Source organism: Eulemur rufifrons, chromosome 9 (genome assembly GCF_041146395.1).
Source record: "Eulemur rufifrons isolate Redbay chromosome 9, OSU_ERuf_1, whole genome shotgun sequence".
Taxonomy (NCBI): Eukaryota; Metazoa; Chordata; class Mammalia; order Primates; family Lemuridae; genus Eulemur; species Eulemur rufifrons.
Genome location: NC_090991.1, coordinates 48,268,138 through 48,412,316, shown reverse-complemented (window position 1 = coordinate 48,412,316; position 144,179 = coordinate 48,268,138). Strand labels below are relative to the sequence as shown.

The 144,179-nt window shown below is 36.0% G+C and overlaps 1 long non-coding RNA gene across 1 annotated transcript; it reads left to right on the top strand.

Annotated features, from left to right (window-relative positions):
- Positions 1-34,651: 34,651 nt before the first annotated feature.
- Positions 34,652-119,024, top strand: LOC138391730 (uncharacterized). Its single transcript, XR_011234853.1, has 3 exons — positions 34,652-34,763; positions 34,866-34,920; positions 118,967-119,024. It is a non-coding gene; the product is annotated as an uncharacterized lncRNA (long non-coding RNA).
- The last annotated feature ends 25,155 nt before the right edge of the window (positions 119,025-144,179 follow it).

The window sequence follows — 144,179 nt, the reverse complement described above, 5'->3', positions numbered from 1 at the left end:
GAATCACAGGTGATAACAGTTAAAATAATGGTGATAGTAATGGAATTTGCGTAATCATTTTCTTCTAAGGATTTAAGATATATGCTTTTGAATCTCCTTTTTTTTTTTTCTTCCCAACTCCTTTCTTCTCTGCCTTCCTACATCCCAGCAGAGGCTAAGAAGTAATATTAATATATTCCTGATATTGAAATAGAGCCAGAGATATTGGGGTATATGCCCAACATCACACAGTTGGTAGTGGCAATGCTAGAATCCCTTCCATTCCAACTAACACAGACTTTTATTAGTGCTAAAGAAAGGAATGTACCCATGAATTTAATTTCCTATGTCTTTGCAGGACGCCAGTCAACTCAGTTGGTTAGAGCGTGGTGCTAATGAGGCCACGGTTACTGGCTTGACCCCTAAATGGTGTCTTTAGCTGTGCATTTACGAAATTTCATTCTTTTTCTAAACCCAGACAATGGTCTTGCATAGAAAAAAACTTTCACCCAATTTCTTTTGTGATCAGGGTATGGATGGTTCATAGCAAACCCACTCTTACCACTGAGAAAGCAATTTGGAGTATTTATTCTAAATTCCATGTATCCATAGAAACAATGTCACTAGAGCAATCAAACAAAATTAATGAGTCTGCTTCCTTTTTCTAATTAATAAATTTTCTTTTTTTCCACTGAGCAACTCTTTCTATATCTCTTATTTCTAGTACAGGGAGAGAATTGTTCTTCATTGTCCCGTCTCTAGGGTGTAGCAAGACAGAACCAGGAAGCCTCAATAAAGGGATAGCTTTAAGCATAGTGTGCAGATGTAGTTCTGGGCTACCCATGAGTTTTAATCTCAGCCTGTCAGGCCTCACTCTAGTTCCTGGAAAGACTGGGGATTGAGGGTTTAGAAAAAATGAACAACACAGGTACCTGGTTCTCAGGTAGACATTGCCCCATTCCCTCTTTCAAATGATGAGTCTCATCTTTGATGCGCACATCCCATTTTAGCATCCTTTCCCTCCAGTTACTTTGCCTTTTCCTGAAGCATGAAAAGTCTTCACATAGTTTGTGGCGTGGAGAGAATTTCAAACACTTCCACATGTCTGGTACTTCCACGTGGGTTGTCCTGTACTCTGGACCAGAAACAGGCTGAGTGTCAACATGGCGTACTTACAACAAGCCTGTGATGAACTGTTAACAGAAGAGGTAGTGTAAATACACTTTTGAAAGACCCTTGGTCAGAATATGAGTCCTCCAGACAAGGGAGTCCGAAGGTGATGCTTTGAGTCTTATAGACAAGCTAGAAGGTGACCTCCGCTTTTATTAATCTGCTCATTCCTCTACCAACTAATGATGGAGATGCTGTTGCACACTTCTCTGGTTAGAACTTTATGCTTCCACTTTGGACATGTCTTTCTCCTGTCTTGGCAAAACTGACTTGAATAACGTTTTCTCTTGGGGCTACACTCAGCCAGCTTTCATGTTAGAAGGTAATCTTGGCAACTAATTGAAATGCTCAGCTATTCAATGTGTTTCCCTCCTAGATGGTTCCATTTTATGTTGTGCTTTCTAGAAGAAAAAAAAAAGACAGCTTTTAAATCAACAAATCATCAGTGGATAGAAATTAGACTCTGGAAGAGCCCAGCTTACAGAATACATGTTAAAGGTGAAAGAATCTTTTTGGGGTGGGCCATTAAATTAAGATCACACCGTATAGAATCAATGTTTATCTACCATGATTATTCATAAAGCAAGTTCTGACCACAAACATGCTGGATGTTAATAAGTTGCTTTGAGGATGAGGGCTTTGAGGGAAAAGGAACCATTGGCTCTGGCATCCCTAGGAAGATTCCTCTTGACACCATTTAAAGACAGTTTCCTGAAGGGCTTCTAGACTCATATCCCCTTTTTCTGCTTAGAAAACTTCCCCGATATCTTATTCCCAGAGCAGACATGGATTCTGTCGTTTTTCTATTGCTGACTGGCTGGCAAGGCAGCCAAATGGAGTACATTATTTCATAGTAAAATAAACTTTCCCTTTTTTTTTGTTCCACGGGAAATTACTCAGCGTGTAGTACAGACGTGTTACCCTCACATTTCCACAAGATTTGCTTCCCTTTATAATTGTGGATCCTGCCGTGTTTAACAATGATCAAAAGTCACAGAAGCCTGGTTTTTATATCTCTTCTTTTGTTACTTCCTAATCTCCAATTTCACTTACTTCCCTTCTCCCTTTCCCGTCTGAACAAAGTACACTAACACTAGTGACTTGAAGTTTTACCCACACAGATGCATCATGAGTGGGTTTGGTGGATGAGACACTCTGTTTTACTGGAATTGCTTTTTGCATAATTAATATGAGTGATACTTTATTCAGTTGTAGAAATACACATAGGGTTTTTTTTGTCCTTCAGGGACATCAATGATCTTTTTTGGTGTTTTCCCATTTTGAAGGCATGACAAACTTGCAAGTGACCAGTGCCGTAGAGAATTGACTCTAGCAAATCTCTGACCTTGTACATCACCATTCCATAGACAGAAAGAAAAAGAGAAAATTAGTTCTTAAAAAACAACCCTGGATATTTCTTGTATGTGCTCCATCAGTATTTGTTGTTGGCTTTTATTATTGTGGTAGTTGGAAGAATATGTGTTGCTTTAGATGTTTGATTAATATTCCTCCTTTAGTAAACTGCTCTATGCGTAAAATTCTAGACAGATGTTGTAATTGTCCTAGTTTTTAAAGCATGTGATAGTTACAAGAGAGCAAGCTAAAAACAATATTCAAACAAGCAAAAGCAAAAGGTTACTGTTACCTGGGTGGCCAGTTAGCTTAGGAGGTTAGAGATATACAGTAATGGAAGCAAGTCCTTGGGTCAATGTCCTCATGAAGCAATTAAATTTAATCTATTCCACTGACATGATAAATGAACAACCCTGAAATCCCATCTCGCTAATGCTTGTTAATAATCAAAGGAAGCAGTGAGTGAGAAAGTTTAGGTAAATTCTGCCATCCTCATTATGCAAAATAAAAAAGTAGCTCCAAATACATAGCCTAATGATGATGAACGCAAAGCATCACTGCTGTATACAAAATACAGCATACTGTCAAACAGGTTTCAGAATTTAAATACCGAGGGTATGCAATTAATGTTTCATTGCAAACTTATGAAAGAGTGGTTCCAAAACAATATCTTCCATGTATGACTTGAAGATATAATTGCATTGATTCATAGATATGAAATCCCCTTTCTGAATGCCAAGCCTACGTGCTTAATTAATGCTAGAGAGTTAATACTACAACGTGGTGTTTATGGAGCAAGTTGCACTTTGTAATAAATTTACTAGGATATTCAGGAAAGTTTAAATAGATAAATTCTCCACTATGGTAGGTGAACTCATTTTTAAAAGATGTATAAATGTATTTAGGAAGAATGGCTCCCTTGGGCCTCCCTCTGTGATGACTTTTTTGAGTAATTGGAAAAGTGTTACCAGAACAAGAGGAAAACTTCTTTGGAAAAAGATATGTTCAGAAGCTCTGCTATAGCATCCTCAATACCAAGAGTTTCCAAACTTGCTTTCTTTCTTACAAGCTGTGAAAACATTCCCCTTTATTCCCCAAAATGATGTCTTATTTGGACCTGTGATACATAAAAGAGATAAAAATAAAATCTCTCAAGTTGAAGAAAGAACGGGAGAGTGAGGGTAGCCTGATACAACCTAACCCATCTGCTGGTGCTTCTTTGATGGGGATGAGAGGGAAGAAGTGTGTTGATGCCTATTACCATATGATGAATCACAGGCTTCCCATGGTGTGCCATGTGATGTCTCACCCTAATTTTGCTTACAGATCTCAGTGCTTATGCTTCAAAAAAGGAACATATCATGTTTCAGACACCACAGACAGAACATATTCACAGAAACACACTTTGAGTGATAGTGTAGCCAATTAAGGTAGGTCTTAAGATCCAGGATAGAGCTAGGAAGAGGAGCATACCCTGAGTTCCCATCCGAGCTCTTTTATTCCATATCTGTATCCTACTACGTGACTCAATCTTGCTTGTTATCTATAAAATGGCGAGGATAATAGCAATACTTGCAGAGTTCTGTGAGGTCCAAAATGATAACACATATTAAGTACTTAGCACAGTGTCAAACACACTATGTGCTCAATGAATCTAAATATCTCTAGCTAAAGAATTGTAATTAAAAACAGAACTACTGCATGATCCAGCAATCCCATTGCTGGGTATATGTCCAAAGGAAATGAAGTCAATGTGTCATGGCGATATCCGAACTCCCATATTTATTGCAGTGCTATTCAAAACAGTCAAGATATGGACTCAACCTAAGCGTCCATCAGTGGATGAATGGATGAAGAAACTGTGGTGTATACACACAATGAAATACCACTCAGCCGTAAAAACCACAAAATTTTGTCATTTGCTACAACGTGGGTTAACCTGGAGAACATTATGTGAAGTGAAATAAACCAGGCATGATTGCACTCATATGTAGAATTTAAAAAAGTTGGTCTCATAAAAGTAGAGATTCTCTACATCCTCTCTCTTATCTTCAGGCAACATTATTGCCTTAAACAAGAAAGCAAGAATATCAAATGCCAAAATAAAAGATTATTTATGAAGCTTATCACTGCCTGGCAAGTTTCCATATAGTAGCTAATGAAGACATGAGTTGAGTAATTCATTATCCTGGTTGTTAAGTATGAAATGTTTACCGTTTTCATTCTGTTAGTGTGCCCATTGGTCAGGTGGCTCTGCAAGTTAATGAGTACTGCCACTGGTTGTAACTTGTGTCCACCAATTGAATCAAGGTAAATCATTCATTAAGGTGCTAGAGAAAACAGATGATGAGTTGATATGGCATCCTTTATTGGCTTCAGGAGCTGAGTGTTGGCAGTTAATAGAAGAAAGAAAAAAAAAGTATATACGATCAACTTTCAGAATGTTCAATTAATTAAAATAATATGTTATAAAGCTCAACGTAGTTCTTGGCACAGACTAAACACCTCACAAATAGATATCATCATCATCACCATCAATATAATCTCTATTGCCATCATCATTGAAACGCACGCCACCTGACTCAAATGGTATTTTCTTCCCAACAATTCAGGAATTTTAAGTGATGCCTATTAAAAAAAAATGGAGCCTACTTATATAGAACCCACACAGACTAACCATTTCATGGTGAATGTGACTATAGTCATTTTTTTTTTCCCCTAACAACACAAACATTGATTTAGATTAGAATTTCAAGTCTTCATAAGTTTCAAAAAAAAAAAAAGTTTTCTAGGGCATCAATGAGCGTCATTATATGACATTATGTTTCTGAATTTCTGCACTACATGTTTTAGACATAAATAGAGAGGTTGGAGTGGCTTGCCTAGACAGTATTGGAGAGGTGTAGGAATATGAGGAATTGAATCCAGGGTGGTCAGGTCTGAGGTGTAGTTGCATTCCCGGCCCTGTCTGTCTCTGATACTTTGGAGGGATTTTGGAAGAACCAGTTGATGGTGTAGTGATGATCTAAAGAGGCAGATAAATAGACAGACAGACAGACAGACAGACAGACAAATAGAGATAGGTAGATAGACAAATATAGACTTAGAGGTATTTATAGATATACCCACATTATCCATTTTCTTTTTCCATTGTGGTTCCAGCTAATGCATGAAACTAGCAATTGACAAGCAGACAATTGAGATAAAACTATCTGAGCATGCCAGATCAGAAAGTTGCTACATTTTGCAATCAGGTGACAGACAAAATAACTCAAAAAACTGAGAATTCAGAGTGTAATGTTTTCTTTTTTTTTTTTTGTATGGCACTTTACTTCTTAGCTTGCTGTGATTTTAAACTAAAAGAGGAGTGATGTTAATGGTTATCTGTATCCGCTGTGCACTGAAAGCTGTTAAACAAACTGGGTGAGATTTCTTGGCTTGAGGTTGGTGTCGTTTCTCCAAGTCCAAGCTTTATTTCCAGAGGCTTGTGGTTTGGAATCTCAGTCTGAAGTTGGCATTCCAATTCGCCCTCGGCCTGCCACAGCTAGATTGAATTTGCTGTTTCTGGACTCAAGCGCTGAACAAGATCCTGGTGCCTCAGGTAGGGGATGTTTGACCATAGAGGAAGAGAACTCTGTCTGCAGTCTGCATTGCTCAGAGAATGGAATCACCCGGTAATACAGTGCAGGCATTGAACTCCTGTATGTAACATATTAATGCACTAGTGTTTGATTTCTTCTATGAAAAAATATAGTGTATTTTCTCCCATAAGTTTGTCCAAATAGAACAGATATAAAGTGTTAGCAGTAAGGTCATTGAATTCGCCCTCCTACAGCTCTGGCTCCTTGAAGTTTGCATTGCTCCTGGTTCCCAATATATTTCTGAAAGCATCCTCTTAGCCTGGGTCAATTTTATATAAATGATGACAGCATAATCATACATGTAAATTAAGCACAGCATCATCATTCTTCAAAGGGTAAACATTAAAAAGGTGACTAGTGCATAATAGTTATTTTTTAAAAATCTGATCCAGGTGTCTTATAACATACACCAAGGGAGAAATATTGTAGTAAGTGCAGACCCGCATATCATTTTAACTTTCATGAATGGTGAGCTCTTCCCAAAATCATTTGCAAAATTACATTTTGAAATCCCCACTTTCCTCCTGTCTTTGCTCTTTTCTATAACAATACTCTCATCCCCATTTCGCCCAGTGTAGATCAGTGAAACACTACAAAATTTCTCAGAACCTCTCCCCAACTCTGAAACATTCCTAATCTGGGTAGTTGTTGGAAATATCCCCAGTAGTGTTTTATGATATTCAATCATTTTAGTTTGACTTTATCCCAGATAAGATTCAACTCTACCTCTCCCCATCCTCTCTGCCACCCTAGTAAACTATGCATAAAATTTTTTCATATATTCTGTAGTGTGAATGTCAGACATGGGAGCAGGTTTTTGATGGTGTGGAATAGAGGAGGAGAAGGGACAGGCTGGAAGGAGGGAATTGAGGGTTGAGAACAAAGAGGCTCATGTCCCATTGTGCTCAGTCATTTTGGGCCTCCATCTGGGAATAAAAAAGACATGAGATTTTTCTTCCTGATTAATAGTCACTGCCTACTAATGTCTTTAGGTGATCCTAAAAATTGTTGCTTTAATAGACAGATATCACCTCTCCTCCAGTTTATCCAGGTTGTACATTTTCACTGGCTGATATTAGAAACAGGAAAATGCTACGCAGGAAGACTGTTCATTTGTTCAATATTCTAAGTCTTTGTTTTTGCCAGAACTGTCTAAGAACAATTAAATAATGGCTATTTAATTAGGCAGAGTTACATAAGTTGCTCTTTAATGTAACAAGTAAAACAATCTTTATTTCTTTAGAAGGATTTGGTTATTGATTGAGAAGGGAAGGAGGAAATCAGGCATTTGGGGAACAAAATGTTTAATAGTGAAGACAAATAAATATATTATAATTAAATAGTTTCTACTTTAGTTTTTAAGAAGTACTAGAGAAATAAGAGAGATCCTAAGTCACATGGACTAATGTAATATGAATGCAGTGGTGGAAAAATTTTCTCTCAATTCATTACTAAATGCAATTGAAGTTTAGTTGGCCTCACCCTATAGAAGTTGAAGTCATGGACCTTGAAGAATGAAGCATGGATAAAATGATGGTGTAACCCAAGTTTCGTTTGCTTCTGTGTTCCCCATGACTATTTCTCTCTAAACAGTCTCTATATCAGCAATTTTACCTATTACAGAGTTTGCAACCATTATCTCTACATGGAAGACTCCTGAATTACAAGCTTTGGCACCAACTTCCCTTGAATTCCAGACCCACATTTGCAACCCTTTTCTAGACATTTCTATTGTAATGTCCTTGTTTTGGCTCATGCTAACCCCACATCAGCATTTTTATCCATTATTTAAAACTGGTAAACTATCGTATACTTTTGATAATAGCATTCTGCCAACAGAGACTCCTCCACAGCTTTTAATTCAATCCCCACATTTTTTCAGTTGACAAATTCTGTTATTACCTCCTTCAAAAGAGGTAATTTACTTGAATTTTTCTCTCACTTGTAGCCTCAAAACCACAAATTTGCCTTATATTATTTCTTATCTGTAATTGTTTCCAATGCTAAGTGTTTTATTTCTATTTTGGGGGCCATTCTGTTAGCATTTTATTATGCACTAACTTTTACGATGTCATTTCAACTTAAAAATATTTAAAATTACATTATCTCAGCATGATCTTATTTCTCCAATTTGATTTTAGGAGAGTTTACAAACTCCCATCAAGCTGAATACCCAGCATAGTTCAAAACACATCCTTTCATGTTGATCTCGGTTGCTGATTTTCAATGTTGATTGAGGCTTTTATTTACCCACATGTTGATACTCATGCTCATTAACATCAGTAGTTGAAATTTAAGAACAAATAGATGGCTGAGAAAAAGTCATCTTGGACAAATTGATTAAGAAAGAGGTGAGGATTCCACAAAGTCTACTAAAATATGGTAAAAAAAAAAAAAAAAAAAAAAAGTCCTGCTTAGCTATTGCCACAAGAAGTTTCCCTTTCTTCCTCAGATGACTATTAAGCAAGATGAAGTTCCTGGTATACAAAGATCGTATGTTAATAGGTATCTTTCATTTACTCATTAAAATACTAAACACAAATATTATTGCAATGGCATTTTTAACAAAGGTAGAAAAACTGAATATCCCAGCGGAAGGCACAAGGTACTGCAAGTTTTTATCCAGAAAGATACACTTTTACAGCCCTGTGAGTCATGGCTGCGTGAGGCTTATCTTCAGACAAACAGAGCCGATGGATTTGGTTATTTTAATACACATGTTATCCCCACCTACGGGACTTGTTTAAGACTCATAATTCCCACCTTACTCTTCAATTATGTTGTGCAGACTGTTCTAAAACAGGAGGCACTGTCACCAAAACGTGCACTATGCTTTGGTTCTGCTGAAAATACCAAATGCTTGTGGGCAATCTTAGTTGACCACAACGCTGAGGCCAGTTACAGAAATTCTCATTCTAGGTGACTGTGCTGGCAAAAGGACTCTCCTGAAATGCGAGCATAATTCTGCATTCCGTGCATTATCCAGGCAGGGGACACCTCCTTCCCATAGGCTCCTCAATGACAAACTTAAAAGCGTGAGATGCCATCTGCTGGAAACTGATAATATGATATTCTGCAATAATGCTTGGGCTTCGTCTACCAGCTGGACTATAAAATCAATGTTCTTTGTGCTTCTTTTCTCGTTCTCCCACTTTATAATGGTGGTGTATACATAGGGATTTGGAAATAGGAAAACTCCTATACTTCTCTGTTCTGAACAATCTTCCATTCTAGGATATAAATTTCATGGGATGATAGTGTTTTTTTTAGCATGGGGGAGGCTGATAGAAGAGCAAATAAGCCAAACCCAATACATACTCAATTATAACATACATCTCAATTTGAGAAATGTTCTAATAAAAAAATTGCCCTTTGCATTTCAGAAAATGAGATGCTACAGTAGTAATGTTCAATTTAAATTGATCATGAATAAAATTGACACATTCAGAATTATAGAATGGGTCAACTGAATGTTCGCAATTTGGTCAATTAAATAAAGATGACAGGCAGGGCGCGGTGGCTCACGCCTGTAATCCTAGCACTCTGGGAGGCCGAGGTGGGCAGATCGTTTGAGCTCAGGAGTTCGAGACCAGCCTGAGCAAGAGTGAGACCCCCGTCTCTACTAAAAATAGAAAGAAATTATATGGACAGCTAAAAATATATATAGAAAAATTAGCCGGGCATGGTGGCACATGCCTGTAGTCCCAGCTACTCGGGAGGCTGAGGCAGTTGGATGGCTTGAGCCCAGGAGTTTTAGGTTGCTGTGAGCTAGGCTGACGCCATGGCACTCACTCTAGCCCGGGCAACAGAGTGAGACTCTGTCTCAAAAAAAAAAAAAAAAAAAAAAAAAAAAAGACATGTGACGGTGTTTGAGAATGTTTTGCTTACATGATGCTTGATACTGTAACATAGATATCTGCAGAATTTAAATGATTAGATATGATTGTCAGCATGGGTCTCGGAATGGGTTAGCCATTCAAAGAACATTCTGTAGCATTAGGATATAGACTGACAAATTCCACATGTGCTTGACACATAGTAGGTGGTTAATAAATAATGACTGACACATGGGCTCAAAATTAGTTTTGAACTTATGTGTCTATTGAGCTTACAGGTTATAGTTGACCCTTTGGAAGTCTGATACGTATGTTGTTTTAGTTCATGTCTTTTATGTGAACAAATAAAACAAATCTATACTCTGGAATGTGTTTTTGGAATGATGATGTTCCTCATTCAGCTCTTTGAATAATTAAAATTACCAGAAATTCCTTTATTTTTTACAATGCATCAAATGAAAGGTAATGTATTTGTGTAGTTCAGAGTATATCTATAGCATAGCAACCCAATTGATGGCTGTGTAAGTTGTCAAAGTTTACCTGTAAACTCTAGAGTTACTGTGATTTAGATATTATATGTAACAATTATATTCAAATTAATAGTATTTTAAGATCTTTTTTCTCCCAGGAAATATCTACACTGATACCTGACTCCCATCTAAAAGATTATAATTTTTTTCTGTTTGGGGATCTAGATATTAAAACATTAAAAGAAAACACCTTTCTATTGACTTTATTTTCAGGCAACTTTGAGAATCACTGAATAGTGAGGCTAAAAAGAACTTCAAAACCATATTTCTTTCCTATCTTTTACCACGAAAGATTCTTTTCAGTGTTCTAATGGGACATTGATTTCCTTTCTGGGGAGACAGAAGACTGAGGTGAACAGTAACTTGTGAGCATCTCCCAGATATTTCAGCTAAGGGACCGTGAGATCTACATTACCTTGAGCTAATGAATTTCTTTTAAAAAATGGGTAAAATGTTAAAAAGTCATTTCACTTTATCCTTTCTGTATTGTAAAACCTACAAGTCCCCAAAAAGCTGTTTGATGCGGGTATAATGTATTATTTTAAATTGTGGAAAAATATATACAGACACACACGTGTGTGTCTAAGATACACACATACTGCTTTCCCTCTATCGCTATATATATAATATATATAAAATATATAATGTATATATTTTAACTTAAATCACCTAGCGTACCTTTCAAGTTGTACTTGATTTTGGTTCCCTGTATACCACATAATAAATTTATCAACTTAAAAGGCTATTTTTAGAGCAGTTTTAGATTCACCTCAAAATTAAGAGGAAGGTACCAAGGTCTCCCCTCTGCCCCCTGCCCCAACGCATGCACCGTCTCCCCTGCTAGGGTTGGACATTTACAGAATACTTGAAAGTTTCATATTAACTCTGATGAATAATCACAATTTCTTTGTTATTCTTTATCCCTTTCTGCAAACTAGCGGCAGTGCTAGCTGTGTAATGTAAATCTGTCGGAGACAAAGAAGCTTTTTAACAGAAGGCACCGAAGAGGAAGTGGAAAATGTTTTTCCTATCCCTTACCACTACTAGATAACTCAAAAATCAAGCTTTATTTCACTTTTAAGAATCTCCTTCTGTAATCTAACTGGCTGGGTGAAGGCATGCCTGTGTTCACTGAGGAAGTCACGCTTATATGTAGTTAAACGATTCTCTTGCCTTTGTGATATAAAATAGCACTTAATATTTCTTTATAACATTCCCTCATTGCTTTTGGGGTTTGATAAATGGTAGCACTTAGAAATTTGTCTTTCTTGTTTTTCTGGTCTAGTAACCTTAACCGTTTTGGGTCTCTAAACTAATTCTTCTAGGATGTTTTTCTTCACCTTTATGATAGCTATGAGAAGACGCCAGATTTTTATGCTCCTTAGCCTCCCTGGGTTGTTTCTGTTCTTCAGAAAAGCCTTAAGTTGCTAGCTTTACCATGTGTGGATACCCATACAGAAAAAAATCCTGTATCTTCATTATGTCCAATGGATGCTGTCTGAGATTCCATCTCTTATTCTTCACCCAACTACTGTTTGTGCTGCAAGAGCTCAGAGATCTCTTTATTAAGACAACACAAGAGGTGACACTGACAGTTTTTCTCTTCCCCATAAGCACGGCTGAAATCACGACTAGAGACTGACAGCTCTTCTCGCTGCTTGTGGTTCAACTTGAAACCACAAGGTTCAGAGGCACATGGTTTCGATTCAGTGTCTTTCTCCAGCTAACACGAACCATTTGTTCAAGCAACTTTGATATCTGTTTGAGAATAAGAGATTTGCCTCCATACTCCCCAGACAGTCAAATAAATTCTCTTGGCTTCAAGACAAATGCAGAAAATTCTGCCCAACAATGGCATGTGGTTTAGTTTTTTTTTCTTTTTTCATTTATTTTTGCAACATCTGAAGGAACCACCAATAGACTCCTTGAAAAATCTGAAAATGCCAATCAAAAAAGTGGCAAATTAGAGAAGCATTTATTGTGGAAAGTTACTATATTACATTTAGGGAAAATGGAAATAAAATAATATGTCAAACAGGAAATAGAATTAGAGGCCTTCCAGAAGCAGCATACCTGCCACTGATATTTTTCCCCTATTTTTAATTCTCTCATTTAGCTGCATTGAGAGTAAATACTATTCATAGATTTTGGAGGACAAAGGGAAATATGTTTGAGAAAAGGTCATGTTGTACTCATTTCCAAGGTGTGCCCCATTAATCTTTTTACTGTCCTGCTTTTGTTTGAGTAAATCTATCTAGTTAATTCAAGCCTTTTTTTCTGATAAGCACAATGTCTATGGTCATTACATTTTGTACTTGAAGTTATTTGCAAAAGTAGAAAAAATGATTGCATTATAGTTGCAGTAAGATGTACAAATTTACTTCCAAGATACTTTATATCCTTTGTTCCTATTAAAGATTTGAGCTCAGTTTTGTAATTAGCCATCTTTTGGTTAAGCATCATTTTAGTCTTTTGACACTCTTTAACAAAAAAAAATTAACATAGCATGAGAAAATACATAGGAATCAATAATGGTAGCCAAATGTTTGCATCCAAATGGGGGAATTTGGATCCGTATTGAAAGAGAAACACTTGCTCCACTAAAATACCAACCCAACAATCTAGGTTTCAATCTCAACCACCATTCAATATAGTTATGGTATGCTATGCTTTCACATTTATTGTTTAATTCAACTCAACAAATGTGTACAGAACATTTTCTCAAGGGCTGTATGATAGGTTCCAGTGGGGGACACAGAGGAATTTGTTGTCTTAGTCCATTTTCTGCTGCTGTAACAGAATACCACAGATGGGATAATTTCTAAAGAACTGAAATTTATTAGTTTCATGGTTCTACAGGCTGGGAAGTTCAAACTCATGGCATCAGCACCTGGTGGGGGTCATCCCATGGTGGAAGGGCAAAAAGTAGAAGCAAGCACAAGAGAGAAAGAGAGAGAGAGAGAGAGAAAAGAAAAGAAGAAATGGGGTCCAAACTTACTCTTTTATCAGGAGCCCACTCCTGTGATAACTAACCCATTTCAAAAATAATGGTGCTAATCCATTCATGAGAGCAGAGGAGCCCTCATGACTTAAGAATATCCTAATATTGTTACATTGGCAACAAAATTTCACTATGATTTTTGGAGGGAATATTCAAACCATAGCAGTGGCTTACTCTCTAAAGGCTACAAATGGCACAAATACGTAGACAATGAATCCTGTAGGAAAAACTGTAAATGTTTCAATTACAAACACAATGGAAAACCTGAAACACTCTGTCTTTATGGAAGAAGGAGCGTTTGAACTGGGACTTGGATGTAAAAGATCCGTTGAGATAGTAAAGGCAGGTTTTAAAGAAAAAGAATTCATAAAAATGAAGAGTTTGTGACTTTCCTAGGACCACATGGGTCATTTGAAGACCTGGGCCAAGATTAATGATAATTAATGCTATCTACTTCTCTACTCTCCTGAAAACACTGATACTTAGAGTGGTAATGAGGGCTACATCACATTCCTATTCCAAAAGATAAATAGGCTTTGGATTTAAAAGGTGAGGCATGAGAGAAATCAATTCAAATCTGGATCAGTGAGAACATTAGAGATATTTAAGAGCAATTATTTCTTCATTTCTTCAATTCAGTAAATATTCAATTCAAAAGATTTCTTCCTTCCTTCTTTCTTTTTTATCTTATTATACTAAGAACACTTAATATGAAGCCTGCCCTCATTACAGATTTTTCAAATAAATGTACAATATAGTATTGTCATCTTTAGGCACAATGCTGTACAGCTGATCTTTTTTTAAACATTAACAAATAGAATTGCATGATGTTTTGAAATACATATATTTGTGGGATGGCTCAGTTGGGCTAATTAACATACGCATTGCCTCACATGCTTATCTTTTTTTGTGTGTGTAGTGAGAATTCTTAAAATCTGCTCTCAGTGATTTTCCAATATATACATTGTAAGGGAGTATAGTCCCCAGGCTGCACAGTAGACCTCTTGAGCTTATTCCTTCTATGTAACTGAAATTTTGTGTCCTTCGATACAGACTATCTCTAGAATTGATTCACCTTGCATTACTGAAATTGTATACCCCTTGGTTAGTAACTTCCCATTTTTCTCTTGTCCCCGGTACCTGAGAACCATAATTCTATTTTTTGCTTCTGTGAGTTTGACTATTTCTCATACCTCATACAAGTGGAATCATGTCCTATTCATCTTTCTGGGACTGGCTTGTTTTACTTAGTATAATGCCCACACGTTTCATCCATATGATTGCATATTATTGCATATTGCGGGATTTTCTTGTTTTTTTAAGGCAAAATAATATTCCATTGCATGTACATATCACCTTTTTTTATCCATTTATTTGTTGACAAACATTTAGGCTGTTTCCATAGCTTGGTATTATGAATAGTGCTGCAATGAGCAAGGTACAGCTTAACAATTTTATATATATACGTGTGTGTATATATATGTGTATATATGTATATATACACATATATGTATTTAGAGAGAGAGGGAGTATCATGCATCAGGTAACAACAGGAATACAGTTTAAGAAATGCATTTTAGGTGATTTTATCATTGTGTGGACATCGTAGAGTGCACTTACACAAACTTAATAGCATACTACACACCTAGGCTATACGGTGTAGCCTATTGCTCTTAGGCTACAAACCTATTGTGAATACTACAGGATATTGAAAAACAATGGTAAATATTTATATACCTAAACATAGAAAAGTTACAGTAAAAATATGCTATAAAAGATAAAAAAAAATGGTACATGGGTATAGGCACCCTTACCATGAATGGCGTTTGCAGGACTGGAAGTTGCTCTGTGAGAATCAGTGAGTGAGTGGTGAGTGAAGGTGAAGGGCTAGGACATTACTATTCACTACTGTAGACTTTGTAAACACTGAATACTTAGGCTACATTAAATTCACCAAAAAATAGAGTAATTAAAATAATTATACTACAATGTTGTGACAGCTACAACATCACTAGGGGATAGGGATTGTTTAACTCTATTATAATCTTATGGGACCACTGTTATATATCTGGTCTATCATTGACTGAATCATAATGTATCTGTGTGCATACATATACATATATGTATATATTTCTTATTTTCTAGGCACCAGAAACTGTTGTAATTATCATCTAAATCTCCATTACATCTCTATGTGGATTTTGTTCCCTATTTACAGAGGAGAATTATTTATGGCCTTGAGCTGATAAATAATGTATTGAAAATCATACATCAAATAATTGTAAAGCTAGCTGTTATACCTAGAAAGTCTAGCATCTTAACTTTTTTCACAACACGGACTGCATTTTTTCATTATGCATGCATTAATCAAAATATAACAGTATTAGGGATGGCTACTAAAAGGAGGAGAAGTGAAGAGAGAGATTTTAATCATGTAAGAAAATCTCCACAAACTTGGCTTCTTTGAGGTGAATTACGCTTTCTGAGGTATAACTGACGTTGGGTAGATTATCTATTACTTCTTGGGAACAACAGTGCATCCAGTTTCCATGTTCTTCATGGTATAAAATGTAAATTCATAACGTCAAATTGGAGCTCTCAAATTAGTCCGTGAAAACAAGTATGACTGAGCTTGTAAATCCAACATAGTGTAAGCAACGCAGATACAGTCTTGCCACTAAGAAAACATTCTTGTAGTAGCTGATCTTTGAACAGCGTTATTTCTTGACTCTATCCATATAACAAAGAGCACAATATACTAAACCAGTTTAAGTTAAAAAAAAAAAAAAAAAAAAAACTTTTCTGCTATGTGTCTCTATCTCCTAGTTAGGAATAAGTGACCATAAAATCCCTGAAAGTGTGAAACCACAATATATTTCCCTGTTCTATCATTAAAAGCTATTTGCAACATAAATGGGAATCAGAAGCCTAGGGCCGGCGGGAGGGAGAATAGCTTTAAGATTATATATAAGGAATTATTTCCCAGTGAGGATTGGTTCTGGGAATTTTGATTCCTTATTCTTTAACTGTTATGGGAATCTTGAAGAGACTTCTAATGTTACAACCTCTTAAATTTCTATATAGTACTGTATCATTTATATTAGCAAAATTGAGTTCATAACATCAGAGGCTGATGTCACAAAGTTAATGAAGTGAGTCTGAGACATTGGGAGATGGATATACTGTAGGTACAGTATCAGGAAAACTAACTTGGCAACCTCATAACTGAATGGAAGTACAGATTTAGCTTTTATGTCTGTTGTTTAAGCCTGTTGGCCAGGCATCAAGACTAGCGTTGGGCTGAGCTGTTCACCAGAGTTTCCAAAGTGTACTGAGTGAGTTTGCTGTAATGTACATTCTCCAAGAGTAGAGGCTTGGCAGCACAGACAACTTTTAGACTGTGCAGTGAATAAAGATGGTTAAGCTCTGGGGATGATTTTAATGAGAAGAAAAAAAAAAGCTAAGTAGAGAAACACCTAATTGGGAATAATTTTGCGTGTGTGAAGTACGGAGAGGACATGGGGACATGGGGTGTGTTTATGTACACAGCAAAGCTTGGAAAAAGGAAAGCTTGTTGAATTCAAAGCTCTGTTTATTTTTGACACAGCTGCTTTGCAATCAGTCATCAATCTACTGTTTTGCTTAATTATGGCAGAAATGTTTTTAAAGAGATTTAAAATGTAGACTATCATTAAAAAGTTAGAATGGTAATGGATTTGAATCAAAGGAAGCACTTTTACTTCTTTCAGTAACAACATACATAATCTATGATATAGAAGGATACTAGGAAAAGAGGCACCACATGAAAGCGGTCATTTGTGTTGGCCTATACCGCCCAGTGTTTTGTCATAAGTATAAAGGTGCTTTAAAATATAATTTTAAGCTCAGCTAAAATAAGGATTTGAAGACTCATTAAGAGATACTTCATGAATTAAGTATTGATTACAGTACTTGCTGATTTTCCACTAGATTCCTCTTATTTATATGATGAAATTACATATAGCCTCACCTATGTTAATTTAGTGGGTTGGGATTTTATGTTTGGAAGATGTTGATATACATAGTCCAAATTGAAACAATCCACTGGAGAAGAAAAAAGGGAAAAGTATTCCTGGGTAAGAAGTTATTCAAAATTTTCTGGAAACCCACAAGCTGAAGGTGCTTGCACAATGGAGAACATTTGAAGGAGGTTCAAAGCAGAGAAAGAACATTGTGATCAATGTCAGAAAGTGACAGGAGAGTTGATTTATAGGAATTAATATAATATTTCACATTTAATGTGCGCACCTTTCTGTAGGCTTTGTTCCAGGCACTCCACCTTGTTAACTCATTTAATTCTCTCTAATACCCTAAAGGTAGGTATTATTTTTATCTCTGTCTTGGAGAAGAGCTGACTGAAGAGCAGAAAGAGTAAGTACTCAGCTAAGTAACAGATGTGAGAACTGAAATTGAGACACACTGTGTTACAGATGGAAGATTTCAAGTGCCCAACATCTGGTAAATGTCTAGTTTTACTGAAACCAGAACGTCTGATACAGTCTTAATTTTCCTTGTAGATTATATTTTGGTTAAAATGAAGGAATCATGAGTGGAAGCTGTTCACTTAATTTTTATAAGCAAGAGAAGAAAAAAATCCTCATGAATGAGGAGGCATGATGAGAACCTCAAAGAGAGAAAAATAAAACAAAACAAAAAGTAAATGTTATCCACGGCCTAGATGATGAAGAAAGGTATCAGTGTGAATGACTGAGGAAGACCCTTAGACTTATTAAAGTGCATTAAATACAAACATTAAAACGCATGGAAGTTCCCATGAACATTTCTTGGAAGCACTTCAACTCAGAAGTTGCTATGTTAAGTTCTTAACAAAAGACTATACACACCCTTTGGAAGAAAAGCAAAGAGTAATAGTAAAAATAAGAAATTCCCTCTTAGTAGCTAGAGTCTCTAATAAACACAAAAATGGATGACCGTGTCTTATCATATAGGTTAATCATATAATTTATAGTACACTTGGGCAAAAATGAGTCAACATTTCTTAAGAGGAGTCAACATATTTTAAGAGCAAAACCAGCGTTTACTGGTTTTACATTTGTTAAGTAGCAAAGTCTCAGCTCTGTTAACAAGGTGCATTCGCATTAACATGAGCATGTAAAGATATGTACAGGGGGTTTATTAACTGGAGGCTTGACCAAAGAATATTTTAGAATGGTAACTATGTAAGTTTTACTATATGCTTATTTAGGTAGACATCAATCATAAACTTTATTTACTGGGATTGTCATATCAGTTCTATCTTTGATACTGGAAATGCTTTTAATCTGCATGCGAGAGAAAATAGATCATCTTTCTTCTGGTCTGGTCTGGTCTGGATTCTTCCTCCACTTCCTTTTCCTTATGTTCTTCCTTTTCCTTATGTTCCTTTCCCTTCTCCATTACTGTCACTACTGGACCAACCTCTTCTTTATTCAAGGCCTCTCTTATAATTGCATAATGTTCTTAATCTTTGCTTGTCCACTTTCTCAAATTCTGTCCTGTAAGTACTCTGCATTTATTAAGTTTCCCAAGGCAGATTTTCTTACTTGCTGGCTGTTTGGTTCATTATGTGAACAGCTACATAAAGTTTTAGGTCAGGTTTTCTCTATCTGGAGCATTTTATCTTATATTCTCCTTTTTTAAATGTTTGGTTTACTATGGCAATGCCTCAGAATTAAACTACCTTTTGTTTGGAAGGATTACTTCTCAATTGGAGAACAACCTGAAAATAAATCACCCATGAAGTAGATCCATGACCCTTGCTATCTGACACTGCTGAGCACTTTCCTAGGCCTATGGATGCATATATTTTTGGAATGGGACACGTTTAACTTTTTAATGTTAGCAAATTTGCTTTCTTTAAAAGAATGCTTGCTTTTACCTATGGCTGATGAGGAGGGAATGAAATGGATCCTCATACAGTATTGACAGGCTGTCGATTGGGAAAAAAAAATCCTTTTGGAAAGCCGTTTGACAACATTTGTCAAGACTCTAAAAATATCCATCTTCCTTGACCCTTTAATTTTACTTCTGGGAATTTATCCTAAGGAAATAATACAAAATACAGAAAAGCTTTATGTAGCCAATCAGAGTAATGCTATTTAACATAGCACACTCTCTGAGAAAGAAAACGTGATAAGCATTCATTAACATGAGAATAGTCGAATATAAGGTACATCCACAATAAATTATTATTCTTCCATTAGTATTATGCTTAAGAAAGAATTCATATTAATACAAATTAGAATTCTGATATGAAGTTTGGGAGAAGATGATTATATCTTATATGTTCAGTAGGATCCTAACTATATAACATACACACTGAAAGATGGGTTAGCATGAAATACATCATTAATTTAGCTGATTGTCTTTGGGTGATGGAATTAGGGGTGATTCTTTGGCTATTTTTTTAAGTTTAGCACCATGTCAACAACAAATACGTTGCATTTAAATAGGGAGAAAAAAAAATCAAGTTCAATTTTTAACTAAATTTTCCTGAGTAAGGCTTTTATGGTTAACTTTCAAAATGACTTTTTTTTTTTTTTTTTTTTTTTAATGGTGAGGGGAAAACTAATTGACTAAAGGATTTTTGAACAGGGGTGATTGGAAAGCAGTGGCTCAGTGAGGCAGCTTTATAAAGACGGGGTTGACCTACAGGACATTGGGGAGAGGTGACCTTGAACACCCCAGACAACATTAAACTCCAGGTTACAGCTGACTGGAATCCTGAGGTTTTATTGGCCAAGAGCCAGTCTGCAGTCCGCTCTAACCACCCTAGTATTTTATAACATTGTAAAGACTGTATTGTTTGAAACATTTCAAAACTTTACACACAACCTGGCAGTCATCCAAAGCCATTTCCAATGGGCCAAAACTATCAGCGGCCGCCCACCTCCTTGGCCATGGCTCCCTGATTAATGATGTTCCACCAACGGGGTTCTCCATTAGGACATCTATGCTAGGAAACCCCAGGACAAATGCGATCTTTGAGACTTGTAAATTGTCTATACATTTTGCAGCTGATTTTTTTTCTAACCTAGATGAAACGTTAGAAAGTAGAGGTCTGGTGTGGTATAGCTTGGATTGCCTGAATGTAGCAGGCTTTAATTCAATTAAAAAAAAAAAAAAAAGCAAAAGCAAAGGATGCTCTTTGTCACAGACACTGTTCTTGCTTCACGACATTTATTATGGCATTCGTATAACTTTTTTAAGCTACTCAAGTTCCACCTTCTCACCCCTTCCCTTCTTTTCCATTGTTCTCTTTCCCAGACTTAGTTTATCTACCCCATTGGCTTAGAACTGAAATTTAAAATTTTTTTTTTAATTTCAGAGTATTATGGGGGTATAATGTTTAGGTTACATATATTGCCTTTGCCCTGCCCAAGTCAGAGCTACAAGCGTGTCCATCCCCTAGATGGTGTGCACTGCACCCATCCCCTCCTCCCCCCGACCTGTCCAACACCCGATGAATGTTACCACCTTAGGTGCACATAAGTGTTGATCAATTAATACCAATCTGATGAACTGAAATGTTTTAAATGCAAAGGAAATATTAAATATTCTTTAGTAATACTTTTCAATTTGAATAAATAATTTACAAAATACCAAGTGTAAGTCCCTTACATCATAACCCTTACTATGTGCCAGTTCTATTCTAAGCATTTTACCTGTTAGCTCATGTAATTTTTGCAACAATCCTGTGAAGTATTTACTATTATTTATCCCCATTTTACAGATAAGAATGCGAAGACAAAGAAAGGTGAAGAAGGCTATCCAAAGTTATTCCCATGGTTTATAATTGGTAGAGCTAGAAAATGAGCCAGACAGTGTGGACAGAGCATCTATGTGATTAACTACTCTCTTAATGCTGCCACGTATGATGATATTCAATCTCAAATTTTCAAAAGTTTCAAATTTTTCTAACAACTTTATAAATAATACTCAGAATATTTATGTGGAATATGTATTCAATATTCTTTTACTGCTTCATCAACATAGAAGATAGGAGATGGAAATCACTCATCAAGAGAAAGATTTTCCCAAAGCCGTAGTCTGGAGAAAAGAATCTGTCTTCAGACTCTGATACTAGTTTTCTACTCTTTCTGGGGGAATCATAGTTTTGTTCCCTTGTTGGTTTTTCTGACTTTGAATATATCTTCTCTTAGTTTCTCAAATTATTTTTAGTCTAAATAATATAGTAACTGTCAGAAACATATGTATTGCTATCATTCTTTACATGCAACTTTATTTCACAGCTAGGAATGTTATTTATTAGGTTGACCTTGTAAAAATGAAGAGCCTATCAGCTCTGGAAAGAGAGCTGATTCATTCCCATCTCATAATCATGCAGTGTCTATCTGGAGGGTGGGAAATACAAAAGATTTTACTAGTGCCCACTGAGACATTTCAAACGTCTCAGTAATGGCTTTCTTTCAATTATATAAACCTTGACTATATACTTTTTAAACCAAATTACAGTGGATGATAAAGCAAAAGCCACAAGGTTCACAAGGGAGACTACCTAACACCACAAAAGTCCCTATATGAACCCTTTAATTTAACTGATGTGCAATTGATATGCACACACTCACTTTCTTCATTTATAAAATGGCCAAAATAATACCTATGTTGAGACAGTGTCTTTGAAATAATACTTGCAGAGAATATAATAGGGTGCTTGAAAAATAATAGGCTTTCAATAAATGGTAGTGAGTATTATATTATGTGTGTTAATTTACTTTATCATTAACCCTAAGAAGAGGAGGATATAATGGTATCTCAAGAGGCACCAGGTATCATAAATGAATACAGCATTAAGTATGGCATTTTAGTATTACAGATACTGTCATTAATAAGGAATTATCAACAGCAGAGTTAGGAATATTATACATCGTCTAGTGCCATTCCTCTGAAAAGTTCGGGTTTCACATGGAGGAAGGAAACTATGGTATAGTTTGTAAAACAAAAAACAAACAAACAAACAAACAAAAATAAAAAACTTGTATTCATTTCTTTTAGGAGGCATTTTCTCTTCTGTTTTCTCACAAACTCTTCTCCAAGTAAACCACGTCCCTGATGGAGATGAAACATAGTTTAAGACCTATAGTCAGAACTTTATTACTGAAGGTTTATACTCACAGAAATATAATACAGTCTTTTAAGATACTCTGAGTAGGGAAGGGATTATCCCAACACCCTTCAAATGTTGATGCAGTACATGCTCTATAGCAACAGGCCTGAACTGATGTTAAAAGTACAGGCATAACATAATAACTCTAAACCTCTATTAACAATCCCTCATATTGTTTCAGAGCTTCCATTACAAGCCCATTAGGAAACCAAGCTTCAATTTTGGTGGCTAGTGTGATTTGTAAGTTGTTTTTCCACAGTGATTATTTTGTCAGGTTAAACCTTACTGCTCAGAGATTTCTGTGCTGTGAGCCTGAATGCATCTTGATGTGTTTGCTTGTGCTAAATCAGGAATCACCACTCACCAAATGAAAATCTTTTTGTTATAGATGGAGCTTGAACAAGAAATTTACCCACTTGGTTGGATAAAGAACACTTTGAACATTTGCTTATTACAGCAGTCTCAAAACATTAGGGTGGGAGTTAAGCCCACAATTTTGTTTTAAATTAAGTGCTCCTAAAAAGCGTGAGACTAATAGCACCAACTAAAGCCAGTTATTTTACTGGCAAGCAATATGTGAGTTTCCCCTCATTGCTAAGCCAGTAAAATTCAGCATTACTGTGGCACTTTTCCTACTGTTCCAATTATTGGACTGCATCTACACAGTACAAAAATAGCTAGATGAAAAGTAAAAGCTTCAGTCCATAATTGGGATGTTGCCAAATATTAGAACATGCTGTATTATAAGTTATCAAAATGTTTCATTGTATTTTCCTCCTTTTTACCACATATTTGGCATTGTATAAATGCCAATTTAAACTTTACCCATAAGGTCATTTTATGAATCCATAATATTCAGGATGGAACAATAGAAGCAGCATCAGTTATCTGTTCAAAGGGGCTACCTCAATCTAGATCTATACTTACTCTATTTCTTTTTTTTTAAACCAAAATAATTTCCTGTTTTGAGTCTGTCAAAACTGTGTAGCCTGGGTTATTACACTCTAACTCACACTTTCTTTAAGTGGCCTTCCAGATAATTATTTATCCAATTAGGACAGCCAGTTTTCAAAAGACAGACTATGTCCATCAGTAGTAACAAATGTGTGGAATATTTACTACATTTCAAGCACTATGACAGATGGATAGACATATAAAAGTGAGGTATAAGTCATGCATTTCAGGATAATTCCATTGGAGATACAATATATTTATATTTATGAATAATAGATTTTTAAAAATATATAGTATTTGCTAAAATAGTAAACAAGAATTGCTACTAAATGTAGTGAAGACATCGGGGAGTGTGGCAGAAACTGCAAAGGCTTTGCTGAGGATGAGGGGTTGAGTCGGGTTTTACAGGAAACAGGGTACCTTGGTAAGTGAAAAAGAGAACAGAGGAAGAGTGAGGTGCCTCGGTAGTAGAGTAACCATTCATTCCACTTTGTCTGGAATGTTCCCAGTTTTAGCATTGAAAGTTTTCTGCTCCAGAGGGACCTTTGAGTCCTACAGAAACTAAAAATGTTGATCACCTACTAGATAGTGAAGAACATAAAAAGTTCAAGAAATAATGAACAGGTTAAATTGGAAAACTTATTTAAGGTGTAAATGGAAGAATATACTGGAGAGAAGTGCTTTGGGCCACATGTCAAGGATAATCTTGAGTCTAATTTAAGGCATTTGAAATGTAGTCTATATTTCATAAGGGAATTTGCAAATTATTTTTATAAGGATTTCTGAAATCCATAAAGAATTCTTATTGATAGGTCAGTCAAATTATACTATGTGGATGCATTTAATTAATGCATTTGTTTAACAAATATTTATTGAGTATCTATTACATGCTATAAATTGTACTAGACATTGGGTATTCAGGAGAAAGAAAAACAAAGATTTTGTTTTCATAGTGCTTACATTTTGGTGTTGATTCTACCAATCCATGAGCATGATATATTTCTCCATTTGTTTGTGGCATACACAATTTCTTTCCTAACTGTTTGATAGTTCTCCTTGTAGAGATCTTTCACCTCCTTGGTTAAGTATATTCCCAGGTATTTTATTTTCTTTGTAGCTATTGTGAATGGTATTGAAACTTTGATTTGACTCTCAGCTTGACTGTTATTGGTATACAGAAATGCTACTGATTTGTGTAAATTAATTTTATATCTTGAGACTTTGCTGAATTTATCTATCAATTCCAGTAGTCTCTTGGTAGAGTCTTTGGGGTTTTCTAGATACAAGATCATATCAGCAGCAAAAAGTGATAGTTTGACCTCCTCTTTCCCAATTTAGATACACTTTATTTCTTTCTCTTGCCTGATTGCTCTGACTAGGACTTCCAGAACTATGTTGAATAGAAGTGGTGACAGTGGGCACCCTTATCTTATTCCAGCTCTTCATGAGAATACTTTCCACTTTTCCCCATTGAGTATGATATTGGCTGTGGGTTTGACATATATAACTTTTATAATTCTGAGATATGTTCCTTCTATGCCTTGTTGATTGAGGGTTTTTATCATGAAAGGGTGCTGGATTTTGTTGAGTACCTTTTTTGTATCTATTGAGATGATCATATGGTCTTTGTTTTTGCTTCTGTTCACGTGGTGAATCATATTTATTGATTCCATCCTTGCATCCCTGGAATCAAGCCCACTTGATCATAGTAGAATATTATTATTATTATTTGATGTGCTATTGAATTTGGTTTGCTAGTATTTTACTGGGGATTTTTGCATCTATACTCAAAACGGATATTGGTCTGTGGTTTTCTTTTTTTGTTGTGTCCTTTCCTGGCTTTGGTATTAAGGAGATACTGGCTTCATAGAATGGGTTGGGGAGGATTCCCTTTTTATCAATATTATGGAATAATTTCTGCAGTCTGGGTACCAGTTATTCTTGTAGGTATGGTGGAATTCAGCTGTGAATCCATCTGGTCTGGGGCTTTTTTTATTGGAAGATGTTTTATTACTGCTTCAATTTCACTGCTTATTACTGGTATTTTCAGGAGTTCCACGAACCCACAAACCCACAGCCACACATACCAAATGGTGAAAAGTTGAAAGCATTCCTCCTAAAAACTGGAATAAAACAAGGATGCCCACTGTCACCACTTCTATTCAACAAAACAAACAAAACAAAAAAACCAGCAGCTATTCATTGCAATGCAAGACCTCAAAATGTAGTGAAAGTTGGCCAGCTCTTACAGACTACCTTCATGCCATTGCTCATAATCTATCCCTGTAATACACTTTTTCATATGTTAAATTTTCTTTTTAGCTTTTTGTTTTGAGTTTTTGGGTTTTGTTTTTCCTCTCCCCTTCCCCATTGTTTTACGCTTCTCCCCCACTATTTTAAATTGTCAGTATTAATTTTTACAATTCACTATGCTATGTGTTTCATCTTTGCACCATTTCCCATACTGGAAGTATACATTTTGTAAAGACTTTTAGAGAGTTCTAATTCATTTTATTTATTTTTTTGCAAATTTGACTCCAAAAAGTGCATCATGATAAAGCTGATTTGGTTGTGCAAGCATTACATGTGCAAAAACATTGAAACTTCCTCAATAAATGAAGAGATATTTTTTTACATCTACATTTGTAAAAGATTAAATTTCTTGATATCTCAGCTTTTTTGGTGAGTGCATATGCCATGGTCACCTATTACATTTTTGACTGATCTTGTCAAAAGACTTAAGATGTCCATCACAATATTTTGGATGACCACAGGTATAAGTTTGGGTGCACACAATTAACCGAAGTGATAAGCACTTATACATTTTGCTCTGAGTGAATAAAAAAAAATAAAAATAATTCCCAAAGTTTATCTTGAAATTTTCTTTGTTTTTTCATTTTCTGTCACTTCTGTCTCTTTAGTCTCTTCAAAGTGATAATATTCAAATGATTTGCAAATATATTAAACCTTATGACAGCATATTTGTCAAATGAATAAAGTATCATCCCATTAAAATATCTCCTAATAGGGAGAAGAAAGGCAATACATAAACATGCCTCTTTTTCACAGGTCAACAAGGCAACTATATTATTGTTTGTAAAAGTTATGAATGAAGCAGGATATCTGAGATGATGTAACTAGTGACAAAGGACACCATCATCCAACTCAGTAGTTTCCAAGTTGTCTCTAGGTAACCACAATATAGCCATGTTAATATATCAATCCAAATGTGCAATTTTAGAAGAGCAAAAAACCTCTAAAGAGAGTTTTAGACAAGTTTTTGCTCAGTAGTGACTCATCTTAGTAGATGACTTCTTTTTTGGATTCATCCAAGGAACTCTGAGTAAGTTTGCTTTGCCACGTCCCAAAGAAACCAAGGGTAATTCTCATTCAGCCTTTGCTGTGAACAGAGACTATCAGGTCACCTAAGAAACAGCAATTTGCGGGCTTCTGTTTTATGCAATGATGATCTTGGCTTGCACAACCCAAATAGAATGTGCCCCAACTCATGAAGTCAATGTGGTAAACAGAGCCTGTGCCAGTGGGACATCATTTCAACACCCCCTGGCATATAAAGCATGTTTGGGCAGGGGCAACACATCAAAAGTTCTATTTTGGTATGGACAATCTGGGAACTCAGTGATGACTATGTCATAGAACCATTAGCTTCATAGACACAGCCTCTGATGTGACTTTAAGTCAGCCACTTGTTAAACTCCTGCAATATCTCTGGGATGAGTCACTGTAAGACATGAGCAATGGTCAAAATGGTCTGAAAACAAAGCAGATGCAAGTTGTTGGAGGAAGGCGCTAAATAAATCATTTTTATAATATTGTTATTATGGTGTTGATGGTTGGTTTCCACAGTCCTGTCCACTTTCATAAAATTACTGAACTACCTAAGATTATCCAGAGTTGCCTTCCAGGTTATATGGATAAACTCTTGCAATATTTGGTGCTTTGCCACTGAATATTGTTTTGCACCGACTGGCAAGGGTTGACCTTAAGGTTTTGCCTCAACGCCCAGCTGAAGTATCTTGGAGTTTTAAGAGGAAAGGTGAGCTTCTTTCCTTGAGCATCTCCACAAAATATATTTCTATTGAACACACTCCAGTGTGGCCTCCAGTAATAAACTAAACGGCCATAATCTGAAATGTGACTCATATATGTGGCCTCAATACTTTAATAAATGAATATTTAATCTACCGCTTTATAAAATTGTTTGCCATAGTAACAATTTAATGTCTATATTTTGCATGAAACCTTTCAATTACTGTTGAATGCCCAAGGGCAGGGCCAATGAATGACCTTTAAAACTGTTGTGCTTAGTACCATGCCAGACACATAAAAATGCTCAGTAAATTCATGTTTAAATTGGTTTGACACTGTGCTAGCCTCCTAGGAAAACCAGGTGGTTGCAAGTTGCCAAATACCTTAGTTTACAAAATTGAGTTGTACCTGAGATTTTGTAATACTTAAATAGATTGGATTTAATTGCTAGCTGCCTTCAGCTCCCATAGAGTCTGACTTGTAATTTTCTTAAATGATTTCTTCAGCAATTTCACCACCTTAGATAGTTTTGCTGAAGAGTAGTATATTTAGGGGATATTAACATGTCAAAAATCAACCAAATGATATGGTCTTCCACATGTCATTGTTGTTTTGAAAAATGTTGAGAGATGTGAAATTAAGAGTGGGTAAAGATAGACTAGTAGCTTCTCAGAATTGTTTATCTTTTTTTACCCCTGCCTCTTGCTCAGTCATTGTGAAGACAAGTTTATCCAGTCATTACTATGCTTTGTACATTCCCCTTGAAGTTTAATCGCTATTTTTTGACCAAAAAAATAGTGGATTGTGGATCTAAAATGTTCACATAGTTACATGGAAGAAATATGCACTTGGAAAGTCAGGCTATGTACCTTGGTTCTTTTAATGCTTTGATTCTCAGCTTTCTGTCTTTGGGGCAGCTTTTTAAAGATGATATTACATCTCTGGGGCCTAATTCATACTAACATTAGCTTGTGATGGATAAAACAAATGTGAGATCCTGTGATAAATAAATAGCACCATTTCATATGAACCAGAACACTAAGAGACCTGAATATAAAATGCTGTATGCTCAGAAATATGGGGGCCACAACTGCGGAATAAAAAGATGTGCCACAGTGAATTCAGGAACATGATTTAGCAAATGATCCAGACTGAAAACCATTTTAAAAAGAGCACTCTACTCAGTGAAGCAATTTCTAACTGGTAACTTAGATTTCTCAAGAACCCACATGAATTTGGGGGGCCCCACACTGGATCCCACAAAGTAAGTCTGCTAATTAGAGTGAAAATACGTTTCCTCTATTTGAAAAATAGATATATTAGCATTTTTATACACAGTGGTAATAATGGGTACCTATATATTATTATAGTCTTCTATGGTTTTTTATTTCAGAATAAGTAGAAATGTTGTGATTATGAGACCATAAAATTTTGAACCACTATTATTAGCATTTACTAAGTGAAATTAAAACCTCCTTCATGTACGGTATCACAAGGGGATGAAATGAAAATAATAAGCTTTCTAAATAGCTTAAGGGTATCTCTTTCAATGAATTTTCTTTGGATTTCAGAACATTTTAAATTTAAACCCTAAAATGTATTAAATCCTTCTTTGTCTTCTTAAGACGCGTGATGTTGATCATGCATTTGTGCCTTCATCTTGCATCTCTGCGATATTTAGGCAGGTGAGAGGAGGAAGAAAATTGATTTACCTTATGCTGCAACACAGTATGCTGGTTTCACGTGGGCTTATGCTTATTCTTTTACCCATTGAAAGCATATTAACTATGTATAACTGATTTTAATACTAATAGTGCCTACCTTGCTGGTTTATGTGAGAGTAAAATAAAACTACATAGACACACTCATTGAACGTGGTAGATGCTCAGTACATATTAGCTAATGTAACTACATGTTTGTCACAGGTAGGGCTCCCTGGGAAGCATCCTCAGAGATGGAGTTTAGTGTGCAACATGTTTTTTGAGGCATGCCTTAGATATCAACACCTACAACAAGCAGAGGAATGAAGCGGATGTGGGCAAAGGGAAACGTCCCCCTGCACTTAGAATGGGCATGGCCTGGGTGAGGCAGCTCTTCACAGCTGAGGTAATTTCCGAGGGGCAAGGCTGTTAGAGGTAGGACTAAGGGGAGGCATGTGAGGCCATCTCCTCAGTGCAAAATTTAAGGGGGCACCAAGCAACTCAGTAATTAAGATAACTAATATTTTGATGCAATATTTTTAAAGAATAAAAATTAATGCAAAAAATCCAAGATGAAAAAACACCAATGTTTTCAATAAAGACAGGCTGTTGTGTGTTTGCTGGCTCTGTGATGGGAATAGTCATTCCCAAATAGCAAGTTGTTGAGGCCCCACTCAACAGGTGTATGACAATGGTGGACAAATAGATCGAGCAGCTCAAGGCTCTATTTATAGTCAAACAATTTGTGTTCATTCTGTTTATTTTTTCACTTACTTTAAAATATGGGAGTATATTTCAATAAATATATATAGGGGTGCACATTTTTTCCTTTTACTTCAGACTCTAATATGGCTACGTGGTGTTGCTCAGAGTCCAGGGTTTTCTGCCAGCATCATTCCAGCTTCCGGGGCAATGACTTCTTCTTTGAAACAAGATCTGGGAAGCCCATCAAAGTACCCTCTACAACTTCTTTATTGTTGAAAGATTGAAAATATCATCCAAAAATGACGTTTTCATTTATAGTAAATAATGAATATGATGGGCTCTAGATTTTAACTTTTATTCCATTGAAAAGAGTGACCAAATTTGTTTACCATTTATCAGCTTCACTTACTGATATTTAATATATTTGGTATGGCTTGACATTAGCTTTAGGTGACAAATTAGTTTCTCTTTAAAAGAAAAAAAGCAACTAACTGAATGTATGCTAGTCAGTGGTCTCTCAGAATTTCAGTTTCGTGTTCTGTAAAATGAGGAAGATAGACTAGGTGATTTTTTAGGTCTCATCCAACTTTCCGTTTTAGATATTTTATTACTTACATTTTTGTGAATGAGCGAAAGTCATTCTTTAAGCACAGAAATTATTTTCTGTTATGAACCCAGCTAATCATTTAGAACTGAATGTCATAGAATTGCTTATTATACAAAATGACCCCCGACCATTGTACATTATGAATTACTGCTGTTTATTTTAGTTCTCTCATTACAGGGTGGTCAAGATATCAGCTATTAGTAACTGGTGGTATAGTTATTCCTAACTCTAGCGATCTTTCCCACAGATCTACCTTATTTTCTTGTAAACTTCTTGAGATTGGATAATCAGCTTGCTATAATTGCCTAAAGCTGTGTTTAGTAAAGAGGTAGGAGGCTCCGAACAGGGAAAAATGTTCAAATGAGTTCTGAAATAGCAACTTACTGTATCCTCCTGGAAAGTTAGTGTGGAGCAACATATCGAAGCTTCTGAGAAGAGAAATTAGGTGGCAAACAGACCTGTTAACATTTTGTTGAGTCTTTCATTATGTGCATATTTTCCCCAAAAGGAGTCTTTGCTTGATGAACACCTATTATCACACACTTCGGGAAAAGCTGGTGTAAAGTGAAAATAAAGAACATTTGAAGAAGGGACTCGAAGGTTCTACTTTGAATGAAATGTATGAAATTCTTTGTGCACAGAACCACCTTTGCACCACAGTTCTTGGATTTGCTCAGGATCCTTGAGATGACCCGAGAATTAGCCTCCAGTTCTGCGAAGTACTTAGGACTCAATTGCGAATTTTATTATAAAAAGCTGGAAAACAAAAAGCAAAGTAGTAACAATTGTTGACTGACAGTTTTTGTATCACTTGTGTGAGCTCTTTGTGCCAGAATTGAATATTCATGAGCAAGAATCACTATTTTTAATTTCACTTGTCTCAAAATATCAACATATCACTATGAGTGTGTTGAGTCCCCTTTTTGCAATTCCCTAATCTGAAGAAGAGAAAAAATGGCTCATTTCACAAGTAGTTTTCAGGAGGAAGTAAATTTTCAAAGTGCAAAGAGTTGATTGATTAACATCGTGGAGTTTGTGGGAGAACTTGTCTGACTCTGCCGTGACGGTCTGAGCAGAATGCTCTGCAGAGAAAAAGGCAGGTAACATACACATGTATGCACGGAAAATGTCACATGGAAATGTCAGCCAAGCAAATCATATGTGGGAGCCCACCGTTGTGACTTCATAGCCGCCGTATCATATTCTATCGTATGACTGTTTAGAGCTTGATATACATAGCGTGTTTTTGAGTCTTGGACAATTCTTTTCTTTAAATACTCATGTTTGTGATGTTCCTGGTGTTTCTCAGACTCTTCAGAAGAGGTAAGAAAATAATTCTAATAGATAATCTTTCTGTTTTATGAAACTCATTTATTGTTAGGAATGTTACAAAATTAAATATATATTCATCTCTTTATTAGTCAAGTATTCATTTCATATGCCAAAGGACTTGGGTAGATAGATACAGATGGGGTTATACTTGAATATAGTAATTTTTTTCTGTAAGGGGACACTTTAAGCAGTGTGGTTTTAAAAAGCTAAATCTCAAGCTAAAAATACCCTGCTATATTAATAGGAGTCCATTGCCTATATTTAGGAATGCACTGATGCCAAAATAGTTCACCAAAATGCCACAGTGTGTTGTAAGAGAAAATAATAATTAGTACTCGATGAGCAACATAATCCTACATTTACTGCTCTAACTGGAAATATATATTACTTATTTAATGACTCTCTTTTAAAAAAACTATTAATTTATGTGTTTGCTTATTTGTTTATTGGAAGCATAAAATCAAAATTGGAATGATATGCTTTTTTGCATTTGTAAATTTTACAGTAGAAACCATTAAATAAGTATTAATAACAGTGGAATTTCTATATATGTCATATATATTATACATATTTAATATCATAACTTATTTTATCCAAGATGGCCTTAAAATAAAAATAGTAAAGTCCTGGCATGATAATTATTAGTTCAAGTTAATATCTCATTAAATGAAAACAGGGAAATTTACTGAATTAACATAGGCTGACCTCTAATCATAGTGATTATTTCTTATTACTCTCTGAAGTAACCTATTCATTGAAGTAAATTTTACTAATTTCAGATCACCATTTAAATCTTTTTCATATACATTTATCTTACACCTAATTCTGAATCAGTTCCTCCCTACCTGCTTCCAAAAAACAAACCGTATTGAACAAGGTCACTTTGTTTGCTTGTGTTTTCAATCCTTTGGGCAATAAAACCAACACAGCAGTTGTACCTTGAACAACTAGAGCCCATCTCAGAATACTGATCCTATCAACACCTCCGATATGTGTAGAGTTCTGGGCTCACACTTTGGGGATCTATCGATGGAAATCCAGTCTGATTGATTGTACCTGCTCTTTCTTGCCAGGACCCTCAATGAATCTCATCTGATTTGGATGATCCAAGATGTTTTACAGCAGAACTAATTACGCACATGTGGGCACAGTTTAGAAAACCAGCACGGGAAAATGCAGTTCCATGGAGCTAGTTGGGGCAATAAATGGGAGTCATTGTTCTACGGAGAGATCCTTTGGATAAGAGCAGTGACCGTCTGAGAGTCAGCAGCAATATTTATGGTGAGATAAATATTTCAACCCTACTTTCTATCCTCCTTTGAATCTCTTGCCAGGGTCTCCCTGAATTCAACTGGAAGCTAGAGGTGGATGGAACCGCTATTGTCATCCCTGTGTGTCAGCCTCCCAGGGCACAAAATAGAGGGAGGGTGGCACGGATGGAGAGCAAATCTGGAGGGACCAGTGAAGCTACCCAGCACACACTATTGTATTTCACTGAAATGCATTAGAGTCTCCCCCAGAGATGGGCTCAAACTCTTCTGGAAATACAGAGATTGATTCTTCTGCATCCAATTTTCACTGAATCACCATGTATGGCTAGAACAAAGGATGGTAACGACAGACAAGGGAGGGAAAAAATACTCTAGCGGAGGCTCAGTAGCGCCTTGAGAATTTTTTATTTTAAAGTTTCCAACAAAGGCCGGGTGCGGTGGCTCATGCCTGTAATCCTAGCACTCTGGGAGACCGAGGTGGGTGGATTGTTTGAGCTTGGGAGTTCAAGACCAGCCTGAGCAAGAGCGAGACCCCGTCTCTACTAAAAATAGAAAGAAATAATCTGTCCAACTAAAAATATATATATATAAAAATTAGCCAGTCATGGTGGCGCATGCCTGTAGTCCCAGCTACTCGGGAGGCTGAGGCAGGAGGATTGCTTGAGGCCAGGAGTTTGAGGTTGCTGTGAGCTAGGCTGACGCCATGGCACTCACTCTAGCCCGGGCAAGAGAGTGAGACTCTGTCTCAAAAAAAAAAAAAAAAAAAAAAAGTTTCCAACAAATATCATTAATATAAAATTTTATTCTATCAACTCAGAAACATCTTCTTTATGAAGTATTTTTGCAGAGAGAATGGGCTCTGGACTGCCGCTTGACGTAGCCTTCTCTTACCCAGATGTCCTGGAGTCACCTCATGTCTCAGAATAAAAGTCCCTTTACCTGAAAGTGGGTATTGCAGAAATTGCCTTCATTTCCTCAGAAACTTCATGGGGAGCAAGTGAGACAAAACAGATAAGGCAGCAAGTAGTAAGCTACAAAAGGCTATGAAATGTCATCGAAGTTGGTAGACCAGTAATTCTTACTTGAAAAGGACAAAGAAAAAAAAAAAAACATCTTTCTTCTTCAAACCATGGAAGGAGGGATTGTTCCCCTTCATCCTTTTACTTGGTTTAATTTCTTTAGTAAAAGACCAATATATTGCAAGAGAGGCAAAGACAGGGCGTCCTGCCATTACAAATTTTCCAAAGTCTCTATTGCAAAATATGATAATATGTTATTAATCAATCTTTGCTTATTTTAACAAGGTAGTTTTCCTCTGCAGGGGGTGTTCAGACTGTGTGGAGAAAATCCTTCAGAACCTCCCCCACGAAGGTTGCAAATGCAAATAATAGCCCACATTTGTGGAGTTTCCTTCTTGGCCGGCTGAAAATTCCCCCAGGCTTGGGAGAGCATGAAGTCTTTAGAGCAGGTGTCAACAGTGATTTATTATAAAGCTGAGTTAATTCTCCTTCAATTTAAAAGCCTTGCATACGACATAATCACTTTCTCCCCCCCCCCCCCCCCCCCACAGAGGGAACTGCTTACTCCATGATTCTCAAGACGCCTTCATCCAGACACTGGCCATGGTAAGATTTCCACTGTTTTCTTTGGAAATTTCTGTTGCGGGGGATGGGGCATGAAGTAGAATTAGTCAAGTATGGTTCTCACCCAAGAAAGCTTCGATATGGAAAGAAAAAACAAAAAAAAAAAACCAAGATGTGTGTCTGGGTGTGTGCATGCACACATGCATGTGTGTGTTCCGTGACTATATGAATATAACTCTGTGTGTGTCTCCAGGAAACTTAGGAAGGCGTCTCAGCAGCAGAGCAGGGAGAGGTCACCCATAAGCTCAGCCTTCTGTGGTGCTTACACTGGTTAGACCTCTGCCGTGTTGGGCTTGTGTTTTTGCTCCTGCCAGGCTCATACCCTGAACAGAGGGAATCTGGACAAGGTTCAGAGACAAGCCCATGTGGCTTCAAAGCTGGAAAGTAAGACCCCAAAGCAGCATTTAGGTAGGATCTCACGTGGAGAGAAGTGAGCTAACTGGAGCTCATGAAAACTTTAATCACTTGAACTTCTTAGACACCGGTGATCTCGTCTTCTCCAGTTTTTCTAGAGACATCAAATAAAAACCAAGGGTTTAAGCAGTCGTGGCTTAGTTGTTGGTATTGGGGGTGGTGGGTATTCCTAAACTGGTCTTTTTAGGATTGCAATCCTTGTATTACAAAAGCTTAATGATTATTCTCTGGACTATCATATTTAATCTGTGACAAGGCAAAAGTGATGATTTACCCCAATCCTTGCTCTGCACCACTTAAGATACTCAGCATTTAACCTGCTTCCATCCTGATCCATTTGAGATTTATTCAACTTTTTATTTAAAGATATCTATGTTTAGAAATAAGAGAGATTTTCTTCTCTACCTGTTTCAATAGCATTCATTCAAAGGCAAGGGTTTTTTTTCTTTTTCCTTCTTAAAACGCTTTGATTTTTCAGCATCGCCTGACTGCTTCATCTCAGAAGAAAATATCAATATGAAAAAATATTGGCATCTCTGATACTGATAAAATTTTATAAACATTTAAGGCATTTTTAACAAACAAAAAGAAAGCCATTGAAAGCTTAGGAAAGTGATAGGAAGTTGAAGAAAGCATATCACTGCCTCAAGCCAGCAGTGTTACCGTGTATATTGACATCCTTAAACGGAAATATCATAAATATAAATTTTAAGCTAAGAGTGCGTCTAAGGCAGGGATTTTCAGCCTCAGCACTAATGATTATTTGGGCTGAATCATTTTGTGTTGCGGAGGGGACTGTCCTCTGAACTGTGGCCTCCAATCGCAGATGACAATAGTTTATTTTCACCTCATCTATGCTCCACGCCTTCACCTCCCTCACCAGGTTGTGACAACCACAGATGTCTCCGGACGTGGCCTTTTGTGAAGAAAAATAGCCCCCAGTAGAGAACCAGGGATCTGAAGAGACAACAATTAACTACTCTGAGATTGTAACTAAAGTAAAATAGAACATTTGGGGCTTTAGGTCATGATAATATTTTTGGCCTCGAATCCCTTGCATCAGTAGTTATAGTTATTATTAGTATTTGTAAGTGCAACAAAGAACCCCCAAGAATCTGAACATGAAAGAACAGGACTTTCCTCAGAGAGTTAGACCCTAATATGAGTGCATAGACACAGCTGTTATGTTTCCATCTTTCCCAACAGAAAGCCCTTAGCAATTCTCTGTTAAATCAGAGCCTAACTTAGAACCTGGAAAGAAGTTCCTAAATTCTGAAAACTCACTTAACATTATTTCTTACACATGTTGCATCTGGATATTCATAGGAGTGTGTTGTGTACAAAAAATCCATTGGGAGCATCTTTTAAACTTCTACACGTGGGCCAATCTCAGGCTGACAATAGGCTCTGCCAAGAAAATCGACTTTAAACATCACATACAGTGTTCCTGGCATGAACCTGCCTCATCAAGAATTTTTCTCCATCTTCATTCTCCACCTGATTTCCCTTCATTCTCAGCTTAAATGTCTGCTCCATCAGAAATTGTTCTGTTAATAAATTGAAACTTGCTCCTATTCATGTATTCGTTATATCTGAGAGTGACTCTCTTGCTCCCGTTCCCCTTGTTATGTAATTACATATCCCGATGTTGTCACTCATCCTGTATTTTCGTAGCCTTATTGATCCATAGCAATCACTTTTAATGCTACTTCTACCAGCTTTAAGGTTGACCTTTTACCATGTCCCTTTCCTGATGACTTGGGTCTGGGAAGTCCAAATATTCTCCTAACACCGTAACAACTTTGCAGCAGTAAATTTTAATCCTAGATTACAAAGAGCAATCGTCACTCATCACGACAATGATGAGATTCAGGGATTACAGTGAAACATATTGTATAGGTGCTGTCTTTATCAAGAATAAATAAATTTATGATCCGGAATGTATGAAGCATTTCTCTCCAAATACGTTGTATATCTTAGAAGAGCTCAGGCCTAATCATTGTGTTCCATAAAAAACAAACATTTTGGTGTATGTGTGCTCCTAGCATTGCTGCATCAGAAAGCACCACGGCTGAATGAGACAAGGGAAATGTTCCTCTTTCTCTAACGTTATAGCCAGAGACTTCCTAGTCATGTTTTGTAGTTGTCAGACATTTTCTATTTAAATCAAAGTTGCTTTTGTTATAAATAACAGAAAGCACTCATTCTAGCTTAAGCTAAAAAGGAAATGTGTTGGAAAGATGCAAGGGTGTTGCATTTAACCCAAAGACAGGAAGAATGAGAACTGGAAGAAGCCTTGCACATGGTAGATGCTCCTTCCCTGTGCTCAGACGGGTCTGTGCAGAACATCCTCTTTTGGTCCCCCTGATCTACTCTCTACCCTCCCCTCAACTGTCTCCCCTGGAGGATGATCTGCATGGATGCCGTCACATGGCTTTCTTGCCCTGTGGATTGTGGCTGGATACAGTGAATGGGGAGGCTTGGTAGAAGACTAGAAGGGAGGAGAAGAGCAAGTGTGGGGTATTTGGTGCCCTTCTGTAGGTTTGCCTCAGTCAATTACTTCTCTCAACCAAAGATCAGGTCTTCCCGATCCATATGCGGTTTCATATGATGAGTTATTGTCATCTCTCATTTCCCATTCCAGGAGCTGCTCCTCCCCTAACCTTTAGGCCTGGGAGTGTTATCAAATCCTGCTAACTAAACCCTCCTCAAGTTACCTGTATTTGAGTGTGGCATCTATTTTCTTCTTGGACCCTAACTGGTATGACCTCTTCTCTTCTTCTCTATCTCTGTGTCCACCCATTCTCCTTCTCCCTCTTCCTCTCCGTCTCCGTCTCCTTCTCCCTCTTCCTCTCCATCTCTCTCCCTCTTTTCCTTTCTCCATCTCTCCTCTCTCTTCCCACACATGGGGGAGAAAAAAATACCACTCTATCGCCTTCATATCTTTCTAGGTCTTGTGCCAATAGACTCAATTCTAATGGCCATAATTAGTATTTTTTAAATATCTCATGCCTTTTCTAAACTCTTAAATGTGTTATTTCATTTAATTCCAGCAATAAACCACAGGTTTTATTATCATGCAGTTTTATAGATGACGGCATTGAAGCCCAAAGAAATTGAATAATTTAACTGAGGTCACATAACTAGAGGTAGGATCTGAATTCTGAACTAGGCAGAGATATTTCAGAATATCTATTCTTTACTACCATTGTTGGCAGTGTGGTAGTTGGTCTGGACCATCTTGGCTCTAATGTCCAATATTGATTCACTCAACTTGAAAATGAGGGGTGGTGAGGGGGCAAGAAAACATTATTTGCTTTCTAATGAGCTGGGCCTTTGGGAGAAAATTTTCTGAATGGGGTACTAGGCAAGGCTGTAAAATTGACTACAACATTTCTTATATCTCACTAGCCTGACTGTGTTAACCATACCTTTTCATATCCCTTGAAAGAGTTCTCAGAGATACTTACAAAATATTAAAATTATTTAAATCTTCTTGCTATGTGTAGGCTATTGTCCTGGTACACCTTAACTCCTCTGAACTTCACTCAGAGCAGACTTGGAAAAAAAGGATGAAATATTATCTTTTTTCACTCTGAAGTGGACATTTGACAATGTCTCCTAATTGTACACTGTATTTCCCCCAATGAACTTCAGTTTAGGCACCTTTATCGGATAGACCACATGAGAAGTATGCAGGCTACTGGTACAACCGCTCTACCATTGACCACTAATGCTCTTGGTTACACCCAGCAGGAGAATAGGAACAAACTTAAAATTGTCTACAACATTTCATTGTCCTATTCTCAACTTATAATTTTATATCCAGATATTCTGGATACAGGTCAAAGCTATAAGATGTTATTTTTGACCCAAGTCGTAAATTTCATTCAGCATGTGTATTATAATACCATCATGAGAAGTACAATGTGATAAATTTGCTTTGATTTTTTAAAAAGTACAAGATGTACTTTCTTGATGATATATAAGAGGGTCATGTCTTAAGTTTCTTCTTCTTAAAATTTATACTTTTGTAATTCTATATAGCTTTAAGATTAATTGAATACATAGATCTACTGCTATGGAAAATAGAAAGAAAACCATGCTAGTCCATAAAAAAATGACATTATCTTACAGTTGTATTTCAGAAGTTGCTTTAGGGAGCAATGGGAATTATATTAGTGTTAGAAATAAAAACTCAAAATAAAAAACTCTAACAAAACACATATGCATCAACAATAAATTATCCACTTTTTTTCCCCCTTTTTGCTGTTTTCATATGTAATCAACATAATACTATCCCTATATTTGTCTCCTGGGGCATTAGCCCTTTAAGTACTAGAGAATATGTTTTGCATATCATTGTTTTCAGCACCTAGTATGATACCTCATACATAGTAGGTGGTCAATAAATATTTTTGAAATGAATAAATGAAGTGTAAATTCAAATGCACATATGTTATTTCTTCTATATGCATATCTTTAATTATTTCCTGCCCCAGTGATGATGGATATACTATAAAAGTTATAATACATAACATGAGGATACTTTATTAATTTCTCCATGTTGGTCAAAATCCAAGGTTTAGCTAAGAATGAGATGATGTGCAGTTGGGGATTTTTGCATTGTAACTCTAAAATGTTTGTTTTGGATCGGAACTTCAAGTCATGGTAAATGCAAGATTTCATGCTTATCAATAAGGGTTTTTCCCAAAATGTTGAAACTGTGCAGACTTGCTCTCTCAGCTCCTAAGAGAAGATAATTATATCAACTTATAACAAGATTAAAATGACATATATTAAAGTGTATTATAATGAGGACAATACTAAAATTTTAGCCACCAATAATTAACTTAAGATACTGGGCACAGAGTGGAAGGGATTTAGAGATGGTTACCCATGGTAATAGGAGTGAAAATTGGTGTGTGTGGGGGGGATTATTGTACCATATAAAAGGCAGGTCCTCTGTACTACTGGGACCTTGGCTGGAATAGTGGCCCATGCCAAGATTTTTAAGTAAAGAGGGCCACATGGTAGTTGAGTGAAATTTGATGTTTTGCTTAGTTGTCTCAGACATGTTTACTTTAGTAGAGGGTTATGGAAAGGTTGAATCAATAAACACTTTCTTTTCAGTCAGCAGACTTGCCATAGACATCAGTAGTCATGATTAAAATGAAGATTGTATTTCTACATGAATGGAGGAATTCCTTGTTTCCTCACAGAAAGTAAAATCCACTAGATGCTAAAGACTAATAATTGGGTACCCAGCCAGAGTCCTTGATATTTTTCATTTTATTCTACACATGACATTGTGAAGCTAGAAAATGACAGCTCAAAGAGTAAAGTTGTTTTCTAAACTTTACCGTCATTTTCAATAAGAAATAATAACTATATTGTGTAATTATTGTATGATTTACATCTAATAATCTAACACTAGATCAAAACAAAGCATGATGATTTCTATAATCTTATAGCCCTAGCTCACAAATAGATTTTTAGGTCTTTCATTCTAGTTTTGCCCTAATCTTTCCATACGGGGATCCTCTATAAAAAGAGCAAATTTAGTTCTCCATTATAGCATTGTCTTACCATGTGTCTCCAGGAAAAATAATGCAAAAAACAGACAAACAAACTAGGAATTAGGAGCCTGAAAAAGAGACATAAGAAATAGAAAACAAGATGAAATGAATAATTCTTTTTTGTGCAAATGCAACTATTAGGCAATGCAGATAAACAGGTCAAATGAAGCATATTTTCAAACCCTTCACTTTGCTATTCTCCCAAATTTACCTAATAAAAAATTCCTTTACGTAATCTTAATTCTGGAAGTCGTATATAAACACACGACAAGCTTAGAATATTCTTGTCTTCCGTTGGCAGGGATGGCTGCTATAATGCACACGCATAACAAAGCCACTAAACAGGGAAGTTGAAAATAATACGATTTTATGGTGTTTACAGTTTGTTTTTAAAGAATTTCACTTCCTATTATACCTTTGACATCTAGTCACCATTATCAGCCTGAGAGTTCCGTTTTCTGTAGACAAAAGCTTTTAGACATCTTCTTGGACATGGGCCAACTTGACTATAATAAGGTGTTTATTTAATTTCTTCTCCTGTTTTGCTTATTGGGTACCCGCAACATACAGGTGCACATCCAGTGCTATAGTTTTCCCTTTGTTCTTGAAATGGAAGGAAATGATGAGGAAGTACTTAGTGAATTAGAGAAGGCCCCAAAGCAGGTGGGGGAGCTGAGCCCTGACACCACGATTATCTTTGCCAGTGAAACCAAACTAGTTGAAATGATCTCTCCTGTGCTCCCGAGTCTGGTGGCAGTGACAGCAGGGGAACCTGGGTGTCCAGACCGAGGAAGAATTGCAGGCAGCTAATTCAGGATGTGCAGAAAATCCAACAGCTCTGTTCCAATGATACGAAGAACAGACCAGTATGTTGCTGAAAGAAATGTCCTAGCTACCGGGGCTGATGCTATCAGGAGAAGTTAAAAAAGATCCTGTGTTGCAGATTTGAAGTAGTATATTAAATCCATTGGAGGTAGATAAGTCAAGAATATACTTACAAATGATCCCATGATAATTTCTATAGTTATTTTTGTGTTTATTTTTACTTTTTACATTTAATTTCTCTAGTGTTGGTGACAAGTTGTGATAAACAATCAAGGTTTCAATCTAGTCTTTATTTTCACCTTCCCATTCTCTTTCCTCCATGTTTCTTAATGAACAAAGGTTGCGTTTTCTGAGAGGCTTGGAAAGTTGAGGATAATAAACCGGTTGAGGGGCTATAGAAGAAAACAATCTGGAAAGAGGAATGCACAAAGATGTTTATGACAGCCTGAGAGTGAAAAATTAGAAATGTTCTAAAGTGGAACTGCAGGCGATATGTCAAATAATGGCACAGTTAAACAGGGAAACACTATGTATCTGCTTAAAACGATGAGGCAGAACAGCATGCATTAACATGGGAATACACTGAGTTAGTCACGTGAATTGCTTTGTCAATAGGTCATTGGTGTATGTGGTACAATCAGGGGCTTGAAAAGAGCTTGTACAGGGGGAATTGCTTTCTAGCTTTTCCTGGGAACTCTGCTATTGCCACCATGAGAAAAGCTAGACTAGCTTAATGGATACTGAGACGTGGGGACCTGCCATCCCTAAACACTCCCCAGAGTGAAGCCACCTAACTTCATGGCAGCAGAGGAATCTCCCAGGGGGAGTCCTGTCCGAATTTCTGACCCATGGAAAAGTAAGCTAAATAAATGGCGGTTATTTTAAGCTACAGAACTTTGGGATGGTTTGTTATGCAGCAAAAGCTAAGGGATACTGTGTGTGTGAGTGTGTGCACACATGTTTCTGAAAGGGTATAAACCAAAATGTCCGCAGTGTTTTTGTTTTATCTTTGGAGGTGGGATTATGGGTGAATTTAACTCTTATTTATCTCTACTTTCTTCTCCTCCCACCAAATAATCATGGTTTATCCACGTAATTAAAAACAAATGAGTTTTTTTAAAAAAAACAAGGAAAAACTTAAAATTAAAACAATTTCTTTAGGTAAAGGAAGAACTAACCAATGATATGGTTGGTTGTTTTAAGTCCTTCCAAAATGCTGTATCTTGACAGTTCTATTAACTGACCAGATTACATGCCACTAAATGTTACTTTTAAAAGCATAGGAGGAAATATATGCAGAATGTAGAATGGTGCCACTTCAGTTTCTGTCTATGTCTAGGTCTCTTTGCTTCCTTTACATCAATGAGAAAATTAGGATGCCTAACACAAATGACATTTTGTAAGTGTCAATGCTCCTATTTCTCATGCTTTTGTTTTATCAATCATTTATATAAACACAAAACAAAAGTGAGAAGGAGTGAAGATGAAAAACACTTTGATACCAGCATGATAACAGAGGTGCCTGGAGAAGGTAATGGAACCCAGGTGTTGGGTTGAGTGGTGAAGGAAATTTTCAGAAGCAGAAAGGACACTTGCCAGATAAGAACTGGGTGGACTTCTTTTACACCGGGGCTTGAAAATAGACTTAGAGCTTATTACACTCATCACATATTTCAAGGATGAGAAAGAATAAAGAAACCACAATCGAAACTTCAGGCGGCCTACCAGTGAACCACAAATATCTTCTGTGCAAATGTGTTCACTTTTATACTTTGCATAATCAGACTAAAAAATTTCCTGAAGATTTACCATATCATTCTTCGTGCCAACTTTCTTTTTACCTTGAATGTCCAATTGCTACTTTAGAGGCTCTATAATCAGCTCATTGGAGGAATATTCCATTCGCAAAAAAATTTTGAGCAGATTGCTTTGCTTTTGTCTGAGCCCTATCTTTGTAATACCCATGAGGCTAAATCTTCAATATATATCACATATTTAAACGATCTCTTTCAGAGCATAGGAATGCACTCTTACCAGATGCAGGGAGCTGAGTCATTTGAAAAAAAGACTGAGCCTAACAAAGAATATCCGATCACTATTGTGTGAATAAAAGAGCAGAAAGAAACCCCAGGCAGCAGGGCTGGTTTTCAATTCCTGTACGTAAGTCTCAAAATTATCTTTTCTTTTTTTCCTTTTGGTTATTAGGGCAGTACTTGGGGGTTGGAAGATGGGTTCATTGTGCCAACTACTGTACGCTGTTCTGTTGGGAGCATCTTGAAGACTTCATTGCATGTAGCTCTTATGTCACGGTGTTTTTCAAACAATTTGACATTTTAAGCCATCAGCTGCCTGGAAAGTTTTGCCTTCCAGATGCAATTTCTCTGAGCATTGGTTTCCATGTGATTGATTTCTGCTCCCTTCTCAAACTGGGGACCAAATTCAAATACCTCGCTGACCACACTGGCTGTATCTGAAACGCAATTGCCTATCAGGGTTTCACCCAGAGACCACCAAATCCAGCTTTCCACAAACTCACCTAGCCAGGCTAGTGGTGTCTGAAGGCTCTTCCCACACCAAAATACATTTTATTTTCTTTCTGGTACCAGGGTCTTCCAGTCCCTCTAAGACTGATCTTAACAGATCTATCTTCTTATGTTGGAACATCAACCTTTTAGTTATTTGTTTGATTTTTTTGAACATGGAAAATACTAACTTATTATAAGCAGACATTAGATTTCTAAAATCAGATACTTGTTTTCTGATGGTTTTCAAAGACATTCTATTTCTTATATTACATACCAATCAAAGTAATTTTACTTAGAACTAGGTAAATGACAAAGTAAAATTTACTCAGATACAAAATGGGAATAAAATGGTACCTACTGAAAATATATAGAGAAAATATAGATTATTGTTTGTTTGGAGCTGGGAATGGAAATGGCATTAGCTGTAAAAGGGCATGAGGGGTCTTCGTGGGGTGATGAAAATGTTCTAAAACTAGATTAGGGTGATGATTGCATAGCACAGTAAATTTGCTAAAAAGCACTAAATTGTACATAATGGGTAAATATTTAGGTGCATATGTTATATACCAATAAAATTATTTAAGAAAAGGGGAGTGCTATCTGCATAAGATTCTTTTGATAATTAAACAAAATTGTTTATGTAAAATGTCTCTTGGGCATTTTACATAAGTGCTCAATAATAGTAACCAAAACTACTACTATTAACGTCTAGAAAAGTCAACTTGTTTTCAAGTTTCCTTTTGCTCTTTGGTAACTATACTTACACACACACACACACACACACACACACACACATCCCTTGACCTCAGTATCTCATTCAGTTAGGTACCCCCAGAGTTGTATAAAACTCACTGTGACATGTCTCCCATGAGCGCTTGAAGTTGTTCTCAGCTGTCCCTTCTATTACCTGCTTTCTTCCCATACAGTCTACTTCTGTATGTCTATCCTTGAAATCAAAAGCCTTACCTTTCTTCCTTTTAAAACAAATCTTATTTCTCTGAGAATTATGCTTTATTTCTGCTAGACTCATTCTCCATTTTACCAATATCCCGATCCACAAGATGAGTGGGCCCTCAAAGTTATTTTTTCACACTCAAACCCTTAAAGATTTCTATAGCTTTGAATTCCACAAATGTGAAACTGGATTTCTATCCAGTTCCTCCACTCCAATTCGTATTAACTTATTGTTTCTCTCCAAACACCTCAGGATTATCTTTGCCCTCTTCTTTGCTCCCAGCTTATAGAAAATTTCAGAAACCCATTACATTTGCTCTTGAATGATTCTATGTCCCCCGTTTCCCTCCCTCTTCCCACTGTAGTCTTTAAATATCTTACGTAAGGATTATAGTGAGAAAAAAAACACTAAATTAATTTTCCTGCTCTATCAATTTGTTCTATGATATCCTGATTCCCTTTGCAGATTAATGCTCATCGTAATGGCAGATTTTTGTCATCTTTCCTCCTCTCAGAAACTTTAATTATTTAGTACTGCTCTCAATCTACATTTACTAAAATTTTTTAAAAATCTGAAAATTTAAAGTCTGAAAGCCCTTGGTGTGTGTGTGTGTGTGTGTGTGTGTGTGTCTACATGTGTTATTTCTTGGGGGCGAATATACAGTATCTCTTCCCTCTGCCAAAATTCATGGTACACTGAAATGAGATAAAGAACCTGAGAAATCTTTTGGTAAAGAAACCTTTTTAATTCAGTTCAGTGCAGAGTTTCTTAAGGTGTTTTGAACCCAGAGCACAGGTGGTCTTCAGCTTATGGACGAGGTATGTTCCTGAGAATGTCTATAGGTCGGATTTGTATGTAACTCGGATCCCTGATGAACGGTGCATGTACAATAGTAGTAATACCCCTATACTGTAATGATAAGTTACAGAAACCATTGTGCTCTTTCTTTTAATTCAAACAAACAGAACATAAAAGCAAAATCACACAATAGTAATCTTTCCATTTGAATAATTAATCCACTACACTGACTAGTAATAATTGGTGGTTTCATTGGAGCTCTGCCTTTCACATGTTCTGTTATTTTCACTTTATCCTTTGTAATTGTTCCAATAGTCCGGTGCCTGAAGCCTAATGATTTCCCAGCGAATGATGGCGTCTGGCCTTTCTCCGAACACTTAATTATTTCTACCTTCGTTTCCATTGTCATCACCTTTCTCTTCACTGCAGGCTCACCTGGACCTGCAGTGGGCTTTCACTTTAGAGGCATGGTCAGAAGAGTAAACACAGACTTACAAAATCAAATAAAAAAGTTAAGATGAAAGTGATACTGTGTGTAAGGAACACCAACGAGCCACTTAGCTATGTGGGTTCGTTTACAACTGCAGAAGAAACTAGTTCCCAAATTATTAATTTAATTGTTTAATTATAAATTATCCTTATGGGGAGCCTTGGGAGCCTGTTCCTAAGTACGGAATGCCATAAGTTGGGTCATCTGTAACCTGAGGACTGCCTGTACTTTAATAGCATCTCTAGAATCATTCTGTGTAGGACTAATATTTAGGCTTATGAATATTATCTAGATATGAGAATCAGTAAGTGAGGAAAAGAATAAATTTGACTTTTCTCTATGCCAAAGTGGAGGAATTTGGGTACACATCATTCAAACTTGCCTCTGTCCCTAATTGGTTTAAATCTTTCACCTTTGTTGAGCTTGGTTTCATCTTTTTTATACATTTCATTTTCCTTCTTATCTATTGTGTCTTTGAAACATTTCAGGACTTTTCCCTGAGGAAGTGGCTATGATGGTAGAACTTACAGGGTGTTACATGGACATCCAGTAGGTATCTTTTTACTCAATTATTTATTTATACCCAAGCTTGCGTGACCATTGAAGAGTGTGATTATATGAATACAGGGAATTTGATTCTTCACTAGAGAGACACTCACTTTTCTGGATTGGCCACAGATAACTTCAATTTTAACAGTGTCTGCCCTATGGCCGTGTCATATTATGAAGGTAGCATCAATTGTGCTCAAACGTGCAGCCAAGGCCAGGCACTGGCCAGATCTCTGTGGAATAAAATAGTGTCTCACACGAAAAGAACGTCGTCATTACTACTTAATCTTTCTAGGAAAACAGTGTCACACAAAAACATTTGAATCTATAATTGGCATCTTTAAAGATGCTTGCCATCTGGACCTCACTCGGTTTAATTAGTCATTGCAGGGTGGTGGTTCTCTTGTAAAAATCTTGCACTCCATTAACCTTGAGTTTTCACACATTGACATTTCAAGCCCCTTCTTTGCTTTCCTATGGTGGAGTGGACACGTTTCCATTTAATAGGAGTCCACCTCAGAGTTCATGAGCCAAACGCTTGTTATTTGGCAAGGCCACTGAGCCCAAGTCTATAAATTGTGGCAGCCAGGAAAGGTTGCAGGCAGCTAAAAATGGCAGGAGAGCAGGAGTCATGGGACTCACCCCACCCTTCCTTTAGAGACTTCCAAACAGCGTGGTGAGCAAGCCTTGGGAAGGGTAGCCTAGGGAAATAACACACAGAGATGAACTGAATGAAACCTCAGAGTGGACTCATACACTAAGACAATTTTATTCAGCTGTGGACAGCTACTCAAAGACTGATCATTGAGCAATTTCTGTAGCTAAAACATTTTAGACTAGTTCACACTCATTTCTTTACCATTTAAGTGAAGTATTATTAAACTTGGAAATACCAGTATTTCAGTGTGGTACATGATATTCATTATTGTCCTGTCTTACCACTTTCAATTTTTCTTGATTAATGATTTTTTTCTGGGGGTAGGTGTCAAGGACGGATGTGGCCATGGCTGGTCATTAGACTATTACAAAATAGTTTTCTTTTAGTTTGAAGCTATGCAGTGAAAATGGCCAACAGACATGGTGAGAATGATGCCAAGGTACTTAGAAAGCTCAGCAGTGTTGCCTGCTGTGGTTCAAGGAGAATCGATATTTTGCAGATTGTCAGGATTCTCTCAGGTCTTACCTCAAACAGAAATGTTTTATCTTTTATTTGTCTTCGCATACATTATTTCTAACATTATATATATGTTTTATTTATCACTATGCCTAGTTATTAAAATAAAGTAAGGTATCTTTTCTCATAGGGCATGTGATCATCTCTTTCAATTTTTTCATAATTATGTTATTCATTTAATAAATGTTGATTGTGTGGCAGACTTACAATATCAAAGATCAGGAAGTTTAAGTTTTAATTTTTAACTCCATTCACTGAATTCTATACATAGAATGGAGTCAGTAGAGAGAATTCCCAGCTAGCAAAAATATGGTAGAAATTAAATCTACTAAAATATGGAAATGGTACTTTTGGCAGTACTTCTCCAGTGTGCATGTTCAAGTGTATCAGTATCCCTAGACACATAGCCATTATGCTGGGCATGGATGGGCATCTGGCAATAAAATATTGATTAGCCAATTGAGTAATTAGCTCTAGCTGTGGTAGCCAGTTGCTTTTTATTTTGGAATTGGAAAAGATATATATAAAAAGGCTGTCCAGAAAATATTCAGCCATGTAACTGTTCTCATTATATTAGCAATGGCTGGAGGGTGGGTTATGGAGACCCTTTACTTTCTATTTCAAACCAGTCATCTATTATCATAAGAATACTACATAGCAATACTACAAACCATAGAATACTACAAACCAAGCCAAATCTGCATGGTTGAAGATAATAAGAATTATTTAAATTATGAGTCTTGGAGTTGGTTGCTGATTTAGGCTGGATTCACCTGGCTGGTTCTTTGGTCTCAAATGGGGTCACTCAAATATCTGGTGGTTAGATGGCCATCAGCCAGAGAAATAAGATAGTGACAGGGCCTGCATTTCTCGGTCTCTAGCAGGATTGACAGACATATTTTTATGACAAAGAGAAAGTAGAAATGCACGTGATCTTTTATGTCCTGGGCCTGGAGTTGGTGAGCCATCCTTCCATAGCATTCTGTTGACTGAAGCATGTCACAGATTCAAAGAGTGAGAAATAGATGCTGCCTATTTAGAGAGAGTAAATACAAAGTCCTATGGCAAAGGATGTGGGAACGGCATGGCGTAAAGAATTGTGGCTGATAAATCAATTAATCCATATGCGTTTATTTCTTATTAGGAATAATTTGACCAGAAAATTTTAATTTTCTCAAACTATAATTTATTAGGATGTCAAGCTGCATGTAGACATGTAAAATGTCAAAAATGTTGAATTGGAAAAGAGAAGTTATTACAGAGTCATTTATAGAGTTGATGTACAATTCTACCCATAGAAACCAAGAACGATGCCTTTTCTTCATTCAACATAATCAGTTCTGTGCCATTTGTGCAAAAATATCAATCAATTTGGAGATGCCAAGGCATTACGTGACATCATTTCTAAGGAGAATTGGGTATTTAGGATATATTATAACCAACTTCTGGCAGAGGGCTTCCACCAGCCTCATAGTGCTCTCGTCCACTTCCAATTGTTCTTAACATCCTACATTGTTTTCCTTAAAGTCAAGTCCTGGTAGTGCAAGTAAAGAAATGATAAACCAGTCATTGGTAAACTGGGTTAGTTTCTCCCTACCAGCAGTGAAATATTTTTAGTGGTATAGCTACAGTTTAAAAACTTGAACATGATGTATGCATTATATTCCAAGCCTCACTACACACACTGCTCCAGCTGTAGAAAATAGATTTCAAATCTGTGGAGTCTGTTGATTATAAACAAATGAACCATTATGTGGGGACTTACCTCACTTTTAATGTTTTCAGGTACGAAGAAAATTTTCCTCAGGGTAATTTATAAATAAGGTTTTATTAAGTATTTTACAGAAAAATGAGAGTAGAATAAATTACCTTCAAAAGTAAGCAACCCACTGTCCCTGTTCATCCAGTGCTGAGGGTTTTCTGAAACATGGGACTTTCAGTGCTAAAACTTAAAATGTCTTAGGCAAACAGTGATAAGTTGGTCACTCTATGCATAAGTGTGCCTTTTGGAAGGATAGTTGATAATCTGGCAATATTTTTCATTGGTCAAACAAGTTTAGTTAAAGTGGGAGTTAAAGTATTTTGTGTATGTTTTACAGGTATAGTGGTTTTATTTCATTTTTTATATGGAAAATTTTAAATTATTATGCTTTACTTTGCTGCTCATAGCCTAAACTGAAAGTACAAAATGAGATAGAGCATCTTTCACTTATAGGAACTTTGACTAAAGGCAAAAATAAATAAATAAATACTTTTATATAGTATAAGTAGCAGAAATAAGATGTCATTTTTAATAATTAAGAAAACTCAATCCATCTATTTCTGTCTTTTCTCTGTCAAATAAGGAAGTTAAGAGAAATAATTTCTAAGGTGCTTGCTTCATCTATGATGTTTTATAACTCTATGCTTATAATAAAATGTATTATCCATTAGGGGAGAAGGTATTTCAGAATGCAGACTGACTTTTAAATAGTTAAATAGTACTGCAAAATGCTACCATTTTAACAGAACATTTTAAACCAACTGAGTATACTAACTACTGTTATTGTTTATTTTCTTTTTAGTCTAGGGAATTTTTTTTTTCTTTTTAATCTGCCAGAAGGGACCTTCAAGATTTGAGCCTTAACATTGTTCCTAAGACTTGAATTTATTTTTTTAATTAGGGTTAAAATAAAAATAAATGTTAACTTTCTAGAGCTATGCAAGTTTTGGTGGGAGAAGAAAAAAAAGAAACTTCCTCATCTGAAAAGATTTAATGGTAATCTATGCTGTAAAAGAGCATTTTGAAAAATATAAAACAAAGAGCTTTCAAAGTGGTCAAAGACTAATGTAAAGTGATATATTTCAGACCGGAGAGATGGTGTAACTTACTCCTGTCACTGCTGCCTGTTTATTGTGTTTGTCTGGTTGGCCTGGCAACCAGCTCATGCCATTTCACTCATTTTATAACGTTCCTGTAAATGTTAGGTAGGCCTGGATTTATTATACACTGTCAACACCTAAAATGGAACCCACTGCTTAACGTAGTTTATTTGGCTGGATGCCTCTGCCTCCTTAAAAAAAAAAAAAATAAAATTGCGTGCGTGTGTGTGTGTGTGTGTGTGTGTGTGTGTTAGAGAAAAAAAAATCTGTAGCGCCTCCAAAAGAAACATAGCCCAGGCAAAACTGAAGTTGGTTGGCACGGGCCAGGTCAAAGGAGTGTTTGAGCTCAGGAGCCGTTGTGTCGTTGGGTGGGAACATCTGACTGACAGTATTGGTAACTTGGGTTTAGAGGCACAGAGGACCAGAAGCCATGTTTATTGCTGAATTTATCATCCCCAAAGAAACCAGATGGTGATCACTGTTGTCCAGAAAACCCTCTGAGCCCTCGGAGGATGAATCATAAGACTATTAGAAGCTGGACAGATTTCTTTTCTTCCTGTGAACATGCTAGTTTTGTCTGTCTACTTTATGACAAAGCAAGTTGGATGGAGACCCAAAAGATACGGTCCCGTAGAGGCTACATCTTGGATAGCGTTAATCGACCTTCTATAGACTATTGAGAGGATAGCTGGAGCATTAAGGTGAAATAGATACAGAGTGTCAAAGTGGTTTAGAAATATTAAAGGGGAATCTGATACTCTGGCCAAAACCAGTGGTGGCAGACTCAGCACGAGGGTAATGGGAATCGCAGACAGTTACCTCTGTTGCGTTGCTCTGGGACAGCCTCATATCGAATCCGTGTTGTATTCGTCCAATACCCCTCAGGAAGGGAGGTTCGCTATTAGCTAGAGTGGACTTTTATTGATAGTTCTGGTCAGTATCAGTGAACAAGTCATTAAATCCTATAATCTTTTGGCTTCGTAGGATTGATAAGGTCATTTAGTCTATTCTCCTGTCACTATGCATTTTAAACAGGTTGGTTGGATGGCTAGGTTAAATCCAGAGGTTAACAGAAACTGTGACACCCTCTTATTAGGCTTTGCTTGAACTAATATTCTTCAAGCAAACTCCTTCCTAGCTATTCATCTAATCATTATTTAAAAATAAAAACAAAGGAAAAAGATTTCTAATGAGAAAAATTACCACAAGCATTCAGACAATTTGAAACCAAAGCTTGTTCTAGGTAATTGTTTATTTTTATTAATTGAATGATTATTGTAACCATAACTCAACATAGTTTGGGATTATAAATTGTCTTTTAGAGGAACATTTGTAAACAGATCCTATCAATTGATTAATTTGCATTTTACTCTCATCCCCATATCCAGTTTACATGTTTTATGAGTTAACCAGTGAAGGCAAATTTTTCCTATGAAAAGACATTTTTTTCCTGTCTAATCTGTAGTTTCCAAACCTAATTAACATGTGGCATAAATTGTCTGAAGGAAAATTGTAAAATTTGTTTTTAGAGCTCTAAGTAGTATGTGTGCCCTTTGACCTAAGACAAATAGACTTCCAGGAATTATCTTAAGAAAAAAATATTGTGTGCATGTCACATATGTGGGCATGATGTATGTACATATATTTGCACTATATGTACATATATATGTATGTGCATATGTAAAATGTTCCAAAATATTAGAAGTTTTATTTAGTTGACAAAAAGCACAAAATTTGGATGTGTGTGTGTACATGCATGTACATGAGTATGTGTGCTTTTTTTTTGTATTAATATTTAGTAGGTATGCTTAGTTAAAATACGGAAAACCTGTAACATTGATATTTCTCTAACCAAAAAAAAAAAAAAAATCACAAAGACATTCACCCACTATCATCTGCATTATGTAGCCACTTTGGCAGAAAAACTGGTTGCAGAGTTCATTGAATGCCCCAAAGTAGGCTTGGCCAATGTTATTGCCACTACACTAACTGATGTGTTGATTCCTGAGACTAATATGACTCGTTTTTAATGCCTACAGTCCATTTCCTCTGCCTTTTGAATATAGACTTCCTGGAAACGTCTGTGACAAGGAGCTCATTTCTAGTGATAGAGGTCTTAGGGTTAATCTATGTGACACCATGACATTTGCAAAGTGAGCACCTTGATTAATCAAGTAGCCCTTTTCCCAATAAAATTTTATAATAAAAGCCAACTAAGAGTTGTTTATTTGTGTGTGCATATTGATATGTTTTGTCTTAATTTTTTCCCATGAGATGACCTGGTGTTTGAATTTATTAATACTTGCTGGTGCTTGTAAGTCCTCCTCTCAGCAGTGATGGTGTCTGACCCAACTATGAGCCAAAATCACAGGGAAGAGCAGTCGAGAGCAAGCAGGAATGGAAAGGCGCTATTTATAGATGATTCAATTTTTTTAATGGATTTGACAGTTTACCTTTATTATTCACTAAAATACATATTTATGACTCCTTTCCAAATTTCTGCTTGTCTAATTTTTTTATTCATTGGCTTATAACACATATTTTAATTTTTGTAGTTTTATTGTTTATCACCCCTCCCCTATTTCCTTTTTTCTTCCTTGTTTTTTTGGCTATACTCAAATTATTCTTCATCCAGGGGGAACTCCACAACCATTTCACCAATTAAAAAAATACCACATTGGGTTTTAATTGTAACCAACAAACATTTATACATTAATTTTGGAAAAATTTTATGTTATTAGTATTCCCAATTAAGCACATGGCCTTATTTGAATTTTTTCTTTACTTCCAATAATTTTTTATAGTTTTTCATATATAGATATCATATTTTCTAACTGGCTATTTCTAGAATGTATAGGAAAATAATTGATATCTATATGTATTTAGGGAAAAAAGACGCCTATGGAATTCTCTTTTGATTTCTAATAATTATTCATTTGATTCTCATGTATGTTTTAGGTATAGGAGGGTTTATCTACAAATAATGACAATCTCCATTTTTAGTTATCAGTTTTATAGACTAGAACTTCTAGGATAGCTGATGATGGATGTCCCTGTTTCTTATCTAACTAACGAGAATTCTTCCATCTATACATAATTATTTTATTTTCCATTAATTTTGACATACTTATTCTATTACCATATATATTACATGGGTTTTTCAAAGTATTAATTACCTTAGGTATATATGGAGAGATTTCTCTTTTTACTTACTCATGTGATGTAGGATACAGAGTTTATACTATTAATCTATTTTAAATTATTGAGATACATCTTGCTTGGTCATAGCCATTGTAATTTACATGAAAACATAAATCTTCAGTTGTTTTTTTTCACTAATGTATTCCGCACGCTAACATGGTACTCATAGTAAGTGCTCAATCAATATTTGGTGAATGAATGAATATTGTCATTTCTGAGAAATATTTGAGTGGATAAAATAGCATCTTGTATAAACTGAATTTCTACATAGGTCATAGTTCAATCACATAAATTTCCATTATAAAATTCAAATGTTTCATTTTGCTCTATTTGCCCATATTGGCCTCCTGACCTTTAGTTTCTGTCCCACTGTTTCCTCTGCCTGGTACATTCTATTTCTAGATATCTACATAGTTAATCCACCTCCTTCATACCTGCATCCATGTAATCTTCTCATGGAAGCCTACCTTGACCACCCTATACAAAAGTGCAGGCTGGCACTGTGGTTCACATCTGTAATCCCACACATGGAGAGGCAGAAGTGGGAGGATTATGTGAGGCCAGGAGTTCAAGACCAGCCTGGGCAACATAGGGAGACTGTGTCTCTACAAAAAATTTAAAAAATTAGCCAGGCTTAGTGGTGCACACCTGTGGTTCCAGCTACTCAGGAGGCTGAAGCAGGAGGCTCTCTTGAATTCAGGAGTTCGAGGCTGTAGTGATCTATGATCACACCAGTGCACTCTAGCCTGGGCAACAGAGAGACGGAGACACTGTCTCTGAAAAAAAATTAAATTAAAAAAAATTAAAAGCTCACTATAGATAGAAAAGTAGACAATTTTTATTCTACATTTTCCTCTAGGATGTTTATGGTTTCATGCCTTACATTTAAGTCTTTTAGCCATCTTGAATTAATTTTTGTGAGTGGTGAGAGATAGGGGTCCTGTTTCATTCTTCTGCATGTGGCTATCCAGTTTTCCCTGCACCATTTATTGAATAGAGCTTCTTTTCCCCAGTGTAAATTGTTGTCTGCTTTGCAAAAGACCAGTTGGCTGCAGGCAGGTGGTTTTATATCTACTTCCTCTATTTTGTTCCATTGGTCTATGTCTCACCCAATCCTCTGGTCCTTTTTACCATACTTTATTTTTTCCCCATAGAACATAGTACTTCCTAGCCCCTTACTTAATTTTCATACTAGTTTATTGTTTATTTGCCCTCTATCTGATTTTATTTTCATTGATACATTGCCCACATCTAGAACAGTATTTGACATATAATAGGCACTTAATGAATATTTATTGAACAAATAAGTTTTGGAAAAAATAAACTGTAAGCATTGAGTGGTACAACATAGAGTAATGAAAAACAAAGGTATGTCAACAGAAAACTAGTTTAAATCTTGGTTCTACCATGTACTAGCAGTGTGACTTTGGACACATTACTTAAACACTCACAACCTCATTTTTCTAGTGTACACAATGCAACTAACAATTCTCATAAAATTTTTGTAAGCCTTAAATAAGGAAACTGGATACTAATCATCCAGTAGAATGTTTTGTGCAGAATAGACACACAATAAATATAAATGCTTTTTTACTTATAAAAAAATTATATTCAATTCCTTTTAAAATGTCATACTTGGAAGAAAAGCATAGCATACAAGTTAAATAAAAAGTCTTCCATCCAAGTCATAAATGGGAATGTATAGTAATCGGGTCATGCGTATTCACACACCACTGTAAGACAAGATCCCTGTATGTCCTGAGTGACCCATGGAATAAAACCAATCCCATCACACATCATTCTTTCAAGTATTTGAAGATAAATGGCTTGTTTTCTCAACCTTACACAATCCTATTACTTTGAAAATATTCTCCATGTGACTTGCCCTTCTGATTAGTTCACAATTCTGGCCATATATTAGCTGTTTTGTATCTTTCTGAAAATTAGGGACCTCAAGCATTATTTGAATTAACTTACAAGTGCAAAAATCTAAAATCCCACAAATGAACAAGTTACAACTCCTTCCCTTTTCCTGGTGGAGATGTAGTTTCTTAACCGCATCTTAATACCTTAAGTACAACACCACAGATTCTTTCTCCAAACCTCTGTCAGCTGGAAAAGGCTGATTTCTCTCGAGTCTGAAGGCTTATAGGATGGCATTGAAAATCTGCCCCCTTTAAGAAAGAATTTTGTTTCATCCAATCTGCTGGCCTGTTCCATTCTGGTTCTTGGTAACTTCTTCCATAAACATGATAGAAAAATTTCTGCAACTCTGCATTAATGCCCACCTACATAATGAGATCAAATCTTAATTCTCGGTGACAAATAGAGTAAATATATGGGTAGTTTGTTTAGGCTTTATTTTGAAATGACTAAGTAGCCTGCGAAAACAAAGTTTAACAGGCTCATAAAAGTATGCTGTCTACATAACTAATGTGGACTTTGTTTTTATGTTGCCTATTACAGACTATAAACAGTAACAGTGGAGTCTATCTTTTATTCCATAGCATTGTAAAATGTCCTGGCTGTGACAACATATATAGCAAACACACTTTGGAAAGATGCTGCATTTATTTTGTATTTAAATGAAAACAATAAACGATTAAAAATGTGAAATGCAGATAAATACGTTACATTTGAAATGTACTTAAAATGAAATAAAATATAGAGGAACTTACATAGACATTGTTATTAAATAGGGGAACATTCTTGCAGCAAAACGTGTGTGTTTAAAGTTGCTCTTTAATCAGCCTGTACCCAGAATTTCTGACAGCGCAGTGGCAAGACCGTGTCAAGAGAGTCATGACTGCCCCTTTTAATGACCTCACAATTTGCTCACTGGTTTTGGGTAATTGGAACAATTTGCTTGCAGAAACCTGTGAGGACTCAGATGTTAATGGACTTTGTCTTGCTTAATCAGCCCCTCAAGAAACAGGCCTCATTTTCCTGACTGTTTCTTAAGCTGTGTGCTGGCGTCCTGTGATACAGTCAAAAGAAAACACACAGGCAGTTGCCTTGGTATCGACGGGCCAAATCTGATTATGACTCCAACTCTGAATGGAGAGATTCCAGGAATTAGCAGAGGGGCCTAGAAAAAATACTCAGCAATGTGAAATGACACTCAAAAGTGATTCTATGATTTATTTACAAGGCAGTAAAAAAGTAAAACGCATGTGTAATCAGGGTTCAAAACTCATTCTGATTCCGCTGCTGTGATCTGGAGCAATATGGATATAATAATACCCAGCTCAATTTATTTGACCCATCTGTGTGGCTCTTTTTGGAGCATTCTGGGCGTTGCAATTAAGCATCCTTGATATACCGTCTCACTTGACAACAGCTTCCCAATTTCTTCTTTCTCTTTCTGCCCTGCCCCTCTCAAAGCCCCAAAAGGAGAGACTTAAAGAACATCTAGATTGTCTGGAATCTAGTAGATCAGTGGATCACATTTTAAAACCAACCCTCCGATTAATACTCTTCATCTTTTCTAATTCTTGATTCTATGGACCCAAGCAGTGTAGGGAGGGATGGAAAGAGAAGAATGGAGCAAAATATTAAGTATTTAAAAGAATACGATTTTTCTTAATATAAGTAGGTCATTTCCCATATTCCAGCCGCTGTGCCTTACAGATGTAGCTCATGTAATTTTCACATCTTTCTCATGTGAGACATTTACCATTTAATCTTTCCCATATAAATCCCAGTTCAGCCACTTAGTGGATGCAAGTCTCTGGGCAGCTGCCTTCGTCTCTCTCTGTCTCAGGTATCTTGAATCTGTATTGTACAGTGAGGTGCACGTATAGATTTCAAAATGTTAAACAACCCTTGCATTCCTGGATTAAATCCAATTCGATCGTAGTGGTATCTTTCTGATGCAATGTTGGACCTAGTTTACTGGCATTTTCTTTGAATTTTTGCATCCAAGTTCATGAATAAATGAACTTTTTTTCTTATTCTCCTACTCTTCTTTTATAGCTGTAATACCAAGATCATACTGGATTTATAGCATGAGTTGAGATTTAGGCTCTCAATTCTCTGGAAGGTTTGAATAATCTTGTGCTTGAAATTCCTACAAAACCCTGTTTTCCTGGTATTTTCTTTGTGAGAATATTTTAATATAGGTACTTTTAAAAGTGTAATTGTAAGGTTTTCAGGATATTTTTAAGTTCTAATATCTATAAAATTATCTACTATATCTAATTCTCAAATTTATTGATAAAGAGTTGTTCACTGTATCCTCTTTAAAATCACTATTATGTCTGTATTTATGTACCATTTCAATTCATAATTATTTTTGGTTGACCTTCATAGAAATTTATCACTTTTTTCAAAAAACGATGTAACAACCTCATAAGGACCTGATATCCTCCAATTTACATGCTATCAATTTCCTGTTTTATTACTGTCCTTTAATAATTACTTATTTTATAAGTGATAGTATTAGTATTAAATGCTTCAAACCAGATAATGTTTGTTTAGATTTAATACATGTTCACCTTTTTTTCATTTACTGTTTGTTTTCACATCTTGAATTTCCTCCTGGAAATATTTTTCTTTTCCTTGAAGTATATTTTTAATTCAGTCTATTAGTGGGAAATTTGTTTTCTTATCTGAAAATATTATTATTTTATCCTTGTTTCCTAAAGATGAATTAAATTAGTACACTATTCTAGTCTGATGGCTATTTTCCCAAGCACTCCCTTCTAAAGAGTCCAATGATTCCTCACATCTATTGTTGCTCTTAGGACATGTATTATCAGCCTAATTCTTATTCCTTTATCACTGAAATGTCTTTTCCCTTGGTCAGTTGTGCCACAAATTTATAATCTTAAAGTTTGTTTAATTTAGGGTTGCTCACCTATGATTAAGGATGCATTTTATTTTCCTTCTCTGTTCATTAGTAAGAAATATGCCATTGTAGAACGACAAAGAAAAAAAACTTAAACCTTGTGAAAAAATAACTATTACATGCCTTCTTTAACTTTATATGACTAGATATTTAATATAGTATATATGTACATATGCATATATATATACACACATATAGATCTTAAATGTTTTTACTATATCACATTTATTTAAACAAATAAATAGTGGAAATCATAAATAGCTTTTAAATATCTGGTGCTATGTGGACATACTTATTTTGGGGGGTTCTGTAGTTTAATATGCCCAGAAGAATTTTTAAAAAATCATCACCCTCATGTAATGTTGTATTAACAGGCCATTAAAACACATTTGATCCACAGCCAAGTTTTGCGCTACAGGGTTGGGATATTCTGAATAAGTATTTGTGAGTTGGGTGCTTAACTAAATCAAACCATACCATGTGGTGTGGTTGTCCATGATATTCGTCCACTGTTTATCTGGCACAGCAACCAGCTGTGGAATCTACAAGTTAAGAAGGGCATAGAGACTTCGGAGGGAGTTCAGAGAAATAAAATGATGATTAAAAGCTTGGAGAATCAGACCTTTCAGAAAAGATAAAAGGAGCTGATTTTATATAGCCTGAAGAATCAGTAACTGAAGAGTTATTTGATTATAGTTTTCATAGTGATAAGGAATTGTTAGTTAATAACGGTAACCAAAGGCCTTCTGTCTCATGAAGAACAGTCAGAGAATATAGCTTTTGAGTTCAATGTGGGAATATAGTTTAGCCATAAATAATGGTTGAAACAATTGTTGACAATTGTTTAATGTTTTAATTAAATGTAGGGTTGGCTCAGAGATCCCCTTTCTGAATCTTTATATGGGCCACCACCCCCAATTCCCAAGTAGAATGAACTACATTTCCCTAGCATTTTGCATATCACTATTACAGAAATAGCTCCAATTCTCCCAAAACCCCATGGGCACTTTAGAGTAGGGCATCATATAATTTGTTTCCTTACCATTATTGCCTGGCAACTAGAAGGTGCTTAATAAGCTGTCCTTAAATTGAGTTGAATGGATCTGAAATTACTCTACATGTGTGATAATTACTGTGCCCCACATATTATGGGAGACTGATCTAACTGTTGGAGCTGGAGCTTTGCAAAGTCTTCATAAAAGAGGTGGCATAGAATTAGTTCTCAAAGGATAAAAATGATGTTTTAAAAAAAATTAATCAGTGAAAGTCAATGGAGGGGGAATATGTGTGTTCAGAGGGAATAGATTGAGAAGTGGACAAGTCTTCCTGGTGATGGCCGTGTGCGCTGGGGAGTATTGGAATATAAGACTGGACAGCAGGGGCAGGATTATGCAGAAATGTGTGAAGCTAAGGAGTTTGAACACGATGATACTTAATGTTTCCTAAAGTGCACATGGTATTTAAAATATTCAACCTGAGAGATGTTAATGATCTTTACATGAAAATTTTTTTAAAAACCTACAAATTTTCCTGTTCAACTAATTTGAGAAATGGGTGAGAATGGGTCCACTAAGTATTAATATAATGAGCCAGGTTTTTCTATTGGGAGATTTCTTAAAGTCCTTGATATGCTAACAAGCATTGTAAATTTCCTAAAAGAAGTTACAGCAGGAAGTTATTCCCAAATGTACTAATCACGTGACCCTTTTATTGTTGAACAAATCACCAGCTTGTGCCACACGGATAAACCCAAGGCAAAGTCAGTGAAGATGAATAACATGATTAAAGTGGTGTTTAAAGAAGATTAATCTGGTGATGGTACACAGGGCCACTTAGATGGAAAAAGAGTCCTGTTACAAGGATACTGTCACTGAGCAGGCACAAAATAGTAGGTGTTTGAATTAGGATCTTGCAACAGGACAAGCAAAATAGGCTTGGATGGGAAAGAGACATAAAAGAATTGAACAGATTTGGTAACTGACTGGGTTAAAGGGCAGAATGAAAACTAACTCCCAAATTTCAAGCCTGGGTGGCTGGAAGAATGGTGGCACCACTGACAGAAAGAGGGAATCCAGCCAGAGAATACATTTAGTTCTGTGTGTGAGGTGATAGCAGGGAATTAACTACAACATTTCACAGACTCACATGGTCATAAAAGACCTCACAAGGCTTCCAGTTCATGTTCCCGCAGGCTAGTAAGCCTATGGTTACCCACTTCAAATGGTCATGGACTTTTATACATTATTCTCTGAAAAAAGGGATTGTAAAATATTGCCCTGAGTACGATTTTGCCATGTCCTCCAAACTAACATAATTTTCTCCGATTAGTTAAGGTCTTCTGTTTGCTACTTACACTAATTTCTGCCTTCTTCAGGATGAAGAATGAGTTGTTATTTTCCATATACAAACTTTTGATTAAAATCGGTGGTAGTTATCATTTTTCAGTCTTCTCCCTTTCTGGAATCATGGAATTTCTCAAATCTTTTATAAGTTGGCATTGGCTGGTAATTAAAAAGTGAGTCATATATAGATCATAATTATTGAATAACATACTCAATAAGCTAATAAATGAAAATGTGTTGGAAATGAACACTGATAATGTAAGTGCTTCTCTTGGTTCAGGAAATTCACACCATTTCCATTAGAGTTTTATGAAAATATGGTCCCGTATCTTTGTCACTGGTGATTTAGAGTCTAAAAGTTTCTATACCTAGGATAGCAACAGATATATTCCCCATAAGTTAAAGTAATCAGAGACATTTAATATACTTCCTAAGGACATCTTCTGGGCTCACATACAATAAGAATGACTACAAAATAATTACATAGTCAATTTATTTTTTAAATATTCTAAGTGTTATTGAATACTAGCCACATGAAACAATGATGATAAGAATAAAACTAGATGACTAAATGTTTTATGTATACCTACAAAGTTTAATATTTTAATGTATGACGGTGTTCCCAATTGACAAGAAAGTTTATTGAAACCGACCGAATTGAAAGCAATCACTTACCCTGCATTCCCAAAGAGAAAGCACATAAAGAAAACACAAAAGCTAGGACATAATTCCTTCCCTATTTGACTACTCAGTCAGTAGTAAAGATTTTGAAATAAGTTCAGATTTAAAAATGTGTATATAATTGGAAGCAGTTTGAATAAATGATCATTCTCTTTTTATAAAAGGGGGAGCTATCTTACTAGTTTTCCATATTTCAGGGGTAGGATTTGTCGTTACCTCAGACCTACATTTGTGGGTATATCTTGCACTTTGCATCTTTTCTGACTTTTTCTTTTTTCTTTCTTCTATATATTTCAACCATCGGTTATGTATCAGCCAAAAGTAGCTCAGTTTCATCCAGAATCAAAACCAGGGAAAGCCTGGTCGGATAAGTTGGACGGATGTCATGTGATACCTGTGAAACCACAGAGCCTTAGGAGCCTAGGCAAGCATCATGCTTCAGCTTTCCACCTTTGCTCCCTAATGAGTGGCCCAGGTGTTTAACTAGACCTATTACCTGGTTTCTGGTTCTTATTGGATCCCATCTTTGGCCTGAGGCCCTTTCCTGAAACCTCACCTAATCTAAGGTTCTGAACTCTTGATTGATGCCCACCAAACTCTTTCCTCTCCAGGTAAATCTGTGTCCTCTATCCCAGAGGTCCCCAACCTTTTTGGCACCAGGGATTGGTTTCCCGGAAGACAATTTTTCCATGGATGGGGGAGGAGAGATGGTTTTGGGATGATTCAAGGGCATTACACTTATTGTGCAGTCAAACCTCTCTGCTCATAATAGTCTGTATTTGCAGCTGCTCCTCAGTGCTAGCATCACCGCCTCAGCTCCACCTCAGACCACCAGGCATTGGATTCTCATAAGAAGTGAGCAACCTAGATCCCTCGCATGTGCAGTTTACAGCAGGGTTCACGCTCCTATGAGAATCTAATGCTGCTGCTGATCTGACAGGAAGCGGAGCTTATGCAGTGATGTGAGCAACGGGGAGTGGCTGTAAATACAGATGAAGCTTCACTCGCCCCCTGCCCCCCGCAACCTCCTGTGGTGCTGCCCTATTCTTAACAGGCCACAGACTGTACTGGTCCACAGCCTAGGGGGTTGGGACCATGGCTTTATCCCTTTTATCAACTCATATGGATTGTCTTGGCTTAAAACTTTCATATACCTGACTCAAAAAAAATCAGTCCTTTCAAGAAGCTACTGTGTGAAGCCTACCATATTCACTGAGAGCATGTTCCTGAAGTCAACTAACCTGTGTGTGAGCCCTCTAAATACAAAAGTCAGCTAGGTCCAAAACAGCTAGAAGAGAAGATCTGGAATGTTCCCAACACAAAGAAATGATAAATGTTTGAGATGATGGATATCTCAGTTACCCAGATTTGGTCATTACACATTGTATTCTTGTATCAAAATACCATGTGTCCCAAAAATAGGCACAGCTCTTATGTATCCATAAAAATTGAAGATAGAAAATATTAAAAAATCAAGTTAGTTGGTTCTAATACAATATATTCTAGATCTTCCCCTCCCAATGGAAAAGAGAACATTTGAAGGCTGAATTACATCAGAATCTTCAAAAGTTGCACTTCTGTTTTAAGAAATGATGTGTCTTGGTGGCAAAGACGATATTAGAAAAAAATACCCTTATACTCTGGCTCCCTGTGGTGCTCAGCTTTATAACCTTGGTTCCAAGATTTAGATTTTCTAATCTGACGTTCCTTTATGGTATAATACAAATATCATGCAAAGGCTTTCTGGAGAATGGCAGAAAAGTGAGCAAAGCCAGAGTAACCACACTTGAAAAGGTCCATGGAGGTAACGACAGAGAAAACTGAAAGCTGCAGAGAGCACGTGATTACCCAGAGAGTATCTGGCATTTTGCCATTCTGGAGGCAGAGTGAGAAATGGACCCAGGCAGGTCTGCCCTGCAAAATTGAGTTGGGACACCTTAACTCTGGGTCCAGATGACAGTGCAGTTCCTTTGAAAGTTAGCTAGAAGAAAACCATGCCCTCTTTTCCATGAAGAAAGATTTTCAGCTCAGCAGTTCTCTACAGTATAAAAATCGCCGTGTACCGTGTGTGCTCACGGACACACACACACACTCTGCGAAGCACAGCAAGCTATTGGATCTCAGTCTCCTCTGATTAAGCTAGTTCAGTGGCACAGAAAAATGCTACTAAATCAGCTCAATTGAGGAGCAAAACCCATGAAGGCCTCTAGGAACAAAAATTGATGCATTTTTTCATCAACTTGGCTACATATCACCACTCTCTCTCCTCGTGTTTCTCCCTGTGTCTATAGTTCAAACGAGAGGCTTGCTTTCTTTGTATAATAAAAGGGAGGGGGGAACATTTAGGAAGAAATCAGTTTGTTGGCAGGAACCAACAAGATTTTTACAATCCCAAGGCCAGTCTTGCATAACCTCACGCTTGTACCCAGTAATATGTAAAAGAACAGAAACTTCTGACAGAGTCCAGTCCTGGGTGAATAAATGAAGCCCCTTTCCCAGAGGGTTAGCAGACAGGGTGACAACAGGGCAAAAGGAAAGGTTTGCTACTGTGAGAATGCTAGGAGAGGACTGGGTGATATTTTAAGACTTGGGAAAGTGTGAAGAAAGACTGTTTCTCCCATTTCTTCTTCCTCTGTTACTCAATCTTTTATATCTCCTTTTCCTTGCTTTGGGTTTGGGGGAGCAATATAAAGATTTGATGATACCTATATTGCAGACTAGGAAGTTAGTGCTCAGCAAATATTGTTTTTTTACAAAATTTACCCAGGAAGAAAGACAAAGATCACCTTGCAGACACAGCTGAACCTGAATATGTGTGGTTAATTTTAACTGAAGTTTCTGATTAATTCATTTGTGTAGACATGTTTTTATTTTCAAGTGTCAAGGTCGTTCTTCAGTTTTAACTTTGACTCCTGGGTAAATTGTAGACAGTAATGTGTTACTGGAAAATAGTATGGAAAACTAACTTCTTTTTTTTTTTTTTTTTTTCAAATTAAATGGTGTTTCTCCATTAGCTCACATTGTTATTTATGAGATGGTTTATTTTTAATGTGTTTTATCATTATCTAGCTCTACTGGGCATTGGCCACTAACAATCTGACAGTAAATCATTCTGTCGCTTTCTACCCACTCCATCCCACGTTGATCTATAAGCAAACCCTTACATAGACTTAAAAAAAAAACCACTAGGAATTCAGCAAAAATTTTGGCAAAAAAAAAGACATTATATGGTGATAAAATATCCCTTACTTACATGCTCACAGTTTAAGCTTTTACATACTCTCCATTACATATGTGAGCTTTTCCTTTAAAATATCTTCCTGCAGGTTTTATAGTAAAAACTCATGAATGTAACATTGAACCTGATTCTCTACTCTCTAAGCCCAGAATCCAAGTACTAGGAAGAAAATGTATTCTAAAGCACATAAAGAAATTGTATTGTAATATTTTTAAAAACTCTATTCTTTTTTGTTTTATTTGTTCTTCCAATTTAGATCTCTGTGTTATAGTTTGTTTTAGATCATGATTTTTTAATTATTGTTGTTATTAATGTCTGAGGAACTGCTTGGCAGATCTGCAATTGAGACTTGCTTTTAGTAGACACGTGTCCTGGCGGCCTTGTTTTGGTATTCATAAATATTACAGCCAGACTTTTAATAGACATTCTAAACGAAAATAGAACTCAACTGCTAAAATTTAATTTTCTGTGTAAAATAAAAGAAGTAGTAAGAGACTAAAACATTGGCTGGGGCTTGGGGTTCATTTGGGGAGTTCCCATAGGCTATATATCACCATGTGTGGCTTTCATTTTCTTGGTGTAAATTGATTTAATGTGCAACATTATTAGATTAATCAAGTCCCTTTGGAAGAAATGATCTTGCAAAAGAGATTTTGTTTAACCCTGCTCCTCTGCTCCACCTTGACCTTGGCAGTAGTTTTTGATCATTAAGAGAAGAACGGGAAAAATGCCAGGGGTGTAGCCAGCAATGGCTCCTGTTTGTACTAAGGATACAGGTCTCTATCCACCTTTGTCCATGGAAAGATGAAAAGTCTTTGAAAAACCATACCTCATGAATTCACGTAAAAGGATTCATTGCTTCCTTTCGTTCTTAGGGTTGGATTTCTGTCTTTTCTGTATATTCTGTAATAATACAGTTGAAAATCTTGCCCAGTCTTGCACTCATGAACTTCAACAATAAATTCCTCTTCACATTTAGGCCTAGGAAAATGACTGCATATCCAGACAAATTTTTATTTGTATTTTTAGAATAGAAAGATAACTCTATATAACCAATTTATTCCCTGTTCACCCTGAGAAAGAGAATAACCCCAGGGCAAACTCCATTTTTATTTCCTGCAACTATCCTACAGGATGGTGCCTAAAACAGGGCCTCTGGAGCTAGACTGCCTACGTTCAAGTCTGAGACTCTCCACTAACTAGCGAAGAGCCCTTAGGAAAATTAGCCAACTCCTGTGTGCCTCAGTTTCCTTGTTTGTAAAAAGGGATGGATATTTTGAGGAATAAATAAGTTAATATATGTGCAATACTTAAAACAGCACCAACACATAATAATTATTATCATTATAGAATTTTATTTCATTAACTTTTCATGTTTTTTAAGCACGATTCACATATATTCTAATATCAGAGGTTTCCTTAAATTTATCTTGAACACAGATTGGATTGTCTGAATTTTCTTCACAAATAACAAGTGTTAATCTATTGGAACATTAAAATGACAAATTTTAGCAGATAAAATTTGAAGTTATAGAAAATTGTAAAGAGGAAATTAAATAAAAATTACCCATAATTCTACTCAGTAGAAATAGCTTTTAATTTTTTGTATATTTCAACCTCTTTACCAAATATTATGTTGTAGAATTTAAATCATAATATCATGATTTTTTCACTTACATCAAAATTTTTATTTAGTTACTAAATATTTTTCAAAAACATGTTTGGTCCTCATAAAATTCCATTATATGAATGCACCATTAATTTTTCCAACGGACATGTATTCCTTGTAATTGAATTATAAATAAAAAACAAATTGCAACTCCTAGTGAGATAATGATGTGGCATAATATACCCATAATCTGAGTCAAATGAACACTTCAATACCAGCTTTCCTTTCTTATAATATCCTAAATAGTTACAAAAACAAAAATTGTTATCGACTTACTGTGACTCTCCAAATCATCAGATACTCAAGCTTCTGGTCACATATTCTTTTCTTCATTCCTGATAGAATTTTTATATTGAGGAAATCTTGCTCATGATAACAAATACTTGTATGTCCAAATGCAGCACAATGCTGATCCCATTATTGGGCATATACCCAAAGGAAAAAAGGTCATTCTGTAACAAAGACACATGTACCCGAATGTTTATAGCAGCACAATTCACAATAGCAAAGATGTGGAAACAACCCAAATGCCCATCAATACTTGATTGGATTAGTAAGCTGTGGTATATGTATACCATGGAATATTACTCAGCTATAAGGAATAATGAAGATACGACATCTCTATGGTTCTCCTGGAGAGAGTTGGAACCCATTATATTAAGTGAAGTATCCCAAGAATGGAAAAACAAGCATCACATGTACTCACCAGAAAATTGGTTTCCCTGAACATCACTTAAATACACATCTAGGAATGACACCAATCGGATATCAGACTGAGGTGGGGGGTGGGGGAGGGGATGAGTGTATGCCTACCAATGAGTGCATTGCACACCCTTTGGGGAATGGTAACGCTTGAAGGTCCTGACTCGGGAAGGGGGGTTGGGGAAGGGAGGGATACATACCTACATGATGGGTGCAACGCGCACTATCTGGGGAATAGACACGCCTGGAGCTCTGACTTGGGGAGAAAGGCAGTACATGGGCAACGTATGTAACCTGCAATTCTGTATCTCCCATAACAATAAGATGAAAAACAAAAACAAAAACAAAAACAAATGCAGCACAATGCTGAATTGCTTATGTTTCTGAGATTTCTCTTTGCCACTTAAGAGTTTTCAGAAAAAAAAGAGGAAAAAAAAATTTCTCATCACTGAAGCAGAACATTCTTTTATTCTTCAAGATACAGGCTAAGGATTTTGAGTCCCCAGTTGACTAAGTTGCCTATCAGTCTTTTTAGAGAACTATTAAAATGGCTTTTTGTAGGAGGGGCAAGAATATACCTTTTCTGAACTATGAATTTTTAATCCTCATCCTTACTATGTAAATGTAGATTGATGAACACATTTTCTAGACTCCAAATGTCAACATGTATTTTTAGTATTGTGCTATGCCTGAAAAAATATGGATAAGGAAGCAAAGTCCTGGCATACTTACTAAACTAACAGTTATGTAACAATCGTGTGATTAGGCTATGCTAGAGCGAGAAGCATCAGATGAAAGGTGTACAGAAGATGCTTTAACTTTTGCAGAGATATCAAAGTCTGATTCACAGATGTTGATAATGCTTAGGTTGTTCCTTGAGGATGTTCTGTTAGATAGAGCATAGAGCATGGTAACCAAAACTGCAAATCATAGTGACTCAATATATTAAAAGCTTATTTGTCAACCCTGCAAAGTTTAGCGTGGATGTTTTTGGCTAAGTGGCCTTCCTAGGTACTCTCCTCCACATGGTAACCCATGGATCCAGACTGCTTCCAACATGAGACACTGCTCTCTACTAGGAATCAGAGGGATTCAGTAGATCTTCTATATTTAACCAGCAAGTGAGCAAGTAGAGAGAGTAAGAAGGATCACAAAGAGGTTTAGTAGTCTTAAAAGTGGTGTTCATCACTTTTGTCTACACTGCATTGGACAGAACTCAGTCACAAGAAAATATGGCTTAGCTGTAGTTGGAGAACTAAGAGAAGATAGAAGAGTGATGTGATATACAATTAACAGAATCTCTGCTACAAGGAGGAGGAGTTTTCTACACAAACAATAGACAATGTGGGCTATTTCCAGGAAATGGAATTATACATTTTTTTTTCCTAGAGATCAGATCTCACTCTGTCACCCAGTCTGAAGTACAGTGACGTGATCATAGATCACTGCAACCTCAAAATCCTAGGCTCAAGTGATCCTCCTGCCTTAGTTTCCCAAGTAGAGATGTGTACTACTGTGCCTAGCTGATCTTTTATTTTTTTTTAATTGTTTGTAGAGACAGGGTCTTGGTATATTGTCCAGGCTGGTCTTGAACTCCTGGCCTCAAGCAATCCTCCAGTCTGGGCCTCCCAGAGTGCTGGGATTACAGGTGTGAACCACCATGTCCAGCAAGAATTATTTTAAATTTCATTCTCAATTTGAGGAGCAAAAACTTAGGAATGAGAGAGAAATAAAGATAGGGCATTTGTATAGTGAATTGATATATTTGATTTTTGTATGTGGTAATTTTGGTTTCTTTATACATTTATCTTTTTGAAATTAAAATTTACTTTTAAAATTTTCCTTTCTGAAAAAGAGTTTTAGGTCACTTTCTCAGAGCCAAGATACTGGTGCATTTTCTCTATGATCTCAAACTTGTAGATTGTGTGGAATTCATACTTAAAATCCTCTGGGTTTAGTGCTAGATGGAATACAAAGTTGGTCTTACTCAAGCAAATGATTAACCAACCTATTGATGAACTAATTCTAGGAGAACAGTTATTCTTTCAAGAAAATGAAGAAAAGACATAAAAATAATTTTGTATATGTAAATAAGTTATGAGAGTACAAGGATGAATTAAAAGTTGTCCACCCATCAAAGGACATTTATTTTAGATGATACTTCTTTGTTCTAAAGTAAATTGAACAAAAAGTTCAGAGTAACATTAAGGTTTACCATGATTAGCAATTTATCTGTTAACCCTGCTGCTTACTTTTTAGAACATAATTGTTTCTTGCAGATGTTGCAGACAGAATAAAGAAATCTGTATATATAACTGTTTTTCTATATTTTTCTTTTTCCTGGATGATATAGCGTATAATTCACAATCTAAGGAACAAGTGAAAAATCTAGCTGTCTGTTTTGTGGCCCCTTAGGTTAAAATCAAGGTCTCTAAAATTGCTTTCATGAAGGGTGGTGTTATGTTTTTTTGAGGTGAGGCATGGGATGGGGTGGTGGCTGGTTAATATTTCAAAAAGGTAGCAATTACCTGATAACGCGGAAAGCGGCGTGGACTGTGTCTTGTTACCTCTCATTTCAGAGGTGCCAAATCTGCCGTGGACATCACCGTCATTATGGCTTCGGTCGGCTGAGGTCACCTTGGTTCATGTGTTTTATACATTGCTGGGCTTCTCCTTATTACTTGCCAAACAAACCTTTTTATTTTTGCACACGTTTATGTTGATTTTGTGGTTTCTGAAATTGGATTCTGGCTCCTGGAGGCCCAAGTTTCCACAGCAACTGGAGGCCTTATCTGCTACTGGTTCTTGGCAGGCAGACAACCAGGTCTTTCAGTTTACTTTGGATTTTTTTTTTTTTTTTTTTTGGTTTTAAAAAAAAAAAGTTTCTTCTTCTCTCCTATTTTTTCTACACCCTGTCATTTAAGCATCACATAATTAATTGCGTACATCCTGTGCCACATGCAATTGCCACAGCTTTGAAGTCCCAATAGATCATTTTATAGAGCGGTGGGTGCCATTTTAAAAGGAAAAAAAAAAAAAGCTAAGACCTGGCGCCAGGGCATGGCTGTGTAGATTTGAACATATCCTTCTCCAGGTATGATAAAGAAACCTGGGCACCTTCTGTTTGTTTTTCCGCATTTCCTTTCCAAATTGGTCATTTCGATATATAGGAAAGACCTCAGGACTGAGTTTGTTATTTTTCTCTCTGGAGCTAATTCCTTTTCCAAAACCAGCATGAACTGCCTCATTTGGTACTGAGGTGAGGTTTACTTTTTTCTTTCAAATTGGAAAAAAAAAAAAAAAAGAAAAGGTCTGATTTAGCATCATGTCATTTAGTGGCTGCTACTGATCCAGCAGGAATGGAAAAAACAACAGCCAAACAAGAAAAAAGTACCAATTCCGTTATTTAGAGACTATTAAAGTTTAGCGACAATAAATGATCTCATCATCTTCTAACGTTTTATAAAAAAAATAAATGTAATCATTCTTTCAGTGAAAAGAATAAATTTATTGAGATCAACTCTGTCTTTATGAAAAAGATACAGTTTCTTTGGAAAGCAGAAAATGCGTATGTTTTGAGAAAAATAGACTTTTTTGTTTAAAATTTAATTAGCCTTCATTTTTGTTTATGGGGAGAAAGCATTTGAATATATTTTGTTGGTAGTTTTGGTCTTTTCTTTAAGGAGAAGCACTCAAACAATGACGTCTCTAGGAAAAAAAAAAAAAAATAACCCCCACTTACTTTGGGACGTAAATGCTGCCTGATTCTTTTTTGGCATAGGTAAAGGTTTAACATAGCTAAAATTTAATCTTTTGTACCTCTACATCTTTGTTTTCATATCTCCTTTTTTCTATTAGCAGTTTTGAACTTCTCTCCTCTTTCTCTTTCATGGTATACCCAGGTACACTCACAGCCCACCCCGAGGGTGGCTCCACAGGTAAACTCTTTCCATTTCCTGACATTTTCCAAACATGTCCCATATCCAAACTTATTTGCTCAGTGTTCCATTGCCTCAGGGAATTTCTTCTTCTTGCCAGAGAAAATACGAGGGACAAATTATTACTTATTAGCATTTGGCTTTGGCAAGTTATTAAAATTCTCAAAATTTCAATCCCCTTCTATAAGCAGGAAGAAATAACGGATTGTACCTCAGAGTGCACTCATCAGCATTAATTAACTTAATGCTCATAAAGTGTGTAAAGCATTATCTAGAGCATTGTTTGTGATATTTAGTGTAATACTGATGAAATTACTGTTAAGAGTTAAAAACATATTTCCTTAATATGTCTTAGACATTGCTCTAAATACATTACCTCTAAAACTCAGTTGCTCCCAGTAACAGCCCTAGCAGAGAGTATTAAGTTCTATTATTTAATCTGGTATCAGTCTTATTATAATCATGTAGAGCATTTCTAAAAATCATTTTAACTCGGATAACTGATTGGTGTTGGAATTCAGACATCATGAAAAAGCCCAGTAGACGTAAGTATTATGAACACCCAGCACAAATATGCCATCACCCAATGAATATGTACCAATTTCCAGTTATAGTGAAGCATCAGTACAGAATATTTCCAGTATACATTTAAGCAGAAGACTAGGAGAAATAGTTCTTGGTGGCTCCATCCACATTAAAGTGTTCCAGATAAGTGTCTTTTACCATCTCTCATAAATACCTTCTTTTCTACAATCCAATTCCCTTTATTTCTACACTGATTAAAAAACAAATAACTTTCCCCCTTGCTCACAGAAGGTCCAAACAAAAGAAGGTGAGAAATGCCGTGTGTGCAAAAATGAAAAGGCAGAAATAAACAGTGGGTTTTGTTAGATAAAACCACGTCTCTTCGACATGATCATTCAGTGCCCTAAGGTGATGCATAGAACATGACATGTTTGTGATAGTGGATAAGGCTAATACTTGGATGATTCAAAGCTGTGATGCTAGACAAGGAATATTTTTAAACACAAAGCTTAGATTCTCAAAGCCAACTGGTGCTATTTCTCTTTGCACACACAGGTGCATGTCGGTGTGTTTCTTCATCTAAATTGGAACATCTATTAGTCTTGAAGAATGAATGACACTCCTAAAGTCATTCATTCTTAGTCCCTCTTATTTCTGTTGTCTAGTTGTCACATGTACCTAATCCGCAGGCCTAAAACGTAAAAGCTTTCCTATTTTACCTGCTTTTCTCCCACCCATAACATTCAATCCATCAGCAACTCCTGCCGTTACTTTGCCCCGAAAACATTCTATATCCAGACATTTCCCACCAGATGTGCTGTCGTCATCCCAATATAGCCCACTAATATCTTTAACTTGATTGCTAAAACAGCCTCCCCACTTGCCTTTCCATTTCCACTCTTTCTTTCTGCAGTTTGTTTTCCCCATGGCAATCACAGCTCTCACCAAAAATGTGAGTTATACAGTACTCCTCCATGCATTAGATCTTGGTGGAGCATCATCGACGTGCCAAGCCCTCTTTAGGCTCTGAGGATAGAGCAATAAATAAAACATTCTTTTACCATTTATATTACAGTGGGGGAAGACAGGCACAAGAACGCGTGGGTATATAGTATAATGTTAGGTTGTGATAAGTCAGATAAAAACATAGAGCAAAGGGACAGAGAGTGATTGACTGGAAAGAGGGTGCTATTTTGGAAAGGGTATTCAGAGAAAGTCAGTGCTTCACACTTTGGTGGGAATTAAATCCAGACTCCTAGTGATGCCTCACGTGTTCCTACTGAAGTTTGCATCTACTGTCATCCCTGACCCATCTCATTGTTACCTCTTCCTATGAGCTGTGATTCAAACACACTGACCTTTTTTATTTTCCTGAAGCCTCCAAGAAACTCATTCTCTCCTCAAGTCTTTTGTATTTGCTGTCTCCTCTGCCTGGAAATGCTGTTGTTCCCCAAGTTCATCACATGGCTGGATCTTTCAGCTCACCCCTTTTTTAGAAAAGCCCTTTGTAGTCAACTTGTCTAAGATACCATACGCTCAAACCACCCCTCCAACCGCCGTCCATTCTGATAATCTCCTTTATTATGTTTATATCATTTTATGTATTTCTTAATGTACTTACATATGTATTTTTTGATTGAATACCTGATTTATTCTCCATTACCTCTTTTATAAAGTGGAGAGTAATTCATTGATTAATTTATTGAAGAAATGGTCACTGACCCTTAACAGTGTATCAGGCAATTCAAAAGGTCCTAGGAATATGATGATAAATAAAATAATAAGCCCTTGCCATCAGATTGTCTATTTTCTAGAGACAGAAAAGTATGGAAGAGTAGAGTCAGAGAATTATAAAGGCAGTGGTAACATGGTTTAATAAGCACTAAAACATAATGTTTGCAGGATGTTATGGACAATCACTGTCTTTCTGGATCAGGAACAGTTAAAGGAGAACATGCTACCTAACCAGAAATCAGAAATGCAAATACGTTACTCAGGTAGGATTTGGGGAAAAAGTTTCAGGTAGAGAGACTAGTATTTCTAAATCCTCCAAACCCAAATGTAAGAGAGTACAAGCTATCCTGGGAGCACTCCAATTAGTTCAGAAGGACTGGAACAGAGAGGGTAGGAAGGCATCAGCAGCACACGAGGCAATGATCTCAGTGAGGAAGGTCTTTTTATGCCACATTGCACAAGGAAAGACATGGTCAGATTTGCATTTTGGAGATTAATCAACAAAGAATAGCTTGAAAGAAGAAAGTTCTAGAGGCCTATAAAACAATGAGGCATACAGGAAAATAATCCAGGTAAAGATCAGAATCAACTAGGAAAGTGGCTATGAGGAAGGACAGGAATGTATAAAAGCAAGAACTATTTAGGAAGTATCATGGTGCTCATTAGCTATGAGACAGCAGGAATCTTATGGGGTAGAGTCCTGGTTGCAAGGTGTCCATTCTATTTACATTAAGGGATTCTTTTAAGAATCATATTAGATAATGCATACTAATATTGGTTTTATTAAACAAAATACTCTCTTAAAACAGGTAAAAAGTTGTAGTACTGTCTGCAATGTAAGACTTCCACTTTGTCAACAAAAGAGAGTATCCTGATGTTAAAAGCTGAGAAGTGAATGTGACATTCCATTTGAAAATGCTTTTTTGATGTAAAAATATGTAAACATAACCTTTCTCAATCAAATATAGATATCTGATTCTTAAACAATGCACAGAACAGTTAACTACATTTTAATCCTTGTCTTTATTAAATAGCTTAGAAGAGGGAGGGTCAGGGATGGTGTCAAGTTTTAACATCACATTTGATACCATAATTTATAATAGGTTTATGGAAAGGAAGGCATGGATTCAAATTTGGGTTGACCAATAATTTAGTATTCAAGCTGGAACACTTTGAAATTGAGAAGATGCACCATGCATAGTGGACATAGAGGACAACTGGTGCGGCTACACTGGGATATAGGATCACCTTAGTGGGAAGTTCATCATAGTATATAAAGTAAGATAACATTTTTAAGCTGTTTAACATCTGTGAGGGTTAATTTTATGTATGAACTTGACTGGGCCACAGGGTACCCAGATACTTGGTACTACTATTTCTGGGTGCTTTTGTGTGGGTACTTCTGGATGAAAGTCACATTAGAATAAGTAAACTGATTAAAGCAGATTGCCCTCCCAGTGTGCGTGGGCTTCATCCAAGCTGTGAAGGCATGAATGAAATGAGAGGCCAAGTAAGAAAGAATTCCCACTGCCTGTCTTTCAGCTGGAATCTTAAGTCTTCTCCTGACTTTGGATTCTTACTTGGACTGAAGCTCACACCCTTGGCTCTCTTGCTTTTCAGGCCTTCAGACTTGGACTGGAGTCTACTATCAGCTCTCCTGAGCCTTAGCTTCCCAGCCTCCATAATCACATGAGCAATTTCTTGTAATACATCTCTTTCTATACATTTCATTGGTTTTGTTTCTCTGAATAACCCTGACTAATGTGACATTTTACCTGGTACCTAATAAGTACCCAGTAAATACTATGTGAATCAAAATAGCTGCCACTAAATAGTTACATCTCTCCTGGGTAGAATCCTAAAAGTGGAATTGCTGGGTCACAGAATAGGTGAATATTTGACATTATTTGAAACTTAGTCGTGCAATTTTAAATTCCCAGCAGCACTGCATGAAAATTTGTTTCTCCATAGCCCTGCCACACCTGGTTATGTCAGTCTTTTAAATTTATTGATTTTTATGGATACATAGTAAAATCTCAATGTTGGCTGAAGTTGTATTTCCATGAGGTGGACCACTTTCATATCCTAATTTGTTATTCCAATAACTTCTGTGTTAAGATAATTGGCTTTGGAATCAAATAGATTAAAATAAAATCTCTGCCTTTAATGTTCTTATCTATGAAACAGGAATAGAACTTGTATTTATCTCATAAATTTTCTTATTAAATTCATAAATATAAAATGTCTAGTACATGACACATGAAAACCGTGTAACAAATGCTAGCTATTATTAAACCAGGAACCATGCATAAAATATATTTAACCAGTAGAAACACCACTCAGCAAGAACCCCGTGTATCTAATTTCTGGAAAAAATGTTAATGACTTGCATTTATTCTTATTTCCCCAGAAATAGAAAATAAGAGAATGAGCTCTGAAGATGTCAGATAAACTACCTCTGGTTTGCTTCCCAGGACTACTACTTCTTAACTGTTTACCTTTGAGCAACACACTTAACCAAATTACATCTAGCCCATGAGGTTGTGAGAATTAAATGAGGTAATCCATATGAGTTTACCTTTTGGCAATTGTAGTAAACATGCACTGCTTGGTTACTGGTACACACCAAGCACTGTGCTAAGAGTCAGGGATATTCTTTTAACACAGATGGAGTCAACTGTATACAGCCAAGTAGTTGTTAATTCCTTTCTGCCTCTCACTCCCCACCTCCAATCCCGTTAGCTCTATCTTGTATTTCCCTCCATCTTCACTGCTTCTTCTTGATCTTAACCAACATTTTATCTCACTGTATGAGTAGAAATAGCATGAAAATGTGTCTGGTTTCTTCCATATTTGGGCCCCAACCGTTTATCCCCCTACTTAAAGCTCTCTTATGTCTTCCTTTTTAATTGACCTATAATAATTGTACATATTCATTAGGTATAATATTTTCATACATGTAATGTATAGTGATCAGATCAGTGTAATTAGTATATCCATCATCTCAAATATTTATCTTTTCTTTGTATGGGGAACATTCAATATCCTTCATCCAGCTATTTGAAGCTACATAAGAGATATATGTATATATATACACACATACACACACACACACACACATACACATAGTAGATATATAACTATATTTTTTTCTACAGTGGTATAGAACAATGTTTTTCTGTTGTACTTAGCCTAAAAACCAAAACCTCTTACCCTGGCCCAAAAAAAGACCTTTAGGAACAGGTCTTCAATTCCCTTTTCAATGTCATCTTATTCTACACTCTTCTTTTTTAACCAGGTTTTCACTGCACTGACTTTATTTTGTTTCTTAAACACACTAAACTCACTCCAGACTCAAGGACTTTGTTCTTTCTGTTTCTTCTGATGGGAACTCTTTTCTGAAATTCACAATTGGCTTACCCTTCCATGTTAACCATGTCTCAGAAGAAATGTTGCCTCCTTAGAGAAGTCTTCTCCAAATACCTGAAACAAAACAATCTTTCTCAGTCCCCTGCCTCCTCCTTACCTGCCAACATTATCAAAAGAGCACAGCTAATGCATCTTGGGGCTTGATCTACTGTCTTGTTTCAATAATTTTGGTGAAGTCTATTCCTATCAAGGAGTAAGTACGTGTGAATTACTTGTATCCACCAGATACACTGGTGATGGGCATGTGTGCATGTGTACGTGCATGTGCATGTGCATATGTGTGTATATATATTATACTTCCATATGTAAGGACTTTCCAATCACTAAGTAAGGCCAGTCGTACCAGGTGTATCAGTGCGATTCAATTTTATTAACTTTGGCATATGGATGTTTAGCACGTGGCCATATGTTTCTCACAATATGTAACTTATAATCTGTGCATTATAACTAAACAACACACATCATTGCAATAATTTCTTCCCAGCAATAGTCCATATCCCATTTCTTTCTCAGAGGGTTTGCTTTTATTTCTATTTCCATCCGAGGTTCACTTGTCTCTAGCAACACCTCTTTTTTTTTTTTTTTTTTTTGAAACAACCTGGAAATATGGGGTGTTATCCTGTGGCTGAAATAGTCCATATTTTTCTTCCACGAAACACTGATTGGCAACAATCCGTGATTGTCTCTCTTTTCCAACTCTAGCCTTGAGCCAGGATCAAAATCTTCATGAATAATTCACAAATAATTAAATTCTTTAGGTTTTGTTCTTATTCGCAGGAGCAAAGTAATTTTGGTCTCCTTATGGATTAGATTATCCATAAAGGTTATGATTTAAGCAGTCTCCTTTCAGATGTGATTCCTTTGAATGTGTGGACTGATAGGACTCTGGGCAGCACAAGATCTGTGTTTTCTCTGTAAATAAAAGGCTACAAAATTTCAACAAGTCAGCCCTTGTATGCCACACGGAGAGATTGATGACAAACCACATTATATTTTCCCTTAATACAACAGCCCACAATCACAAACGCACTTTCTTAAAACATGTGACTTAATTTTTATTCAAAGCTTATGAGATGTTAGATGAGACATTTATCTTTAAAAGAGCTCAACCTTCACACAGGACAACTCTCTCAGTGTACATTATTGTTGTTTTATAAAATCTTCCAATGGGGGAAAATTTTCAAAATAAAAAGTTAATATTTTACTTTAATAAAAGCAAAAATAACATAGACAGTCAACTATCTACCTGTGTACACATCACTCGAAACACACACACACACACACACACACACACACACAGTATTTGCATTATGCCTCTTTGAACTCACAAATAGAGATAGATAAAAGCAAGGGTAAAGAGTTTAAAAGATAAGAGTATAGACAATTACATTCAAAAGAAAATATTATTAGCAAATTTGGAGTATCAAGGGTGAAAAGGATCTATGTCTCCTTTTATATAGCAGTGTTTTAATTTGTGTTGTCAGCTTCCAATAATGTGTTCTGACTTGGTCAACCACTCATATCTTTATAAAAATGACACATACTCTTATCTAATCATTAAGACTTTACCCAACTTTTGTAGTCACAGGATTAACTAATGTATTTACCAAATGACACCTATAACCAAAGCAAAATTTTAAAACTGTTGTTGAAGTTACCTTTATCTTTTATTTTCCATGTTTCTGAAATTAAATTATTAATGTTGGAAAATTAGTGATTCAGGATTCTGGAAATCTATCTCTGTTAAGAGTTATCATTAGAGTGAATATAGGCTTTGGAGTATGTCTACACGAAATATATCCCACACTGTCCTGCCAAGGTTCCCAGAATTTCCACTTTTTTGTACTATTTTCTCACTTTTGTATCCTGTTTTTGTGTGTTAGAGCATCATCACTAAAAAAGTAACAGAGTAGTTCTACTGATGTCCTGACATGGATTCCTTTATCACATTAGTCACATTCCTTTATCACATTAGTCACATCTGAGTGAAGAAAAACACTGAAGGAATTTAATATATGGGAGAGATGCTTTAATTATGGAAAAGATGATTCTGAAACTGGAAAAACCTGGAGTCTGGTAGTTGATGGGGTCAGCATATAGATAATAGATGTAGATGCTACAGATGTGGTCATAGGTGCAGACAGAAACGCCCAGGTGCAGATGCAGAGACACAGCCAGGAGGACTCTGCGTGTGTGGAGGACTGGTGGGTGGTGGTGAGAAAGACCCAAATATTAACAACTGTAGCAATGTCTGCCCAGCAGGGACACTGAAGGGAATCTACAAAATTTAGAGATGCATTAACATACTTTGCTCGTCTGCCCAGTCTGTTATGTAGAGTTAGACTCTCTTCATAAACAGATCATAAAATTATTATTATGATTCAGGGTTGTAACAATTATGATTGAGTTAAAAAATATGTCACTGTGGTCTATTACATTTTCTTGAGTTTGTTCTACATGACCATTTCCCAGAATGTCCTTTCCTGCAATATTTTAAAAGACGTGAACTCTCAAACTTTACAGAACCTCTTGCCTCGTGTTTTCTTAAAATGAACCATGTTGAATTTGTTGAGAAAAATGCTAAATGTTCCACACAAAACTAAAAAAGTAAATAAATGTCCGAGAAAAATGTATTCTATTTTCCACAAAGCTGCTCTTTTCTTATCCAGTAATGGAATATTAACAGTGGTGTCATAAATTTCGGAGCCTCACTGGCGGTATTTGAATTCAGGATTCACTGTTTGCTAGTTATGTGATGTTGGGCAAGTGATATCATTTCCATTTGCCATTTCTTGTGTGTCTTAGGGAGATGATAATATCTATTTCATAGGAAATGTTATTACGAATAACTGAGTTACTACTTGTAAATTGTTTGCTATGGTCCCTTCCACCTAGTATGGGCTACTTCAGTGTTTGTTAGATAAATTGCAGCACCTTCTAGACACCCAGAGTGAGAAAATAGAAGCCTGACAGTTCTTTCTGGACTCTTCTTTCTAAATTATCTTCCATATCTAATGGAAGTAACTCATATAGTTACTTTCTCTTCTCCATTTCACTTCTATTGCTTTAGTTCAGGCTCCGTTATTTTTCATCCATAGTATTAAAATCATCTGCTAATAGGTCTGTCACCAACCTCACCCACCACAGTCTCTAATAATCCTTCTACCAGTGTGCTCTTCCTATAAGAAACATCTTAGCGTTTAAAGTTGATTCTGTCTCGGTCAGTAGCATAACCCTGATTCTTAGCACAGCGCTTGGTGTGCATCAGTGTAAGCACACAATACATGTTTGCTGTAATTACCAAAGGATAAGCTCTTCTCTAAGTGCGTTATGCGGATTGCCTCATTTAATGCTCACAACTTCATGGGCTAAATTCTATCATTTGCCACATTTTATATAGAAAGAAATCAAAGTTAAATAAGTTGGTTAAGTACTTTGCTGGAAGTTAAACAGTCAGGGAGCGTAGTGGTCCTGGGAAGCAAAACAAAGGTAGTTTGTCTGACTTCTTTAGAGCTCATTCTCTTATTTTCTATTTCTGGAAAGAAGAATAAATGCAAGTCATTAATGTGTTTTCTATGTGACAATGTCTGAAGCCACTTTGGGTCATCACAACGTGGGAGATGCTACTGGTATCTAGTGGATAGAAGCCAAGGATGCTGCTAAACGTTTGTCATCAGTGCACAGGACATCCCCACAGCAAAGAATGATCAGACCCCAAATTTCCGTAGTTCTGAGGTTGAGAAACCTTGTTCTATTAATGTGAATCTCTCAGATATCAATAGTCTCCTAAAAGTCACATTATGAATACCATCCCATCACCTGCCATTCAGTATTTTTCCAGGCTTACTTATCTTATGTTTGTGATATGGTGTGACCGTCAAGTCATCAGCTAAATGTCTAATATCTAGGATAATATTTGGTTATTTATGATTTTCAGAAACAACTCTTCATTTGAATACTTTCTTAAAATTATTTTGTCCAGTTTTCTAATAATTTAAGAATGTATTGTGTAGGCCCTGAATGTATTTCAATCCAAAAATATATATTTGGTTTTTTTCCTGAAATTTCTTTGTAACCAATGTACTCAGCCATTTGAACCCAAAGTTGTAAACTAAGCATGCAAGCTTTTAAAAAAAATTATGCATATATTCGAACATTTTTCAAAAAATTGAAACCCTCTGTTACCTAGAGTGTCTAATCTGGGACCCCACCTGCAGACAGCCTTATTACTATGGAATAGCCTTACAGGAAAGGTGGTGGGACAAGGGTTCCTGCTCAAACTTTCTGGGGAGTACTGAGGGGAGTCAGAGGAAGGAAAGGTCTGTGTTGTGCTTCTTTTTCCCCCCTGAAAAGAAGGGAGACTAAAAAGCAATAAAGCAGAAGGCATTTCCTACAGGTAGCCTTAAATCATTCAACACAGAGGTCTTCGGGGAGCTACCCGGTTCCTCTTTCCTTTCCAGAATGAGCTTTCTGGCTAAACGCAACTCATCCAATGCTGAGTGTCTTCACCTGGCTCTCCAAGGGCTTTTATACAGACCTGTCCCGGCGTAACAGCATCCCCACCTCTTCAGAACTGGGTCTTGCCCCATGCATCACACTCAAAGACTCTTTCAATTGCTCCCCAGTGGCGGAGGCTGAGGGCTCTGTTTTGCTTGTGATAATGTGCTAATCTCCAAGACCCACCATAAATTTTCTTCTTGCATTGTCATTTGTCAAAGTCGCAATGAGGGGCTGGAGGAAAAAAAAAAAAAAAAAAAAAAAAGAAGCCAGAGGGTGGGAGGGAGGGAAGTAATGACAGAAAGAAAACTTGGCCTTAGTTTTGTTTTCCCTCGTGCAGAACTTTCTCCTCTCTTCTTCTTAATCTGTAAAACATCTGATAGTGCAGAGGGCACTGCAAACACAAATAAATAAATAACCCTCCGTGATTCTCCCCTTGTGGTTTTTTGTTGGGTCAACATTTTAGACAGATAGCTAAATACAAACGGTAATGAAGATGATTTACACAGAATTTCCAGAATTGATACTGGAAGCTTTGTGAACCTGTGTTCTCCACCGTTTTATCACTTGCTCCAATGGTATCAAGCTGAGAGTTGTGTGGCTGTGTGAGGACACTCCATTGCAGCAATTCAACAAACGTGATATCACACGTGCAGCTCTAAAGACTGATGCTTTCCTTATGATTTGTCTTTTACAAGTTCTCCTGGGTTTGCTACAACAAAAATGCTTAGGGCAATGATGCTAAACACGGTAGGGTTTTCTCCCATTGGTATTAACTTGGAGAAATAGAAGAAATGTGGGATTTTTGTTTTTGCTGTTTAATAGCTCTATTGAGTCATCGTTTATACACTGTAAAGTTTATTGATTTTAAGTGTGCAATTCAATGATTTGAATAAGTTTATAAAGTTTGTGCAAGCATCACTACAATCCAATTTGCAGTTACTTCCCCTTTCCACCACCCTTCTAGGCAACCACCAGTCTACTTTCTGTCTCTATAGATGCACATTTTCTGAGTATTTCGTAGACATGCAGTCAGGCACTATGTACTGTTTGGTGTCTGTCTTCTTTCACATAGCATGATGATTGTGAGGCTCATCTACGTTGTTGCAGGCGTAGGTAATTCATTCCTTTTTTATTAACAAATAATATTTCATTGCATAATAATACCACATTTTGCTTATCCATTCATCCATGGATGGGCATTTGGGATGACATTGTTTTGTAAAATATATGCAATGGCAATGTGTCAATATGATATTAAATTAGAGCACTTCTTTAAAGTAAAACACATTTAAGCTTCTGAGGTTAAAACTGTTCACCGCAGAAGCCAGGAAACACTCACCCCAGTTCTTTGCCTGTAGGTGAAGGTTTGTCTGAATATACACTTCCAAGAAACCCAAAATACTTACAGTCCGGTGCACAGTGAAAACTCACTGAGTTCACAGTCCTAGCTCATGGTTCTTGGCACCAAATTTCAGGAATACTACCAAGGTCTGCTTGGCAAATTTCACATGGCCTGTGCCATGTTCAACACTCTTCTGGGAATTCAAGGGGTACCAAATAAATAGAAGAAATGACTTCCAATCAAATTTGAAGCCTATCAAATGAAACTTAGGAGGCTCTATGCTTAAGATGTCATTTTTAGCACATTTAAAAGCCAGACAATATTTCACTTACACTGACAACAGGTATTATTGTGATAAAAAAAAAAGCTTATTCTAGATTCCAAACACACAACTTCCAATAGGATAAAAGCGACTTTTATATGTATTGACATTTTTGGTTATTAATATTATTTTTGTTATCACAGCCAATATATGTCAAGGACTCAGTTTGGTGATCTATATGTATTTTTATACTACTCATCAAATGATCCTGATTTTATTGTTGTGAAAGCTAAATAGATGGTTCAGATGAGTCATCAATTTCCCAATGTGACGCAATTATTAAGAGATGGAACTGGAATTTAAATTATATATATTCCAAAAATACGTTCCTTTTTTTTTTGTGCTACAAAAGAAAAAGACGACAAGAAATAGGCTGCCAGGACATACTCACACAGACACACAACACAAGCTGCTTTTAGAAAGATGATTCTATTTCTCTTCTTAAATTTCTAGAGCCATTGAACTAGCAGTTGGGTCCTTTTTCAATTCTTAATAGATAAGTCCTTTAATGTCAAAGTGACATCCACTGTTTGAGTCCATAGAAAGAGGATTAAATGCAACTGGATTGCATTGCTGAAAAAGCACAGAATGGAAATAGCCCCATAGCATCATTCTTGAAATCACTTCTGATTCTACGTCCCTGATGCGCCTATTAGCACACATGTTCATTTCCTCTTGTAGAAACATTGAGAACTCAGGCCTCGATACCTAGAAGTTGCCACTGCAGAGATAGATTTGCCAGGATTATCTCTGTCACTGTCTGATATGCAGTTTTGTGAAGAGTGGAAAAGTAAAAGGAAATACCTTCTATTTAATCTGGTTTATATTAAATCTTTTAATCCTTACCAGCATTGCAAAAAAAAATTTTTTCCCAACAAAAAATGATTTTTCATAGGACAAAAATCTATTTCAGTCTGGTTAAAAAATAATCGTTTTATCACTGGTTGGTTCCAGTCGTAGTATAGCACTGATTGTACAGTGCCACTTTGTTTGGCTAAAGAAGCATGAGACGCTGCTGTTTAAATCTTTTCCTACGTCTTCTCCTTAAGCCCTATTGTATGCATCATATTACCACATCGAAAACCCAGTTTGTAAAACATAATTTCATTTATACCATTAAATATACGGTTTTGTAACTCGTGTTGGCAATCCTGGAGCTTCCAATAATGGACAAAAGGCAGCGCAAAACTCCGAAGTCGGCTAAAGCAGGCATTAAACGTCTCCCTAGCAGGAACCTTTGTTACATTTTGTCATTTGATATACGGCTGTTATGCACCTAAATGTGATATTTAATGTTGGTTAGTTCCTCTCTATTGAGGAAACACAGCTCTATTTTCTAACGCTTAACAACCACGGATGCTTTATCATCAGAGCCGAGCGGAGCACACGGCGTCTTAAATCGCGGTGTGAAATCGAGGCTCGCTGGCACCACTCCGAGACTTTGGCTTCATTTATCGGGGACCCATGTGCCAATTAGATTTTTACCTCAGGTAACTATTCAAAAGAGAGGCCTAATCATTTTAATGGGATGGGCGACATCTTTGGGGGAAAAATAACAAAATTAAAGTTGATTTTTTTTTTTTTAACCTGCAATGAAAAACAAGCCATGGGGTGTTTCCATGTGAAATCTTGGATGTCATACAACGGATGGAGGGAAAACAACCAAAAGCAGAGGAGGAAAAAGGGAGGAGGGAAGAAGGAAAGTTTGCTTGAGTCATTTTCGGCCAAAGTCTGCTTCTAACTAAAGGTTCATGGAATGGGTTTGGAATTTCATAATGCTGCGAACAATTAGCTATGCTTGGTGTCGGGCACTGGAGAAGAGACGCCTTAGAAAGATCGCTTCCTTTTTATTCCTTCGCCTGTCTCAAAGGTCACCTCATCATTATTGACAGCGTTGGGGAGAAAAAAGTCACTTCCCATGTTGGGTTTTTTTGTTTTGTTTTGTTTTGGTTTGGTTTTTGTTTTTGGGTGTTTTTTGGTTTTTTTTTTTTTTTTTTTTGCTGTTGTAATAAATAAATCATTTACTTTGTGGCAAGGAGCCTGGGGAGTGAGACAGGACTCCAGTGTTCAGGTCTGCAGTTTGATTTTTGTGGTCATTTTAAAAAAGAACTTTTCTTTTCAAAAGAAGGAAAAAAACAAGAGAAATTGAAACTGAGCAGAAGAGAAAGTAAGAAAGAGGGGAAGAAAGAAAAAGAGAGCGGAAAAAAAGAACTTGAAGGAAGCTAGGAAGAAAGAGAATGGATAAAATGTGGAAGAGAAAACATCATCACTACTGTTTCTGAAATCATGTTTTTTTCCCCTTTCACTTTGCTATGGGGAAAAGTCTGAGAAATCATTTTTCACCTTTATGTAGAATGTAGAGCATAGAGTCTTTTGTCAAATAACTAATTTGTAAAATGCAGAAGAAAAAATGCAGATAGACAAAACAGAGCATCTGTTGAACTAGCTTTACATTTGATAAGTGAAGATTTTAGGGCCTTTGGGATCCAACCGATTCAACTTTGGAAAAGGGAAGACTGTAGGTTTTAATCCACTTACACTACAAGAGAAATTTCTCTTTGAGGATTTTTTTCTTACATTTTATTTTTTAATTTTGTTATACAATTTTCTGTGGATGAATTGGCATGTCATATAATACTTGCTATGAAAAACACTTGGTGGACATGGGCAATGTATGTAACCTGAAATTCTGTATCCCCCATAATAAGATGAAATTAAAAAAAAAAAAAAAAGAAAGAAAAACACTTGGTGGAAATGGAAAGAGATTTGCCTGTTGCCCTTATGCCCCCCGTAAACTATTCACAGAAAAAAGCTTCTGCTGCATTTACTTAGTGGCTCCTAAACTTGGCCACAGAGCTGGGAGCATGTGCTTGCATGCAGGCTTTAACTTTTTATCACCCAGAATCCTACACATGTGTTCTTTGGGTCTCCTTTCTCTGGTTCTCATTTTGACCTTTCTCCTAAGTGAGTTTAAACTTTAATTTCCTTAACTCCACCCTGGTCCCGTGCACTCAATCCCATTCATAATCAGAATTTTCTAAATTGACCCCTTAAATTTGTATCATTGCTGTGGGAAAGGGTGTTTTGTTTTTTGCCTATGAACTGTATTCATTTTGTTTGCAAAGGATATAGAAGAAAAAATTCTGGCTATGTCTTTAAAAATCAGCTGCCATCTGTTAATAAACCGTTGAGAAGCCTTTTAATTTGGGGGATTGAAACAATTATGAATCTAGTGTGGATATCCTTTCCTTGCTTTTGGTCTTTCTTCATATGATTCGCATGGAGACCTTTTGGTTTTGTAGCCCATCTGTTCTTACTGCTTATCCCCTACTGAAGTCAAGCTTGATGAAGGATGGCTCTCCAAAGGTTCATAAGTTTGATTTGCATAGCCATTCAAAGTTTGAATATCCATCAGAATTTCTCTGGCCTGGAAATCAGGTTAGAAATGTCATGAGACCAAGTTCTCAAGGGAGATTGCTCCTAATTTCTCTCTTTTTCTTTTCAGCCTAGCTAAAGATAAATTACAAGAAATGTCGCTATTTCTCCTTTCTTTCTTTGATTGGAGCTATCATTTTTGGATGATCATTATTTAAACATTTAACTTGATTATAAATGTGTCAGAGGTCATTAAATGCTGTCAAATATTGACCTTGAGTATCCTTGCAGGTCAGTTTTATTCTCTCATTTTGTGTATGGCATAAGTCCTGGAAAAATAAACAGTGGAAATGAGCAAAATCATCTCTAAGCTGAGCTTGTAGGAACTCAGACTCATGTATATCATACACTTAAGACAACCAGCCAAAACTGACATTTACCTTTACAGAAAAAGACAAATTATCGTATTTCCAAAGTAAATTATGTCTCTGCTTGAATTGCACTCCCTGGCATGTTTACGTGGGTTGGGTACTGAAGTGGTTCTTGCTCTGTCAAATAGACAAATCTGAGTAATCTGCAAAATTTCTCTAACAAAATTTGGACGTCTCCTTTGGGCCTTCTCTTTATTGTTGTAGTTTCAAGAAATATATTGTGATCATCAAATATATATAAATTTACATTTACTATGATAAATATACTAAAATGTCTTTTATGTTGCTTTATTAAATATAAAAATACAGAATAAAATCATTCTTAAAAATGGATATGCTTCTCTTATAGAATATGACTAACATGGGGAAAGTGAATTTGAAATTAAATATTTTATCACACTGCTTTAATTATTTTAATTTTTCTTAGATCTAGGAGCAGTAGAAATCTGTACCTCTTTACTATCCACTATAGGAGAAAATGACATAACTTTTGGTATAATTTTATTTAGAAATTATATATTATTATATTGATCTAAATAAAATTAAAATTACTTAAAATATGACAGAGCATTGACTCTATCTTTTTTGGAAATACAAGCAAAATAAATTTAGGGACTAAGGAAGTTCTTTATGTCTAAATAACCAGTTATCTTAGAAAAAAAAATCATAAAAGAAAGTCATGATTTTGCTGGGTGGGTGTTCAAGACCTTGGGTAGGGTGTCCTATAACCCTCTTCCTGAGAAAGTGAACCAAAATTATTCTACAAACTTTGAGGACTAATTTATAAGTTTATGAACACAGATGCTATGATTTCCCATTTAAGTTGTCACCATTTATTATTTGGAACTGAGGTAATTTGACTTATTTTTTGTTTGTTTGTTTGTTTTAGCTTTCTCTTATATTAACTTGAAAATAAGAAACAAATTGGCTGATGATTTTTAAGAAAAACTAAACAATTTTTAGTTTTTTTGTATTGGTGATCAATTTTCTCCCTTAATATAAGAACTTAAAAAACAAATAGGAAGTTCATTGTGATTCTGCAGGAGTGAAATTTGAGCATTATTCTGTTAAAGATTAACAATAATTTTTAAAAGCAATCATTATTCCAATGTACATGTTTTGATTAGTAATATTAGCTCTGATATATATCATATTTAATAAAATTAAAATAGATTCATAAAATGATTAAATTTCATTAAAAATACTCCTTTAAATGTAAATAATTAATTCCATTTTTCTAAACAGACAAACCAAACCAAACCAAACCACAATCACAGCAGCAACAAAATTTTGTATTCAAAAACCCCTTCCCATCTTGACTTCTATGTTGCCACTTAAACCAAATAATATCACTACTAAATGATTTTCAAATAAGCTTTTCTTCATATATTAAACAGGCCCTGTCCTTTAACCTTGATTTATGAATAGTTTTGAAGGACCAGTGCTCTATGTCTTAGGATAGCCTCCTTGTTAGGGCCCTGGATGAAAGAAAGGAAGTAAGTACATCAGAAATTGCCCTCAGGATGTTCTTGCCTGGTTTCAGACAAAAGAACATATTCTATTTATTTTCGTAAGAGTAATTTGCTTAAACAAATTATATAAATGTACTGAATTACATGTTTACATTGTAAATTAAATAATAATAATACTCAAATTCCCAGATAAGATGCAAATTGTAGTTTCTAAAATATACTTTAAACAATTATTTTCTCTATTTAATAATTATTATCAAATTATCTGGTGTGTACTCCATCTCACATAACAGGAAAGGTAAAACTTAAGTATTGCTAAACAAAGAAAATATGTATAGTAGCCAAAGGCCTTTTAAGTTTATAACACAGGAGCATTTTCATTCTGTTAGAAGATGATAGTACCGTACTGACGCAAACTCAATTGCTGTTGTCATGAACTATGTTTTTATTTTTTAATCACCTATAAGAAAATTCTTAACTTTTTTGAAAGTCCTTTAAATAATGTTTTGCATTTATAGTCATTACAAATTTTGTGAACACTTATAATACAAAATAAGCAAACCATAAGGGGCTGAATTTTGGATAAAAACACCAAATGGCAATAAGAAGATATTTGTATAAATACAGGGGGCGAATGTTTACATTAAGCTTTCAAATCATGTATCTTACGCAACTTACTGGCTCAACTTTACCACTATTCCTTTAAATACAGTGGTATTCTTTCCCCATCCTTTAAAAGGATAGCTGAAAGCTTCAATGTTGTAATATTTCCCAAATTAAATGGCTTAACTTAATGAAAAGTCTCCTTAATAATTAATTTATAAGACATGTCAGTCTATATGCTGACACTTATCATCTGCAGTGGTCCCTGACCTTTTTGGCCCCAGGGACAGGTTTCACGGAAGGCAATTTTTCCATGGGGGTGCGGAGCTCAGGGGGTGATGTGAGCGATGGGGAGCTGCTGTAAACACAGATGAAGCTTCCCCGCTTGCTCTCCCTCACCTCATGCTGTGCGAACCCCGCCTTTCCTAAGTTTCATGGAAGAAAATTTTTCCATGGACAGGGGTGGAAGGGGTGGCAGAGCTCTGCAGCCCCATCCCTAACAGGCGGAGGACCAGTACCAGTCCCCGGCCCCAGGGGTTGGGGACTACAGATTTGGAGTTACACCTCGTATCTAAAAAAGCTAACATTGTTTGTTTGGTTTTTTTTCCCCCCCAGACTTCACTGCTTTATCAACCTATTTCACTTTGCATAAGTAAAGCATATATTTTGTTGACTGGGAAAAAAATTATCCTCTATGTACATATTGCATATTTTCTCAGCTTTATGAACACTTGCTTCGTTTTTTACTACTTCCAACATTTGGATGAACAGTATTCTGTCAGCAAATGGACTGTAAATGTCTAACTCCCTTTTGTCATGCATAAAACCTGTGAGCTCATTAGATGTGGCAGATAACTGAGCAACTACACCACATATGGGAAGGAAGCAGCATAGACACACTTTCAACGTTCTGACAATATCGTGATTAACAGGGCATGGGCTGTAGGAAAGGAGTGAAGACAGAAAAATAGTTCCCCATGGAAGAAGTTAAGAATTTCTCTAATAACAGAATGAGTGAGCAAGTCAAGAGAACCACAGCTCTGCTACTGTTTAAAAGACTGTAGATAACAATGTAAACATTTCAGGGAAAGAACCATTTATTTCCTCTATTATCCTACTGGGTAAAAGTTGTAGTTTGGTGCAGTGAATAGGAGTCCTTTCAGATAGCTTTATTTTTTCTTGTATTTTATGTCTCTCGATCAATTAATGGCATTTACCTTATTTCTTTCAGTAAATAAATTTAATCAAGAAACACATTGTTAAATACTTCCTGATAATGACCCTCAGAAAATTACAATTCAGAAAAAATGGAATATCTCCTTTACTGGGAGTATTTTTTTGAGAAGACACTGACAAGGGGATGTGCATGTGACATGTTTGAGGGAAAGAGAAAGGGAGATTGTATCTCTGCCTTATGGATACCAGGTTTAGTTTGCCATTTTATTAAAATTAATAAGCCATAGTGTGTCTAAAACAAAGATGTCATGTTGGTTAATGGATAGTCCCTGAATCTGAGAATTAGTGGACATTAATTAGAGTCCCATTTGACCACCAACTTAAAAGACTTTAGATGAGTTATTTAATCTTTTTAAGCATCATTTTTAACAACATAATAAGACAAATCCCTATCAGAGAAGAAATGAGAATAATATAAAATAGCAAAGAGAAAGATATTTTGAAAAATTATAATATCTATATACATAATCTATGTGAAGAGTAATACAGGTTTCTAGAAATCTAAGATAGTAATGCATAAATGTGTTTACTTTATCTTTACAAGGCATAAACAAAGATTACCCCCATTTGGGTGACTTTCACTACCACATGATCCAAGATGCCTAAATTCGCACTTGTAAATATATATTGCACAGTAAAGTTTACTTTCATTTTTAACTGAAGAATAGTAAAATAAAATCTATAGACTTATCAAACAGAATGTCTATTGGTCTAATAGCCAAAATAAGAAAAAAAAAAAAAAGTGGTAATCCATTTATCCCACTGGCCCCATCTGTCCCACCCAATGATTATAACAGATGTGAATTAAATATAGATACATTTGCATTTAGACTGAAAGGCAACATTGACCCTATCTGAACATGGACCTGTCAGCTTCGTAAATGTTAATGCCATAATAGTCTGGATTATGCAGTCACCGTTGCTGGAATAACATTCGTTTGCTGTCAGCACTCCTATGTTAAAACAAATTAGCTAGATGATTAATGAATATCAAAATCAGCATGTGGATTCCCTGTGCTGAAGTCTTACCCAGTGTGAAATCCACTGGCCTCCAAGTTAGTGAGATAATTTCTGGATCAAAATCGTGCTCCTATAAATGACAGAAGCATGTGGGAAAGTGTTTCCAAAGGACCATGGAATTGCATTGGATTGCACGGTAGAGTATGCCCTGTTCTCTACAACATAAGGAAGACAGAAGTGTAGGTTTTTGGTTGTTGTTGTAATTTTTTCTTTTTAGGTCAAAACAGAAGGGGTTAGTTCATCTAAAAACAAGCAGATTCAATCCAGAGTAAAAAGTTTGAAGAGTAAAGAACTATAATCTTAGATCCTGATTTTCAAACGAAATATGCCATGGGCTTTAATAAGAGTTAAAGACTAAAGATCATAGATGACACTTTACCCCATTTCCACTCACCAAAAACAAAGCTGCTTCAGTGTTCTTCTTTGCAACCAATAATAAACATCCAGAGGTATAATATAAAAGCACAAATAAGATTAACTTTGAGATAAACCTCATATACTTAAGATTCACATTTAAGTTCAAAACAAAATGTATATGTAAAAACACACACATATAACATATACATTGACATGTGCAAAGTATATATGATTTTATTTATATAAAACTTTGTGTATGTACACATACATATATATGATCATATATATTAATACATAATTTGTTATATATATAAACATTGTTTTATATATTGTGTATATATACACATAACACAATTTGGAAGGCATTATTCATTATTACATGATATAGCTAAAAAGTATAAAGATACTCACATCTAATAATTCTCCACTTTAAACTGATTTTCAAGAAAATATTTAACAAAAGAAATAAAATGCCACATTAAGATGTTCCTAACAAGGTTAATTCTAAGAAGAAAGACTGAAAACAAGTCAGCATTCAATCTTAAGGGAAATGTTTAATAAGTTATGTTGGATCAATATATGATTAATGCACCATATTTATGGTGAAATCTTAATGAATTATAAAAATTATATAGATATGTATTAAATGTTTGCAATATAACATAAATTAAGAAAAAGGAATGCAGAATAAGCACTTGAATTTCAACCATGTAAAGCATATATAAATTGAAATTATATTTAAATTTAAATTAACTGTAAAAAGAAATAGTTATATTTTTTCTTTTATGATTTATTTAAAATAAATTATTTATTGTAATTTAATATCTTCTGTGGTATAATGTGAAATAATGTCTCATTTTATTACCAAAAGGTTTATTACCAAGCAACTCAGTATTGTTTACTTCCATTGTGAACTTCCATTGAATATGATGCCATGATTATTGAATATTAACTTTTTATGTAATATATGTTACCTATCTTAATAAATTAATGTGCATATCAATTCTATCACTAATAGAACACTATTTTAGAATGTAGCTTTACAATATTATAATTTAGCATTGTTTTGTTAGGAAAGTTAGATTTAAAAAATACTATAATAATATTTTGGCAAATTTCACATTATTATGCTCCTTTCCAAAATGGTCTGAATGTTCAGGTAAATTTTAGATTTAGTTTGCCAATTAAAACAAAAAAATCCTAATAATTTGAATGGGAATTTTACTAAATTCAAGACTTAATTTGAGATTTCATCTCGTGTATATTGAGTTTTTCCATCCTGGAAAATAGTACTGTCTCCTAATTCAGTATTTTTTCCAGTCTTTTAAAAGTTAATACTTTACTCTTTTTCTTACAAAGCTCTTCTTGTTTACTTTTAGGAATGGTTGCTCATGCATATATATAATTTTATATTTATGATGTTTGGTGATATATTGGCAACCTATTGAGTTTGAATTATTAAATTGTACCCAGTTGATTTTTTGAGCTCTATTACTAAATCTGAGAGTTTTGAATTGATTTGATTTTCTCCCAGTAGATAATTACAAAAATCTTAAAATTATTAAAATATTACAATATTTTTGTTCTGAGTATTGCCTGGATTAAAGTTTCCACAACATTTACAAAATGTCAAATATTCTGATTTGTGTTTTCTATTTTTGTATTTTAACTTTTAATACTTTTCAAGTAATTAAAAAAAATCTTCATCTACTCTTCATCTAGCATCCACAAATATTTTGTCTTATATAACCATAGTAAAATGATCAAAACCAGGAAATTAAATATAATGCTACTAAGTAATTTACAGGCCTTATTTAAATATGCAATTTCCCACCAATGTCCTTTTTCTGGGCCAGGATCCAATGTATGATTACTCATTGCATTTAGTCTTTCTTTGTCTCTTATGACTTTGACACTTTTGAGGACAATTGTCCAGCTCTATTGTTAAATGTTCCTCTTTGGCTTTGTGTGATATGTTCTCATGAGTAGAGAATGAAGTTGTGCATTTTTGGCAAGAATACCACTGAAGTGATGCCACGTCTTCCTTGTATCGTATCGGAAAGTACATGATGTGTATATGTCCTATCACTGGTGATGTAACTTTGATCACTCGGTTAAGGTTCTCCATCAGGTTTCTCCACCTTGTATGTACTTACTATATTTCCTTTTATAACTAATAAGTATATTGTGGAAAAATAATCTGAGACCATGCAATATTCTATTTTTCATTATACTTTTACCTACTAATTTAATCATCCATTGATGCTTCTTACTTGTAAAAACTGTTGAGGTTGTGTGCTTGCTAACTGCTGATTTTAGATTTCCGACATTCCTTCTATGTTTGTTAATTGGAATTCTATGTTAATCAAGAGCTTTTCCTTTTCCCTCAGTTATTTATATATTCAACCATTCAAATTAATTTGAACTCATCAACATTTACTGCGGAGTCATAATCCATCACCATTGCTATTTATTTTGTTGTTGAAATTGTCCCAGATCTGACCATTGGGACCTCCCTCCAGTTGATTCTTATATCATTGGACATGCCCCCCAAATTCTTTGAAAACTTTCTTACTTTATGGCCCAACTAGACATTCCAGGCTCACCTTGTACTTTCTCTGCCCCAGCCCCTTCCTCAGGAATCTTGGTTCATTTTATTTGAAAATTGTATTAAAAACCGAGATCTGGGACTGGGCGCGATGGCACATACCTGTAATTCTAGCACTTTGGGAAGCTGAGGCAAAAGGATCACTTGAGGCCAGGAGTTCAAGACCAGCCTGGGCAACACAGAAAGACCTCCTGCCTCCCCTAAAAAGTAGTAAAAGACAAACGAGGTGTGGTGGTGTGCATCTGTAGTCTTAGCTACTTGGGAGGCTTAGGTAGGAGGATCTCTTGAGCCCAGGAGTTCGAGGCTGCAGTGAGCTATGATCGTACCAACCTGGGCAACAGAGTGAGACCCTACCTCTAAAAATAAATGAATTAGAAAGAAATATGGGACCTTGATGTACTCCTTGCTCCTGGGGTATGATTGTTTCAAGGCTCTATTAGTAGACAGAGCTAGGAAATATGAGTATGTACATACATATTTTTCAAATAATGAATTCATACACCTCTGATTCTAGTTCTACACCACAAGGCTCACTGTAGCCCTCCCACTTTCCTAACTTATAACTTCTTTCCCCAACAGTGTGAAACCTGGTTCTCATGTTCCACAACATATTTACTTATTTTATCAATCTTAGAATGCATATAAAATAGCTTTAGTATTACTTACTTACCAACTAGAGCACAATATTTCTGTAGACTTCTTTTGTCTTTAGCCTTACAGCACAGGTATTTCATCCTAGTTACTTGAGTGAGTTGTCTTCCTTCTCACCCCATTCATTGGGGTTATTTGTTAGCAATACAGTTAGGTTCATTTGTATTCCAGTTGAGATTCTTCCAAAAAATATGGATGATTTTATTTGTTGATCCATTGGGTATATGTTGATCCACTGGATATGTATATACAAAAAAGGCATACGCAGAAAAACATCACTTTCATTTCATCCATCATGCCCTCTCCCCAGTCCCCCAATCCTTGCATGCTATTTGCACCCACCTTTTTTAGATGATCAATCCATTAGTTTCTGATTTATCCTTCCTGTATCTATTTTGGTACAAATGAGAACATTAATGAATATTTTTGTATATCCCCTTTTCTCTTACATGAAGCATACTGTAAAATTTTATTCATTTTCTTAACCTAACAATATTTCCTGGAAATCACTTCATATTAGTTCATAGAGATCTTTCTTATATTTTTTTACAGTTGCATAGTATTCCACTTTGCGGACATGCCACAGTTGATTTAATTGCTTTCTTAAATGTAGTCATTTAAGTTGTTACCAATATTTTGTAATTATAAATAACTCTGCATGAATAATTTTATGTGTATGCATTTGTGTACTGTTGAATATGTATTGTCGAGTAAATTCCTGGAAGTGAGATTGCTGGGTCAAAAGGCAACTGCATATGTAGCTTTGATAGGGATTGCTGAATTTTCCCCTGGAAAGTTTGTATGAGGTTACATTTCCACTATCAGTGAATGAGAGTGCCTCTTTCTCCAAAGCTGCATTAACACAATATGCTTTATTTTTCACAAATCTAATGGTAAGAAATGGTATTTTGATTTTTTAATGTGTGCTACACAAATTCTAAAGGAGATCAAACATATTTTTATGTTTGGCCATTTGAAAATCTTTTTTCTGTGTGCCATGATTTTTAATGATAGTAGTGATATTTGCCTACAAATCTACTGTGTTGATTTTAGTATAAATTCCTCAATTGTACTTGATCTCTTAGTTTTGAGAAAGATTTTTTAATTATGTTAAGAAAATACCTTATATTTTTAGTTCTATATATTTTTATAAAAATAAGGAATGAGTTTAAATTCTATCAAGAGTCATAGCATCTTACAAATGTACTTTGGGACATGATAAAACATATTAGATACATAATTTTCTTTAAATAGCTATTTCATCTTAATAATTGTATTATAATATTTAGCAATTAAAATTGGCAACATACTGACCTTAGATTTGTCTAACCATCGTTAAATTTCACTTGGGAAAACTTGGCCCTGAGTTTACTATGAGCAAAATGGTTGCAGCAAAGCACAGTATAAACATTCAATTTCATTATTTTTAGTTCCTTTAATTGAGTTATAAGGAAGAAAAGTGGCTGCATCTGTGTGTATGCATTTGTATTTGTGTGCATATATAAAAAGTTACTAATGCACACAGATATTAAGCACTTCCACACTCATTAACAATGCATGCCATATTGAATCTGCACCTTAGCTATGTCATCATTATATTACATTACTATAACATGTTAAATAGCTCATATTGCTTATGGGAACAAGTAATTTTATACCCAGTATTTCACCTCAACTTAAAAAATAAAAAGAGGTAAAGGATAATTTCACTTCTTATAGGCTTGCGTTTATCTGTTATAGAAACCTGAGAAATTAGGAGATAAGAGAAAGATATAGTATGTACCTTTTTTCCATTTTTGGATTGGCTTCCTTTCCATTTTTATTTTTTTTAGAAATCAATGCATATTCATTGTAGGAAATAAAACCATCTCATTGCAACATTGGTTCTTAAGTATTGGTCCTGGTAGTAACACCCTAGTACCTACCCATTAGTGGCAATGATGTTTGGGCCAAAATCTCGATGCTGTCATGAGTGAAATCAGATAAGAAACATGTTCAGATAAGAAAAATATGTTCTCTGCTAATGAAATACCCTAAATAGTTACACCCTCTTTGTCACAATATGTTTCCACTAATAGACAACAATATGCGTATGCCCAACTGTTCCTTTATATTTTCTTCTTTACTGCATTTTTACTTTTAAACATTTACCTTTTACTACTTTCTAGATCACATACCTGAATGGAACCAGAGCAAAATTCAACCACAAGTAACTGGCATCTGTAATCAAAATAAACCTCTAGAGGTTTCTTGTTTGTTTTTCTATCTGTACATATGTGGTCTATAGACTTGTGTTATTTAAAAGCATATATGGGTGAAATACCCAGCTCAATGTCTTACATAAAGCATCCATTTATTCTACAATATGCATTGAGCTCTATACATTGGCCCATCCATTAGCCTAAGTGGTTTGCCTCGTCTATATTCTCATATTGTAAATAGGTGAAAAATATTGAAACCACATAAAAAATCATCAACCAAAGGTGACATCTTGGAGCAGGCACGGTGCTAAGAATTAGGTTTCATTATTAACTGAATCATGCAAAGAGAGTAAATTCCTCACTCTGAGTCATTTCTCTGTTAGAACTTTATAAAGCACTTGGGAAAAGAATATGCATTTTAAACCATGCATTTTCCCCAGGATCGGGGAAACCAGCATTTCCCCGATCACAGCACAGTATGAGGGTCTGAATGATAATGCCAGCATATCTATACCCTAGGGAGAAAGTAAGACGTAAGCCACTTATTTAGATAGTTAATGTCATGTGATCAATATCAAGAGATCTCTTTTGCTTAGGGGGAAAAAAAGCTCCTATTAGTCTTCTTTCAAGGTGTGGAGAATGGAGAGAAAAAAATTGTCTCTTTAAAGTGTTGAAATTAAAAATCACATTTAGTAGGTTGTACTGTATTTCAAACGCCATCTTCTTCCTTCCCACACTTCACTTGAAGTTAGGAAATAGATTTATAATTTTCAGTGTTTATTAACCTAATACTGGTCAAAGTTAAACACACTCTTTGTAAAATATAAGTCCCTGGTTCCTTTTGAGTGATTATATAAAGAACTCTTTGGCCCTTTTAAAACATTAGCTTCCGTTGTAGCAAAGGAGTCTGCTAAAATACGGATTGACTGTTCAGTGGATCTTAAGTCAAATCGCTTTTAACTTCTATTTTATCTTAAGGGCTTCCTATCCAGAATTTTGCATAGGAGCACACATGCACACACACACACACACACACACACACACACACACAGCCTAAACGTACTATACCTAAGAGGTAGCTACTCTGATATTCTTTCTCCTGGACAGCTTTCAGTATTCAACTAGGTCCCGAAGACTTTCCCCATTCCTACCTGCCAACCCCCTCACTCCAGTCTGTTTATGATTTGGAGACGCCACAAAAATCTTGGGAGAATCATGTTTGTGTTCAAGATTTCATATTATTTTGCATTCTTATTCTATCAACCAGAGACATTCATTCTGACAAATACCATCCCCTAATTTAAAGTCTGTAAATTTTTCTTACTGTTCAAATTTGTTTCCTTTAAACTATTATTTTCTTTTCTTTTAATTTAGGCAAGTGGCAAATATGCATCCTCCCAAGAGTAACATACCAAAGTTATAAAAAAGAAAACTATTAATAATTAATATTCTCCCCTTACTGCACTGTTTTTAAAGTACACCTTCTCTTCCCATAGTCTGTGCTATCAAAGCCTGTATTTAAGCATATGTCCTTAGGAATTGACCCGGTAGAGTGCCTTTTAATTAAAAAAAAAATTAATTAATCACCTTTTTTTAAACCAAGAAAACCTAAAGTTGCCAAAGGAAAAGGAGGATTTGAAAGATCATGAGGTTTACAAGGATTTTGATCAAATTCAAACTTAAGGACAGATTAGATATTTACAGTGTATTTCTGAATTTCAATAGAGAAAATATCTTGTTAAAATTTTTAGATAGGAATTTGATAATTTAGACAGGAATTTGAAGGAATTTCAAATTTAGCTATAAGCTAAAATAAGTAGTTATATAAAACTCTGAGTCTAGGGTTTATCACTTTTCCTAACTTGGTGACTTTGGGCATGGCACTTCATCTCTATGGTTAGGATTTCCACCTTACCAAAATAGAAAGCAGGACTATATAAACTGCAAAGACTTTTCAAACACTAAACCTCTGTAATATTGTAATTCACCTTCAGCCTAGGCATATACTGCTATATATACTGTTTACCCTACCCAAATGACTAATGACATAGTAACTGCTGACATAATCTGGATTTGGAAATACAATTGGTCCATTACAACATGTTAGATACCTACATTGCATAATTGATGTGGACATACTGATATAACCTGCTTTTATTTTAAAGTGAATGTTAGTCATGTCTCAATATTATTGGGGGTAAATGTCCCACCCTAAAGGAGAATCTGAATTAAATGACGAAGTAACTTTCCTGATTTGTGCTGTTCCCACATGGCACACAAGAAGGGAAACCCACTTTCTCTTCTAGACATTGTCTGTTTTGACTAGTTCTTACTAAACCCAGAAATGCCTCCATCTGTATTCTTGCTCTCGAATAGTCAGTTCTTTTTGAGTAAAAACCATTTCCCATTTATTACATGCCCCCTCCGTGACTCGCACTCATTGAATGTGTTTTGAATGAGATGTTCTCAGAATATCTACCATGTTTTCCAATCTCATTAGAGTAGTATCATTATCCTAATGTTGAGAGGAGAAACTTGAGTTTTAGACAGATTGGGAAACTTGGTCAAAGCCATGCAGCCATAAAAAGTTGAGCTGGAATTTGACCCTTACACCTGGAGCCCCTAAACTTCACTACATTATCTTTAAACGTGCAGGGTCTGACAGTCTTCTTTTCTCACCAGGCAGACACTAGCAGGTACATTCTGCAGTTGAAATTCTCAGAATAACTCTAACTTAGGGCTGCACATACACACCCACTCACAACAGAGCAAATCTGTTTGTCTCTTAATCCATCTGGAAACACTAAATTATGAAGACAGTTATCAAAAGGTTCTTATGATATTTCTAGTAATGAGTCTTTAAAATTAAATGTTTTTATTGAATGCTGTTTTGTGCATATTGAATAACATTAGAACAATTTTTCAATGTAGTTAGCTCTTTGGTGTGGGAACAGTGTATTTTAAAGAAGGACAATTTGGAAACTTTTATTAGAGCAAAGTGGTGCAAAACTGGAGACTGAGGAGAAGCAGGTTGCAGTGTTGAGGTAGAAAGGTATCCTATGCACCCTCATTTATTTTTATTTGTTTTAATCTTTGTTTATCATCACAAAACCTGAAATAATAGTACTCCGAGGGCCAACGCTAAGGAAATGGAAGGAAGTTCATTGTGTTAGTGGCACACATTGCCACCCTCATCAGGAAAGGAAAGGGAATCTGAGAAACCTCAGGACAATTAAAATTTGATTTCCATATCCTTACTGACAATGTGTTACTTACCTGCTGTGGGATTTAAGCTTCTTGTCGTATTACTACTCCTACAGAAGGGGAATAGACCCTATGTATGCAGTTTAATAAGTTTACATGGATAACTATTGAGTAATTCATCGTTGGTTGGTGCTGTGTCATTTTGAATAATGCAAAAGCTGCATTAAGTAAGTAAGAGAGGTTGGATGCTCAAGTTAGCAAAAAGAGTTTGGATTTTTTTTTTTTTTTTGGCATTTATTGAGGGAATTGTTTTTTTTTTTTTCTTAACATACACAGAGTAGTTATATAATATAAAAAGCTCTTTTTCATATCCCTCAGTGTGTACTGGGACTCCACATATAGAATACCCCTTCCCCCAAAAAAAAATTTAGTCAGTGCCAAAATCTACATTTTCATTTGGCGAACTAGTTAAATCTATTCATAATCTGGTGCCTGAATCAAATTTCAGAGCCGACTAGACTGCCTTGGCTCCTGGTTTTTGTTGCTCGACCTGTCTCTGACTGAATTTAGCTATGATGTTACATCTTTAGCTGTAGAAGATTTCTAATAAGGGTGGCCTGTTTTCCTTTGCCACTGAAGGGTTCATACACAAGATTCAGCATTTCCGAGCAGGAGCCCATTTGGAGCCACCGTGGAGCATTCTTTGGAAAGAAACTCCTTGTTTCTTTAACTTTTTCCCCCCCTTTTTCTCTAAATGTTCACTTTAATGGCTCTAACACTACATAAAACTCATGTACTACGTAGCGAACAAATTGTGCACAGAATGTTGTCAGGAAGCAAGGCATGAAGATCTAAGGAATTAGTTGTAAAAACACGAGATTTTTCTATTTGTAACCTGGGGAGAGCTTATGAAGGCAGATCAGGAGCAAGCTGAGGTGTCCTGTTATCTAGAATAAGGCTTACTTTTTTCTCGAGAAATATTCAGATGAAGAAGGAAAGAGAAGAATGTAGACAGAAAAGACAAGATTGGACAGTCAGCTGACAGAATACAATGCAATTGGAGACTTAGTTAAAATAAGAAAATAATGACTGGACTGTTGAACATTAGGAGGGTGATTCTATAGATCTCAGTTTAGTATGAACAGTCTTGGTATAGAGTTGTTATCCTGTCTGGCTTAGGTACTGAGTTATACATTGCATGATCACCCTACCCATGGGTCCTCTAGAAAGTCTATGATAAGTAACTACTTTAGTGCATTTTTATTTGATCATAGGAAATAGCCCATTTTTTTTTTTCTCAAAGCAATGGAAAGTTTTGTTATTGCAGGAAGATATCAATCAGAATGTCAAATTGCTATTTATTTAAATACTACTGCAGCCTGACCAAATTAAAAAGCTTCTGCACAGCCAAGGAAACAATTACTAGAGTGAATAGACAACTCACAGAATGGGAGAAAACATTTGCATGCTATACATCCGATAAAGGGCTGATAACTAGAATCTATAAAGAACTCAAGGAAATCAGCAAGAAAAAAATCAAACAACCCCATTAAAAAGTGAGCAAAAGACATGAACAGAAACTTTTCAAAAGAAGATAGACTAATGGCTAATAAACATATGAAAAACTGCTCGACATCTCTAATCATCAGGGATATGCAGATCAAAACCACAATGAGATATCACTTAACTCCAGTGAGAATGGTTTTTATCAAAAAGTCCCAAAACAACAAATCCTGGCACGGATGTGGATAGATAAGAACATTCACACACTGTTGGTGGGACTGCAAACTAGTGCGATCTTCATGGAAAGTAATATGGAGATACCTCAATGAACTAAAAGTAGAACTACCATTTGATCCAGGAATCCCACTACTGGGTATTTACCCAAAGGAAAAAAAGACATTCTGTAAAAAAGACACCTGCACTTGAATATTTATAGCAACACAATTCACAATTGCAAGGATGAAACAACCCAAGTGCCCATCAATACATGAGTGGATTAATAAAATGCATACATATACCATAGAGTACGACTTAGCCATTGAAAAAATGGTGAACTGATACCTTGTATTAACCTGCATGATGCTGGAGCCCATTCTTCTAAGTGAAGTATTGCAAGAATGGAAAAACAAGCATCACATACACTCACCATTAAGTTGGAACTAATCGATCAACATGTGCACATATGGAAATAACATTCATTGGAAATCAAGCAGGCGGGAGCGGGGTGGAGGGGATGGGTAAATTCACATCTAACGGGTACAATGCACACTATCTGGGTGATGGGCACACTTAGAACTTTGACTCAACTATACCAAAGCAATTTTTGTAACCAAAACATTTGTACCCTGGTAATATTCTGAAATAAAATTAAAAAATAAAAATGAAAAAATACTACTGTGGTATTCTGGTACCACCATATAAGAAATAGTTATTATAAATCAGTAATTGGCAGGATAGTGTTTTGGTCTCCGTGGGCCATAGAGTCTCTGTTACAATGACTGTACTTTGCCAATGTATTAATAGCTCACAAAAGTAGCCATAGACAGTAAGCAAACAAATAGGCATGGCTGTGTTGTAATAAAACTTTATGTACAAAAACAAGTACAGGCTACTTTTGGCATGTGGGGCATAGATTGCTGATTTTTGATTTAGAAGAACATTTAAGGTCATGACAGTATATTGAGGATATATCAATAATTGGATAAAGCAGGCTACAATACAATATAGACAATATCACTAATATGAGTATATTAAAAAAACTAAATACATAGCAGCCTAATATGTCAAGAAGGATGATCTCAGGGGTGTGAAATCTCTAGTGGTGTAGCTGTGTCTGTGTGTACCCACATGATTTTGCTAAGTTTTCTGGATGTTTTGCACTGAGGAGTTTTTACTCTTGCACTAAGGAAAGAGGAAAAATAAAAACAAAAGGAAAAGGAAAGTACTGCAGGTCATGTCACTGTTGTGTGTTGAATTATTTCTACAGCAGGTTGTTGTACTCAGATGCACAAGAATCAAAGCACCTGGGTAGGGATTCAGGCTCCAGCATTAGCTAGCTGGGCACCCGATCTAGTCATTTAACTGCCTCTTGTCTCAGTTTCTTCTTTAGTCTATGAGGATAATAAGAACAATTTGGTTGTGAGGTGGTCATGAAGACTGGGCTGCTATATGTATAGCTCTTTATATTTGGCACATATTCAATAAACACAATTCTTTTTATGACTTGTACAAGATAAGAGTATCTGATATTTCTCTCACTGAAGGTTTTAGAGGCTTCCTAAATAAATTTGGTAAATACTTTGATTTTTCCAATGGATAACTAGTAATGAAATACAAACCATATATTGTTATTTTTGATTATTATTAACTCTAATTGCCATAAAGTTTACCTGAAGATAACAATAAAAAAAAAAAAAAAAGAAAAAAGAAATCCCTATCTTTTTTTTTTTTTTGAGACAGAGTCTCGCTTTGTTGCCCAGGCTAGAGTGAGTGCCGTGGCGTCAGCCCAGCTCACAGCAACCTCAAACTCCTGGGCTCAAGCGATCCTCCTGCCTCAGCCTCCCGAGTAGCTGGGACTACAGGCATGCACCACCATGCCCGGCTAATTTTTTCTATATATATTTTAGTTGGCCAGATAATTTCTTTCTATTTTTAGTAGAGACGGGGTCTCGCTCTTGCTCAGGCTGGTCTCGAACTCCTGACCTTGAGCGATCCACCCGCCTCGGCCTCCCAGAGTGCTAGGATTACAGGCCTGAGCCACCGCGCCCAGCCCCTATCTTTTATATAATGACAAATCTTAAATAGCTAATCTTAAAGAAAGACTTCCATGGGGTACTAAAGATTACACTGTTATTAGTACACTTCGTGGCTAATTTAATTTGTCAAAATGGCTGGGCCATGGGCCATTTCCCACATTTACTCTTCTTTGTTACATTTTTTTCTTCTTAAAATGCAGGTGCATTAGTGTGAGTACTTTGATTAAGCCAAAGCCTAAGGGCTATAGTAAAAGGTCATTAACAATTCTCCCTGTCAATAAAATTTAAGCCAATTCTCTATAAATTAGGTAGCCTTTCTGCCCTTTCTATTCTCAGCCACATTCCCACTTTCCATGTCATTGTAATTTTCTTTTTCTTTAACATCTTAGTTGGAAATCTTTTAGGCTTTCTTTTTTTTGTTGTTGTTTTAAATCATCACTGTGATGACAAATGCCTATTTCTCTCATTAGAAAAGAGAGCAAGGGTTTGTGTTGATCTTGCTCATAATTGTTCTGCTGTGCCCATTTCCTGGCACATTGCACATTGTAGGTGCTCAATAAGTATTTATTAAACAGGTCACCTGACAACCTTTAACAACTCATTTAGTGTGGCTTAATAATGGTTAGAGAATATTATCTAGGCCTGCTGTGTTATTTAAACATCCCTAAATAACCATCAGATAGATAACTAATTTGAGAGTAAGGATTTTACGATGAGAAGCAAATAAACAAACAATAAAGATACATTAAGAAAGAAAAAGAAGTCAATTATGCTTTTTTTAAACCAAATATGGTGGTCTTTTCCTAAGCCTTTTTTTCTTTTAATAAAACAAGGATGCCAGGAATGCTACTGTAACTATGAAGATGACTGATACTGAGGGTTTACATAATGTTTCCATTTGTTCATTGATGACTAACAGACAGAAACATCAAAGGAATAATCTACATGTAATGAAACATAGACATACTATTTTCTTTAAATATTCTTATCTAAACTTCTGCTTGTTTCATTTGGGTTTTAAGGGAATTCAACAGTACTAGAAAACATGGATCTAAGGAAAAGGAGAGAAGAATATCCATCTGTAGCTATTATTGTTTTTTTAAGTAAAACTTCAGTTCCCTTCTTTGGAAAATATAATGGAGGGCTGAATGCCCAGGAGTAACACTATGTTTTACTATTGCCATATCCTTCATGGGCCAGGTTCAACATCGCCGTATGACGGAGCATTACTTAATTTCCTTTACTTCTCTCTCTGTTGACCTAGCATCCTGCCCTTACCTCCTATTTGCTATTATTCAAGACATGTTATAACTATTTGCGTAGAAGCCTATCTCCTGCACCAGTACATAAGTTCCAATAGTGTGTAAGTTCTAAGTTCTTCATGCCTCCATTGTATTTTGCAAGAGTCAGGATAGTTTCATTTTCTACCGAGGGCACTTAGCAAAGCACTAAATAAACCCCCTTGGAATAAATTCAGCTGTATAAATCATGTGCAAAGTAGGATTCAGATACATTGATCTGTGAAAGTATCCTTGAAACACATACAGCTTTCCTCTTCTATGACTAGGAAAATCCCTGTTCCTCATAAAAAGCAGCAAACATATTGTGTTTTGACATGTTCCCACATGCCCACATAAACCTCATCTAGGTTTTAAGGTCTATGTGTCAGTGGGTGGGCCCCTGTCACATCCTACCCACTGCCCACTGAGTCTGTGCCATGGCCAGTGTGGTTCCAGTGGTCCCAGAAACAGTCTCACTTGGCACTCAGGTCTTTTCCTCCAGGGACTGACTGACTTTTCTATCAAGAGGCATGGATGTAAAAGCAATCTTGGAAATGAGTGTTTACAGAGCTCGAACATAAATTCACTTAGTTATTGATACAGTTCCCAAAGGCTCTGGGACTTGGGAGGCAATTTTTCTCACCTGGAGATGTGAAACACACTGCCGCAAGAGCAAAGTCGTCTTTGCTGTTTATCTTCTTGCTGTTGATGCAACACAGCCCCAATCTAGAAGACAAGAACGGCCCAATGTCCAAACCCAATTTTTACTAATTTAAGTACATTTAACCTGGAGAACAAGCCAAGAGGCTTGGTTGGTTGGGGTCATTCACTCTGCCAAGTTTGGGTGGGTTTGCACTAACGGAATGTTCAGTGCCAGCCTTGATCATTATAAGCTGGCACAGTAAATTAAGCTACCACACCTTTAATGAACTTAATTCCTTTATTTTGACAGAGTTCCCATTTCCAGTGATTCACACTTTACATTTTAGACACTTCTCCTATAGGTGTTTGCCAAAGGCCCTTACAGGCAGCCAAGCACTGAATTAGAAACTAGAACGAGAACCCTCACAATCATCTTTATACGTTTTGTAAGTCAGATTTGGACCTTAGCTATCCAAGGTCAGAAGCGTTTAGGGTAACCTTAGAACACTTGCCACAGATCCTTTCTACCCTTTATGGTTCATTGCATTTTGCAAGATTCAAGATCCAGGTCTTGGCCAGGGGAGGTGGCCCACGCCTGTAATCCCAGCACCCTGGGAGGCCAACATGGGAGGATTGCTTGAGCTCAGGAGTTCGAGACCAGCCTGAACAAGAGCGAGACCCCATCTCTACCAAAAATAGAAAAATTAGCTGGGCATCATGGTGCGTACCTGTCGTTCCAGCTACTCGAGAGACTGAGGCAGGAGGACCTCTTGAGCCGAGGAGTTTGAAAGACTGCGGTGAGTCACAATGACACCACTGCACTCTATCTGGGAAAACAGGGTAAGACTCTGTCTCAAAAAAAAAAAAAAAAGGAAATTGAAGCCCCCCTCCTGAATTGCCCCCCCTTCATTTAAAAAATTAAAATTAAAAATTAAAAAAAAATCCAAGCCCCTTGGTCAGGGACTATGATGAGTATCAGATCTGGACAAACACAGCACGGTAGGCACTTACTAACGGCTAAATACCATCCTCAGCAGTTTGACTCTACTGAAAGAGGAAGAAACAGAGAAGGGTTAGTTAGAGAAAGTAGGCTTACTGTAGTAAAAAGGAGATACATTTGCTCTCAGCCATTGTTGTATAAATAACAAAAGATTTTGGTTCTTGAGGACTGGTGGGAGTTGAGGAAATTATCCCAGCCTCTCACTGAGTTTACGTAAGAGACATAGCAACGGGTAACCTAATTTCAGTGCACCAGCAGGGCACTAACCATGTTAAAAGCAGGACCTACATTAATCCTTACAATTTATTCAAGGTCCAGTTAGTAAGTCTTCTAGGGATTGTGAGGCTGGTGGTCCGTGGCAAACACACAATTCTGCAGTTGTAGCACATGGAAGCAGCCACAGTCAATGTGGAAATAAAGATGGCTGTTCCAATAAAACTTTATTTGCAGAAATAGTTGATAAACCATATTTTCCTTGTGGATCATAGTTTTCTGACCTCTGTTCTATTCCATACTTTAAGCTTGATTTGAGAAAAAAAAAAAAAAACATTTCCTTTCATTCTTTCAACAATTTATGACAATCGGAATCCTAGAACATTGCATTTTATCAGGGACTCCTATTTCCCTCTTTTCATCCATCCATCAAATATATTGATTACTAATTTAAGAATAGGTATGAATCAATCCCTAAACTGTCCCCTGGCTTTCTCATTTTGTGGCTTTTTAAATCAATTATTTAAACTATCCTTTCTTTCTTGAGTATATCAGAGTCTTTATTATTTGACCAATGCTCTCAGAATTTCAAATTATATATATATATATATATTTTTTGCTTCTTTCTAGACAGCCTTACTTTGAGCTTAAGACATTAGGTGATCTTCTTTTGCTATAAAGCACTCTATCACCCTCCTTCAGGTTTCTACATAGGTTGTGTATAATCGCAGTTTGGGAATCTGTAATGGATTTTCCAGGAGGTAACGCTGATGAAAACGTCAACTTTCTAAACAAACTCAGTTGTAAGAATGTTCCTTCAGAAGTCAGGTTATTCACTGTTTTCTTCATGGTAAGTTTTCAGCTCTTCAATAGTAAGGGGGCATTGCCACCTGGTGGAAAAAACTGTCGAGGGGGTTGGATAGCCACCTGGGAAAAACCTGGATCAGCACACTTACCTAGATTGAAGAATTTTGCCCTGGAAACATCACTTCAGTGTCTAATGGTATGAAAACTGACCTCTTTCCAAGTTCAGAACCTAAAACAACTAAGTGAAATTAAATGCTGTTGAGTTCACAATTTCATTTAAATATATATAGGTGATCTTTTTTTTTTTTTAAGAATAAAATGACTTGAAATGTTTTATGCTATTTCTAGTTATTAAAACTCTCCTGGAGCCATTTTTTCCTCATTTATAGAATTTTCCACTCCTTTTCTATAATTTTCAATTACTTCCTCTGCTTGGACTTTTTTTTTTTTTTTGGTTCCTATTTTCAGCAATGCTCAGCTCTTCTATACATATCCTCTTAACTTTAACCTAATTTGTCTTTGAGCTACTTTTTAAACTTTTATTCTTCATTGGTGACCTATATCTGCTGCTCGTAAGTTGTATGTGCCTATTCGCTGTCAAGCACTCCAAAATCTCCCTTTCGTTTCTAATCGTCTTCATAAATCTGCTTTCTAAAGCGTTAAGTGTGATTTACCCAAATGGCTATCTCCAATCCTTATGCTCATTGACCTCTTTGTGACCTCAACTTCATCGCTGAAATTCTTCCTTGGTTTCCAACTGTGTGGTTTCCTAATTCTACTCTTTCTGCCATCATCATTCCTTCTTTGTTTAATACTATCATTTTCTTTGCCTTGCTTCTTATCAGTATCAAAGCTGAGTATTTTCTCATCCCATTATTCTTAGTCCCAGTCTCACTCTCTGGATGCACTCATTCATCCTCATGGCTTCAGATAGACTTCAGACCACATGCTCATATCTGCTCTTCCAGGCTTGTACCCGAACTATGCTCATCTCCCATTCCTATTTTTTCAGAGGTTATTATAAATTCAGCATCCCCTGATGTCAGATAAAACTCACTCTTGCCCAAACCGAGAGGAGCATATTTCTTGTCATAATAATCTTACTTCTAAGTTCCTTCATTTAAAGGAAGGTTCACTTTCCCCAATATTCAATATTAGAAATCTTAGAGCAATTAACAAATAAATCCTCTGCTTTATTGCTTTTATCCAGTGAAATATGATGTGCTTTCTTTGCTTCTGTTGAAGTATTAACTTGAGTGTAAACTTCATGCCTAGAAAACTTTCACTCACCATTCTCTCCTAGTGCCCAGCACAGAGATTGGTGTATTATACATGTTTAATAAATATTTGTTGACAAATAAATGAACAAGTGTTCACTAACCTTTCTCTTTTCCATTGCAACTGCCAGCCTCTGTGCCATGATCCTTTTCACTTGATCCCAGGACACAGGAACACTCTTTCAGATTGTAACCCTCAAATTTGACTATTGATCAAAATCATGCACATGGCTCATTAAATAGTTTCCTGAGTCCCATTTCTAGATATTATGATTCTCTGGGAATGGACATCTAGATATTGAACAAATACAATACTTCATTCATAGTCTCAGATTTTTTCATTCTCTTCTGTTCTGTTTTATTCTTGTAAACTTCTATCCAAGCTGTAACATTCTATTGTAGTCAGAATATTTCTATATAATTTCTCTTTGGCTTTCATTCTTGTTACTTTTAATTTTCCAAACAAATTAGATGCTTCTCAGAGTCAGAGTTAGAAGATCTGTTTTCTGATTTATTTCCTAGCTCCTTAATCTGTTAAATTATATCTATAACATGTGGTTTATGTGAAGACCCAATGAGATAATTTTTATGAAATTGACTTGTAAATGAAAACACTCAGTATGCCTCGGTATGCTTGTCAATTAGATTGTTGTGTAGGTATTTTGTATCTATCCTAATTATAATGTTAGACACAAAATAGTTGTTGAATGACCATGTATTTGCAAAATTATAAATTCAGTGGAATGCTACTCTTTCAACCTATAGTTCTCTGATATACTATATCCTTTATACTGTTTCTAAAACATTAATTATTTATGGAAAATCACATGTGAGTATGCAATTTTGTTGTTGCCTTTGAAAGAACAGATGTGCGGTCCAGACATAAGACAAAGGAAGCTGATGAAAGCTAATGTGAGTTTGTCATTCTATAAAATTAATTTCTTACTCAATAGGAAAATGATTGCTGAGTTGAAAAAGGAGTGCTCCTCCCGGTATGAAATACACCGTTTAGAAAGAATGTGGACATTGCACACTAACTCCTTGGACTATATTAGTAGTAAATTCATGATCATGTGTTTTTTTCACTACTATATTCCCAGAGTTTGGCATATAGCAGAAGCTTGATAAACATCCATTAGTTAAGAAACCTCATCTTGTATTATGAAATTTTAATCAAATGAATTTTTTATTTCAGACTATTACAAGGGTACACATTGTTTAGTTACATAATTTGCTTTTGTGTAGTTTGAGTCAAAGTTATAAGTGTGCCCCTCACCCAGATAGTGTGCATTGGACCCATTAGGTGTGAATTTACCCATCTCCTCCTCACTCCTCCCATCTACTTGGTTTCCAGTGAGTTTTACTTCCATATGTGCATATAAGTGTTGATTGATTAGTTCTGATTTAGTATTGAGTACGTGTGGTGTTTGTTTTTTTAAAATCTTGGTTTTTATCCTGGTTTTCTCCAGGGCTATCTATTCCCTGTTCTTTTCTTAATCACATGATCCTATTGCCAGGTAACAATTTACAGTTGCAGAGTAGAAAAGCTAATAATAATGAGCTTAAGCTGGCCACATAGCCTGACCTGGAGGTTTTGTTTTGTTCAGAACCTTCTAGCGAAGGCTAATTGAATTTATTATTTATCATTGTTATTGTTTTGTAATTATCATCATTATTATTGCTTCTATTATTTTAAGTCTATAATAATCCTGGGATAAGTTGCCTATGATTAAACACCAGAACTAGCCAATGGGGGGAAAAGTCATATTGCAATGTTTAGTAAACTCACTTGCTTTAATTATCATAACATTCCAATGAATGGGCATTCTAATTCCATTTAGGCAAATGAGAAAATAAAGGATGAGACAGGTTCAATGTCTTGCCTAAGATCATAGAACCAGAATATGATATTAGAATGTAAGTTCAATTCCATCTGATTCCAAAGCCTTAGATTAACATGCCCTCTGTTGGGCTAGCTCCTATTTTGTGTGGATATATATGTTTTTTTTTTTTTTTTTTTTTTTTTGTTGAGACAGAGTCTCACTTTGTTGCCCAGGCTAGAGTGAGTGCCGTGGCGTCAGCTTAGCTCACAGCAACCTCAGACTCCTCAGCTTAAGCGATCCTACTGCCTCAGCCTCCCGAGTAGCTGGGACTACAGGCATGCGCCACTATGCCCGGCTAATTTTTTCTATATAGATTTTTAGTTGTCCATATAATGTCTTTCTATTTTTAGTAGAGACGGGGTCTCGCTCAGGCTGGTCTCGAACTCCTGACCTTGAGCAATCCACCCGCCTCGGCCTCCCAGAGTGCTAGGATTACAGGCGTGAGCCACCGCGCCCGGCCTATGTTTGTTAATATATTCAGGCCTACTATAGACTAGGAGAGAAATCTATATATCAAATAATCTTTATGTTAGCCAAACACTTACAAAAAATCCACAATAATAACCCTTTATTTTAGGTTCATGTCCTTGACACCAACCTGCTAAAGGGTTCACAAAAAGAGATGGGAAATTGTGAGTGGTCTCTCTATCCCTGCCCTGACCATGATGATGGCTACTGGTCACATACGGCTAGTCTAATTAATCAAAATTAATTAATGTAAAAAAAAAAACACAGTCCCACTCCAAAATTGTGTATCCCCAGTTACACTAGCCACATTTAACATACTCACTGGCCACATGTAGTTAGTGGTCACCACTTTGAACGATGCAGATTACAGGATATTGAAGAACGTTCTACTGGGCAGCACTGTTTTCTCCTCTTCCACTTGATTGGACTTAGTTTCTACTTAAATTCAAAATCTCAGTACTTGACCTCTGGGGTACCCAGATGGCTATTGCATTAGCAGCAGCCGGAGGAAGCCGCCCTGCCTCCAGCTTCCTTTCTTTGGTTCCCCCGTGGCCCCATCCTTCTTCTTTTTTTTTTTTTTTTTCCTTTTTTGCTCTCCACCCTCATGGCCCTGCCACTTATGTGTTGGTTGTCATTCCTTCAGCACTAATTACTTCCCAGCAGGATGGAGCCAGACTCTCCAATGGCATAAAAGCAGAAAGAAGGAGAAGGGAAAAGAGTCAAGACAATGTGTGGAATCTGCCCTCTGAGTGTGGAATCTGCAAACAAACTGAGTGTTCACACTGTCCGTATGAACAATCCCCTAAATTATTATGCTGAAAGAATGTTGGCATGTCTCTACTGTCCCTGCCAGAACCTATGAGACGGGGGGATGTGGAAAACATCCAGCCACCTCAGTTTTTAATATTCCATACTTGTGCCTATGGTTGTCTTTGTGTGTGTGTTTTCCTGCCCTGGAGGGAATGTGAAAGCTTAAACAGCAGGTGTCCATCGGGCACACCTGGCCATGAATCTATTGTTTAAGCAGCTATACTATAGGAAATAAAGTGTGTCTTTATACAATGCTTTAGTTAAGCTTGGGCTCACTTTTACTACGAGGACACAATCTCCAGAGTTTATGAAAGTAGAAGCTTATGGGAAAATCAATACTCGTTTGAACAGGCTGAGCCACTGTGACAGGCCTGGTGGCATCTATATGGTGAACTAAACTTGATTCTGTACTCCTGTCTGCATAACAGTGTGAAGAATCCAAAAGGTGATCCTAATTGTTTGGCTCCTGTGTAAGGTACTGATTGCTGTATGGTTTTTCCCAGTGATGTTTTACTAGCGAACCCACTGGACCAACTCAGATCAATATGTTGGCACCTGCTACCCACCTCTCATCTTCAGAAATAGGCATTCCAAAGATAGAGACCAGACAGAGATGAGAATTCTTACCACTGGAATTTCTACTTTCAAATTTTATTTGCCACTGGATTCGTGAGCAGAACAATATATTTTTGGAAAGCTAACCCAATATTAGAAATCTTGGGACTTTTAGTGTTCATTCCATGGGGAGAAATCTGCACACTTTTATTTATATCAAGAACTGGTCCAAGGGGTACTTTGTGATTTGGATGTTTAATGATATAATTGTTATTTACCTTCCGGAGTGAGAATTTACTTTCTTTGATTCTCCTTTGGAGTTCTTCGTTTTAAGATAAGCTCAAATATTGACAGAACTGGAACTGAGATTAAAGGACATATAAAATGCATTAACGTGATACCAAAGGAAGAAGAAAGAAAAACCAAGGGGCCTCTCCCATAGTAAATAAGAGCAGCAAAAATTCTTAAGAAAACACTGCTGGATTTCACTTGTGTGTGTGATGAAACAGATTAAGTTTACAGTGGCCTGCAGAACAGTACGGATTCTTCACCTTGACACCCCCAGGATCAAACCACAGTGTTACCAGAACTCCCTTTGTATTCATTTTGACCATTTTCTTTTCGGTGTGTATCATAATCTGATGCATAATGAGAACCAGCTGTTGTCCCTCAGAGGCAAGAGGAAGGGCTCTGCCAAGTATTCTAAAAGCTGGGCAGGGAGAGATTCAGCAGCCTAGGTCGTCACTTATTAAGTCAGGTAGAGAAAGATGGAGTTTGATGGGATGGAGGAGAAGGAAAAAGATGAGTTTGTTGATACCCTTGTGATCGGAGACTAGATTTTCCATATGCACTGGGTATTATCTAAGGCTTCTGATATTTTTCAATCAAGTGCTGCAGGCGTCATTAGCTGATTTTAGATTTATCCCAGTTGGGCAAAAAAAAAAAAAAAAAAAAAAAAATGTATCCTATTTGTGATAGAAGCAGGATTCAGGATTCAAATGATGACTAATTATTGACAGGGGTAAATAGAGAATTAGATGGTTCCCAGTTAATATAAATTAATATGTTTAATGTAAGGGATGGACAGAGCAAAGGGAGTTCCCATTTTCCCTTGTAAAATATTTACTATTCAGGTCCTCCCTGGTCTCGCCAGTCAAATATTTACTGTCAAAGTCCAGAAGCAAGGTGAGGCATGTGGCCATGCAGGGTGTTATGGTCTGAGCCGGCCAGACTTCATTCAGATCTCCTAAATTTTAGTCTTTGTTTGGCACCCTGGCTTTTTGTGTTTGTGGAAAAAAAAAATTACCGAAGAATTTTCTGTCAATCAATGAGCTCTTAAGAAGAAGTCAAATGCTTTATAAAGGCTCTTGAAAAATGTATTCATGTATTTTTGAGGCCTTCAAGATTTTACAATGAAATTAATAACTGAATTATTTTTTTGGAAGTTTTTTTCATTCACTCATTTGGATCACACTGACTTTCCAAAACATATATATGCATTATCTTTAAAATCCACTTAAAATACAGCAAAAAAAAAAAAAAAAAAAAAAAAAATAGGGAATATATTTTTAAACATTATTCATTTTTAGAATATTTTTATCATTCTCATTATGAAGGTAGCATTTGCCCCAGAGTTCAGGGTACACTTTTTCCGATGAGTAAATCATATAATTTACTCTTTGAGTTCATATGAGACCCTAAAGTTCCCTGGATTCCTTCCAATGGATAACAGTGGGAGGGGCAGGGTAAGCATAGGAATGTGTAAGGTACTGCAGGATGACAAAGTGCAGAAAGAGATTGTTCCCTGGCCCGGTGCTATTTTTTTCATCCATTTCATCTGCCTCCATCTTGATATTCAATTCATGTCTAATTTTTTTCTTTCTGTAACTGTCCAAAATAAGCAAATGTGTGCTGTTTGTTGCAACAGGATTTACACGTCTGAAATGACTCAGCTTTCAACACTTCCTAAAGATTTGCGACCTGAGTCAACTTCCCAATAAAACTGACCAAAACACCTAACTAGAATCCATCTATTCCTCTGAGGGGTATAAACAAAGGCTTTTGGAAAGAATAGATCAGTTCTCCTACTTCTGCTAGGTAAATGGCAGCTTTTCTCCTGGACATTTCTCTTCTGTTTTAATGTTTTCAACTGCAGCAATGTGCTAAACAGAGAAAATCCATTCTCAGGACTTTCTGGGATTTGGGTCAAATGTCCCTTGGTTGTCATTCTAATCTTAAGGTTCTTTAAACAAAAGAGCTTTGTCTCAAAACATGGATCAGTTATTTCCTAAATTGGGTGAATAGCTTACCTTAGCTAAGACAGGAAGCCACTTTATTAATGGCATTCAGGACAAATCCACAACATTAAAACATTTGATATTGCACATAAATACAAATGGGAAATAAATCTGACTGAGAACAAGGAAAATCCCTAAGTCCAATCTCTCTGAAATTCCTTAAAGTTAGAAAAACTATTTTTCCTGATGCCCCACATTTTCGTAATGTTCTTCAACTTTTCTTTATTCCTTGTAGTGTTTTCATTAAAAAACCCTATGTCTTAAATACTACCTGATTGATTTATTTTTCATTACACAATAGCTGTTTGGAAGACTTGTGTTTCAAAAATTCACTGGAAGACGTGAATAAAATAATGGAAATATAGCTTAGCAGGATTTTTATTTTAATTGTCCACACTTCTATTTGCAACACTGACTTACTTCCATTGAGGGTATTGGGCTGGTGAGACTTTAAACAGTTCCTTGTTTCAGGAACATTGGGAAGGACTGAAAAAAGACAATATTCTCTCAGAGTGATTCTGTATATTTATCTCCATGCATTTCCCCAGATTCATAGCTTCTTCAAACAAGGATCCCCAAAAGAATAAAAAAAGGAAAAGATTTCAGAGGAGGGCAGTCTCATAGTCTCCTAAGGGTGATTGCAATGTGGCACTTCCCAAAGTGTGTTTGCAGATCACCTTGCGTGACTTCCTATGTTCTTGCTACACCTTAGAACTCCTGAATCTTCAAGAGAGTGAAGCCAGAGATTCTTTACTTTTAACAACCTCTTTAAATGATTACTATGCATGCTAAATTTTGACAGCCATCAGAATTGCATAAAACTATACCAAAACCCAATCTCAAGCTAAGGCTTAAAGCACAAAATAAGAGATTAATAAATGTGGCTATTTCAAAGTAAACAGAAGACTGTGTAACCACAGATACCATAAACAAAGTTAAACCATAATACAGAACCAATAAGGTATTAGTATTCAATATAAAGACCAATAAGTCAAGAAGAAAATGGCAAATAACTCGGGAAAAATTAAGCTGAACATTCAAAAAAAGCATTTAAAAATACAATAAACTCAAATATTCAAAGAATATGGAAAATGTTCAGTTTTATTGGCAATCAGAGAAATGAAAATCAAACTAAAATGAGATGTCATTTGCAAAATTGCAAAAATTAAAAGAGTGCTGCTATTACCACTCATAGAAAGATAGGTAAATAGGAATCTTCATAAATTTCTTAAAGGTAAATTGTAGTATTTACTGGAAAGAATGTGGCAATATCCAGCAAAACTAAAAATGAGGATGCCTTATAACCCAGAAAGCCCATTTATGGGTATGTAATTTATTAAAAAGCAAAACAAAACAAAACTCTGAGCCACGTGCAAAAGGATACATGCATGAGAATATTCATGATAGCCCCGCTTATAAATGTCCCAAGTCAGAAATGATCTAAAATTTCCTCCAAAGGAGCAAGGTAAATGAAATATGGGATTTTTATATGACAGAATAATGTATAACACTCAAAAGAAATGAACTAGAGCCATGTATGTCAAGATGGATAATTTTCAAAAACTAAATTGAGTGAAAAAAAAAAACAAGCTACAGCAGAAGGAAATGAATATTGTATTCTTTATCTAAAAGTTAAAACATAATATGTGTGTGCACATGCACACATGCAGACATTAATAAGTGCACCTATGTTAGTAACTTCCACATGCACTATAAGTTTGTACATCAAATTCACCATAGCAATTGCTTGTAGAGAGGGAATGAGACATGAGACATAGTAGGCTACATGCAGTTTTTAAATATCATCAATAATAAAGTAATACTAACATGTATTTATTTGCTAAGTGCTTTATGTATAGTATTTCATTTAATTTCATAACAAGTCTATATGGTAGTACTATTATTATCCCTCTTTTCATTTTTAAAAACATTTTATTTCTTGTACGAATATACACACATAAACACAAACACATTTTAAATCTAAAGCTGATCTGGAAAAAAAGTTTTTAAATGTTTCTTATTTTTGAACATTTCTCTATTTTTGTTTTTATTTTTAACATGTATAAGGTTGCATCACAAGGCTGATGCATTTTCTTCTGTTAATAAAACCCTAGCTTTTCTCCTCTGTTTCACCTCACCTGCACTCTTTCTTGCTTACCCTTCCCCATTCTCTCAAAAGCTTTTTAATCCACACACAATTGATTTTCATACCTTTCATGCCAGTGTCCAATGGAACTTAACTATCTCTGATCTGAGTTGGTAATACTTACAAAAATTAAATGCTTTCCATGTTTAAAAGACATCATAAGGTAATACCACACTATTTCTCTGCAAAACCCTGATAATCTAAAAATTTAATAGCCATTACTATGCATGTCTACTCATGTCTGCTTTTTAGCTGATCTCTTAAATGAGAACATAGTATAAATGAGATTTAGTTGCCTAAGCCGTACAATCAGGAGTTACCTCTTTTCACTTAGAAGGAATCCTCATGTCATATTCATAAAATGACCTCATCTGTAAAAAATTATACCCTATGAAAAGTTTGTTGGATTCTGATGGGAATAGGGTGATTCTTTTTTATACTGCAAGATTGGAAAGATTATCACATAAACCAAGGGTGGCCAGTTACCACATTTGGTGAGTTGAGGTTACATGACTGACAAGAACACTCCATTCCTCCTGAAGATGGGAAAGGAAGTCACAGGGTTGTGACTGTCTATATTGGACATGTTTCTGAAATACTGATTGGATAGCAGATAGAATCAAGGCAAATAAGAATTTGAAGTAAAAAAAATAACTATTTTTAAACACAAACAAGTATTGTTTTCATGCTACATGATAGATTTTAACCTAATAATTTCCCAGATAAAAAGACAATTTTTGATAAATACCCAAGCAAAACTTCACAACCACCCTCCATAATAGTAGAAAGAAGAAAAGACATACATAGAGGCTTGCTACTCCCTATGACTATGGATTCTAGCTGACACTAGTCTAAATTATAAATAAAAGACAGCTACTTTCTCTGATGCAGAGAAAACCCAGCCAGCTTTTAGTGACCATTGACTAGAGCCAGGCACTAGACTACACACACACTCTCACACACACACACACACACACACACTTTTGTACATGCTTTATATGTATGTATGTGTATGTATGACTATATGTGCATGTGTACATTTATATTATTTTAATGCTCCCTAAGTATACTTTATATCTCTCTTTTTACAGATGAAGAACTTCAGGCTCAAAAGTTCAAATGACTTAACTGAGATCATGCAGCTTACTCAGTAAGAAACAAATGGAGAGTTGGAATTGAGTCTGTCTGTTCCATAGCCTGGTTTTATCTCCTACACTAGACACAATGGTGTCATTACACCACTACCTAAAACATAAAAATACATGTAGGTATGTCATCAAGAGGACAAGCAAGAATTGTGAGAGGGAGAGGGATTTAGATATATATTAGAGAAAGATATTTTTCAAACCAAACCCCTTATTTATTAATAGTATTTCTTCCATGAAATAAGTTAGTTATACTTTTTTCAGAAAATATTGAAAAAATGGCTGTCCACATCACTGATTCTTTAAAAGCCACTCTCAGCAATGAATCTGGCCTCAGGTTCCTTCTTCCTGCCTATTCTCAGAGCTCTATTTACTCTTCCGAAAATTTGTTCCAACAGCCGAACACTGATTTTTTTTTTTTCCGTTTCCATTTTTCTCCCTTTCAAAATGTCTTTTTTGTTCTTTCAATCTTGTAGCCCATTATTAGAATAGAAATTATTCCATCAAGACATTAAGACATCAAGACTTCCTCACCTTTAAATAATGTCTAGTATTTGCGTATGTTTTGAGGGCTAACAAAATGCTCTCTTCAAGAATGCTCCATTTCTCAACTCGCAGAGCCTGCTCTATAACAGCCATTCATCCCCTGATCCTTTCCTATTAGTTGTTCTTTGCTTTTGAATCTGATCACTGAATCCTATTATGGAAATTACTGACCACTTTGAATGTCTTAATCCTCGGGGGATGATCAACCCCTCCCAACATTCAACAGGAAAGAGAAATGAACAAAGAAGAAAGAAATCTGAGCGCCTCTACTTTTCTTTGCCTCTCTTTGGAATAGTACAGATGTATCACTTTGCAAGCAAAAATCAAATGTTCCAGGTCCCTATTAGTTTTGCCAGGGGAGTCAATGCAGTCAATTATATACACCCACATCATATTTTAGCTAATAACAACCCAAATTTGTGTAGTGCTGAAAGAATGATGGGTTTTTCTGTGGTGCTGCTTTCCAAATTCTTTCTTCCCCCTAATGTGAAAAAATATATACTATTCAGATAAGTACCCAGTAGCTTTGCTAATCTCTCTCCAAAGACTGGAAACAATTCTTTTAAGGAGGCACTGCCGTACTGTTACTGTGGATTCAAAACTCTGGTCAGGTGTGTTAAGTTTAACATATTGCCTATGAGTTGCAGCAGATTGCTAGGGAAGTGATGAAAGATGGTCCGAGTTCCCACGGGAGGCAAACACACACGGAGAATTAGGTTCACAATGCAACTAAAGTAGCCTCCGTTCATGAGACTCATCAAACTTGTGTGGTTCCTGCTCTTCATGCATTTATTTTTAACCCATTGCACACAGTCAGCTACTTAATTAGGCTACTTTAAAAATAAAGTTTATTTTATTTTTTTTATTTTTTTTTTAGAGGGAATATTTTATTTTATTTTTTATTTATTTTTTTTTTTTTTAAGTTTATTTTAAAGATACGTGTGGATCAGAACTACAAAGCCAACTCTCTCTATCTCTTCTCATAGTTTGGATGATGTCTCATTATGCTATCTCCATTCTTCCTGGTGTGCCTGTTCCATCTTTCTCTTAATTCCAGCTGGCTGGTTATATCTATTTCTTCTGGCCAGCTCTCAGAAAAAAAAAAACTAGTCTTACTGTTCTACCTACTTGGAATTACCCCATTTTGTCAGTTCTCTTTACACTTGGGCTACTTCCGGGCTTTCCTAGGGACAGATGCCTATTTTCCTATTTTCTAAGACATTGATTTTGTCTTTGTTCACCTCTGCCCAGATTTTACAGAATGCTAGAAATTATCCTAAACTTTTAGTAATGATATGGTCTTTAAATTGCAGTCTTAAAAAACTTGACCATGTGTTATATGATTTGCTTTTGTGTAGTTTGAGTCAAAGTTATAAGTGTGGCCATCACCAAGTTAGTGTGCATTTTACCCATTAGGTGTGTGTGGACCCATCTTCCCCCACACCTGCTTATTTCTGCTAATATTCTGAAATTTTTAAAAAATTAGTATTCTACCATAAGCAAAAGTAGAGCTAACAGTATAATTAACTCAATCAGTCAAATTAACCAATTCATGGCAAGTATTTGACACTTGTACTGTCATCCACTTCCTCCCTTGATTGTTTTGAAGCAAAAAGAGACATAACACAGTTTCATATGTAAATATTTCAGTATGTGTGTTAGTATGTATTATTTTAAAAACAAACTCTTTAAAAGTCATTTAAAAAAAACCTTGATCATGTGAATGGGGTTGAATAATGTTGTCTTCCAAACTTCATATCCACCAGGAATCTCAGGATGTGACCTTACTTGGAAGTAGGGTCTTGGCAGTTGTAATTACCTAAGATGAGGTCATACTGCATTAGGGTGGGCCCTAAATCAATGGCTAGTATCCTTTAAAAAAAATCCATATATTAAAAAAAAGACACAGGAGGAAGAATGCCATGTAAGGTAGAGATTAGAGTGATGTGTTCACAAACCAAAGAGCACCAAGGATTGACTCCAGCCACCAAAAGCTAGGAAAAGCATGGAACAGATTCTCCCTGCAGACACCTTAATTTTGGACTTCTAGCCTCTGGAATTGTGAGGAAATCAGTTTTTATTGTTTCAAGAGACTCACTTTCTAGCATTTTGTTACAACATCCCTAGGGAACAAATACATCCAATCAATCCATGTCATCAAAATATTGACACCAAGTTTAGATCAGAACACATCTTCTGCAACCTTGTTTGGGTTACTTTTTTTTTTTTTTAAATAATTCTGGACACATTCTAGAAGGTTGTAGCCATGCACTTTTGGTAACAGACTTTTGAAAGTTTCTCTGAGAGCCTGTATTTCCTATCCCACTCCCTACATGACTCTTAAACTATTCCAGGAGAATATCTGAAGTTTTTATGAGATCTAATTTGGACATCAAAACCCAATTCCTTTATCATCTAATCCCTCTCATCAAAACAAATTTTTCTGCCTGTTGTAATTTCACAGGGCCCTCTGCCCCAGTTATACCACATCATATTCTGCCTTACGTTGGCGCCAGTAGCACAAAAATTCTTCCTGCTCCCCCCTAAAAACCGATTAAACCCATAAAGGAAAACACCAGCTTTAATTCATATTTGTACACAACACAATGCCTTCACTAATATATACATTCAATCCCCATGTGTTTCCAGCCCACATTATAACAAGAACATTTTCAAAGTACTTAATAGGTGTTTGGTCAACATGCCTTGGATCAACATGAATGATATCTAAAGCTTTCCTTTTCTTCATTTTAGCCTGCTGAAAAATGAGCCTCGTCTCTCTTTGCTTTAGTTCAGCTACCCTTCTGGTTAAATTATTTGATACCAGACACCACTGACATCCCTTCTTTTTCTTTGAAACAGGAAACAACGCCAAGAATACGTTAACCTAAACCCATGACACCTGAATCTCAAAGAACAGAGAGCAGAGGAAGCTGGAGGGAGGCCAGAAGGGACCAACTTTATTCCTTCATTTTGCATTGCCACCCCTACGTCTAATCTCCCCTACTCTACCAGGTGGTTTAAGAATTTTATCCTTTCTCCAGACTGGAAAAGGAAGTGAGGGCTGGAATTAGGTGTATACAAATTGTTGAAAAGGCTTTCTGTGGATTTTGAGGGCTGAGCTAGAGTATCATTTTATAGAGCAGCTCAAGCGTCTAATTTGAGAACGAAGGTCCACACTCATTCTCTGGCATCAGTCCTATCAACAGGATCACTGTGAGCCAAGGATATGGAAGTAAATAATTATTCTCTCCACACAGGGAGGCTGGTACATAATACTAAGTAGGTGAATACTGAGTTCTGCCAAGAGGAAGAAACATATAAACCAGGCAACTGCTGAACACGCTACCAGAAAGGGAGGCTTTCACATCATTCACTAAAGCTTTCAAAAAACTAAATCAGATCCAAGAGCAGTCATGCTCCGGCAGAATGACAGCGGTGAAGAAATTGACCTCCAAGCACTGCAGATATTACATCAGTTGCTCTGATGTTCTCATGTATATCATATTTCCTCCAGGACCCTCTAAACATATCAGATCACCAGACCCAATTCTAGATGCTAAATCAGACCCCCTTATGCTGGTCCACAGATCTGCGATTTCTTAATAATACACTTTCCCAGTGATTTTGATGCATGCTCACGGTGGAAGAACCACTTCTTTTTGGGCCATGCACCTTCCACCAGATATTAAATGTTGATCTCAGGCTGGTTTCTTAAGCTCTTATCCAAGGGTTTCTTTAGATGGAGATAATATTACCTTATTATAGATCTACTTTGAGAATCCAATGAAATGATGCATACAAAGGACTAAGCAGTCTGACTGTCACACCCTAAGTGCTTAATAAATGTCTGTGCTTATTATTACCCCTGCAGGAGAAGCTAACTACCTAACAGACAAGTGCAGCTACCAAATGTCCCTAATGGCATTTTAGTTATTAAATAGAAATTCTACATTTTTAAGTTGCACTGTAAACCTCTATTGCTATATCAGACAGCTCTTAAAAGGGATGACTATGACATTATTATTTATATTACTTTTTTTTTAATGCTCTGAGAGCATTTGATCCTCAGGAAGCTATGATGATCAATGATTTTATGAGTGTACCGAGAGTAACTTTTAGGTGCCGCGCAAGTGAAAAGCAAATATGAATGAGTCTCTGCTGTTCAAAGATGAAGGCTCTGAGATCAAAGAGCCTGAGTGATTTGACCACATCCCTACAGATGGTGCCAAATGCCGCCCTACTGATAAGGCTGCTGAGGGGACCATATACCTGGGTCTACTCAGTAATACCTACTCTGGGTTTCTATTGACAAGGAACATTTTGAAGTGTCTGAGAATTATTTAATGACCCTAATAGTCATTGTTTCTTTAGTGACTCAAGTGTACACCTGTAACCCTCAGGTTTTTTTTCTTTCTCTCTCTCTCTCTCTCTTTTTTTTTTAATCAGAGAACATCATTTTTCTTGGAAGCTCTTAAATAAGAGATTGGGATAATAAAAATAAAGAAACTTTCTAAAGAAGGCAGCTATCTGCACTGTGCTACTGAACTCTAAGCTACCTCTGCTACTAATGCAATAACTTTGTTGGGTTCTTTGGAGCAAGAAATCCCAAACCGTCATGGAACCCTTATTCAGTGACCAAAGAGGATTCTATTACTTTTGTTTTTCTGACTAGGTGGCTTCAGCCCACAAAACCTCCACCTCATGGCCCGTGAGCATGTTTATTTCCAATTGGTGGCCATCTTTCCAATGGCCACATAAGTTCTGATGGCACTTCCCTAAGGCAAAGCTTAAATAAAATCATCTAAAGGATCACTCACTCTATCCACTTAATTAAAATAGATTTTTTTAGAGCAATTTTAGGTTCAAAGCAAAACTGAGCAAGAAAGGACAGAGAGTTCCCATATACCCCCTGCTCCCACACAGCACAGCCTCCCCCACTACCAACATCCCACACCAGAGTGGTACATTTGTGGTGCAATTGATGATCCTGCACTGACACATCATTGTCACCCAAAGTCCATAGTTTACATTAGGGTTCACTCTTGGTGTTTTACAGCCCATGGATTTTGACAAATGGATAATGACATTTATCTACCATTGTAGTACCATGCAGAATAGTTTCACAGCCTTAAAAATCCTCTGCACTCTGTTCATTCATCCCTCCCTCTCCACTAACCCTGGCAACTATTGATCTTACTGTCTCCGCAGTTCCATAGTGTGCCTTTTCCAGAATGTCATATAATCTGAATTATCCTAAATGTAGCCCTTCCAGATTGGCTTCTATCACTTGATAATATGAATTCAAGTTTTCTCCATGTCTTTTCATAGCTCGATAGCTCATTTATTTCTAGCACCCCATTGTCCAGATGTGTTATGGTTTATTTATCCATTCACCTACTACTCTATTTAGTGTTAATGCTTAAAATTCTCTTCTCCTTTTCTTTCACTGTCAGGTTTACTAAATCTTGCTTTACCTTAAGTGATGACTGTGAGCATGCTTGGCCAAAACTTTCTTGAAACTGCATTTGAGACTCTTCCTGCCTAATTCTTCTTTCTTCTCCATGTCCTTCGACAGATACAAGATCTGTATTGAAATTGGAATGCTCACCTTACATTCTTTGGCTTCCTTCTGCAATAAAGCTTTTGCATACCTCATCTCATCTTGTTTTTCTTGTTTTTGTTTTTGTTTCTGAGGGCACCTGAACTCAACTTGGTACTACAGTCTTGTCTGTCTATGCAAAAGAACAAATATTTTTCAACATCCCTAGATTCTATACAACAGTGCTTCAGCAACTTCGGTATATATACTAGTTTCTAGGGGGTCTGTTAAACTGTGGAATCTGATTCAGCCTGTATGAGGAAGGGCCTGAGGTTCTAAAAACTCCTAAGTGATGCAGATGTTGCTTGTCCTCTCACTGCACTTTGAACAACAAGGTTCTACAATGGTAAATTTTCTGCATTACAAATTCATTCTTTTGTTCCTGATACTTCAGTCTAAAAGCAATATTCCTGCTGTGTTGTTTTCAAGTCCATTTCTTAATAAACAAGGAGAGATATTTAATCAAGTTACAGTAGTGCATACTTTCACATATAAATTGAAAAGTTTTGCCTAGACATTAATAAACGTATTGGGTTTAAGGTAACACACTGTATTTCAAAATACACGGAGTAAGTCTTTAGTATAAACAGACATAAGTTCTTAGAAAATTAATCACAATAGATATTAGGGCAGTTTTTCTGTCTCCCTTAAACACACACACACATATGGTTGTTGTATCAGCCTGTTGGCTAGGATTTGGAAATGGTGCTGTGGAAAACTATGGCATATAGAAATAATTAACACATTTGCTCATAATTTCTAAAGCTTCCAACTAGCTGCAAGAGGGTTGCACATTTCGCTTCAAAAAAGAGCTTCAGCAAAGCAACTTACTGCCATCCTTTGAGGAGGGTGTTTTACTGGCATTATAACTTTGCCAGGTCTGAGTATTCCAGATTCCAGATCTAAATAGGTTTTTAAAAAATAGTTGAACTGTGCAATATTTTTAAAAAAAAAAAAAGTTTTGTGCTTCCTTAGTAACTATGAGTGTTTTATTTTGTTGTTTTATTTTTCTCTGTTGCTGATTTGGTTAAAGTTAAGTTCCACGGTAAATATATAGGAATCCAAATTAAGAGGAAATTTAAATGTCATCCTTTGAAAATCATGATTCATGCCACAAAGACTACATTAGAATTTCACCATCACACATGTGCTTATGTGGCCTGCATAATTTTCTTTTTACTATGAATCATTTTATCAGGAAAATAAATCATCTGCTGATCACGTATGGGGAGATGTGTTAACATGTATTAATTTAATCTCCTCCTATATAATATTTAAAGATAATTTTATTTGGGAAAAATTCTATAAAATTATATTAAAATATGACATTATTTCAAAGGAAAATGAATAAAAAGTATCCATTGTAGGGTGTCTCTAGAAAATATTTAATAGTAATAGCACTGGTATTATAATGCAAGCTATATACATAAGTTTAGATGTCCTGGTAGCCATATTTTTTAAAAAAATGAAAAGAAACCAGCAAAATTAATTTAACAATGTTATATTTAAGCTAATATATTAATATTGTTTAAATATGTAATCAATTAATATTAAAATCACTAATCTGCTGTTTTACATTCTTATTTTTGTATTACATCTTCAAAATCTGTTGTGTATTTTATATTTACACGATGTCCTACTTTGAACTAGCCACATTCCATGCTTGACTAGTAACTACTCTATTTGGTAGTGGAAATCTAAAGAATGAAATAAGGAAAAATAAGAAAGCCAGGAAAAAAAGTCTAAATGAATTAATGAATTAGATCTTGATAAAACTGTAATAATGATAGCAAGACTATGGATATAGGACATTTGTGACTATATTTCTAAGTCTAAAAGAGCAAGTATACAAAGAGAATACACTCATTTTGGCTCTTATAACACTGAACTATAAAACACCCCTATGCTTAATTGAGTAAAAGATACATTTTATATGATTTATTATTCTTTTTGAAAATAATTTATCTTTTCTGCCATCATTAGCATGGGTTTGTAGATCTAATTGGAAGAGCAATTTAGGACATAGCAGCTAATATTTTTTGAGCAAGCACTTTGGGCTTAGCACTAGGTTAAGAGTTGTGGGAAATTCAAAAACATGAGACATGTTTCCTTTCCAGTAAATGTGGTATATTGGAAGGAGCCAGACAGGGCTAGACTTGAATTCTTATGGTCAAATTATTACCCTCTCTGAACTTAATTTATTTCTATAAAATAGACTTAATAATACTTACCTCACAGGGTATGGTGTTAATTAAATGAGTGCACTGACTGTCTTACAAAAGTTGCTTTACAGAGACAAAGTTCATTTTTACCTCCCTGACTATATTTGATAGCAGATTATCATCTCCTTTGTGAAAGAAAGATAATGTGTACAGCAAGACAGCCTTTAATTAAAAGCTTAACTGTGTGAAGCAAAATTTAAGAACCCTAGAAAGAGAACATGAACTGAAGACTACATGAAGAGAATGGAGTTTGAGCTTGTTTAATCATCATAAAGATTTGGATATGGGGGGGAGGAAATTCCATGAAGTTTGAGCTTGCATTGTAAAGGTTTGGATATGGGAGGAGAGAATTCCAGATAAGGAAATCAAGGCAAGAGTACCCAAGAAGTAGATGTGGTAGAGTGACCAACTATGCCAATGTGCTTGGAACGAGGAGGTCCCAAGAATACAGCATGTTTAGTGCTAAAACCAGGATGGTCCTTGGAAAAATGGGAGGGTTGACCACCCAAGCACAGAGTAAAGAGAAGTAAGAAGTTCAGCAGGTGTGCTGGTGAGAAGAAGCAAGAAGCTCAGCTTGATGGTAACAAAATTTTCATATTGTGAGACTAATAGTAAATGGAGTTAAATGGTAAGATGGAGCAAGGATTAGATAGGTCTTAAACACATGTAGGGCAATGTGAAAAACAGCAGTAGAGACTATTGGCCAAACAGAGTTAGCAATGATGAAAAATCATTGGTCTATGGGTCAAGAGAATGGAATTTTACTTAGTTCTGATTTGGCCACCGATTCTGATTTTCCCACAACTTTTACATCTAGAGGCTCTTTTTTTTTTTCTTTTCATTTGTAAATAAGGAGCTAATATCACCTAAGTAAGAAGCTTATCTATTGACTTCCTAGATCCCATTGGCCAAAACACTACTCTAAACTTAGCGTTTCTAACCAATAAACATTTAATACTAGAACTTATTTTCTTCCCACAATAAAAGTATCATTAGAAATTATCATGGAAGGAAGAAGTAATAATAATAATGTTGTGGAAACTCAATCAATGAGAGTATCCATGCAAAAGGATGATGGCTCATGTTCTACCTGTTTAAGGGAAAAAGAAGAAACACCTTAATTACACTAATGGTTTAATTTTTTTTTTCATATAATTACAAATCTAAAGTTTTTCTTTGCTGCTAATTTTGTATGAAACCTATTCGTGCTAAATATTCCCTTACCATACACCTAGAGATGTTTATTTACACAGATGCAGGGTATTTGAATTTAGGGGGCGGGGGTCATTGAAGCCAGAACCCAAGGCCAACCTCTCTCCAACTCCAACGGTAATTTGTGGTTTTTCGTACATTTAGTGGTTACAAAGGAGTCTTAGACTCTGTTGGTCATGACCAATACTGCACTGTTATTTTATATGAAATTTTAAAAAATAGAGTTCTTACTCTCATAACTCAATAAATATTTTAGCTCACTTTAGGCGAGTATAGTGGTGATGGCAAAGAAGGGGTGGAGGGAATCTGGGTGGTGTCACGTAAGTGAGACCAAATTCCTACAGAAGGGAACTGCTTGTCCCGTTTCTTTATCTTTGCCAAGAAAACAAACTTGTGTGAGGGTACAAAATAAAATAAGGTAATAATAAAATCAATCAGGCAATAAGCCAATTTTAGAATTTATTTCCTTTTTGTTTTATTTCCATGCCAACGCTACGTGGAAAGAGTTAAAAACAAAATAGTTGCACATGCAATGTATAATTTATATAATGAAATATATGTGAGTTTCTGCAAACAGAAACATTCACACAGATGCTGTTCATACTGCAAAACATAAAAAAGAGAGAAATATTGATTAAGAATAAGGAAATGAGCTTGGAAATGTACAATTTCAGTATGTTTTGAAAATACCATTTGAGTGATAGCCTAGCCATGAGATCTTTCAGACATTATTTTCACTCTCCTCCACCACTAGCTAAATATTCTACGAAAATAAGAAAAAAAAGAAAAGAAAAAAATTAAAGCAATGTTTATACTCAGACTGAAAAGGAACAAGGTGAAAAAGATCAAGAAAATAGTCCACTCGTGCACATAGGTAGGAAAAGAAATGCCATTTTGTTGCAATGGTAGTTTGATCAAGGACTTGATTTGATCATTAAGCTTAATAATTTTCCTCCTAAAATTTTAGCTATAGAGTTCAGTTTTCTATGAAAGTTTGTCTAGAAAGGCAGTAGCAAGTTTAATTTCATGCACACATTTAAAATATCCTTGAATTTTTAGTTGTTTTCTATAGAATCCCAGTGGGGGAAAACGGCTTGGGACTTTTAAGAATAGATTGTTGTGGCTTCTTTTGGATGAAGAGTCAGACAGCATGAAATGACAATGATTTGTCAGACATTTTTTGGCTTCAGGCTGATATAATTGGCATCATATTTTTGCCTCCTTTGAAGACATTGTGTGTTTCACTCCATAGCTCAAGAATTCAGAAGCTGCATGGTTAATTTTATGGCTAATCATATTCAATTTTACTTATTTGCTTCATTGTATGGTAAGAAATTATTTCCAAGGTTCTGTCACTAATTCTTTCCCCTTAGCTAAGAAGTAAAACTAATATATTGTTATAACTGGCATTTAGTTATAGCTTTTTAGAGATCAGAATATTAATTAGACAACTAAAACACAAGACTCACTGAATTGGAAAGTCCACTAAAGTTGAGGCAATAAAATTATTAGAAGTTAACAAACATTAATATTTAAAATATCACAGGGTGAAATTTATAAAATGATATTAAATATTTAAAATCAGATATATTAAAAAACCTACTTCTTGAAATTAATATATCAAAGAGTACCTTCATGTCTATTGCAGCACTATTCACAACAGCCAAGATATGGAATTAACCGAAGTGCCCATCAACAGGTAAATGGATAAAGAAAATGTGGTGTATATACACGACAGAATACTATTCAGCCATAAAATATAATGAAATCCTGTCATTTGCCACAACATGGATATGTTAAGTGAAATAAGCTAGGCACCCAAAGACAAATAGTGCATGTTCTTCCTCATGTGTGGGAGCTAAAAGAGTTGTGTTCATAGAAATAGAAAGTAGAAGAGTGGTTATTAGAGCCTGGGAAGGGGCTGGGGGAGGGAGATAGGGAGCAGATGGTTAAGGAGTACAAAATTACAGCTAGATAGGAGTAATAAATTCAAGTGTTCTATGGCACTGTAGAATGACTATAGTTAACAATAATTTATTGTATAATTTCAAATAGCTAGAAAAGAGAATTTTGCATATCTTCAAGACTAAGAAATGATAAATGTTTGAGGTGATAGATATGCTAATTACAGTATATTACCCATTATACATTGTGCCTATATATCAAAATATCACTGTACCCCATAAATACGTATAATTATTGTGTGTCAATTAAAAAAATAAGAATATCTAAGTAACAAAAAAAAAGTTAAGTAGTATGATGTCACCATAGCAACCAGGGAGCATGAAGAACAAACAAACAAACAAAAAATTACTTCAAATATATCTCTTACTTATAACTGCAGCTTAGAGAATAATCATACTGGAAAGAAAAAGAGGAAATGATATTTTATATATTAATATATGGACAATTCTTTGGGGCAAAGAGAGCATACTGTTTGATAGTTTAAAATAACATGTATAGGCCGGGCGCGGTGGCTCACGCCTGTAATCCTAGCACTCTGGGAGGCCGAGGTGGGCGGATCGTTTGAGCTCAGGAGTTCGAGACCAGCCTGAGCAAGAGCGAGACCCCATCTCTACTAAAAATAGAAAGAAATTATATGGACAGCTAAAAATATATATAGAAAAAATTAGCCGGGCATGGTGGTGCATGCCTGTAGTCCCAGCTACTCGGGAGGCTGAGACAGGAGGATCGCTTGAGCTCAGGAGTTTGAGGTTGCTGTGAGCTAGGCTGACGCCATGGCACTCACTCTAGCCTGGGCAACAGAGTGAGACTCTGTCTCAAAAAAAATAAATAAATAAATAACATGTATAACATATTTAAATGTTAAGAGTATAAACCTCTTTATAAAATAAAAAATAAATCCTGATTGTGCATTGATAATGTTTAGCAATTTGTAAATGAGTCAGTAATTACATATCTGTTTATAAAAGTTCTTCCTACTGTGGCACATAAATATTACTATGTTAGATTCTTTACAATGACAATCAAAAGCATAACCACTATGCTAGAAAGGGACGTCCTAAAATTACTCTTTCATGAACTGATAACCCAAAATAATCAAGGACAAGGATAGACAAACATGCAGATTTACTAAAACACAGTGAGAGTAATATGAAACATATTAAATGGTAACATGTAAAATATTCTCTTTAATATCAGGTATAGAAAAGGAAGCCCTTTACAACCATATCTGTTTAACATTATAAGTACAGTACAAGTAAGACAAGTAAGAGAAATACAAGGTATACAAATTGGAAAGAATCATGGAACTGTCTTTCATATGAGTATGTCCAAAAATATAGAAGAGAAAATTTATTAGAAGGAATAACTGAGTTTTGAAAGTTTACAAGATTTAAGATTTGTATACAGAACCCATTTGCATGTCTAACCACTAGAAAAAAAGAATGAGAAAAAAATAATGAAAAACCTACACTATTAATATTTACCTTGGCAACAAATATATATAGTCCCTACCATTATTCTATCCAAAGGTAAACAATACCTTTACATAGTAAACTATAGAACTTTATTGAAGAAAAGCTAACTAAACAGAGCGTTAGGAAAACTTAATATTGTAAAGATATCAACTTCCCCCAGATAAATTCAATCCATTTTCAATCAAAATCCCAACAAGATTTCTCATAGAACTTAACAATCTGACTCAATAATATATTTCAAAAAACAAAAAAGGAATCAAGAGCAATAATAACACAATATGAAAAAGAATAAGAGTGTTTGGCCTCGTAAGACATACCACCTTGTTATAAAGCTACATTATTTAAGGCAATGTAGGGTTTGTGGAAATGGTTGCTTTTATATCTGCTCAAACTTGTCTGAGCACATAGCCTTTTGCAGTTGTATATCGAAGGGGCACGTTTTCCTATTCCACTTTCTACCTTGGGCAGGCTTTGGGCTCTTTCACTTCTGACCCAATTAACACCCTTCCCTGCCCCCTTGTGGTTGCCAAAGTTAGAGGCCAAGACTGCCAATACAGGTAAATGCCATCAGCACTGTATTCTGGCGCTTTGTTGATAGCTCTCTTGGCTCCAGCTTCTTTGTAAATTTTGGCACTGTCACTCCTCAATATCTTGTCAGCACTGCAATGCGCTGACATGTTTCAGCAATGAAGCAAGTAGAGTGCAGAAACAAACCAATTTATGTATGCAGTCTTGATATAAGACAAAGATGACCTGGCCAGTTACTAGGAGGAGGAATTAGTCAATAAATATCACTAAGCAATTGGCTTGCCATATGAAAAATAATGAAAGTGTATTCCTATTTCATACTATATATAAAATGCAATTTCAAAAAGATTAAAGATTTAAATGTGGACTTCCATTTTAATGTGGACTTCCATTTCTTGTAATAATAGGCTATGTTGTGTTGAGACCAAATCTCTCATTGATAGCAATTAATAAAGCAACATGAATATTTTGGTTGTCCTTTAAAGTGGAGCAGCAGTGACAAGATATCATAATAAGGAGTGATAATGCCAAAACTAATGGAAAAGCCGGAGCCAAGATAGCTATGCAAAGCACCAGGACCCAGCGACCACTTTTGTCCTGATGACATTTTTTGCATATATTGGCAAACTTGGTCTCTAACTTTAGCGACCGCTAGGGGGCAGGAAAAGGTATTAACTGGGTTAGATGTTAAGGCCCAGAGTCTGCCTGAGGTAGGAAGTCAAATAAGGGAACTTCTATCAGTATGGAATCCCCATGCTATCCACTCAGAAACAGGGTTAAACAGATGTATGCCAGCCCTTTCCCAACCCCCAGGGAACTGAATAAAAGCTCACCTTAGTAAGGAAGAGTGGCCTGGTTGGTACAGAAAGGGAAAAAGAAATCCCTGAGAAAATGTTGCCATGGGTTGAGTCTCATAGGGCTTTGCAATCCACCTTCTAGATACCAAGGTGGAGAAGAGACCTCAAGCTGTGAAGTTAGCTTGAGACACTTTGGGGCTAGGATGTCATCCTCAGGTGTGTAGCAGAAGGAGATGCAAATCCTCACTCTTATGGCATCTGGAGTTCAAGTTTTAAAAAGGTCATTCTCCCAGAAGACACTTTACTTGCATCCACCAGAAAATTAATGTGACAAATATAAGAATTTAAGGTTTCTATCGTGTGTTTGACAACCTTTTTAGATGTGGCACCTGTGTGTAATGCACAACCTGGATGGCTTTGTACTGCATCCCTAAAGTGAAATTTCATCCTATCACTCAAGGATGCTCACAGAGTATGGATAAAGGCAATAAATAAAGAACAAAATAGGGTGCTATATATCAGTAATATCAGTAATCAGGTCTAGCTAAATACACTAAATGTTTCAGTAAAAAGTTATGCAATCAGACCAGATTATACAAATAACCAAATGATATGTTGTTTGGAATATAAGAACTTTGAATGTAAGAACACATAAAGGTTGAAAATAAAAGGAAGGGGAAAATGAAATAAATACCAAGAAGTAGATAAATACTAAATAGACTTTATGCTTTTTGTGTTAAGGAAAGTCACGTTATGATGATACAAGATTTAATTCACCAGAAAAATAGAACCAGTTTAAATGTATATGGATTAAATGATATAGCTTTAAGATACATTAAGTCAAATTAAACACAGCTAAAGGTAAAATAAGCAAGTCCATAATTATAGTAAGAGGTTATTATTTGTCTCTCATGGTAATTGACAGATCATGAAGACAATGTTATCAGAAAGAATAGAATAGATATGAATGACAAGATAAACAAATATGACTTGATAAACATTGAATATTTCAGTGAACAACTGCAGAATATATGTTATTTCCAAGCACCAAAGAAACAACTGTAAATACTGACTTAAAGACACCACCTCAGAGTTGATAGGACTGTATTAAAACAATTTCTGTTCATCAAATGACACCATTAAAATAGGGAAGAGTTACAGAGTGAGAGGAGATATTTGTAATACATATAGTTGGCAAAGGATTTGTGTACAGAATATATACAAACTCATATGAATCAATAAGAAAAAGGGAAAGACAACTGAATAGAAAATGGGTCAAAAGACTTGAATAGACAGCTTGCTAGAGAAATTATCAAATGACCAATAAGTATATGGAAAGATGCTCATTAGTCATCAGGAAAGTGTAAGCCCAGCCACAAGGAGTTGAGACTACTCACTTGAAAGAATAGCTAAAATGAAAAAGAAAAACAAAAACAAAAAACCAGAAAATACCAAATGCATATAGGCAAGGTTGGGGAGGAAATCATATTCTCATACATAACTGGTGGGGGTGTAAATTGGAACAACCTTTTTGGAAAATGGTTTGCTGTAGCTAATAAAATTGAACGTATGCATGTACTATTCCCTGAAATTTTGGCTATATTTACGCAACAGAAATGTATACATATATTCAAAAAAGACATATGCTAAAATACATAAGGCAGTTTTTGGCCTAGAGGAATTTACAGATAAACATAATATAAATGAATTAATAAACACAAATTAAAGGTAAGACATGAAGAACAGCCACTGAATCTTCACCACTCACCAACCTACTGGCTTCTGTACCCAAATACTTTGTCCTCTTAACACCGTAGGGGAACTATTTATGCTCCTATCTACAAACTACTCCTCCAACTGATGGTTCAAGAGTATTGCTCTGCAATTATTTTCTTTTGCTCTTATATCATTAATTTTTCCTTTTAATTAGATTGTTCTCATCATAATTCAAACATGCTGTTTTTTCTTGCATCCCGGAAAAGCAAACTCTCAGTTCTCATGATAGTTCAATTATTATCTTTCCATATCCTTTTAAACTTACTCCAAACTGGGCTTTTGCTGCCAGCACTCCACCAAAACTTTCCTTGGTAGGACCCCGGGAATTCAACATTACTAATATCTATAATCAATGATTAGCCCTCATCTTATTTGATCTGTCACCACGCTTTTGACACAGTTGGTCACTTCCTCATCCTAGAAATACTTTCTTTGCTTGGCTTCCAGGATATCATTCTACCTAGTTTTTGGTTTTTTACCTACTTCATTGGCTTCTCCTTCTCAATCTCCTTTGCTATTAATACTTCACTTTATTCCCTTCAATCTCTAAACACTGGATATGCCCCAGAATCCATGGGTATTCTGTTTTTTTTCTACCTATTTATCTCAATTCTTTGATGACTGCATCTGGTAGCATGGCTTTAAATATTATCCATTTGTTAAACATGAACACATTTACATTTCCAGCTCAGGCTGTTCTGTGGAATCCCAGACCTCCATTTGGATGTCCAATAGACTTCACTACTTTGACTTCTCCAGAAATTTCTCACTATCTCACCATGTCAGCCAAATCACAACTACATTCTTCAAATATCTTCATGTCATTCTTGGTCCCTCTCTTTCTCTCATACCCTATGTTCCTTTTGTCAGTATATACTGTCAACATCATCTACGTTCTCTATATAGTGTCTATATAACCTATTCTGGGATTACTTCAGTTGTCTCCAAAGTAGACTCCAAATTGTTCTCCTTGTTCCTATTCATTCTCCTCTAGAGTCTGATCTCAATACTGCAAATGAAAGGATGTTTCTAAAACTTAAAACACACCCCTCCTCTGCTCAAAATCCTTGAACAACTTCACATTTCACTCAGAGTAAAAGGCAAAGTCTTAAATGGCTTCCTAATGCATCTATTTTGTTCACTGATGTTTCCCCAGCACCTAGAAGAATGCCCAACATATAGTAGATGCTCAATATGTATGTGTTCAATGAACTTATTGTATTGCTTTATATAAACTATAAGTGCTTTAAGAGTCTGGAAAAGGGAGAGACAAGTATTAGCCAGAAAAGTTAAAGAGTTTTAAACATAATCAATTCCTGCTTATATTTCACACGCCATATGTGGTTGAGATCAAGCAGAAAGAAAAACACCCACAGTGGTTGGATGGGATGAAAAACAGGCAGAGTTTAGAAGAGACCATGTTCCTTCAGAATGAGAGTTTGGTTTCTGGATGGCCCCTCACCACCATCTTGGGCTATAAAATAGGGATCTTATAATTTTTTTTCTTATTAGGATTCTAGTCCCCCATCAAACATTTCTTAAATAATTAGTTTCCTTCCTGAAGTCCTCTTGCCACAATAAATCAAAGACTATAAACAGGTTAGTTGTGGCTAAGACTTCTAGCTGTCTACTCATATCTTGGAATTTTATCTTCTACAACAATAGCACCTTACTGTTTGGCTAGATACATGGCCCCCTTAAATAGTAACATAATTATATTCTCCTTTGAAACTAGGTGTGGTGATTAAGTTTTGACCAATAGAATCTAAGGGAAATCATGTGTGCAACTTCTAGGAGACATAATTAAGAAGTGGGAGCATGCTCTTCTCTTTTTTGGGTTTTGTTTTTCTTTTTCTATTCTTGCTTTTCCATGTTCACACTGTCTGGAATGCAAAGTGATGGCTGGGGCTTGAGGAGCCATCTTGGGCCATGAGGTAGTCATCAGTTATGAAACATGGCAAGGCAGCTCAATAGAAAAATTGGGGCCTCTAATAACTGAGAAGCTGCCAAACCAGCCCCAGGCTGTACACCTGTACTCTTGCGTGAGCAAGAAATAAACCTCTATGTTGTTTAACTGGGTTTTCTGACATTTGCTATTAAACTTATCACTAAAACAGAAGGTAGTAATATTTACTATCACTAAAAACTCCAGCTGTCATAAAACTGAAATTTCTTGTCTCAGATGTCATATAATATAAAGCTACCAGTAAAACACAGGTACTAACCAAACTGAATGACCACCAACCTTGGAGTTGGAGCAGAGTCTTAAAAACTTCTGCTGTGTAGGCATTAACCCTTTAACTGATAGCTGTTAGAGTGGTCAGGGTGGTCCCATGGGCATGGCCAGACTGGCTGGAATGGGCATGAAGATTTCAGAGAACTTTATCCACCAATCCACTGATCTGGGAAGCTCAGTATTTTGGTAACCTGAGCATCTACAAAAGTGAGCATCATCTCAATGCCAATGTCCTCTTCCTGTGATAATAATTCTATATGAGTGAAGTAGGGATCCATCTCCTTTGACTTTTATCTATATGATTTAGGTAGAAGTAATTCCTTTCCAGTACTGGAATGGAATACATGACTCTAGGTAAAGACAGTCAGAAAACTCAACTGCTGAATCAATTTCAAGGTCGGTAAATATAAAACCCAGTAAATGTAAAACATTTATTATCACTATTAAGGAAGTAGGATCTACGGTTTTCTGGATCTGGTGTTGTAGTGATATGAACTTGAGACTGCTGGTGTCTCCAGCTACTAATGCTTTGAAGGAAGGGATGTATTGTGCTAGGGAGCTTTCAGCAGGAGAAGGTTGTCTACTTCAAAGAAGTGTGTTAGAAAGTACTTAGAGAAAAATGTGTAGCTAAATTTAAATTAATACGTAATAGTTGGTCAGAAAAAGGACAGAAATAAAAATGTCAAGGCAAGGAAGACTAGCAAATGAGATAAAAGGGAAAATAGCACAATTAAAGAACTAGGAGATAATCCACAAATCAATAGTGTGTTGACAATTCTGTGCAGTGGTAACAGAGTGAACTCTAGAGACAAGCAGGAACGAAACCATAAAAACATGATGGGGAGTTTTATTTTTATTCTAAAGAAAATGTGAAGATGTATCACAAACCAAGAGTTGGTCATTAAACCAATCTGCTACAAAAACATTCTATACCTCCATGTAGAGAAGAGATGCAAGGGAAATGGAAAAAGGGAAATTAAAAATTTGATACAGTAATTCAAAATTCATTGAATAATTAGAAGCCAAAAAAATAATAAGAAGAGAAGAAAAAAAGGGAAAAGAAAAATGGAAGATTGGCCAAGACGGCCCAACCTCTAAGAGGAAGTTAGAGAATGAGATAAATAAAAGAAAAAAAAATACAAAAATTTATGCAAGAGCTCTACACAGAATCGAAGAGGATGAATTTCTCAATTAAAGACATCACCTTGTGTTCAGCCTTCTAATTTAAAGAAAATAGAACCACATCAAGTTGCCCCTTAATAAAATTTCAGGACACCAAGAATAAAGAAAGCATCCTAAAAGCTTCTAGAAGAAAACGTAAGTCATACTCAAAGAGAGATCATGAATGTGATTACTGTGAGTTAGAATACAGCAGAAATATGTCTTCAAAATTCTGGAAAAAAATTCAAAACTGTAATTATAATCCTGGCCAAACCATCAGGAGGTGTAATAGTAGAATTGAGATTATTTTCAGACCTGTCAACTCTCAAAAAAATTACCTGCCGTATATCTTTTTCCAGGAAGCTCTTGGCATCACACTCCAAGGCAGTAATCCATAAAAGAGGAATATGTAGGATTTATGAAATAAGGAAGAGGTGAAGAGAACTCCTAGGACGATGGTGAAGAGAAGTCATGAGGATGGCTTGTGGAGCAAGCCCGTGTGGGCTGAGGCGGCAGGGAAGAGAGTCTCAAGAAATACACCCCAAGATGAGAGATAATACTGAAATATATTGAGACAAGTTTCCAAATTCTTCTCTTAACATATTTGAAGTCAAATAAGTAGGAGTTACATAAAATAAAATGGAAAAAAAAAAAAAAACCCACACACCAAAAAACACAAAACACACGGGCAACTATTAACTGTCAGGAGAGTATAAAAATGTAGAAAACAGAAAAAAGTGTCATCTTAAAGTACTGGGTGGCTTGGCCTTAAGGAAAGTATGCCTGGTCATTAAAAAAGGTGGGCACTGAATGTTCATTTAGCCAAAATTCCTGGCAGCAGGAGGGAGGGAGAGGAAAGATGCACCTGTTAAGGGATGAGTGAGTACCAGTGTTAATTCCTCATCAGCTATAGTAGAAAGTGGAAATATAATGTGTAAAATTAAAAAAAAATTAAAAATAGGACATATAAGATTATCTTTTGAGATACAAAGATCAAAACCATTAGAAACAGCTAACATGGCTGCATCTGCTGAGCAGGAATTAAAGGTGAGGACAAGTGGGGCATGAAACAGCTGCTTTTCATCATAGTCTTGTAGCACTATTCAACTTTTAAAAACTTTTTATTGTGAATTATAACATACATACAGAAAACTGCATAAAACACATTTGGACAGTTTAACAATATAATAAACGTCTGTGCAACCACCACCCAGGTCAAAAAGTAGAATACAGCCAGCCCCTAGAAGCACTTCCCGACCATGCACACCCTCAGAGCCAAACCTCCTCCCCGCCCTGAGCAGTAACACTAATCTGACTTTTTTAAAAATAATTTTTTGCATTTATTTATATTTTTATCACATATATAGGCATCCCTCACCTATATAGGTTAGCTTTTCATGGTTTTGACTTTGAATTTTTGAGTATACATATAGTTTACTTAAATAAAATTTAAATTTTTAAGTGCAATATTTTGTTTATACAGGTACAAAATCTGGATTTAAATACCCTCCACTATAAAGAATTATTGAGTACACTGGCTTTCCCACATTGATATTTTCATATGAAAAAGGTATTATTACTCATTTCTCCCAGACGCTTGTAAATATACCTTTACCTTGGAACTGCAAGAAGTGCCTACAGATCTACACAAGGAGTACTTATATTTCTATACCATTAATGACCAAGGTGTGTTTTTAATATTGTGGATTAAAAGCTATATTAAAATGAAATTTTGACAATAATTTCAATGAGCCATACATGATTACAATGAAAAGAAGATTCTAGACCTGAAGAAAGAATGACAAAGACAAGTCACTTAAAAAAAAAAAAAGGAATAACATTTAACATTTAGGCTCATACCACAAATATGGTATTTTAAAACAGTGATTTTCACCCATAGAAAGCATCAGAGTTGACTTTGGCCATTTTAAAACTATCCCGGTAAACACCATCCTTTTCCCTAGAAAGGGTAAATTAGAATCTCAGGTGGTAGCAAGCACATATATTTTAACAAACAAATACTGGACAATATCCGTGGCAATCTGAACAAATTCTTTAGGACATTTTTTTTTTCTTCAAAATTTTTACGGAGGTACTAACGTTTGAGTTACATATACTACATTTGCACTGCCCGAGTCAGAGCTACAAGTGTGCCCATCCCAGATCATGCATACCACACCCATTAGGTGTGAATTTACCCATCCCCTCCTTCCCCCTCCCACCTGCTAGACCCCCAAGGAATGTTACTTCCATATGTGCACATAAATGTTGATCAATTAGTACCAATTTGATGGTGAGTACATGTAGTGCTTGTTTTTCCATTCTTGTGATACGTCACTTAGTAGAATGGGCTTCAGCTCCATCCAGGATAATATAAGAGGTGCTGGATCACCATTATTTTTGGTGGCTAAGTAGTACTCCATGGTATACACATACCATATTTGATTGATCCACTGATGTACTGATGGGCACTTGGGTTGTTTCCACATCTTTGGAATTGTGAATTGTGGTGCTATAAACATTCAAGTTCAGATATCTTTATTATAGAATGTCTTTTTTCCTTCGAGTAGATGCCCCGTAGTGGGATTGCTGGATCAAATGGTAGATCTACTTTTGATTCTTTGACACATCTTCCTACTACTTTCCATAAAGGTTGTACTAGTTTGCAGTCTCTTATTTTCATTCTAATGTACTACTCTAGAACAGAAGCATTTTATTGATTTAAAAAAAAAAAAAGAAACTCCTAACATCTGACTCTACCCATGGTCTTTTTTTCCTATCTTCTGCTAACTTGCTGAATGCCTCAACTGTGTAAATTGAAAGTTCCCCACATGACATTTACTGGAATCTGCTCCCTCTGTTGCCAGCTCTGGCCTTTTTACCTGCACTGGGCTGTCGTGGCTCTGTATCACCAGGTGAACCACCTCATTGCTACCACTTCTCCAGCTAACCAAGATGTATTCATTGGAACTTATTCTGGACTGTGGAACAAAATGTAACATGACCCAGTCCTGCCATTCGTGGAGGCCAGAGACATAGAGAAAGAGCCAGTTTCTCTGTGTCGAGGGTGAGTCCTCTCACTGTTGCTAGGGAGGAGCATTGTCTCGTGGTCAAAGCACACAGGCCGGGAGCCCTGACTCATGGAGCCTATTCCTGACTCCTCTCTGACTCACTTTATAACCTTGAACAAGTCCCGCTACCTTTCTGCCTCTCACAGACCCCATTTGGTCTAGTTCTTCTGGCCTCACTGAGATTGCAAACGTTTGTGTTTTTTAAAGTCCTGAAACCCTGTAGGAGAGCCACTGCAGAAGAAATATTGGTTCTGGGACTCAAGGGAATTATCTGAGTCAGGCTATGAAAATAGAGACACAGAGTCACTATTAACCTGTGTGGGCTGGCTAGTTTTTCCTTTCCCTTTTTCCATCTTGAGTTCGATCTAATTTCACTCATCAGTGCTGCTTGAGGCTACTTGGTGACTTTTACTTAGGCACTTTGCTGGTCAAGTTGTACCTGTGTGCTGCTCAGATATCGCTACGATCTTCTCATTGTCTATCAAATTAAAATCAAGCTGAAGTCCAGCCCGTCCACAATCAGATCCTAACCCACTTTGCCTGTTTGATGTCCTCTATGTCCTTAAATGTATTTTATGCTATAGATGACCTGATCTCCTAGCTGCTTTTCACATAAATACTACTTTCTGAAGGCAAAGACTTTGCTTTACTTGGTCTCCTAGTCTGGGATCAAACACAATACTTTGTGTATTGTCATTGCTTAATAGATGTTGGGTAAATGAATAAATGAATGAACGAGTGAATAAATAGATGGATTCTGTTTCCTCTCCCCAAAATGTCTTTAAAATATAAACACTCCCCGTGTTTTATGGCTCGTCTCAAATGACACAGCCTCCACAAAGCCTTCCTTGACTCCCCTTTGGGAAATGGCTTTCCTTTCTTCTTCACAACACTCTATCTGTGCTCATGACATAATTCCACATATTGAATTTACTTATATATATCATAGCACCCATATCCGCGTCCCTCTAAAAGAAAGGACAAAGCATTTTTCAACTTTGTACTTTCACCCAGTGGCATTTTAAAAATTACAGTCATGTGTCGGATAATGTTTTGGTCAACCACAGACCGCATGTGTGACTGTGGTTCGCTAAGATTACAATGCAGCTGAAAAATTGCCATTGTCTAGAGACATGGTAGCCGTCTTCATGTCCTCACATTTCTGACTTCTTTGTGGTGATGCTGATGCAAACAAGCCTATTGCACTGCCAGTCCTATAAAAGTCTAGCACATACAATGATAGGTAGAACCTAATACTTGATAAAGATAAACAACTATTTTACTGGTTTATGTATTTATTACACTATACTGTCTATCATTATTTTAGAATGCAGTACTTCTACCTATTAAAAATAGTTAACTGAAAGGCAGGTCTTGCAGGAAGTATTCCAGAGGAAAGCACTGTTATCACAGGAGATGGCAGCTCCCTGTGTGCTGCTGTCCCTGAAGACGTTCCAGTGGGACCATGACGCAGAGGCAGAAGACAGTGATATTGATGATCCACACTCTACGTAGGCCTAGGCTAATGGTGTGTTTGTCTTAGTTTTTAAGAAAAATGTTTGAAAACTGAAAAAAAAATTAAAAGCAGAAAAAAGCTTATAGAATAAGAATATAAAGAAATAAAATATTTTTGGACAGCTGTACGATATGTAAGTGTTTTGCATGAGTCAAAAAGTTTAAAAAATTAAAAGTTTAGGAAGTGAAAAAGTTATAGTAAGCTAGGATTAACTTATTGAAGAAAGAGGAATTATTTTTACAAATTTAATGTAGCCTAAGTGTACAGTGTTTATAAAGTCTACAGTAGTAAATAGTATAATGTTGTTCTAGGCCTTCACATTCACTCACCACTCACTCAGTGACTTACCCACAGTAACTCCCAGGCCTGCAAACACCACTCATGGTAAGTGCCTTTTATATAATCGGTGTATCTTTTTTTTTATCCTTTATACCATATTTTTATTGTGCCTTCTCTATGTTTAGATACACAAATATTTACCATTGTGCTACAATTGCCTATAGTATTCAGTGCAGTCACGTGCTGTACAGGTTTATAGCCTGGGTAGGTAGTAGGCTATAACAACTAGTTTTGTATAAGTCCACTCTGTGATGTTCATACAACAACAAAATTGACACATTTCACAGAACATATCCCTATTGTTAAGTGATGCATGACTATATTCTTAGAATCAACTGTGTGTGTGTGTGTATATACACTCATGCCTTGGAATCATATATCCCCTTTATATTGCCTTTTTGAAATTATTCCTTATCTCTTGGTATCTCCTGCAATTTGGGAGCTCTGAGATTTGAAGAGGAAGTAGGCCTAGAGAACTTGCCCACATGCAACTTGAGGTTATGTAATCTAGGCATGAGATTTCTTTAGGTCAAGAGTCTTGGGATGAAGAAATTTAATTTAAATGTATTGCTAAAAACATAATGCACTTTTGGCTTCCTATATTGCCTGGTATTCTTGTTTTCTTCTAAGTCATTAAAAATGTATATTTTTCACAGGTTTTCATCTTTCAACAGGTTCCATTTGCTGTATTTTAGGGCCTGAATATATTCCTA